General features: G+C 44.7%; 1 protein-coding gene and 1 long non-coding RNA gene across 2 annotated transcripts; one reads left to right on the forward strand and one right to left on the reverse strand.

The window, feature by feature from the left end:
- Positions 1 to 72,047: 72,047 nt before the first annotated feature.
- On the reverse strand, positions 72,048 to 72,920 carry LOC133484165 (uncharacterized). Its single transcript, XR_009790302.1, has 2 exons — positions 72,800 to 72,920; positions 72,048 to 72,709 (listed from the first exon to the last, which is right to left on the reverse strand). It is a non-coding gene; the product is annotated as an uncharacterized LOC133484165 (long non-coding RNA).
- Positions 72,070 to 119,269, forward strand: klhdc8a (kelch domain containing 8A). Its single transcript, XM_061786350.1, has 8 exons — positions 72,070 to 72,617; positions 98,547 to 98,943; positions 99,129 to 99,339; positions 107,031 to 107,195; positions 107,356 to 107,574; positions 113,927 to 114,028; positions 114,869 to 115,017; positions 115,793 to 119,269. Exons 2-8 carry the CDS (start codon positions 98,779 to 98,781, stop codon positions 115,844 to 115,846), a joined length of 1,065 nt encoding a protein of 354 aa, XP_061642334.1. The 5' UTR covers positions 72,070 to 72,617; positions 98,547 to 98,778; the 3' UTR covers positions 115,847 to 119,269.
- The last annotated feature ends 2,627 nt before the right edge of the window (positions 119,270 to 121,896 follow it).

The raw sequence follows: 121,896 nt of genomic DNA on the forward strand, positions 1-121,896 counted from the left end.
TCAGCTCCCAGTCGGAGGCAGAATGCAAGGCAAAAGGTCGGTTCTTGGCCACTGTGCTGGTCTTAGGAGCCTTGTGCCCTTTTCTCACAAAGGTTACAGCTTCTGGCGGTCGAGTCTGCTTTTTGGTAACTTTGACTCTCTGCTATATAGAATATTCCACCGCAAATTCCATGACGACTTTATCGTGCTTCCTTCTGTAGCACACTTCTTGCGCCCTTCTATGACCTTTCGACAACTGCTTAAAATGTGGTTCAGTATACAGGAGGCTGCTCCACATTGGTTGCGAGATTGGTCTTTCTCTCTTCCCCAGATCTAAAGGTTGCTTGGGGTTGACAAAAGGCCAGTCACAGAGCGCAGGAAAAAGCTCAAGTGCTCTTTGCCACAGTTCCTTCCAAGACAGCGGTTGTTTTTTTTTTTCTGTTTGTTTGTTTTGTTTGTTTTCAGTGTTTGGCATTATTAGTGTCAAAAAAAAAAAAAAACGAGATAGACAGACAGGGAAAGTCAAAGTACAGGCTTTGTACTTTAGCTCAAGAAAAAATCATGAAAACCCTCAAATAGTAGGGCTGCTTAACGTTATGGGTGGGGTTTTCTCCTTTTGTATATAATCAAATGTTGTCATTGGACCCAGCGAATCTTTGTTATCCAAATGATTTTAATTCGTGGATTTATTTATTTATTAAGTGTATTTCTGTTTTTAATATAATCATTTCCTGCATTGCGATGTCCAGGAATATAGGTTTCTGGCACAGTGCACGTAATCATGATTGAGTTCAACATTGCTTAGGAATCTTAGGTAGCTTAAAATGCTGTTGAGTTCAGATGACAATGTGTACATTGGAACAAAACAATGTTCAAAGTATTGTGTATGTTGCTTGATACTATAAACTGTCAAATTGGGCTAAGCCAGAAAAGGGTAAACCGCATTGACGTCACAGCTTTATGTGCAAATTGCACTGGGATTCTGCTTCCATCACAGCTAACTGGGGCTTCCAAGTTCTGCGACATTTGATGGTCTTCAGGGATCTCGTTTGATGTGCGTCCCGAGTCCGAGACGCACAAAAAGGATGAGGGACGCAAAAAGCTTTCTGAATGTGCATCCACTGACGCACAACATTGCTTACCTTAGTATGTGTACAAGGCTTGAATTAAGCATTGCAGTTTTCGGGTCAAAATTAGCATTTTGGGCATCAAAAAAACACATTGAAAAGCAAATACAAAGAATTTGTTTCCGGTAGTTGGAGCCAAACCAAGACAATGCCAAACCACATTCTGCACGTGTTACAACAACATGGCTCCGTAGTAAGAGTGCAGTGTCTGTGACAACAGACAGCCATTTGACAGAAAATTATTTTGAGACATAGAAACACAGTACAGAGAGTCACTGAGCAATAAAGGGTTACCAGTAATGTCGTAACGTATACTTTTTTTTTTGACAATTGTGCAAATGATGCAGAGTTACACTAGCAATTTATAGCAGTTTGAAATGACTCATGGAGCAATAGACTGGTAGAGTGACCATTGTGCAAACAAACCTCCTTCAGATTACAACTACTTTGAGTACTTTAGATTGTCTGCACAAGATGGACAACCCCAATTCCAATTAAGTTGGGAGGTTGTGTTAAGCAAAATAAAAACAGAATACAATGATTTGCAAATCATGTTCAACCTATATTTAATTGAATACACTACAACGACAAGATATTCAATGGTCAAACTGATAAACTTTAATGTTTTTAGCAAATAATCATTAACTTAGAATTTTATGTCTGCAACACGTTCCAAAAAAGCTGAGACAGGTGGCAAAAAAGACTGAGAAAGTTGAGGAATGCTCATCAAACACCTGTTTGGAACATCCCACAGGTGAAGAGGCTAATTGGGAACAGGTGGGTGCCATGATTGGGTATAAAAGGAGCTTCCTTGAATTGCTCAGTCATTCACAAGCAAAGATGGGGCGAGGTTCACCTCTTTGTGAACAAGTGCGTGAGAAAATAGTCGAACAGTTTAAGGACAATGTTCCTCAACGTACAATTGCAAGGAATTTAGGGATTTCATCATCTACGGTCCATAATATCATCAAAAGGTTCAGAGAATCTGGAGAAATCACTGCATGTAAGCGGCAAGGCCGAAAACCAACATTGGATGCCCGTGACCTTCGATCCCTCAGGCGGCACTGCATCAATAACCGACATCAATGTGTAAAGGATATCACCACATGGGCTCATGAACACTTCAGAAAACCAATGTCAGTAAATACAGTTTGGCGCTACATCCGTAAGTGCAACTTGAAACTCTACTATGCAAAGCAAAAGCAACTTATTAACAAAACCCAGAAACGCCGCTGGCTTCTCTGGGCCCGAGCTCATCTAGGATGGACTGATGCAAAGTGGAAAAGTGTTCTGTGGTCCGACAAGTCCACATTTCAAATTGTTTTTGGAAATTGTGGACGTCGTGTCCTCCGGGCCAAAGAGGAAAAGAACCATCCGGACTGTTATGGACACAAAGTTCAAAAGCCAGCATCTGTGATGGTATGGGGCTGATTTTGTGCCAATGGCATGGGTAACTTACACATCTGTGAAGGCACCATTAATGCTGAAAGTTTTGGAGAAACATATGCTGCCATCCAAGCTACGTCTTTTTCATGGATGCCCCTGCTTATTTCAGCAAGACAATGCCAAACCACATTCTGCACGTGTTACAACAACATGGCTTCGTAGTAAGAGTGCAGGTACTAGACTGGCCTGCCTGCAGTCCAGACCTGTTTCCCATTGAAAATGTGTGGCGAATTATGAAGCGTAAAATACGACAACGGAGATATGCAGCCCTATGGGGGGCACAAGTCAGTGCAAACTGTAGGCCTGTCCCAAGCCCGGATAAATGCAGAGGGTTGCGTCAGGAAGGGCATCCGGCTTAAAACTTTGCTAAACAAATATGAGCGTTCATCCAAAGAATTCCATACCGGATCGGTTGTGGCCCGGGTTAACAACGTCCGCCACTTGCGCCGTCAACCTGCAGGGCACCGTTGGAAATTCAGCTACTGTGGGTCGAAGTCGAAGAAGAAGAGGTGGAAAGCGGGTTTTTCGGCAGAAAGAGAAGAGGAAAGCACAGAGCCTAGAACTGAATGTGGGGACTGAGAATGTTGGCTGACAGGAAAAGCTCGGGAGTTGGTTGACATGATGATTAGGAGAAAGGTCGATATATTGTGTGTCCAAGAGAGCAGGTGGAAAGGCAGTAAGGCTCGGAGTTTAGGGGCAGTGTTCAAATTACTTCACCATGGTGATGGGAAGATCCATCCATCCATCCATTATCTGAGCCGCTTCTCCTCACTAGGGTCGCGGGCGTGCTGGAGCCTATCCCAGCTGTCATCGGGCAGGAGGCGGGGTACATCCTGAACTGGTTGCCAGCCAATCGCAGGGCACATTGAAACAAACAACCATTCGCACTCACAGTCATGCCTACGGGCAATTTAGAGTCTCCAATTAATGCATGTTTTTGGGATGTGGGAGGAAACCGGAGTGCCCGGAGAAAACCCACGCAGGCACGTGGAGAACATGCAAACTCCACACAGGCGGGGACGGGGATTGAACCCCGCACCTCAGAACTGTGAGGCTGACGCTCTAACCAGTCGGCCACCGTGCCGCCTGATGGGAAGATAAATGGAGTAAATGAAGTTAGCTAAGAATGGCTTGGAGGTGAAAAGAGTGTCAGAATGAGTGATGAGGCTGAAACTTGAAATTGAGGGTGTTATGTACAATGTGATTAGTGGCGATGTCCCAAAGGCAGGATGTGACCGAGAGGTAAAAGAAAAATGCCGGAAGGAGGTAGACGAAGTAGTTCTGAGCATTCCAGACAGAGAGAGAATCGTGATTGGTGCAGATTGTAATGGACATGGCGGCACGGTGACCGACTGGTTAGAGCGTCAGCCTCACAGTTCTGAGGACCCGCCTGTGTGGAGTTTGCATGTTCTCCCCGTGACTGCGTGGGTTTTCTCCGGGCACTCCGGTTTCCTCCCACATCCCAAAAACATGCATTAATTGGAGACTCTAAATCGCCCGTAGGTGTGACTGTGAGTGCGAATGGTTGTTTGTTTGTATGTGCCCTGCGATTGGATGGCAACCAGTTCAGGGTGTACCCCGCCTCCTGCCCAATGACAGCTGGGATAGGCTCCAGCACGCCCGCGACCCTAGTGAGGAGAAGCGGCTCAGAAAATGGATGGATGAATGGATGTAATGGACATGTTGGTGAAGGTAACAGGGGTGATGAAGAAGTGATGGGTAGTTTGGGCTCCAGGAAAGGAACTTGATTGGACAGATGGTGGTAGATTTTTCAAAAAGGATAGAAATGGCTGTGAGTGAAGAGGCAGGAACATAGGGTGACCTACAAGAGCAGAGGTAGAAGCATGCAGGTGGATTACAACCCCAATTCCAATGAAGTTGGGACGTTGTGTTAAACATAAATAAAAAATAAATAAAAACAGAATACAATGATTACCACTGTGTTACAGCACCTTTTCTTTTAACAGCATTCAATAAACATTTGGGAACTGAGGGCACTAATTGTTGAAGCTTTATAGGTGGAATTCTTCCCCATTCTTGCTTGATGTACAGCTTCAGCTTCTCCGTTGTCGTATTTTCTTCTTTCTTTCCTTTCGGCTTGTCCTGTTAGGGGTCGCCACAGCGCGTCATCCTTTTCCATGTAAGACTATCTCCTGCATCCTCCTCTCGAACACCAACTGCCATCATGTCTTCCCTCACGACATCGAGCTAGTCCCTGCTTTCACTGCAAATCACAATGTCATCTGCAAACATCATGGTCCATGGGGATTCCTGTCTAACCTCATCTGTCAGCCTATCCATCACCACTGCAAAAAGGAAGGGGCTCAGGGCTGATCCCTAATGCAGTCCCACCTCTCTTTCTCGGCATGAAACCATAATGTTGCTCGCAAATACTCACTTCTGTCCTGAGTCTAGCCTGCACTACTCCTATAACTTCATTGTGTGGCTCATCAACTTTATTCCTCTATAGTTCCCACAGCTCTGCACATCACCTTTGTTCTTAAAAATGGGCACCAGTAGACTTTTCCTCCATTCCTCAGGCATCTTCTCACGCACTAGAATTCTATTGAACAAGCTGCTCAAAAACTCCACAGCCGCCTCTCCTAGATGCTTCCATACCTCCACAGGAATGTCATCAGGACCAACTGCCTTTCTATTTTTCATCCTCTTTAATGCCTTTCTAACTTCCCCCTTACTAATCATTGCCACTTCCTGGTCCACCACACTTGCCTCTTCTACTCTCCCTTCTCTCTCATTTTCCTCATTCATCAACTCCTCGAAGTATTCTTTCCATCTAGCTAGCACACTGCTGGCACCAGTCAACATATTTCCATCTCTATCCTTAATCACTCTAACCTGCTACACATCCTTCCCATCTCTATCCCTCTGTCTGGCCAACCTGCATAGATCCTTTTCTCCTTCTTTAGTGTCCAACCTACCATACATGTCATCATATGCCTCTTGTTTGGCCTTTGCCACCTCTACCTTTGCCCTGTGTCGCATCTCAATGTATTCCTTTCGCCTCTCCTCGGTCCTCTCAGTTTCCCACTTCTTCTTAGCTAACCTTTTTCCTTGTATGATTTCCTGTACTGTGAGGTTCCACCACCAAGTCTCCTTCTCTCCTTTCCTGCCAGAAGATACACCAAGTACTCCCCTGCCTGCCTCTCTGATCACCTTGGCTGCAGTGGTCCAGTCTTCTGGAAGCTCCTCCCGTCCACCGAGAGCTTGTCTCACCTCTTCCCGAAAAGCTGCACAACACTCGTCCTGTCTCAGCTTCCACCACATGATTCTCTTCTCTACCGTTGTCTTCCGAATCTTCCTCCCCACCACCAGAGTCATCTTACACACCACCATCCCATGCTGTCTAGCCACACTCTCCCCTACCACAACCTTACAGTCGGTAACCTCCTTCAGATTACATCGTCTGCAAAAGATGTAATCCACCTGCATGCTTCTACCTCCTCTCTTGTAGGTCACCCTATGTTCGTGCCTCTTCTGGAAAAAAGTGTTCACTACAGCCATTTGCATTCTTGCTGCAAAGTCTACCACCATCTGTCCCTCCAAGTTCCTTTCCTCGATGCCGTACTTACCCATCACTTCTTCATCACCCCTATTACCTTCACCAACATGTCCATTACAATCTGCACCAATTACGACTCTCTCTCTGTCTGGGACGCTCAGAACTACTTCGTCTAGCTCCTTCCAGAATTTCTCTTTCACCTCTAGGTCACATCCTACCTGTGGGGCATAGCCACTCATTACATTATACTGTATATAACACCCTCAATTTCAAGTTTCAACCTCATCACATTACACATAACACCCTCAATTTCAAGTTTCAGCCTCATCACTCGATCTGATACTCTTTTCACATCCAAGACATTCTTAGCCAACTCTTCTTTTAAAATAACCCTGACTCCATTTCTCTTCCCATCTACACCATGGTAAAATAATTTTAACTCTGCCCCTAAACTTCTAGCCTTACTGCCTTTCCACCTGGTCTCCTGGACACACAATATATCAACCTTTCTCCTAATCATCATGTCAACCAACTCCCGAGATTTTCCTGTCATAGTCCCAACATTCAAAGTCCCCACATTCAGTTCTAGGCTCTGTGCTTTCCTATTCTCTTTCTGCCGAAAAACCCGCTTTCCACCTCTTCTTCTTCGACTTCGACCCACAGTAGCTGAATTTTCAACGGTGCCCTGCAGGTTGACGGCGGACGTTGTTAACCCAGGCCACAACCGATCCGGTATGGAATTCTTTGGATGAACGCTCATATTTGTTTAGCAAAGTTTTAAGCCGGATGCCCTTCCTGACGCAACCCTCTGCATTTATCCGGGCTTGGGACAGGCCTACAGTTTGCACTGACTTGTGCCCCCTAGGGCTGCATATCTCCGTTGTCGTATTTTACGCTTCATAATTCGCCACACATTTTCAATTGGAAACAGGTCTGGACTGCAGGCAGGCCAGTCTAGTACCTGCACTCTTACTACGAAGCCATGTTGTTGTAACACGTGCAGAATGTGGTTTGGCATTGTCTTGCTGAAATAAGCAGGGGCATCCATGAAAAAGACGTAGCTTGGATGGCAGCATATGTTTCTCCAAAACTTTCAGCATTAATGGTGCCTTCACAGATGTGTAAGTTACCCATGCCATTGGCACAAAATCAGCCCCATACCATCACAGATGCTGGCTTTTGAACTTTGTGTCCATAACAGTCCGGATGGTTCTTTTCCTCTTTGGCCCGGAGGACACGACGTCCACAATTTCCAAAAACAATTTGAAATGTGGACTTGTCGGACCACAGAACACTTTTCCACTTTGCATCAGTCCATCTTAGATGAGCTCGGGCCCAGAGAAGCCGGCGGCGTTTCTGGGTTTTGTTAATAAGTTGCTTTTGCTTTGCATAGTAGAGTTTCAAGTTGCACTTACGGATATAGCGCCAAACTGTATTTACTGACATTGGTTTTCTGAAGTGTTCATGAGCCCATGTGGTGATATCCTTTACACATTGATGTCGGTTTTTGATGCAGTGCCGCCTGAGGGATCGAAGGTCACGAGCATCCAATGTTGGTTTTCGGTTTGCCACCTGTCCCAACGTTTTTGGAACGTGTTGCAGACATAAAATTCTAAGTTAATGATCACAGCCTTTTTTAGATCCAGTAGGTCTCTTATTGAGCAACATTTGCAAACCTCATTTGCTTAAGCTACCCTGAACTAATAAGTGGGAGGGAAACACAAGCCACAGGGGCCACAGGAACCATCTGCAACCAGGAACTCGAAGTTCCTGGGCTGGTTGGTGAAAAGCCCCTATGGATGTGCCTTCTTGAGCAGGGGGACCTTACGGCCGCTACAGGATTTGAATCCATTCCAGTGTAGTGTGTTACCAATGTTTTTCTTGGTGACTCTGGTCCCAGGTGCCTTGAAATCATTAACAAGCTCCTCTCGTGTAGTTCTGGGTTGATGCCTAACCTTTCTCATGATCATTGATAGCCCACGAGGTGAGGAGCCCCAGACCGAGGGAGATTCACAGTCATTTTATTTTCATTTCATTTTCTAATTATTGCACCAACAATTGACTCGTTCTCAACCAGCCTCTTGCCAATGGTCTTGAAGCCGATTCCAGGTTGGTGCAGGTCTACAATGTTGTCCCTGATATCCTTAGAAAGTTGTTTGGTCTTGCCCATAATGGAAAGGTTAATTGATTGATTCATTGATTCATTGATTCTGTGTAAAAGTGTCTTGATACAGGTAACAAGTTGAGATGTCTTTCATACAGCTAACGATTTAGAGTAGGAGTACTTCTTTTGAAGTGAGAGGCCATAATTTTTTATAGTTGGATTGGGATCAAATACTTATTTCACTCAATGAAATGCAAATACATTTTTATCTTTTTTTAAATGTGATTTTATGGATTTTATTTGAGATGTTCTGACAGGGTGAAATGGTGAACTACTGGTTAGAACATTTGCCTCATAGTTCTGAGGACCCAGGTTCAATTCCGGCCTTGCCTGTGTGGAGTTTGCATGTTTTCCTCGTGCCTGCGTGGGTTTTCCTCCCACATCCCAAAAACATGCATGGTAGGTTAATTGAAAACTCTAAATCGCCCATAGGTGTGAATGTGATTGCGAATGGTTGTTTGATGCCCTGCGATTGGCTGTCGACCAGTTCAGGGTGTACCCCACCTCTCACCCAGAGTCAGCTGGAATAGGCTCCAGCATGCCCGCGACCCTCATGAGGATACGCGGTACGGAAAATGGATGGATGGATATTCTGTCTCTCACTGTTAACATTAACCATTGTCAGTGGATGAACACCAATGTGGGAGCAAAAAAATAAATAAATTCAAATATATATATTTGGCCAACTGGTTAGAGCGTCAGCTTCACAGTTCTGAGGACCCGGGTTCAATGCATTAATTGGAGACTCTAAATTGCCCGTAGGTGTGACTGTGAGTGCGCATGGTTGTCTGTTTGTATGTTCTCTGCGATTGGCTGGCAACCAGTTCAGGGTGTACCCCGCCTCCTGCCCAATGACAGCTGGGATAGGCTCCAGCACGCCCGCGACCCTAGTGAGGAGAAGCGGCTAAGAAACTGGATGGATATATATATTTAATATATATATATATATATATATATATATATATATATATATATATACAGACACACACACACATATATCCTGGGTCCCCCAGAAAACACTGTGGGAACCTTTGCCAGCAAAGTCTCTATGCTGCCGGAACAACACCTGAGATGACACTTCTCATAGAAGGTTGCAACATTGTTTCAATCATAGTGAAGCTTTCACATACCTTTGGTATATCATACTTTTTGATACCTTGCTCACAGTTCATTGTGTGGCAGCACCATGGCAGATCGCTATTCCTTAAGTGAGGTTCTTAATTAAATATTTCAAGGTCACCACATAGATGAGAAGGGGAGAAGCCACAAAAATGACAGAGATGATGGATTTGAGGAGGATGTGTCGGAAACTGGAGATGACACAGAATGCAATCCATACCAAGAACAAACTAATGAAGTGGAATCCAGTGATGAAGAGGACGGCCTAGGTTGCTGTCACATTCAAGTCAAAGAATTGGAACTCATCCCGGTCTTTTATCAGGATGACCCCAGGACTGTCAAGAATCGGCAATGCCGTAAGGGCAGATCCCACAAAATAGACTCCAGGTCAGAGGTCCGAACAATTTTAATTATATGGCAGAGCATGTGATGGCGAGACATACAAAACTAAAGGAACTCACAACCAGAGAGAATCAAAAACAGATAACGCAGGGAGACACGACAAACGGTCCGTGTGGTATAATCATATTGAGCCTAAATTTGGACAGCGGTCAGAACGGCGGCAAACACGGGGCAAAACGAGTGAATATTCCGACGCCCACACACTGTCACGGTGCCCCCTAAAAAGGCTGATGATTACAATGCATGACAGGTGCGTCACCGATGTCCACGCCCACCCAGACACTGCAACATAAAGAAAAACAACTTGAAACACAGGGCCATGACAGTATCCCCCCCTCAAAGGACGCCTCCTGGCGGACCACCCGGCTTCTGCGGGTGGAGAGAGTGGAAAGCCCGGAGAAGGGACGGATCTAGGATCCAAGAGCGGGGAACGCTCCTCAGGGCCGTAACCCTCCCAGTCGACCAAATACTGCACACCCCTGCCCCTTCTTCTGGAATCCAATAGTTCAGCCACCGTGTACACTGGCTCACCATCAACCATCCGCGGAGGAGGAGGCACCGCTGGAGGACACAGGGGGCTGGAGGAAACCGGTTTGAGCAAGGAGACATGGAATACCGGGTGAACTTTCATGGTGGGAGGGAGCCGAAGTTTAACTGCCACCGGGTTAACAACAGAGTCAATTTCGAAAGGACCAATATACCGAGGACCCAGTTTTTTAGAACCCCCGGCCAAATGCAAATCTCGTGTGGACAACCAGACCTTCTCACCAGGACGGTAGGGAGGAGCTGAGATCCGATGACGATCAGCTAACTGCCTGTTGCGAGCCTCAGTACGGGACAAGGCCGCCCTTGCATCCCGCCACACCCGATGAGCCCTTCGGAGATGGACCTGTACAGACGGGACGACCACCTCCCTCTCCTGAGAAGGGAACAACGGCGGCTGGTAACCGTATGCAGTCATGAATGGCGACCGTCCAGTAGCAGAGCAAACGAGGGTGTTATGCGCATATTCCACCCAAGGCAGGTGAGAAGACCACGAGGAGGGGTGCTGATGGCAAACACAGCGAAGAGCAGCCTCCACATCTTCATTCGCCCTCTCAGCCTGGCCGTTGGTCTGCGGGTGGAAACCGGATGAACGACTGGAGGACGCCCCCAGCGCTTTGCAGAACAACCTCCAGACCCGAGAGACGAACTGCGGCCCCCTGTCAGACACCAGATCAGCAGGAATACCATGAACTCGGAAGACATGGTCGACAAGGAGCTTAACAGTCTCAAAGGAGGACGGCAGCTTCGGCAGAGCAACGAAATGGGCCATCTTGGAAAATCTGTCGACAACACTCAGGATGACTGAGTTCCCTCCAGACAGCAGAAGGCCCGTGATGAAGTCCAAGGCGACGTGGGACCAGGGGCGGGAAGGAATGGGCAGTGGACGAAGAAGACCAGCTGGAGGATGATGGGACATCTTGCTACGGGCACACACTCAGCATGCCGAAACATATTCTTTAACGTCCCTGCGTAGTCCCTGCCACCAGAACCGTTGGGAAATGAGGAAAAGTGTCCGACTGACCCCAGGATGGCAAGCGACTCTAGAAGTGTGTCCCCACTTCAACACCTCTGGACGTAAAACGACCGGAACAAACAATTTGCCATCACGAACACCTCCCGGGGCCTGGACGTCCCTCCCCGCCTCCTCCACCTTCTTCTCAACCTCCCACTGAAGCGCTCCCACCACCCGGGTCCCAGGTAGAATGGTCTCCACAACAGGCTGAACAGCAGCCGAGCCATGCAGCCTAGACAAGGCGTCAGGTTTGCCGTTCTTCAACCCAGGGCGGTAAGTGATGATGAATTCGAAACGGGTAAGGAACAGGGCCCAACGTGCTTGACGGGGGTTGAGTCTTTTAGCAGTCCGGAGGTAAGACAGGTTCTTGTGGTCGGTAAAAACTTGAAAAGGTTCCTTCGTACCCTTCAGCCAATGCCTCCAATCCTGCAGTGCCAGGACAATGGCCAGCAGCTCTCTATTTCCCACATCGTAATTGGCCTCTGCAGGGCTCAGGCGCCTAGAGAAGAAGGCGCAGGGGTGTAGCCTCTGGTCGACCGGGGACCTCTAGGACAGGACCGCCCCCACACCTGAATCAGATGCGTCCACCTCGACAACAAAAGGAAGGTCAGGATTAGGATGATGTAACACAGGAGCCTTCACAAACAATTGTTTAATATGATCAAAAGTCACTTCTGCCTTAGGGGTCCATACAAATGGTATCTTATTGGAAGTAAGTCTAGTCAGAGGTTCCACTTTAAGGCTGTAATCACGGATAAATCGCCTATAAAAATTAGCAAAACCCAAAAACCTCTGCAACTGCTTCCTAGACGTTGGAGTTGGCCAATCAACCACAGCCTGGATCTTGGCTGGATCGGCCCAAAGCTGGCCCTTCTCCACAATGAACCCCAAAAACTGTACCGACTCCGTATGGAACTCACACTTCTCAGCCTTGACGTAAAGACGGTTTTCCATCAAGCGCTGCAACACCATGCGGACATGTTGGCGATGTTCACGTAAATCACGGGAAAAGATTAAGATGTCGTTCAAGTACACAAAACAGAATACATTTATCATGTCCCGGAGCACATCATTAATAAGACACTGAAACACCGCGGGTGCATTAGTGAGTCCAAAAGGCATGACTAAGTACTCAAAATGACCTAATGGAGTATTGAACGCAGTCTTCCACTCATCTCCCTCCTTCATCCGCACCAGGTGATAGGCATTTTGCAGATCTAATTTTGTGAAAACCTTTGCAGACTGTAAAGGGGCAAACGCCGAGTCCAACAGCGGGAGAGGATACTTATTTTTTATCGTGATGTCGTTAAGACCCCGGAAATCAGAATCAGAATCAGAATCATCTTTATTTGCCAAGTATGTCCAAAACACACAAGGAATTTGTCTCCGGTAGTTGGAGCCGCTCTAGTACAACAGACAGTCAATTTACAGAACACTTTGGAGACATAAAGACATTGACAAAAAACAACAACAAACAACAATTGTGCAAAAAGATGCAGAGTCCTCAGTTCGAATGGCTAATATCGCAATAGTCCGGTGCAATGATCATTGTGCAAAGGGCACTGAGACTTCAAGGAGTGTATGCGGTTTAAAGTGACGAGTACTGCGATAATCTGGGACAATGGTTGTGCAAATGTTACAGATACTCCTCAATCAGTGTGCAAATGGAGCAGATGCTACTCTGGCATGAGTGGCCACTATATGCAAATAGTGCAGCACGGCGAGACAACTACAGTGAGTGCACGAGTAATACATAATACAGAAATGTGACAACGAACTCAAGTCAAAAAATTGCCAGCTTGTTGTAATGGAATTGTAAGTTAGCTGTTCAAGAAGTTGATTGCAAGAGGGAAGAAGCTGTTGGAATGTCTACTAGTTCTAGTTTGCATTGATCGGTAGCGCCTACCTGAGGGAAGGAGCTGGAAGAGCTGGTGACCAGGGTGGGGAGGGTCCGAGAGGATTTTGCACGCCCTTGTCTTAGTTCTGGCAGCGTGCAAGTCCTCAAGGGTGGGTAGGGGGGTACCGACAATCCTTTCAGCAGTTTTGATTGTCCGTTGCAGTCGGAGTTTGTCCTTTTTTGTAGCAGCACCAAACCAGACTGTGATGGAAGAACACAGGACTGATTCGATGACCGCTGTGTAGAACTGTCTCAGCAGCTCCGGTGGCAGGCCATGCTTTCTCAGAAGCCGCAGGAAGTACATCCTCTGCTGGGCCTTTTTGAGGACGGAGTTGATGTTGGTCGCCCACTTCAGGTCCTGGGAGATTGTAATTCCCAGGAACTTGAAGGTCTCGACGGTTGACACAAGGCAGCTGGACAGCGTGAGGGGCAGCTGTGGCGAAGGATGCCTCCTGAAGTCCACGATCATCTCTACAGTCTTGAGCGTGTTCAGCTCCAGGTTGTGTCGGCCGCACCACAGCTCCAGCCGCTCCGCTTCCTGTCGATATGCAGACTCGTCACCGTCCTTGATGAGGCCGATGACAGTGGTGTCATCTGCAAACTTCAGGAGTTTGACAGTCGGGTTCGCTGAGGTGCAGTCGTTCGTGTAGAGAGAGAAGAGCAGCGGAGAGAGGACACAACCTTGGGGCGCCCCAGTGCTGATGCTGCGTGTGGATGAGGTGGCCTCCCCCAGCCTGACCTGCTGTGTCCTGCCCGTCAGAAAGCTGTAAATCCACTGGCAGATGGCAGGTGAGACGCTGAGCTGGAGAAGCTTGGATGAAAGGAGTTCAGGGATGATGGTGTTGAACGCTGAGCTGAAGTCCACGAACAGGATCCTCGCGTAGGTCCCTGCACTGTCGAGGTGTTCTAGGATGAGGTGCAGTCCCATGTTGACTGCATCATCCGCAGATCTGTTCGCTTGGTAGGCAAACTGCAGGGGGTCCAGCAGGGGACCTGTGACACTCTTGAGGTGGTCCAGCACAAGACGTTCAAAGGACTTCATGACCACAGATGTCAAAGCGACAGGCCAGACTGATTTAGAGTCGTTTGCGCTAAACTGTTTTTCCAACTTTGCTGTATAGATCCTCTTTGCAATGTTAATTTCTTTGGTCAGCTGGTTTCTAGCTCGATTATACAGGGCCCTGTCCCCGCTCTGATATGCGTCCTCCTTAGCTTGGCGAAGCTGCTTAAGTTTAGCAGTGAACCACGGCTTATTGTTGTTGAATGTGCGAAATGATTTTGTTGGAACACAGACCTCTTCACAGAAACTGATATAGGATGTGACAGTGTCCGTATATTCATCCAGGCTGCCAGCTGAATTTTCAAAGACACTCCAGTCTGTGCAGTCTAAGCAGCTTTGAAGTTCCATCTTGGCTTCATTTGTCCACTTTTTGACTGTTTTCACTGTAGGCTTCGCACATTTAAGTTCTTGCCTGTACGTCGGTATTAAGTGAATTAAGCAGTGATCAGACGAGCCCAAGGCTGCGCGAGGTATAGCACGGTATGCGTTTTTTACCGTGGTGTAGCAGTGGTCTAAATTATTATTTTCCCTGGTAGGACAGTCGATGTGCTGCTTGTATTTAGGGAGTTCGTGGTTGAGTTTAGCTTTGTTAAAGTCCCCGAGAATAATGAGGGGTGAGTCGGGGTGTTTTTTTTCAATTTCGTTGACTTGATCGGCGAGCGTTAGCAATGCGGCGTTCGTGTTAGCTTGAGGCGGAATATAGACGCCAGCGAGAATGAATGATGCAAACTCACGTGGGGAGTAGAATGGTTTACAGTTTACGAATAGCGACTCCAAATGCGGGCTGCAGTGTGTGCTGAGCACCGTGACGTCCGTACACCATTTTCCGTTGATATAGAGGCATATCCCGCCGCCCTTTGTTTTCCCCGATGATTCCATGTCGCGGTCCGCTCGATGAATATGGAAACCGGGAAGCATAACAGCGCCATCGGGTACAGCGTTGCAAAGCCAGGTCTCCGTGAAGCACATGGCCGCGGAACGTCCGAAGTCTTTACTGGTCTTTAACAGAAGATGAAGCTCGTCCATTTTGTTGGGTAGGGAGCGTACATTCGCGAGGTGGATCGACGGGAACGCCAATCTGTGTCCTCTCTTGCGGAGTTTCACCTGAATGCCTGCTCGCTTCCCTCTGTGGCGACGCTTCCGTCTCCATGCGCCGAAAACCGCGGACGCCGCTCCGGTGAGTAACTCGGGGAAAAAACTGAGCGGATATTCGAAAGTTGGTGACAGAAAGTCCGGAGTAGACTCCTTGATGGTTAGCAGGTCTCCCCATGTGTAAGTGAGTCGTGTAAGGTCTCCAAAGACGGACGAAAAACACAAAAAACACAAAAACAAAGACAATACTAGAGAGCGCGTTACCGAGGCGACCACACTGGTAGGCGCCATCTTAATCGACACAGGGTCGCAGGGTCCCGTCCTTTTTATCGATAAAAAAAAAAATCCGCCGCCCACTGGCGAAGATGAGGGACGAATCAACCCAGCAGCTAGCGAAGTGGAAATATAATTCTTTAATGCCTCTTGCTCAGGCTTGGAAATCTGATACAGCCTCGCACATGGTAGTGGAGCCTCGGGAATGAACTCTATGGAACAGTCGTATGGACGATGCGGAGGCAAAGACTGGGCGCGATCCTTACTGAACACTAGTTCCAAATCATGGTACTCAGCCGGTACTTTAGACAAATCGATGTACTCGTCTTGAACACGGGGGGTGGTAGTCAACATGCCAGACTGCAGACAATGAGAATGACAAAATAGGCTCCGATTCACAATCTGTAGTTGATCCCAATTAATATCTGGATTATGAAGTTTTAACCACGTTAATCCCAGCACAACTGGAGCAGATTGACAGGGCATTACAAAAAATCGCCGCGATTCAATGTGGTTACCCGAGAGCTTTAAACACAGTGGAGCCGTAATGTGTGTTGTAACCGCCAGGAGACGCCCATCCAAATCAAGAACTTTTTGCTAAGTCTGTACAGTGGACAATTTAGAGTCTCTATCACACAGGAGTCCACAAAACACTCATCAGCTCCGGAGTCAATTAACGCGGAAACCTTCACACTGCCGCCAAATCCCGATACTTCGCCCGGCAATTGTAGTCTCTTGTTCGATCCAGTTCTCAATTCACCGGGTACCAAGTCTTCATCAAAATACTCACACGATGAGACGTTCTTTCCGGAGGCAGAAGGTGCTGTCACCACCACCTGGCCGCTCTGCTTGGAACGCGTAGCGTCACTTCCCCGTGAAGGTCTTGCCATGCAGGTGGATACCTTGTGTCCTGGTCGGCCGCAGTACAGACACGCCCCCGCTCTCATGCATCTCCGACGTTCCGTCTCCGCCAGTCGCCCCCCGCCGAGTTGCATCGGCTCCTCCACGGCCAGGGCCGGCTCCCTGGTCGACACCGAGGTGGATGGGGGAACACAGGCGGCGTCTTCCATGGCGGACGAAGAATGTCCCGGGGAAGCGGACTCAAAAAAAATGCGGCGTTCATCCGCCCGCTCGCGCTGCCGTTCCCTCAGTCGATTGTCCAGTCTAATGGCTAGTCCGATCAGCTCCTCCAAATTAGTGGTCTCGTCCCGGGCCGCCAACTCATCTTTGACGGCAGGACAGAGTCCCCGACGAAAAATGCCGCTCAACGCAACATCGTCGAATCCACTCTCTGCTGCCAGGATGCGGAACGAAATGGAGTATTCGGCTACTGACAAGTCACCCTGGGAATGGTCCAACAACCGACTACCGGCTTCCCTGCCCTTGACGGGGTGATCAAAAACTCTCCTCAGTTCAGATACGAATGCCGGGAAGGAGGAACGTAACGCTGGGTTGGCGCTGCTGACCGCCATCGCCCACGATGCCGCCTGACCCGTAAGTAGACTCATTATAAAAGCCACCTTCGTCTTATCCTGGGCATACGTGACCGGTTGTTGGTCAAATACTAGGGTACATTGATAAATAAATTGACCGCAGCCGCCGAGCTCCCCAGCATAACGAGGTGGATTTGGGAGACAAGCTTCCCTGGTGGGTGGCACCGCGGCCACCGTGTTGGTGGCGGGTGCTCTTGCCAGAACCGGAGGTAATCCAAGTGCACACACCTGATCAACCCGAGAACTCAGTGTACTGAGATGGGTCGTTAACGCAGTAATTGCCTCCCTGAGCTCGTGTAACGATGTCTCGTGTCTACCTACTAAATGTCCCTGATTTGCCAACGTGTGGCGAAAAGAGTCGGAGTTTGTGGGATCCATTTCTGGTCGGAATATTCTGTCAAGAATCGGCAATGCCGTAAGGGCAGATCCCACAAAATAGACTCCAGGTCAGAGGTTCGAACAATTTTAATTATATGGCAGAGCATGTGATGGCGAGACATACAAAACTAAAGGAACTCACAACCAGAGAGAATCAAAAACAGATAACGCAGGGAGACACGACAAACGGTCCGTGTAGTATAATCATATTGAGCCTAAATTTGGACAGCGGTCAGAACGGCGGCAAACACGGGCCAAAACGAGTGAATATTCCGACGCCCACACACTGTCACGGTGCCCCCTAAAAAGGCTGATGATTACAATGCATGACAGGTGCGTCACCGATGTCCACGCCCACCCAGACACTGCAACATAAAGAAAAACAACTTGAAACACAGGGCCATGACAAGGACCTACAAAATATGCTGTATCACAGACTGATCACATCAAATCTTGCTTTTCAACTGTTCATTGAATCACTGTGGTAAACCTGGAGGGCAAACAAAGACAATTGGAAGTTGCTTATTCAGAGAGACACCAACGCATACATGGGTTTTGATTTAGGCTGGTGTGTACACATCCAGAAACAAATCTAAAGCAGTTTATGGGAAGCAGAGTCATGTCTCTCCCAAAATTCCATCTGTCGGTATTCACTCTGACACCCTGGCTACAAGACCTTGCCGTTGTCAACAAGACAAACTGGCAGCAACCAGAGACGTTTGGGACAAGTGGTTGGAGCCTCTGCCACACATCTCTAACTCAACGTCACAGTGGATGTCGCTTTTAGGAGATGCTGCCATTTCAAGCAGTTCAGTATATGCCAAGAAATCCATCTATACATTATATGGCATAAAGATATGGGCAACATGTGATGCCATGACAGGTTTTGCATGTAAAGAACCAAGGGAAGCTTGTGATTCTGGAGATGATTGTAGATGTCAAGAGACAAACGATAACCTGATAATTTCTTCACCTCTTGGGCTCTTGGTGAGGAGCGGCTCCCCGAAAAGATGACCATGGTGGGGACGATCAGAAGAAAAAAAGCCTGAAGAAAATATCTGATGGACGGGTTAACATGTTATTGTTCTTGTTAGTAGTTTGTTAATGTATGAAGACATTACTCTTGGAATATTGGGAAAATACTGTTATACAGAGTGAAATATTCCAGTAATTGTGTATTTTTAGAACTTGCTTTCGTGCGTATAAGTTCAGATCAGTAAAGTACACAGACCCATCATGTTGCACCAAGTCGCGATATCAGAACTGTACCGAGATATTTTGAAAAAAATAGCCCGGTACCATTTTTTTATTTTTATTACCGTATTTTCATGACCATAGGGCGCACCGTATTAAAAGGTGCAGTCTCAGTTACAGGGTCTATTTCTGTATTTAACACATACATAAGGCGCACCGTATTATTGGGCGCAGGCATGGTAAAACATACTGTAGCATGCATGCACGCTTAAACAATGTTTTTAAAAAGGCAGCGGGAGCAAAACTGAGTTCGGTTGTACTTTATTGAAGTATTTAACAATGTACTCAAGTTATTTTTTTTATCAATCCTCATCCACAAATCCATCAAAGTCCTCATGTTCTGTATCCGAAATGAACAGCTGGGCAAGTTCTCAATCAAACACGGCAGGTTCGAGTCAGTCTCGTTGCCGTGCGGAAGCTCGAACAACAGTACAAGCAGACACGTTAGTCCAGCATCCAAAATCCATTCACAAATTGTGGCGTAACTCTCCCGGCGCTGCCTCCTAGTCTTAGTTAAGCTATGTTCTCCATCTGTGATCCATCGCTTCCACGGCGCTCGCAACTTCACTTTGAACGCCTTGTTTACACCGATGTCCAGCGGTTCATCAAGCATCCCGGAATGATGGCAAGCCCCGAGTTATTCTTTGCTCATTAATCCATTGCTCAAGTTAGTCTTCCAACTCGGGCCACCTCGCCTTGTTTCCGCGTTTTGTTTTTCTTTTTTTTCCACGGAAACTCAACTTCGTCTTTTTGACTTGGCGAAGCTCGTTTTCCTGCTTCCTCCACTTGCGAACCATGGATTTGTTGATCTTGAATTCTCTCGCGGCTGCTCGGGGGTCCTTAGCCAAACCGATTTTGTTTTACACAATGCACACCCCGGAAATTCTCCCAGTCAGTAAAGCGGTAAATAAAATTAAAACAAAAAACCCTGCCGCTATATCCCTCCTGGGGACGTGGCTTTAGCGTCCTTCCCCTGTCCTCAGCCACGTCCGCTTTTCCTCTGCGTAAGCAGCGTGTCGGCAGGAAATGCTAAAAAAAAAAAAAAAAAAAAAAAAAAAAAAAAAAGTTGAGCGGAGCGCTCATCACACAACAATATTTATAGATGTTGGAACTCGGTGCACACATAAGGCACGCCGTATTATAAGGCGCCCCGTCCATTTTGGAGAAAATGTAAGACTTTTAAGTGCGCCTTATGGTCGTGAAAATACGGTATTTAGTACAGGTAGTTAATTTAAAAATAAATAAATAAATAAAAAAACTTACATGACAGCGCTCAATTCATACGCGCCTTAAAGATCAGTACCCAATAAGCCAACAGTCAGCCAATGACTGCCTGTCTTCAGGCAAATTGTGTGTGTAGGAGCTAGAAAAATGAAACTGCTTCAAACTGCCGACTAGCTCCTGCCTCTTGCAGACAGGTTAGCATACGTAAGTGTTAGCCACTGGCACATAACCTCAGAGTCCCCAGCTCATAAGACAATCTGAGCAAAGTCCGTGTTATATGCAGTGGATTCTCCTGTGCTTAGGCCTGTCATGATAATTACTTTATTGACTTATCATTCGATAAATAAAATGGACACGATAGTTTTTCCGGAATTGATAAATTGTCATTGTTGTTGTGAGCCGGTGTGTGGATCACACAGTGAGCAAGTTGGACGGCTGTGTCATTAGCTGGTAGTGGGCTCATGGAACGCCGGCGGACCGGTATACTCTGCCGGTGTGCAATGCATAGATTCACACAACAGAGACACAGGAAAGGGTAACTGTTTGTTGTGTTTGCGAGCTAACGAGCTAACGAATAGCCTGCGAGCGAAGGAGTTAAGGAGCTACACCGCCCGCTCTGCCGCGGCAATGCTGTTTAAAACATCAGAGATTCGCTCCGAGTTGTTGTGTGTGTTAGTCCCCAATTTATACACACAGGGAAGTTAAATGTTTTTTTAAGCGTGACATGACTGGTTAGCGCGTCAGCCTCACAGTTCTGAGGACCCGGGTTCAATCTCCGGCCCCGCCTGTGTGGACTTTGCATGTTCTCCCCGTGCCTGCGTGGGTTTTCTCCGGGCACTCCGGTTTCTTCCCACATCCCAAAAACATGCATTAATTGGGGACTCTAAATTGCCCGTAGGTGTGAATGTTAGTGCGAACGGTTGTTTGTTTAAATGTGCCCTGCGATTGGCTGGCAACCAGTTCAGGGTGTACCCCGCCTTCTGCCCAATGACAGCTGGGATAGGCTCCAGCACGCCCGCGACCCTAGTGAGGAGAAGCGGCTCAGAAAATGGATGGATGGACGCTGCAGATCAGATGAGCAACCACGAGACTTAATTTCCTCCTCATCCACTTTTTTCCTCTCTTATTGCAGGGCTGATTATTATTGATTACTTTTTTCCAATCCCTGCTGACACCAAGATACCATCGTGGAGCCACTCAAAGATTTTATCGCCGGACCCACCATGATGACCGCCCCAACCCGCTGAAAAGGCTTAAGGCTAACTCTTCTACTAGCACTGAAGATCTGCTACTCACCCCCCCCCCCCCTCCCCCATGCCCATATTCAAGTCCTCTCCTCCATTGAAAATACGCTATCGCTTCTCGATCTATTACACAAGGAGATTAAGGAGCTCAAAACCAGCTTGGAGTTCACGCCCAACAAGTCATCGAGCTAAATGAAAGACAATGCCGAACTTCAGTCAGCCATGAAACCGATGACAACGAAGGCAGAAGTTCTCAAGAAAGAAAAGCAATGCTGGATTTACAGTCAAGAAGCATGTGGGATAACCTCATCTTTTCCTGCATTTCCTGAGAGTACACTCAGTAAGTAAAAAACTTCATATTGACAGCGCTGAAAAACCCGAAGGAGACTCGCTAACATCACCTTCCATCAAGTACACAGTCTAGGTGGACGCAAGCAGTGAATCATCCCCATCCAATCATTGCCAGATTTGAACAGTTCCAGCAGAAGGTCTTGGTAAAGTCAAAAGGACGGGAGCTGAAGGGTACAAAGTTTGGGAGGAATGACCAGTTTCCACGCGAAATCATCGAGCGACGCAAACTCTTGTACGCTCTAATGAAGAATTACAGGCAACAAGGAAAACGCGCCTCACTGGTTGTGGACAAACTATACTAGACGGTCAACTGTTTTGCGATTCCAAAGTCACCCCTTGGCTCTTCTAATAGATGAGAATTCCTTTCAAGTTTGGTCTAATATTTGGTATGTAGTGTAGAAAAAACATGCAGTAATTTGTTTAGGGGGGGAAAAGCACCCTCCACTCACTGACATGGAACATTGCCCTTGTTTTCTTTTTACTTATCTGTCTCTATGGTACTTCCTTTTCCCTTCTCTATGGCACCCCCTGCCCCACCACTGACCGAAGGCTCAATCCCCCTCCCCCCCCCCACCGTACACGTATGTATTTGCATACTCCTTGTGCTTGTATGAACAACTCATGTGATATATTCCCTTGTCTTACATTTCCATGTTTTGGCTATGCTGAACTCATATACAACACGTTCAGCACCTCAATACATAATACCTCTTATCCCAACTTCATATTACCAGCTATGTAGTAAGACAGTTCTCATTAGATATATAATATTTCTAAGAGTTATCTATCTTTCCCACACACGTATAGCTGATACACTCACACAGATTGTCCCACATTCACTTATAACAACTGTACACTTATCATCAATATGACAAGTATAACTTTTGTTTCATGGAATGTACTGTGTATAATGCGCCCCCATGTATAATATGCACCCTCAAAGTTGACCTCAAAATTCTTGAAAACCCTTCTACCTGTGTATAATGCATTTTTACAATGTATGATTTTGCTTCTACAGACATGATCAAAACATGAAGCATGATCTGTATTTTGTTAGTTTTTTAAAAATAATTGTTCTGAAATTAAGCACTTTATTTGAACATGTAATACTTTCTTTTTATTTACTTGCTCGTATTTTTAAATTCACAGCCCTACTTTTATTTAGTAAATGAGAAAACACACAGTTGTGCTCATATGTTTGATTACCCAGGCAGAATTTGTAAGATGGGTACAATTCTTTAAAGAAAACATGAAGGGCCAGGCGAAACACATTTAATTTTATTTTAATGGGATTCAAATTAAACTGTCAAGAATTTCAGAAAAGCATTATCATTAAACAAAACATAACCATAAAGAAATTAATGACGGTTGTTGTTCAGTCATCAGTCGTATTTAAAAAAAAAAAATAATAATTTCACAAATGCTGCCAGGGTATGTAGACTTATTAGCACAACTGTACAAATATACAGTCATACATATCCCTGTCATGTTGGAATGAAAGTGTAGGCTACACCTTTTTCATAACCTCTAAGTGGCGGTGGCATATTCGAATGGAAGTGTAGACCTCTCATAACCTCTAGGTGGCGGTGGCATATTGGAATAAAGGTATACATCTTTTTCATAACCTCGAGATGGCGGCATACATTTATAAAATGTGTAAGTTTTTTTTTTCATTTTCCCCTATGCCTATGTATAATGCACACTATTGACATTTGACATTTTTTTTTGGGGGGGGGGGGGGGGGGAATGTGCATTATACACGAGAAATTACAACAACTTGATTGCATATTATCAAAAAGAACAGAGTTCCTACTCCAACAGTTAAGATACACTAATTTTGAGTGCCATAATAAATCAGGAAAATTTCTCGCAAACCAACTTCAACATCCATCCATCCATTTTCTGAGCCGCTTCTCCTCACTAGGGTCGCCGGCGTGCTGGAGCCTATCCCAGCTGTCATCGGGCAGGAGGCGGGGTACACCCTGAACTGGTTGCCAGCCAATCGCAGGGCACATAGAAACAAACAACCATTCGCACTCAGAGTCATGCCTACGGGCAATTTAGAGTCTCCAATTAATGCATGTTTTTGGGATGTGGGAGGAAACCGGAGTGCCCGGAGAAAACCCACGCAGGCACGGGGAGAACATGCAAACTCCACACAGGCGGGGCCGGGGATTGAACCCGGGTCCTCAGAACTGTGAGGCTGACGCTCTAATCAGTCGACCAACGTGCCGCCCCAACTTCAACGTAACAAAGACAAAAAACACTAATTACAACCATACAAGATTCAAATGGTAAATTTACTCAACCACCACGGGATATTAATGATATATTAACTATACTGCTACAGTAGCTTATATTCATCCCACAATAAACCGAACGAAAACGACATTGAAACTTTTTCAATAACCTAAACATCCCTCAATTAACTTCAGAAAGTAAAGAGTTTTTAGACGCCTCCTTATCACTTGCAGAGTTACATAAGGCCTTAAACGATACGGCAACAAGTAGAGCTTCAGGTAATTATGGATTTTCCACACAGTTCTATGAACATTTTTGGTCAATACTAGAACCACTATTTTTCAAAACGGTGATAGAGATAAGAGATAAAGGTCTAATTAGAAGCCATATGAATAGAGCCGCAATAAAACTACTACTGAAACCAGGGAAAGACCCACTCATTCAGGTAATTACCAACCGCTGTAACTAATTAATACGGACATCAAAATATTTTGCAAGGCTTTAGCCAACAGACTAGAAAGAAATTCTCCCAACAATAATACATTGTGGATACAAGTTGGACCCAGATGCAGAGAGGTGAATTTGTGAATAAAGGTTTATTGCAGCTTGAAAGAGAACAAAGGAACTCCGAGAACTAAATCCAGGATTGGCAGGGTTCCAACGAGGAACGGTCTGGCAGGGTAGGAGTCCGTGTTGTCGGTGGGCTGCAAGAGGTGAGCACTAGTTTGCAGGGAACAAGGGAAGATGGCAGACTGAGGAAAAAGAACAAGAATTAGGTAGAGGTAACTCACGAGGTCTTCAGGAAGCAAAAAGATAGGCAAGGTGGCTAGACTACGAACTCGACGTAGAGCGTTGATAGTCTGGTGACAAGTCGGAGTCCCACAGCGTCTTAAGAGCAGTAATTAGGATGACAAGGTGCAGCTGCTAGACTCCAACACGTCAACCCTGCAAAGCACTCATGACACACACACACACACACACACACACACACACACGAGCTGGACTCAGGGTCACAGAGGACTGGAAGAAACCGGTTTTATCTGGGAAACATGGAAGTTGGGGTGAATGCGGAGGAAGGCAGGGAGCTTAAGGCGTACCGCACATGGATTTACCACAGCCACAATCTCATAGGGGCCAATGAAATAGGGGGACATTTTTTTGGATTCAACCTTGAGTGATAGATGCTTCGTACTGAGCCACACTTTCTGACCAACCGATGTATGTGGGCCTGCACTGAAGGGACTGCAAGCTCTGATCTGATCTGGATCATTCTTGACACTCTCCGAGGCGAACTGGCGATATAGGGCATCCACCTTGGTGTTCTGGGCCCCTGGGCGGTAGGACAAGGTAAAGGGGAACCGGTCAAAAAACAATGCCCACCTGGCTTGACGGGAGCTCAGCCTCTTAGCAGAGCGGATGTATTTCTTGTGGTCCACACAATGAATGGGTGTTCGGCACCTTCTAGGAAAATGATCCCATAATTTTCCTCCGCCTGAGACAACTTGCAAGAAAAGAAGGCACAAGGGTGGACCTTACCATCATTCTGGGATCGCTGAGACAGCACCCCACCAACCCCCGCCTCTGATGCATCGACCTCAACTATGAACTGCCTCTCTGGATCCGGAAGAATGAGGATAGGAGCTGAGGAAAAACGTTTCTTCAGTTCACAGAAGGTCATGTCGGCCTTCTCAGACCATTGGAAGGACGTTAGGGTTGATATGAGCGCAGTGAGGGGTGCTGCCTCCCGACTGTAGTTCCGAATGAACTGCTGGTAGAAGTTGGCGAAGCCAAGGAATCGCTGCCGCTCCTTTCTTGTGGATGGCGTTGGCCACTCAGTGACTGCAGCTACCTTGGGTGGGTCCATTTGAAGCTGCCCCTCAGCAATGACGTAACCCAAAAAGGTGGTCTTTGGAACATGGAACTCACACTTTTCTGCTTTAACAAAGAGCTTGTTCTCAAGGAGTCTCTGAAGTTCTTGTCGAACATGTCTTGTCGTGATCTGCGACGGAACAGGAGAAAACCAGGATGTCATCCAGGTACACAAAAACACATTTTCTGATCATGTCACGCAGGACGTCATTGACTAGTGCCTGGAAGACAGCAGGGGCAGTGGTCAGGCCGAAAGGCATTACGAGGTACTCGTAGTGCCCTCTATGCGTGTTAAATGCTGTCTTGCACTCGTCTCCCTCCCGAATGCGTACAAGGTGGTAGGATTGGCGCACATCCAACTTGATGAAAACTGTTGCCCCTTGAAGGGGTGAAAAGGAAGGGTCAATCAGGGGCAAGAGTTACTTATTCTTAATCGTGATGTTATTAAGGCCACGATAGTCCACACATGGACGGAAGGTCTTTTCTTTTTTGGCCACAAAAAAAAAGCCTGCCCCCACCGGTGAAGAGGAGGGCCGGATAATACCGCCGGTTCAATGACTCGCTGATGTAGGTCTCCATGGCCTCCCGCTCTGGACGAGAGATGTTAAAAAGACGGCTGCTATGTAGCGGTGCACCAATAGCGCAATCGCAAGGCCTTTATGGGGGTAGAGAGGTGGCATGGTGTTTGCTGAATACTGGAGCAAGGTCATGGTAAATTGAGGGGGCACCTGATAGGTCAGGGGATTTACTCCGACTTCGGCCACTTGGGGGCACTGGAGCAGATTGCAAGCAGTTTTCATGACAGAAATTGCTCCATGAGGTGATCTTGGGCATGGTCCAGTCAATGCTGGGGTTATGGAGCCTCAGCCAAGGCAAGCCAAGCACGATTGGAACTTGAAGACAAGGGAAAACATGACAACTTAAAATCTCAAGATGGTTACCTGATAGCTTGAGGGAAATGGGAGCAGTCTCTTGCTGGATATGGATGATCAGCTGCCCATCAAGGGCTGTGGCATTCTTGGGAGTCGTCAGAGCCTGTAGATTAATTTTCATCTGTTTAACTTGGCGGTGGTCAATGAGATTCTCGTCAGCTCCAGAGTCTACTATGGCTAAAGCGGGCAGAGACAGATCTGAAAACGGACAGAAGAGGAGGAACTTGCATTCTGACTCACCAAGTCCTCCTTTATTGGAGACTGTCAGTTTGATGGACGTGTGGGACAGTTTGCGATGTCGTGGCCCGCCTCTCCACAATAGAAGCACAGATTAGAGGTTTTCCTGTGTGTTTTCTCCAAATCTGAGAATTTTGATCGGCCAAGTTGTATGGGTTCACCGATCTTGGGAAACGGGGCTGGTGACGAAGTCTGCGGCTCAAAGAAGGATTTGAGAGTGGAGTGCTGTGGAGAAGGAAGCGGGGTAGGTGGAGTCTGTGACCTCAAATTGCGTTCCCTCTGCCGCTCACGGAGATGACAATTCAGTCTGATAGAAAGATCAATCAGCTGATCTAGGGAGCTTGGCTCATCCGTGGAGGCCAACTCGTCTTTAAGAGACTCATTTAGGGCCCCCCGAAAAACTTCCTGTAGCGCCTCATCATTAAAGTTACTCTCGGCAGCGAGAGTCCGAAAAGTGATCGCAAATTCAGCCACAATGCGAGAGCCCTGTTGGAGTGACATGAGCCGTTACTTGGCCTCCCTCCCGCACACCAGGTGGTCAAAAATCTTCATCTCCATGGAAAAAAAGAGTATAACGCACAGACGGCTGACCGTTTCTCCCATTCCGCTGTGGCCCACGAGAGCACTGTACCCCGGAGACAGCCGATGAGGTAGGCAATTTTAGCGGTTGCTGTTCAAACACAAGTGAACACTGGACCAAAAAGGCGCGACAAGACCCTAGATTGCTGTTGAAAGGGGCTGGTGCGGGTACATATGGTTCATGCATTACTTGGGTGAGGGGGGCAGAGGGAGCGGTGGATGCTGTACGCAAGGTTGGAGTGAGGCAAATTGATTTTGGGGGGGATGTGAGAGCTTGTGAGAAGTCACGTACCTTTTGAATCAGCAGGGTGAGGGCTTGGTCGTGTTGCTCCAAAAGCATGCTCTGTCCGGTAACTGTTTGGCGCAGCGTCCATGACAGGCCAGACTATGCTGTCAGGATTCAGGTTGCAAGTTGGACACAGATGCAGAGATGACAGGGAGGTGAGTTTGTGAATAAAGGTTTATTGCAGCTTGGAAGCGAACAAAGGAACTCAGAGAACTAAATTGGCAGGGTTCCAACGAGGACCGGTCTGGCAGGGTAGGAGTCCGTGTTGTCTGTGGGCCGCAAGAGGTGAGCACTGGTTTGCGGGAGCAAGGGCAGATGGCAGACTGGGGACAAAGAACAAGAATTAGGTAGAGGTAACTCACAAGGTCTTCAGGAAGCAAAAAGATAGGCAAGGTGGCTAGACTACGAACTCGACGTAGAGCGTTGATAGTCTGGCAACGAGTCGGAGTCCCACAGCGTCTTAAGAGCAGTCAGGTGTAATTAGGATGACAAGGTGCAGCTGCTAGACTCCAACACGTCAACCCTGCAAAGCACTCATGATACACACACACACATGCAAACGGGCTGGACTCAGGGTGTCATGAACGGAACAGAGGATAGGACCCAAAAATGCACGACTCCAAAACAAATGGACAGTTTATCGTCCATGATAAACGCACACGGCACCCATGAACGTTCCTCAGGCCCGTAGCCCTCCCAGTCCACCAGATATTGAAACCCCCTCCCCCTCCGATGAGACAGCCGCTTCACAGAGAAGACAGGGCCCCCATCCACAAACCGGGGGGGAGAAGGGGGCCTGGAAGGCGGGACCAGAGGGGACTCCCGGGCTGACGTGAAAAGCAGGGTGAACCCGCATTGACCTTGGGAGCCTAAGCTTCATGGTGACAGGGTTGATGATCTTTGTGATGGGAAAGGGCCCAATGAACCTGGGAGCGAGCTTCTTGGACTCCACCCGGAGAGGAATATGTTTGGTCGAGAGCCAAACTCGCTGACCCACTTTGTAGTTCGGGGCCGGTGTCCTCCGACGGTCAGCAGTGGCTTTGTAGGACCGTCCCTGGCGCAACATCATCTGGCGGGCTCGCTCCCAGGTCCTCCTGCAGCGTCTCACCAAGGTCAATGCCGCTGGAACTGTGGACTCTGGGGCTATGGCAGGAAACAGAGATGGTTGGTAACCATGCACAACGTGAAAAGGCGATAGACCAGTGGATGCAGAGGGGAGGGAATTGTGGGAGAATTCGACACAAACCAGTTTCTGAGACCAAGATCGCGGCTCCTGTGAAGCGAGACATCGGAGTCCAGTCTCCAGGTCCTGGTTCCGCCTCTCGGTTTGGCCGTTGGATTCAGGATGAAACCCAGATGACAGACTGACGGTAGCACCTATGAGATTGCAAAACTCCTTCCAAAATTGCGAAATGAATTGGGGACCCCTATCAGACATCACATTCTTGGGGAAACCATGGAATTTGAATACCTGATTGATCATTAACTCTGCAGTATCTTTAGCTGAGGGGAGTTTCGGGAATGCAATGAAGTGAGCCATTTTAGAGAACCTGTCAACAACGGTGAGAATTGTGGTATTACCTTTCGAGGCCGGTAATCCTGCCACAAAGTCTACGGAAATGTCTGACCAAGGACGCTGTGGTATTGGCAGGGGTCGCAACTCCCCAGAAGGACGTTGACGAGAGGGTTTGTTAGCAGCACATACCTGGCAAGCATTGACATAATCGATAACATCCCTCCTAACATTAGGCCACCAAAAGCGCTGTTCGACCACTGATTGAGTCTTGGCAATGCCTGGGTGACTGTTAAATATATTCTAGAAGTTATCATTTATTTGCTTAGCTTGCATTAGTATTATGGACGATTTTAGATGTCTCGCCTTCGAAAAGATGACTCAGCATCATCCGATGGAAGGGCGCCTGGACCAAGGACGTGATCGGATGTGGTCGGGTCGGGACAAGTGTTGGTCCAATATTTTGTGTTGTGTCTTATTGCTTAGAATACTATGTCTGGGAAAAACCCTCTTATTATCAAATATTATGTGTCGTGTCTTATTGTTTAGAATACTATGTCTGGGAAAAACTCTCTTATTATCAAATATTTTGTGTTGTGTCTTATTGCTTAGAACATTATGATTTGTAAATCCCTCCTATTTCAAATAAATGCAGGAGCGAGGGGGGGGATTGTTTAGAGCGTGTTGAGAGGCTGTGATCTGGACAATCTCCCATACGCCCTCCTCATGAGAAAAAGAAACCAGCGTCTTCATTCCTTTTGTGTCTATTTTTTATAATGTTGGGTAAGATAAATCCAACATTAAATTGGTCCTTCGAGCCGGATGTCAACACACCCGAGGATTCCAGTTGTGGAGCCGACTTCCAGTTAAGAGACCGTGGCCACGGCAAGTAAGACCCTTTACGGGACTGGTCTTCGTTCTCCTCAACTGGGATCTGAAGGTTGACGACAATCCACAGGATTGAAGACGACTGGTGAGTTAAATTAAAATTTTTTTTTTTTAGGAAAAAGGACGCCGGAGTCCAGAAATTCCGCGAGGACGGCGGAGTCCTGTACGTACTTAAATTCCGTGTTTAATAAACCCTGTGAATACTAGTCAATGGCGGGTAGAATAAAGAAACTAGGAAAGTTTCGTGGCGTCGTAGTTAAATTCCGTATAGGATGGCGGAGTCCTCTAATGAGCTGTTGACAGACGTAGTTAAATTCCGTATGGGACGGCGGAGTCCTCTGACGAGCCAGTGTGAATGAAAACTGTTTGAATGAGAGTGTAAATGGGAAATGGGAAACCACTAGGTTTTTCATTCCATACCAAAACAGTGGGAAAGTAAACGGTGGACTTTTGTGGATGCAAAGGCAAGAATTCTCCACTCGAAAGAGTTGAAGTGAGAATTACCACAGAAAGTAAATTTGAATCACCGTCCTACTGAAAAGAAACAGTGTTCTAGACTACCCTAGGTAGTATTACACTGAACCAAATTCTTTCAAATGGGGAAAGGAAGTAGTAAAATAAAAAACAGGAATACACTGCAGTGTAAAGGTTGGAGGTTCATTAAATTAAATTTAAAAGAAAAAAAGAAACAGGATCCTGATAAAATTTTATATTTAGAGACAGGGATAACCGAACACGGCTTTAATGGTTGGTTAAATACACAAAAAATAGCCGCGTTGCAGGAATCAAATTATATAAAAAATAAAAGACAAGCCACCGTTAAACGTGGGAAAGGCTGTTGTCTGCAGCCTTGGAGCTTATCACAAAAATAGAAGATAAAAAAGAATGTGATGAGCTGCAGTAATACAGAGCATGCGTACCAAACCCACGCACATTGTTAAATTCATTAAGACCAGACGCTACTGTGTTTACAGTAGTGGACATTAATGCATTAATGCATTAATGCATTCTTTTCAGTACCAATAGAAAATAACAGTCAATTTTGGTTTGCATTCACATTTGAGAAAAAAAAAAATATATATATACATTTACTAGATTACCGCAAGGTTACTGTGAAAGTCTAACTAATTATTCACAAGTTATGACAACACGCATGTCTTCTGGCATCTACAGATGAAGACACATGCAAGGATTCATTGACCTTGCTGCATCATCTAACAGAAGAGGGACATAGAGTTAACAAAAATAAATTGCAATGATGTAAAAGACAGGTTAAATATCTAGGCCATAATTTGGGTGTGGGAGGGAGGACTATATTGGAAGACAGGAGAGCTATAGTCTTAAAAAATCCTAAACCACAGACGAAGAAACATATAATAATCATTTTTAGGTCTGACAAATTATTGTAGAGCATGGATTCCAAACTATGCAGAAATTGTTGCACCATTGTCAAAATTAATATATGAAAACAACCTTAAAATTACATCACCCGTTTAATGGAGTACAGAGGCAGAAAAGGCCTTCTGTGACATTAAACAACATTTGGTCTCCAGTGCTGCGCTAGGCCTTCCAAATTTAATGATAAAACATTCGTTCAAATGGTAGATTGTAAAAGCTATTGCATGACCTCTGTACTTGCACAACAATACGGTGATAAGCTAAGACCAATAGCTTATTTTTCAACTAGAGAGCAGTTCACCCTAAAGGTCCCACATACAGTGTCTGCTCTCCTATTGCAAATCACCTGCAAGACATTTATCTTGCATTGCCATCTTGCTATCAGAACCACATTTGACTGTTGAGCGATGCACAACCTTAAATCCAGCCACACTAGTGCCCTTAATGATGAAGGCGCGCAGCATGATTGACAGGAATTGGCTGAACAAGCTGCTGAATTAGTGGCATTAATCGAGGCATGCAAACTAATGATAAATAAAGATGGTACAATCTATACTGATAGCCAATATGAGTATTCCACAACAAGAACGCGGTTATTGGGAAAAACAAAGTGCAAAACTACAAAATGAAATTTACATTAGCACAGGAAAAAAAAAAAAAAAAAAAAAAAAAAAACCTATTCAAATGGGCTGCTATATTGAGACATGCTGTGTCACGTCTCAACCGGAGGGATGGTGGCACAGATAGATTGACACTTTACAGCCCTAAAAAATAGCAGAAAGAAACACGTGGGTTCATTTAACACACTGTAAGAGTCATTTCAGCTGAGTACTCAAATAGGGAAGGTGAGCAAAAGTCTGATAACGGAGCGGGAGCAGATGTGTAGATTCTGAAAACGCTTGCTGGTCAGTGAAGAAAAAAGACACCAACCCTTTTAGTGAGAACTCAGCAGAAAGGCACACCCACGTTGGTTATGAGATTCGATAAGTTGTTACGTAGCAACTTTGGCTACTAAGATGTTGGTTTTGTTTTTGTGGTACATGGGACGTCCCACCCTCAATGATAAAACCCATTTTTTAGATAGAAAATCACCTACCAACTGGACCAATATGACGAACCCAATAATAATAATAAAAAAATTTTTTTGAATCATTAACTCGTATCAAAAGGAGTACAGCTGATGATCAAAATTGTGGGCATGGCCTCCAAATGCGGCAAAACGGTTTAATATTTTGTGCCCCCAAAATCAAGCTGCTTTAATCATAATTCCATATGCGGCTCTCACCAATGATGCTCAAGAGAATGGGCAGAATTGGGGATTTAGATATGACTGGTATGCAACTATAGGTTTTGAATGGAAACACCTTATTGGTGAAACAGGTTATGATTGGTCCAGTTGGTCAAAAAGAACAGCAAAAGAACAAAGAAAGAAGTTTAACATAAGCAAAACGGCCCATAGTTTAATATTGAAATACAAGTCACCCAATGTGTTTGATAGTGAGCTTGTGGGCCTATTCTGGTGGAAAAGATCCCCACTTCCAAGTAGTATTGTGTTATAGGAACCGTGTTAAACCAAAAATGCCATTGAAAACTTCAAAGAAAGGTAGACAAATTTTAATGGTTAACAACATAACTAATGATGATTGGTTCCTTGTTGTCACAGGAGTTTCAGGACAAAATAACAATTGGTTACTATTGATGGAACAAGCAGCAAATGTAGCGAGAAAAGTTTGTGTTGTTTGCATGGGTCCCAGGCCTTTGTTGCGCATAGTTTCGGCATAATTATCACAAGATTGTATTATTCCATTTGCACACTGATTGAGGAGCATCTGCAACATTTGCACAACCATTGTCCCAGATTATCGCACTACTCGTCACTTTAAACCGCATACACTCCTTGAAGTCTCAGCGCCCTTTGCACAATGATCTTTGCACCGGACTATTGCGATATTAGTCATTCAAACTGCTGCTAGAGGACTGCATCTTTTTGCACAATTATTTTTTGTCAATGTCTTTATGTCTCCAAAGTGTTCTGTAAATTGACTGTCTGTTGTACTAGAGCGGCTCCAACTACCGGAGACAAATTCCTTGTGTGTTTTGGACATACTTGACAAAAAAGAGATTTATCCTGGCAGAGGCAAAATTATCCAACATAAAACATACATGGTGTTCCTCGTGGGGTTCCTAATCAATACAAATTAGCTGACCAAGTTGCAGGAGGATTTGAATACTTCATATGCTGTTGGTGTACGATTAATAAAAATGTTGATGGGATAAACTATATCCACTTCAATGTACAGAGATTAGGAAATTGGACTCAGAGTGGGTTGGAAGCTGTGCACGAGCAGCTCAAGGACGTTCCAAAGACCGCATAGCTGTCGACATGCTCCTCGCAAGAGAGGGAGGTGTTTGCGGTATGTTTGGAGAACAAACAATACTGCTTCAGATGGCAGCTTGACCAGAGCCATCGATGGTCTACGGACCCTCAATCAACACTCCTTGTGAAACAGCTGAATGGACGTTTTTGGTAAATATAAAACCCTAATTTCACCAATATTGATATCAATTGCTGTTTTTGCAGCCATTCTGACATTGTGTGGATGTTGTTGTATCCCATGCATTCGGGCATTAATCAGTAAATTAATCACCACAGCCATAACCCACATGGAACCGTATGGAGCAGATTTATCCTTTATTGGAGGTTGATAATAATGACGATGATGATGATGATGTTGTTTTACCTGATTTGTTTCCTGATCCAGGTGATTACGATGTTTAAACTACAACATTCATGTATGACAAGTTTACTCTGAGTGTAAATGTATTTGTTTCATAAAAATGATTCTACAATTAAAAATCGAAATGAAGTGACTGTAAGATGATATGAGAATTTGTGCAAATACATGATAAACAGGAGGGAAATGTTAAATATATTCTAGAAGTTATCATTTATTTGCTTAGCTTGCATTAGTATTATGGACGATTTTAGATGTCTCGCCTTCGAAAAGATGACTCAGCATCATCCGATGGAAGGGCGCCTGGACCAAGGACGTGATCGGATGTGGTCGGGTCGGGACAAGTGTTGGTCCAATATTTTGTGTTGTGTCTTATTGCTTAGAATACTATGTCTGGGAAAAACCCTCTTATTATCAAATATTATGTGTCGTGTCTTATTGTTTAGAATACTATGTCTGGGAAAAACTCTCTTATTATCAAATATTTTGTGTTGTGTCTTATTGCTTAGAACATTATGATTTGTAAATCCCTCCTATTTCAAATAAATGCAGGAGCGAGGGGGGGGATTGTTTAGAGCGTGTTGAGAGGCTGTGATCTGGACAATCTCCCATACGCCCTCCTCATGAGAAAAAGAAACCAGCGTCTTCATTCCTTTTGTGTCTATTTTTTATAATGTTGGGTAAGATAAATCCAACAGTGACATACAGTTCGGTTCGTGTGAGCCCAGTGGATGACTCTTCCCCTTAAGGTCGGAACCACATAAAGCCTGTTTTCAGGGCAATCTTCAGGGCAAAGAGTGTCTTTCAGAGCCCCAGTTTCAATGTCCCAAACAAAAGCGGAAATGAAACATGACTTGGGCAAAATAGTCTTAGGGTCGGACAAAGAATTCTCTTCGCAGAAAATACGTGACAAAGCATCTGGCTAACCATTTTTAGAACCAAGTCGGTAGGATAACATGAAATTAAATCTAGTGAAGAACAGAGCCCATCTAGCCTGCCTCGCATTTAATCTTTTAGCAGATTTAATATACTCAAGGTTCTTGTGATCTGTCCATACTAAAAACGGAGTCTGTGCCCCCTCTAGCCAGTGCCTCCATTCCATCAAAGCCACCTTGACTGCCAGCAGTTCACGGTCACCATTGTCATAATTTTTCTCAGCTGGGATCAGTTTTTTGGAGAGAAAAGCACAAGGATGTAATTTATCATCGTTGAGAGATTTCTGGGAGAGCACTGCTCCTATTCCGGCATCAGACGCATCGACTTCTACCACAAACTGCTGTTTGAGATCTGGCAAAGTAAGGATGGGAGCGGAGGTAAAGCTCGATTTAAGTTTTTGAAAAGCTGCCTGACAAAGCGGGTTCCATACAAAAGGTTTGTGTGGCGAGGTAAGATCATGCAAAGGAGAGGCTATAGAACTGAAATTTCTGATGAATTTTCTGTAGAAGTTTGCGAACCCTAAGAACCTTTGTACATATTTGCGTGATGTGGGAGTAGGCCAATTAATAACGGCATCGACTTTGCAAGGGTCCATTTTGACTTCACCTTGAGCCAGGACGAAACCCAGAAAAGAAACAGACGTCAGCCTTGACATATAGTTGATTCTGCAGTAACCGCTGCAATACAGAGCGGACATGAATAATGTGAGTGTCCTCATCCGGGGAGAATATCAAAATGTCGTCCAAATAGACAAACATAAACATTCAACATGTCACGCAGGACATCATTGACAAGGTTTTGGAAAACAGCTGGAGTGTTAGTAAGTCCAAAAGGCATTACCAAATACTCATAATGTCCCGTTGGTGTGTTGAATGCTGTTTTCCATTCATCCCCCTCCCTTATCCTGACTAGATGATACGCATTTCTTAAGTCCAGTTTGGTGAAAATCTTGGCTTTCTCTAGGAACTCAAAGGCGGTGGAGATGAGAGAAAGAGGGTACCTGTTTTTTACAGTTATCTCGTTGAGACCCCGGTAATTGATACAGGGTCGCAGGGTCTTGTCCACAAAGAAAAATCCTGCTCCCGCAGGGGATGTAGATGGGCGAATGATCCCGGCTGCCAGTGATTCTTCCACGTACTCCTTCATGGCCTTGTGTTCCAGCCCTGAAAGAGAGAACAACCTCCCTCGTGGGGGTGTGGTTCCAGGCAGCAAGTCAGCAGCACAGTCATAAGGTCTGTGGGGTGGAAGGGATTTGGCCTTGGACTTGGAAAAAACATCTTTAATATTCTGGTAACAGGTGGGCACTTGAGATAAATCAGGATCCCCAGATGGGGTCTGTGGATTTTCCTTAGAAACATAGCCCTGAACATCACATGGTGGCTTGAAACAGTTCCGGGCGCAATTGCTGCCCCATGACATAACCTGCCCAGAGGACCAGTCAATGTGGGGGTTCTGTAATTTCAACCATGGGTTTCCTAAGATAAGGTCATGATTCATGGCGTCAATAACATGAAAACTAATGCGTTCCGAGTGAGAATCAGGAAATGTCAATGTTTGGGTGCGGTGAGTGATCTTGCCCATAAAACTACCATCTGGTGTTACGGTGGCGCTTTATTTGAAAAGGTTCTAAGGTGCATACGTCTAACGAGGAGGGAGTTGAGTAAGTTAGCGTCAGAACCAGAGTCAATTAATACAGTGTTGGATTTATCTTACCCAACATTATAAAAAATAGACACAAAAGGAATGAAGACCGTGGTTTCTTTTTCTCATGAGGAGGGCGTATGGGAGATTGTTCAGATCACAGCCTCTCAACACGCTCTAAACAATCCCCCCCCTCGCTCCTGCATTTATTTGAAATAGGAGGGATTTACAAATCATAATGTTCTAAGCAATAAGACACAACACAAAATATTTGATAATAAGAAGGTTTTTTCCAGACATAGTATTCTAAGTAATAAGACACAACACATAATATTGGACCAACACCTGTCACGACCCGACCACATCCGATCACGTCCTTGGTCCAGGCGCCCTTCCATCGGATGATGCTGAGTCTTCTTTTTGAAGGTGAGACATCTAAAATTGTCCATTATACTAACGCAAGATAAGCAAATAAATGATAACTTCTATAATATATTTAACATACAGGTGTATGAATTTCTTGATCAGGAGAGCATAGTGTCACTTTAGGAAGTGTCACCTCTCCCGTGCCCTTGCTACCCGCACCGGCAAGTTTGACGTGACAGTTGCTCACGGAATGACCCAACTGACTGCAGTAGAAGCACCGCCCTTCCCTCAGCCGGCGTTGACGTTCCTCAGGGGAGAGACGGAATCTGCCCAGTTGCATGGGTTCATCCGTGGGGACGCTAGCCAGTGGGTTGAGACCAGAAACAGGGGATCTGCCTTGGTTTGGCTGGTCACTGAGGCTCGTCCTCCAAGTGCGCGGTGACGCAGCCCTCCGCCGATCTTCATCCAGCTCGCGATCCAAAAGTCTCTTGTCGATTTTTACGGCGAGAGCGATGAGAGTGTCCAAGTCGGTCAGCAGGTCTAGCGGGACTAAATGCAATAGTCCGGTGCAATGACCATTGTGCAAAGGTCGCTGAGACTTCAAGGAGTGTATGCGGTTTAAAGAGACAAGTAGTGCGATAATCTGGGACAATGTTGGTCTGGGCATTAATAGCTCAGCAAAAGTCAGATCGGGATCTTAGTGTGTTTCTGCCTCGACATCATGTTGGAAGAGTTTAGAACCCTAATATACTTATTGCGTGTAACGTCATCACTCATTGGAATGTAAGAGGCATTGATAAGCAAAAACATTAAGCAAGCAAACAAACGATTCCAAGGAATCGAATTACAAGGAAAAGGTTCTCAAAAAGAACCAGTTTTCGATTTCCATCTCTATTGGTGAGCTAGTCAAGCTGCTATGAGATGGAATAAAAAATGCAGAGTGTATTTCCCTAGCTGTGGATAAGTCCACAAACACATACATAATGCTCAGTTGTTTGTGACATATTGAGTGAGATATGTCAAAAAGGGAGTTTGTTAGGCATGTCAAAATGGAAGTGACATTGTAGTTTAGTTCATATTTTTGTTGTTATTTTGAATAAAAAGAATAATTTGCTATGAATGTTACAATGTTACTGCATTATTGGAAAGGAAACCTTAAGAACATTTCAAAAGTGTGTTGGTATGTTACAGCCTGCACAGATGGTGACATAACTCTGGATATTTAACTGTCTGTCAGTTTGTTTCTTACCTTCCAGACACACAAGCACACAATCAAGCAACACTGTACTAAATTTGCCTTCTAACAGCATTTTTAGAGTATGTCAGTGCGTGAGTGTTCAGTGGGGTATTTAGTGGGCAGTGACTGTTGTGTCAATACAAAAATCTCTTCTATCATTTGAGAAGAAAAAATTTAATAATCCTCTGCACAAAGAGAACAAACATGATTCTGTTCTCTGTGTAATTGCAGTTGCAAAAATTAAGTAAAGGTTCAGAAAATAGGGTGTGTTTAATGATATAGAACGATAGACATTTTCTCTTTGTGCACACATACCTCCGAAAGGCACAGCTCTTAAATGAAGATATTGATCAGTGTTTGTTGTACATTCATTTCACCACAAAAGGAGACGAGGGAGGGTGGAGAAGGAAAGGTGAGAAAGTAGCAGTGAAAAGTCTGGAGGTTGAGAAAAGCTTCACAATCACAAAGCGGGGCTTTTTTCCTAAAAGACTCTTGGGGAGTCGGCTTTGTGGCTCTAAAATTCAATTCACCTATTCAGAGATAGTCTTCCGAGTTGCACAACACACACGAGCTGCTCTGAGTCAGAAATGTTTTGACTTGCTTTGATAGGGTCTATAAATAGGTACAATGAATGCATGCATTTTGTGTGTGCAGGTTTTTCATATCAATTGGTACTTTATGTGCCATTACGAGTCCACACCCCTGTCTGTCTTTAAACTTTTTGTGCCAAAATTACAGAATTTAAATTAAATGACGGTGAAACCTCTGAAGTCGAATACCACTAATGTACAATTTGAAATTCACCAACATTTTAAAAATGTGCCTCAAAAGTGATGGTTGATGGTTCTCTCTTTTTTTTAATTTTTTTTTTTAACCTGTCATCTGCTACCTGTTGAAAATACCACTTCCTCCTCATACTCCTGTGTGCCTGACAGTCTGTCTTTCAAGGTTTTTAATGAGAAGCAAACTTTCTCTCCTTGACATCCAAGACACAACTAAACTTTACCAGAGGAAAAGAAGATACTGAGAGAGAGTTGTCTCCGCTCAACACTGACACTTCCGGATATTATTTTTGTAGCACATTCTTTGTAGCTGCAATTTCATTCAAGGTTGGAAAAAATGAAGGAGTTTATTCTTGCCATCAGAGAAAACGTGAGGTCTGAAACAGAGTTACTTAAGCAGCTGGTCATCCATTCCTGCTATATGCCAGTGGGTCAACTGTGACTGTTAATAAACAAATTATTAAATATTATTAGTAATTATGACTCATGGCGAACCATGACAGCTCCACTCGTTAAACCTTAAAAACAGTGCGGGCTGAAAATCTAGGCGTCGTCATGGACTCGCCTCAATTTTGAGAGCATATAAAGACAATTACAAAGTCAGCCTACTAACATTTAAAGAACATACAGTATCTAGGATAAAAAAGACTGATGTCTCATGAGGAGCTGGCAAAACTTGTCCATGCGTTTGTCTTTAATAGACTTGGTTATTGTCGTATTGTCTTTATAGGTCTGACAAAAAAAAATCTATCAAACACCTGCAGTGAACTCAAAACGCCACTGTTTGAGTCCTAACTAAAACAAAAACAAAAATGGACCACATCACTCCAGTGTTGAGATCCTTACACTGGCTACCTGCCTGTCAGAGGATAGATTTAAAATACACCTGCTAGTGTATGAAGCTCAAAATGGTTTAGGACCAAAATATATTCCTCAGTTTTAATGTCTCTGTAAAGCACTTTGAGTCACCTTGCTGTCGAATTGTGCTATGCAAAATAAACTTGCCTTGCCTTGAATCCAAATGAACGTATGATAATCTCATATCAATACATATTTCTGGTGTCATGATACCAAAATTCTGACTTTGATACTATACCTGCATAAAGTACCTGGTTACCAGTACTGAAACGATACCACAGCAAAAATCCAAAATATTAGTAAAAGCAGTGGAATTAAAACTGACAAAAAACTGTCTGTAAAATGTACTTTTGCACATGTATAACTTTTCAAGTTGTGTTATTGCTGTTTATAATAAATCACCTTTATTGAATTTCAGCACAATTTAAGCACATTCTTTAGTTGTTGCTTAGGGTATGGAAAATTTTGACCCCTCATTTATGAATTTAGGTTTCAAAAGGTAAGTAAATACCAAGGAAAAAATAAGAGTCTGCATACTGTTGTATAATGCACCAGAGAGACTCCATATTAATTTTTTTTCATTTAATTATGTTATTAACCGGTGGATCACTGGTTAGAGCATCTGGCTCTCAGTTCTGAGGACCGGGGTTCAATCCCCGGCCCCGCCTGTGTGGAGTTTGCATGTTCTCGCCGTGCCTGTGTGGGTTTTCTCCGGGCACTCCGGTTTCCTCCCACATCCCAAAAACATGCATGGTAGGTTGATTGAAGACTCTAAATTGCCCCTAGTTGTGAATGTGAGTGTGAATGGTTGTTTGTTTATATGTGCCTTGCGATTGGCAATTGACCAGTTCAGGGTGTACCCCGCCTCCTGTCCGATGAAAGGTGGGATAGGCGGCTCCAGCGTTCCCGCGACCCTTGTGAGGATAAGCGGCTCAGATAATGGATGGATGGATTATGTTATTTTCATGCGAGATTTGTATGTCTGATTGCTGAAATGCAAAACAAACATTTCTGCTAAAAATGCTCCACAGTTGAAGAGTAAATTTGACAACTATCAAAGTATAGTACACTTAATGAATGATTGCAGATCTTTCTGTTGCTAATTAACCTATATGGAATGATGGTGAACTCTGATTTTGATGTGCCTGTTATTTGTTTTTCTTTAAGTTTCAGAATTTTTTTTCTTTAAATATGTTTCAGTCTGCAGAGTTCAGCTACTTTTTAAATAAAGTATTCAGTGAATTATACATGAAAGATGAAAAAGCTTTAACCGGGAATGGAAGTATTGTGTAAATGAAGTATTCAGTGCTGTACATAAATGACTGAAACACAGATGTCAGGTTCAAGACACCTAAAACACTTGTAAAAAACAAGACAGACACCGAGGCAGTTCAGTTTTCAGACTTGCAAGGAGAAACGGACGAGAGTGTGTTTAGTTACAGTCTCTATACCGCTCTGAGTTCACTCTGTCCGTCCCGTCTCTTTTTATTTCCTTTGGGCAGGTCCTAGTTACACAGCTGTTGCTGCTATAAATTTGGGGGAGCACATAGCAGCATCGTAAACAATCACATATATGACTCTTTGTGGAGATGTGTTCTTCCTCAGTGTTGATTGCTTCAACCTTTGACTTCTGACCGCAAAATGTTCCTTTTTTATAAGAGCACAGTCCTCTTCACAGACGTCAACTTTTATGGTACAATCAACATACTGCTAAATGCATGCTTTGAAAATACTATAAGAGTAAATATGGGATAACAATGTACTTTTATTCTAACAACAGAAACCAGAAATGGAAGACAGTTTTATTTTAAAATTCTTCAATTTAGTTCCGAAAACGCTGAAACTGAAAGCAATGTTATTTTCAAATTTTTGTATTTGGTTCTGGGCCTGACGGTGGAGGTTGAGATCTGCAGCATGGGACTTGAGACGTGAGGTGGAGGGGCCTGAGAAATAAAGTCTGTAGCCAGACTCTCTTGACTTTTTGGGTACTGGCCTTTAAGAGACCTTATGAATTGAGTGCTGTGGCGTACGTTTTTTTTTTTTTTTTTTTTTTAAACTACCAGTACGAAAAAAAACTGGTACCGTGCTATTTTTGACATCATAATACCTTGGTACGGTACTGGTATCGGTACTTGTTGCAACACTATTAGTGGATAGTTTTAAAAATAAGTTGACAGTGTAAAAAATTATTATTACATTTATTTAGGCGGCTTGGTGACAAAAAGCTTACAATATCTCAATATTATTAAGAGTGAAGACAATTGTCAATTTTGCTATTTGAGCAAAAAACAAGTTGACGCAAGTGGTGGGCACCACGTATTGAATCACTAGAATCAATTCATTAAAAAGATTCGTTCACTGAATCATTCAGTTTTTCTGCATTCCACCACGGTGGATAGTGTCGCTGACATCAGGTGACTTCCTGCTCACCCACCTCTTGACGTCTTTGAGTGTCTTGTATTATTATTTATTATTATTATTATTATTATTACCAACCAGTTCAGGGTGTACCCCGCCTCCTGCCCGATGACAGCTGGGATAGGCTCCAGCACGCCCGCGACCCTTGTGAGGAGAAGTGGCTCAGAAAATGGATGGATATTATTATTACTAGTAGTATACGGTGGCCTGGAAGTGCAAAACAACTTAACAAAAGCAGAAACACTTTTACATTTCAGAAAATAAATTAACAAAAAGTGAAACACTTTTACATTTCAGAAAATACATTAACAAAAGCAGAAACACTTTTACAAAAGACGAAACAAATTACAATTGAGACTACCTGGAAAGGGAGCGTCCCATTTCCGAGACATTCTTAGAAATCCCACGCCCTTTCTCGGCAAGACTCGCACCGCTTCAACATGATTGGCTCCTGCATCGGGGGAAGGGTAGGCTACGCAGATGTAACGAAATCCATCCATCCATACATCCATTTTCTTCCACTTATCCGAGGTCAGGTTGCAGGGGCAGTAGCGTCACAGGGAAGCCCAGACTTCCCTCTCCCAAGCCACTTCCTCCAGCTCTTCCGAGGGGATCCCGAGGCATTCCCAGGGAAGCCAAAAGACGTAGTCTCTCCAGCATGTACTGGAGCGTCTCCTCCCGGTGGGACATGCTGGGAAAGCCTCACCACCGCGCCACCTTATCTGGCTCCTCTCAATGCAGTGGAGCAGCGGCTCTCCTCTGAGCTCCTCCCGGATGACCGAGCTTCTCATCCTACCTCTAAGGGAGAGCCCAGACACCCTACGGAGGAAACTCATTTAAGCCGCTTGTATCCGGGATCTTATTCTTTCGGTCACGACCCATAGCTCGTGACCAAAGGTGAGGGTAGGTACGTAGATCGTCCGGTAAATAGAGAGCTTCGCCTTTTCGGCTTCACCACTACGGATCGATACAAAGTCCGCATTACTGCAGACGCTGCACCGATCCGCCTGTCGATCTCCCGTTCCATTCTTCCCTCACTCGTGAACAAGACCCCAAGATATTTGAACTCCTCCACTTGGGTAAGGATCTCATGCCCGACCTGGAGGGGGCACTCCACCCTTTTCCGACTGAACTGAGGACCATGGTCTCATTTGGAGGTGCTGATTCTCATCCCAGCCGCTTCACACTTGGGTGCTAACCGCTCTAGTGAGAGTTGGAGATCATGGCCTGATAAAGCCAACAGAACCACACAATCCGCAAAACGCAGAGATGCAATACTGAGGCCATCAAACCGGAACCCCTCTATGCCTCGGCTGCGCTTAGAAATTCTGTCCATAAAAGTTATGAACAGAATCGGTGACAAAGGGCAACCTTGGCAGATTCCGACCCTCACCAGAAACGAGTCCGACTTACTACCGGCAATGCGGACTAAACCCTGACACTGGTCGTACAGGGGCCGAACAGCCAATCAGATTCATCTTTATCTTTATTTGCCAAGTATATCCAAAAAACACACAAGAAATGTGTCTCCAGTAGTTGGATCTGCTCTAGTACGACAAGAGACAGTCAATTGACAGAGAACACTTTAGAGACATAAAGACATTGAAATAAACAGTCACTGAGCAATAAAGGGTTGCGAGTTATCTGGTATTGCCAGTACAATTATTATTATTTTTTGAGAATTGTGTAAAAAGATGCAGAGTCCTCTAGCACTTAGAGCAGTTTGAATGACTAATATAGCAATAGTCCGGTGCAATGACCATTGTGCAAAGGGTGGGTATACTTCAAGGAGTGTATGCAGTTTAAAGTGACTAGTAGCGCGATAATCTGGGACAATATTGATTGTGCAAATCTTGCAGATACTCCTCAGTCAGTGTGCAAGTGGGGAAAGTGAAATGTGACAACAAATTCAAGACAAAAAAAAATTGGCAGCATGTTGCAATGGAATTGTAGGTTAGCTGTTTAAGAAGTTGATGGCAAGAGGGAAGAAGCTGTTGGAATGTCTGCTAGTTCTAGTTTGCATTGATTGGTAGCACCTACCTGATGGAAGGAGCTGGAAGAACTGGTAAACCGGGATGTGGACGGTCCAATAGGATTTTGGAAGCTCTTGTCTGAGGGGGTTTGGTACCCCATACTCCCGAAGCACCCCCCCCCCCCCCCCCACCGCCCCCCCAAACAGGACTCCCCGAGGGACACAGTCGAACGCCTTCTTCAAGTCCACAAAAGACATGTAGACTGGTTGTGCAAACTCCCATGCACCCTCAAGGACCCCGCCGAGGGGGAAGAGCTGGTCCACGGCCAGGACGAAAACCACACTGCTCCTTCTGAATCTGAGTTTCGACTTCCCGACGGACCCTTTTCCGACTGAACTGAGGACCATGGTCTCAATTTGGAGGTGCTGATTCTCATCCCAGCCGCTTCACACTTGGTTGCGAACCGCTCTGGTGATAGTTGGAGATCATGGCCTGATGAAGCCAACAGAACCACATCATCCGCAAAACGCAGAGATGCAATACTGAGGCCATTAAACCGGAACACCTCTACGCCTCGGCTGCGCCTAGAAATTCTGTCCATAAAAGTTATGAACAGAATCGGTGACAAAGGGCAGCCTTGGCAGATTCCGACCCTCACCAGAAATGAGTCCGACTTACTACCGGCAATGCGGACTAAACTCTGACACTGATCGTACAGGGGCCGAACAGCCCATCAGAATCATCTTTATCTTTATTTGCCAAGTATATCCAAAAAACACACAAGAAATGTGTCTCCGGTAGTTGGATCCCCTCTAGTACGACAACAGACAGTCAATTGACAGAGAACACTTTAGAGACATAAAGAGATTGAAAAAGTTGGTGTGTTTAATACCTTTTCCCTGTCATTTCACACTGTTACACACATCTTAATTTCTGAGCTTATCTGTTCTACTTTCTTCGTATGTATAGATTTCTTGGGTTGTTCCCAACATCTGGTGAAATTTTCAGGTCTATACCACCTTTGGTATGTAGTGACAAAAATGGTGACGTGTTAAATACTTATTTCAGCCGCTGTGTGTGTGTATACATATACATATATATATATATATATATATATATATATATATATCCCGGCCCCGCCTATGTGGAGTTTGCATGTTCTCCCCGTGCCTGCGTGGGTTTTCTCCGGGCACTGCGGTTTCCTCCCTCATCCCAAAAACATGCATGGTAGGTTGATTGAAGACTCTAAATTGCCCGTTAGTGTGAATGTGAGTGCGAATGGTTTTTTGTTTATGTGTGCCCTGCAATTGGCTGGCGAACAGTTCAGGGTGCACGCCGCCTCTCGCCCGAAGATTGCTGGGATAGGCTCCAGCATGCCCCCGACCCTTGTGAGGAGAAGCGGAACGGAAGATGAATGAATATATCGAAAGAGAGAGAGAGAAACTCCAGGCTTGAGACCGGCAGTGGCTGGGAATTAGTGCATACAGTATATACTGTCCATCAAAATGGCAGTGAGTGTAATCCAATTTTGGAAGAAAAAAAAAGTGCATGGTGCAGGGTTCCAGACTAACTTTTTTTTACCAGGAGCACAGTGGCCCCTAACCTGAAATTCTAGGGGTGCAAGTAGAAAATTTAGGGGCGCACACTTGTGAAGTAAATATTCACATTTTCACAATATTTCTTATAAATACTTTAACAGTAAATAAAGACACTTTGTGTGAACTGTGAAACAAGTGCCAATATTATCAGCACATTTCATGTTCCCTGCATGTTGAGGGTATCGACCGTAGAATTAGCAGTTAAATGAATTTGTCTCCCTGAAATACGACAGCCAGGTGAATTTGCGCAGCCACTCATCCCAAAAACAGAATTTCCAGCATTTTTTCATCATGACCATTTCGTCACAAAGTAAGTCAAACTCATTGCCAGGATGCCTCCTCTGGCACACTGGGTTTATTGGGGAGAAAATAAGCACGGATTGTCTTCTTTGCATTGATCATGAGTGATGTGAAATGTGTCGCTCTGCACGATAAGCCCAGTACTGTTTCTATTCACACATTAGCCATCAAAGTGGTCATTCGCCCCACCAGCACAGCTCCTGCTCTCAAACCCATTGACCTTCCTTCTTATTTGTGCATTATTTCCAACAACTGGGCTGAGGGTGGAGCAGAAGTTTGTTAGCTATTGTCACGTACGTGGTTAGGGTGAAGGAGAGGAACGCAAGGCAAGAACATGGTGGACCCAATTGCAGGGAAGCAGGGAGGCAGGGAGGCAAGGCAGGAGTGCGGGAATCTCAAAATAATATTTAATTCCAAAAACAAAGGAAAACAAAGATCATGAAAAAGTCTAAATGCTAAATTAACAAAGTCCAAAATCTAAACACAAAGTAACAAAGCAACACTTGAGTGAACCCAAAATGACATGACCGGTGAAAATACATGAGCGACAATGACATGGCAAGACATGTGACAACGACAATGAACCGACGAGAACTGAAAGAAACCAGGGAACTAAATACAAACAAATTGACGAGACAACGAGGAACACCTGGGCAAGACGAGTGGCTAGAGAGAGCTGATTGGTCGACACAAAGTAGACGAGAACAGGTGGACACAACAACCTAATGAGCACACGACAAACATGGAACACAGGAAAACATTGAACAAAACTAAACAACCCAAACCAAAACACAGACCATGACAGTACCCCCCCTCTAAAGGAACGGATCCCAGACATTCCCCAAACAACCAAAAAGTCACCAACCCAGGGTGGGCGGAAGGGGGCCTGGAGGAGGGTACAGAGTCCACCCCTCAGGTCAGTCTGGTGGCCATCCAGGCCACCCGAGGTGAGGTGCTTGGCTGAGCGGTTCAGGAGGTCGTCCAGGACGCCAAGCACCAGGGTCTTTACAGGGCCATTCAGGCGGACGGCCACGGTGCCGAACCCAATGGTAATGCAGGGGCCAGGCAATAGGGTTGGGTGGCGGCCGCTGGACGAGCGCCGCCGGAGCAGGGACGGGCGGCGGCCGCTGGACGAGCGCCGCCGGAGCAGGGACGGGCGGCGGCCGCTGGACGAGCGCCGCCGGAGCAGGGACGGGCGGCGGCCGCTGGACGAGCGCCGCCGCAGCGGGAGCCTGGCGCCGCTGGACGAGCGCCGCCGCAGCGGGAGCCTGGCGCCGCTGGACGAGCGCCGCCGCAGCGGGAGCCTGGCGCAGCTGCCGAGGAGCCGGAACGGGAGCCTGGCGCAGCTGCCGAGGAGCCGGAACGGGAGCCTGGCGCAGCTGCCGAGGAGCCGGAACGGGAGCCTGGCGCAGCTGCCGAGGAGCCGGAACGGGAGCCTGGCGCAGCTGCCGAGGAGCCGGAACGGGAGCCTGGCGCAGCTGCCGAGGAGCCGGAACGGGAGCCTGGCGCAGCTGCCGAGGAGCAGGAACGGGAGCCTGCCGCAGCTGCCGAGGAGCAGGAACGGGAGCCTGCCGCAGCTGCCGAGGAGCAGGAACGGGAGCCTGCCGCAGCTGCCGGGGAGCAGGAACGGGAGCCTGCCGCAGCTGCCGAGGAGCAGGAACGGGAGCCTGCCGCAGCTGCCGAGGAGCAGGAACGGGAGCCTGCCGCAGCTGCCGAGGAGCAGGAACGGGAGCCTGCCGCAGCTGCCGAGGAGCAGGAACGGGAGCCTGCCGCAGCTGCCGAGGAGCAGGAACGGGAGCCTGCCGCAGCTGCCGAGGAGCAGGAACGGGAGCCTGCCGCAGCTGCCGAGGAGCAGGAACGGGAGCCTGCCGCAGCTGCCGAGGAGCAGGAACGGGAGCCTGCCGCAGCTGCCGAGGAGCAGGAACGGGAGCCTGCCGCAGCTGCCGAGGAGCAGGAACGAGAGCCTGCAGTCGCTTCCTCAGCCTGCCGCCATTGAGGTTTGGGAGTAGAGGGTACGGGAGTGGCAGAGTGCACAAGGTCTCGGGAAGGTGAACTAGGAAAAATGGTTGGTACTGAACATGGTGGCAGGTTTGACTTGACGTGACTTAATTGGAGCCGTGGAACAACGTGTGAGAACAGGTGAAAAATTAAGTGACTGTGAACAGGGGGAAAAAAACGAGGGGGCAAAATTTGACCTTTACTTGGGCGCCTCCGTTGGCCACCACGCGGCGGTCCCGGGTAGATGGCCTAACGGGTGCCCAAGAAAAGGTCCGAGGGAAAGGATTTGGACTCACTGGGGTTGGAAACGGGGAGACGTGACAAAAACGGACGAGGACGGGATAAACTAAATCTGTGTCAGAGTCAGAATCAGACAGGAGGTTAACTAAATCAGGGCCATCTTCACAATCAGAAAAATCAGAATCTAAAGAAACATGTGGATCTAAAATAGTAGGGCATGGTGAATAACTAGGACAAGTGGGGGGACCCGAGGAAAAGGACAGAAAAGACTGAACGATAGGGCTTACTGGAGGAGGGTAGGTATGGATGGCAGGCTGAGGACAGTGGGAGGCAGTTTGGTGGTGTCCAGGGTGACGCCATGTTCTTCCCGCTGGGTCCTGTACTGTTCGGTTCATTCTGTCATGTACGTGGTTAGGGTGAAGGCGAGGAACGCAAGGCAAGAACATGGTGGACCCAATTGCAGGGAAGCAGGGAGGCAAGGCAGGAGTGCGGGAATCTCAAAATAATATTTAATTCCAAAAACAAAGGAAAACAAAGATCATGAAAAAGTCTAAATGCTAAATTAACAAAGTCCAAAATCTAAACACAAAGTAACAAAGAAACACTTGAGTGAACCCAAAACAAGAAACAAGACATGACCGGTGAAATACCTGAGCGACAATGACATGGCAAGACATGTGACAACGACAATGAACCGACGAGAACTGAAAGAAACCAGGGAACTAAATACAAACAAATTGACGAGACAACGAGGAACACCTGGCCAAGACGAGTGGCTAGAGAGAGCTGATTGGTCGACACAAAGTAGACGAGAACACTGCGGGCACTGCGGTTTCCTCCCTCATCCCAAAAACATGCATGGTAGGTTGATTGAAGACTCTAAATTGCCCGTCAGTGTGAATGTAAGCCCAGTACTGTTTCTATTCACACATTAGCCATCAAAGTGGTCATTCGCCCCACCAGCACAGCTGGTCAAACCCATTGACCTTCCTTCTTATTTGTGCATTATTTCCAACAACTGGGCTGAGGGTGGAGCAGAAGTTTGTTAGCTATTGTCACGTACGTGGTTAGGGCGAAGGAGAGGAACGCAAGGCAAGAACATGGTGGACCCAATTGCAGGGAAGCAGGGAGGCAAGGCAGGAGTGCGGGAATCTCAAAATAATATTTAATTCCAAAAACAAAGGAAAACAAAGATCATGAAAAAGTCTAAATGCTAAATTAACAAAGTCCAAAATCTAAACACAAAGTAACAAAGAAACACTTGAGTGAACCCAAAACAAGACATGACCGGTGAAATACATGAGCGACAATGACATGGCAAGACATGTGACAACGACAATGAACCGACGAGAACTGAAAGAAACCAGGGAACTAAATACAAACAAATTGACGAGACAACAAGGAACACCTGGCCAAGACGAGTGGCTAGAGAGAGCTGATTGGTCGACACAAAGTAGACGAGAACAGGTGGACACAACAACCTAATGAGCACACGACAAACATGGAACACAGGAAAACATTGAACAAAACTAAACACAACCCAAACCAAAACACAGACCATGACAGCTATAAAAAATATTCAAGAACAATAATGGAAAGTTGTTTTTTTTTAAATCATTACATTTATTTGGAGCACATGCGTGAGTAGATGTAAAATTTACTTGTACTGTCTCAAATTTTAGGGGCAAAATGCTACCATTTCGGGGCAATCTGGAGCCCCGGGGTGAATTGTAAATTTACCGCACGTCCACATTAGTGTAATTAAAAGTATCTGCCATCATGCTACACAGTATGACAAGTCTGCAAATGAGGATTTTATGTTTTGCTTAGGGACACTCTGAGAAATTAACACTGTGAAATGTTTTAGATTGAAAGACAAAGACATTGTTACCGGTAAGTAACACACTCAGTCAACAACAGATTTATAACCAGATTGTGTCATGGTACTGTAACTCCAAAGTCAAACACAAATCTCTTCAATGGCACTGGTCGACCTCCCATATGTTCAGATTCAGATAGTTAATCTGAATTGTGAAACAATGTGGTGCCTTGAAATAGTGTAATGGTAATGAAGGGGGTGGTCTGAAGAGCAATGCTGTTCACTCACTTGCTACAACATGAGGTGCATATGGATTACATATCTAAAGAGATCCAATTACAAGAGCTGTATCAAAAATTCTGCCTTAGCTACAATAATAATGCCTAGTTATAATTGAAAAAGTCAAGGAGGTATTAATTTTACACTCACTTGTTCTATACCTTTGGAAACTATAGTCAAAATAACTGTGCATTTCTCACTGGATTCCATATATTTTATCCATCCACTTCTATATCCGATAAGGTAGTTAAGGTAGTATAGAAGTATCTCAGATGACTTTGGGTACCTAACCTAAAATGCATGTTTTTAGATGTCAAAGGAAGTCGGATAAAATCCACGCAGGAGGTCCTGAGCTGAGATTATGAATCAAGGACTGTGAGGCAGATGTGCTAACCATTCAATCAGCATGCAGCCACACGATTTAAATCCTTATGTTTGAGGCTTCTGTGTCTTGCTCAAGGGCACCTCGACAATGCTAATGAACCAGTTTCCAAGCTGCCGCCAACCAAACCTTTTTTCCATTTTTATTTAATCCACAGCAGGATTTCAAACTGCTATAGGAATGATTCTCCTTCACTATGGCTCACCTTCGGGATTTGAGCCAGAATTTATTGAGACATCTTTAATTCATTGGAATGACGTACCTTTTCATTTGTGAATTGAATATTTTCCCCTGTATCAACATCTGGGACACATCTCATCTGCTTTCTGCTGTTGTTTCATTTAGCTCAATCTTAATCATAACAGAATTTCATGATGCTTTGGTCACTTGAAGGCTTTAGCGTATTATAATAACACAAAGATGATTCAAGGATTAAGGTTCTGTGTAATTTAGATGTATTGTTATCTATCCATTCATTTTCTGAGCCGCTTCTCCTCACTAGGGTCGCGGGCGTGCTGGAGCCTACCACAGCTATCTTCGAGCGAGAGGCGCGGTACACCCTGAACTGGTCACCAGCCAATCGCAGGGCACATATAAACAAACAACCCTTCGCACTCACAGTCACACCTATGGGCAATTTAGAGTCTTCAATCAACCTACCACGCATGCTTGTGGGAGGAAACCGTAGTACCTGGAGAAAACCCAGGCAGGCATGGGGAGAACATGCAAACTCCCCACAGGCGAGGCCGGGATTTGAACCCCAGTCCTCAGAACTGTGAGATAGTCGTCCACCGTGCTGGCTAATAGTATTATTATTATTATCCATCCATCCATTTTCTGAGCCGCTTCTCCTCACTAGGGTCGCGGACGTGCTGGAGCCTATCCCAGCTATCATCGGGCAGGAGGCGGGGTACACCCTGAACTGGTTGCCAGCGAATCACAGGGCACATACAAACAAGAAACCATTCGCACTCACATTCACACCTACGGTTGTCAATTAACCTCCCATGCATGTTTTTTGGGATGCAGGAGGAAACCGGAGTACCTGGAGAAAAACCAGGCAGGCACAGGGAGAGCAAGCAAACTCCACACAGGCGAGGCCGGGATTTGAACCCTGGTCCTCAGAACTGTGAGGCAGATGTGCTAACCAGTCGCCCACCGTGCCGGCTAATAGTAGTATTATTATTATCCATCCATCCATCCATTTTCTGAGCCGCTTCTCCTCACTAGGGTCGCGGGCGTGCTGGAGCCTATCCCAGCTGTAATCGGGCAGGAGGCGGGGTACACCCTGAACTGGTTGCCAGCCAATCGCAGGGCACATACAAACAAACAACCATTCGCACTCACATTCACACCTACGGGCGATTTAGAGTCTCCAATTAATGCATGTTTTTGGGATGTGGGAGGAAACCGGAGTGCCCGTAGAAAACCCACGCAGGGACGGGGAGAACATGCAAACTCCACACAGGTGGGTCCTCAGAACTGTGAGGCTGAAGCTCTAACCAGTCGCCCACCGTGCCGCCACTATTATCATCATTTTTATTATTATTATTATTATTAATATACCACTGATCCTTGAGCTTAATTTTTAATTTACACTTGTTATTTTAGTTGCAAAGCTCTGCAGAGAGGTTTGTTGGTTGTTTGGGCTCAGGGAGGAGAAATGCCTGTCCCATGCATTCTTAGTTACTGGTTTAGCAGCGACACTTAACGGTAAAGGACAGTATTGCATCTGCCACAGTCTTGATTTGGTAATAAATTCAGCTAAATAGACAACAACAATACATTGTCATGAATTAGTGGTTTTAATTTCATTAACATGCAAATATATTTTATGTGCGTTTGTGTGGATCAAATCCGACAGTTTAGACTGAAAGTATTTTGGGTTTAATACATGGGATATCATGGAGACAGAGCAAGTACAAGGGACTGAAAAGACTTCCAAATCCCTTCCTTTCATGAACATGATCTATTTGTTTCTGTGTACAATGAAAAAGATTAACTTTTGCTGGGCCTCATTCAACTAATAAATGTGTACAACTGTTGTAATTGCAATTGCAATCTGCATAAATCATGCACCTATTTTCCTGTCTCCGATGAATCAAAACAAAATTGTTTTGGGGGGGGAGTTTAAAGTTGCGGAATTTCACTGAAAATTAGGCTATTGTGTCAGAGGTGTAGACCGTGGAAGCAAGGAAAACTACACTTTTTTAAAAGTTTGTCCACCGGAGTGTCGATGATACCTGGGCTCTGATCACAGTCTCACAGATCACTGGTCCGCAGTTGCTCAGGTACCGAAAATAATGGTTTGATTAGGGGCATTTCTAGACCCCTGGGGGCCCCAGGCAAAAAAGACCATGGACCCCACCCCTATTTATGTGCAGCAGTTTCTACTAAAACACTGCAAGGTTTTAGCAATACCAGAAACGTTCAAATTTTTTTTTTTATTGACATAATGCTAAGCAATGCATTTCTTACCTAAAGGCCAAGTCGATGTTTGCGCTCCAACTGTCATTCTGTCAACACTGTGACGGGTACTGTAAATTTATTCAATGCTTCAACACTCACTCCATTGCAGAATGTCTCTTAAATCCATTGACAACAAAAGAAAGTTTGTGACGTGTTATGAAAGACACTTTCAAGCACTATTTTTTTCCCGTCTGTGTCATTTGGACACAATGCCTTTCAGGTTAATTGCCTGCTTTGTACAATTTGCTCCCTAGGGGCCAATACTCAGTGGCTTTTCTGGCTGGGGGACAGGGGCAAATGCATCTTTAACATCTCTGAGGCCCTCCGCTTCCCCCCTCTCTGAGTAAAGATTATACAATACTGTAGTTATTAAAAATATGATAAAGGCTGAACTAATGCGTATACCTGACCATTCTGGTCAGATACCGTATGTCACATTTTGGATAAAGAATTCAACAGACAGCAAGGCCTATTTCACAATGCAAGTGTTTATTAGTGATACAAGGCAACAAAGCTTGGCAACACTCAGGCAACATGGGCGTTGTTAAAGTCTGTTCCACCCCAGGATCATTGAGAGTGTTACATATCTGAAAAAGGCTGTCGAGAATAATTTTTGTTGATACTGTATATGCCATAGGTTACTGGCATCCCCTCAATGAGAGGCAGTCAAAACTAGTAAGAAATGATTACAACGAACAATATTTCATTTTTACAAGGTAATTATGGTCCTGAAATGATGTTGGCTAATTTTATGACTTATAATAGCAGCCTGCCAGACCAGGCGTCAATGGCAGCTTCTGTTGATTGCATGCTTTTAGCTAATGTTAGTTAACCTCAGCACAACACAAAAACAAGCAAGCCTGTAACTGTCACCTATAACAAATGGTATTTGCATATTATGTTGCTGAAATGTTGTGTATTCCTTTCCATTACCTTTTTTTCTATAGTTCTAAATGAGGAGTCGCGCATACAAATACAGCATTGCCTAAGTTGTTTCACTGTATTTATGGTTGATTTATTTATTTTTTTATTATTTTTCTTCTTTCAGCCTACTCTCTGTGATAAATGTGTGTACCCCATTCTTCTGCCCCTTTCTGTTTGCTCTGATAAGGAGCATAGAAGTACACTCTAGTGACAGAGAGATAGACAGCAGAAGAGGGACTTGAGAGAAAACACAGTTTTCATAAGAGACTTCTTGTGTTCCACTTCTTCTGTAATGGCCTATTTGTGTATAGCAATCTCACACCAGCAGTTCGCCTAGATGCCTGGTTTATTTTAAATAATGTGGCGAATGCCTCCCCAGACATAATTACACGTGGATGCGCTTTTTGTTCGTGCTTTTCTTTTAATGTGTACGTGTTTTCCAAACAATGTGGGAGGCTGACTCCCCAGCTTCTCATCTATCAGCTCAGAAAGGTTGCTATGGGAACTAGAGAGCCGACAAAAGTAATAAAGATGCTCTGAATCATTGCAATGCAACCTTCAAAAGGCAATAGAAACCTTATATGACGGCAAGATGAAAATTATCATCATGAGCTCATTCCACATCCAGGTTACCAGAAAATACCGCATTGCTCTCACAATTCACTCAGGTGTCCATTGTGCATCACTTATTACAGATGCAAACTTCATTCCAAATTCTTCTGTCATCATAAACAAGCCAATTTTACATATGAATACATCAGTATTTACTCTCAGATTGCAATCAGAGGCTGGCGTACATCATGGAAGCCTGGACTGAGGAAATTAGTACCATTGACCAATTAAGGGGCCAACACATACAATGGCAGCAGCTGCACTCCATAATCAAGAGGATACACTCAAAAGCCCATATCTCTATGCATAAAAGAGCATGTGTGTGTGCGTGCATGCGTGTGTGTGTGTTTAGGCAGAAGAAATGAGGTCAGGGAAAATGCGGCCTTTCTTAAAGACATTCTTGTTAATACCATGCAATTACAATTTACTGTTTCTAACAGTTACCTCCTCATTGTCTGGTTCAGAATAACCTCTCTAACCTTGTTCGTGTCTGTGTGTGCTGCATATATGTGTGTAAATGTACTCTATCTCCACAGAATCAACAATAGTGCTGATTGCAATGCACTCCGTTAACCTTTCCACTTGTTTACTTGTTTTAGTCATTAGCTCGCCCCCAACTTACTGAAGGTCTTAAGACTATGTCTAAGAAGAAATGTGAACATAGGAAGGTCAGAAAAGGTCTGATGTAAGGAGAGGCGAGTAACAAGGAAATGAGGAGATGTGGGGAAAATAGCGGCAAATCCCGTGATGGGGTCATCTCATCTTTCTGGGGATTACCACAACACCCACAAGGGCAGTGGAGGGAAGTATTCTACTGTAAATGAACACACCAGTGAATTCTTGCTAAGATTGTGTTATTGTTTTTAACGTGTGTGTGTGTGTGGGGGTGGGTGCGAGTGTTTGACATGAAAATAAAAAGTAATTTTACACATAAACCTATTTGTAATAAAAGTGATCAGTATTGTTTGACTGGCTATGACTTTTTTTTTTTTTACTTTAAAGACCATGTAAAGTGATTTCAGAGATTTTCTTTTCTAAATACATTATATAAGATAATTGCTGAAAACGTGTGTGGACAATGTAGTACTGAATTGTTGACCTATACTCTTTTTCACCATTTGAGTTCTCCATATTTTGGGGGCTTGGGTAAAACGAAGCCTAGGTCTACACTTGGGTATTCTGGCATGTAATGAGTTGGCCCTCTCCCACTATATACTGTAAGTACTGAGTGCCTTCATGCCATCAGTGTTATCCGGCGCAATTGGGAGTTACTTAGTAATTGGCCATTTTGTACCACTACAGCATGCCTTTATCTAGGAAGCTATGCCTACAACCCGAAAAAAACTGTAACTTCCTTGAAGTGTCATCTGTTTTGTGTTATTTGGGCTCCATCTGTTCTGTGGACCCAAATACAACAAATGCAGTGAGGCGTTGACAAACCAGACGACCCTGCTGCTGCTTCGCAAGCCAGCTAGCTCATTCGCTAGCTCGCGGACGTGGGTCCACACAACAAAGACAGGTAAAGTTAACTGTTAATTACGTTTGTTAGGCTGCTAGGGAGCTACCTAGCAAGCGGACGAAAGGCGGGGTCATCTAATTTATCACCGCCTTGCTCCGTGTGTGGACCCTCATAAGACACTTCAGGAAAAGTGAAGAGCGACGTTTGAACACATAACATATTAAAGTATTTGAGTGACAGCTGAGGTTTACGAGGCATGTTTTTAGTGGACATGCCCACAGCGTCTGACAGCTGGAAGGACGTCACTATTTTTCACAATTTTGGGGCCTCATTTTATACACTTTTTGTCATTCATTCAAATCTGGCAGGCTTGTTAACAACACTCTTCTCTGTCGTGTGTCAAAGTTACATTTTTATTTTCATTTTACAGGGACTTTAATGTAAATACAGTAGTGCAGGGGTCACCAACGTGGTGCCTGCGGGCACCAGGTAGCCCCCAAGGAACCCCTGAGTAGCCTGCGGGCCTGTTCTATATATAGCTCACTTGTGATGGGACATTGTGATTTTCTAGGAACATTGTAAAAGAGATCATTTCAAAATGTAAATACCAACAGAGATTTATAGAAATAAAATGTTGCAGATTCATTTTTATCTGTCTTCTAATTATTGTGACACATCATTAACAGTGCGGCACAGTGGCCGACTGGTTAGAGCGTCAGCCTCACAGTTCTGAGGTGCGGGGTTCAATCCCCGTCCCCGCCTGTGTGGAGTTTGCATGTTCTCCCCGTGCCTGCGTGGGTTTTCTCCGGGTACTCCGGTTTCCTCCCACATCCCAAAAAACATGCATTAATTGGAGACTCTAAATTGCCCATAGGCATGACTGTGAGTGCGAATGGTTGTTTGTTTCTATGTGCCCTGCGATTGGCTGGCAACCAGTTCAGGGTGTACCCCGCCTCCTGCCCGATGACAGCTGGGATAGGCTCCAGCACGCCCGCGACCCTAGTGAGGAGAAGCGGCTCAGAAAATGGATGGATGGATGGACATCATTAACAGGATCAGTCTTCACATAAATGATATCCATTCCATCCATCCATTTTCTGTACCGCTTTATCCTCACTAGGGTCGCGGGCGTGCTGGAGCCTATCCCAGCTATCTTCGGGAGAGAGGTGGGGTACACCTTGAACTGGTCGCCAGCCAATTGCAGGGCACATATACAAAAACAACCATTCACGCACACATTCACACCTAAAGGCAATTTAAAGTCTTCAATCAACCTACCATGCATGTTTTTGGGATTGACTGGAGTGCCCAGAGAAAACTCACGCAGGCACAGGGAGAACACGCAAACTCCCCACAGGCGCCAGTCCTCAGAACTGTGAGGCAGATGTGCTAACCAGTCTTTCGTGCCACCTATAAATTATATCATTAATTATTAATAATGACATATTATTAAAGGCAATTTGTTATTTCAGAGGTGTGTATCAAACGGGTCGCCCTTCACATTAATCAGTACCCAAGAAGTAGCTCTCAGAAAGGTTGGTGACCCCTGCAGTAGTAACTGTATTATGTACTGTAAAGAAATATTTTTTATTGTCAGAGCCAAAGGTTTTAGTACAAGAGTCTTGGGTTATCCTGTATGTTTTGTTTTGTTTCAATTATTTTCAATCGTATCACTACATTTTGCATGATACAGTTGCTGGTTGGAGCAGCTGTGTAGTCAGAGCTCACTGTAAAAAACAGCATAGCTCTTACTTTGTAACAAATTATTTCCTTAGGTAAGGATAAAAAATATACTTTTGAAGGTCATAACTGGAATGTATTCATTGTTTCCTTCCTGGGACATAACAATTACTAATATTGATCATCCTTGTACTTGTTGCACACTTCAAAGGGTTCCTTTGAGTATCAAGACTCCCTCCAACTCCATAACAAATTACCACACAAGAGTCTCGTTGCGTCAAGACACTGCACTGCAACAAATTACTTCACAGGGCAAGCTCTGGCGGATGATTGAGCTCTCCAGAATTTCCTCAGCCTGTGTGATCAAAGCAAAAAAGGCATATGGATCGCGGAAAGGCTGAGAAGTGAGGCAGTGCTTGAGGCTCACTTTGTTCTCTAAAATTACTTTTGTACGTCATACTCTTAAAAAAAACACACACACATTTTCTGTACTGTTAAAAGAGTAAGCCCAAGTTGATTTCACCAACAGAATCCAGATCTAGTTGAACCTCTACAGTCAAATACCACTAAGGCATAGGTGTCAAAAGTATTCACGTCCATTACTCAAGTAGAAGTATAGATATTAGGGTTTAATAAGTTTTCTGTAGAAATTGAAGCGTCAACTCAAGTGTAAAAGTAATGGCTTCAAAACTAGTAAAAAATTCATTTAACGCAGTCCATTCGAAAGAAGTTGTTTTGGCATCCAACCATCCATGCAGTCGAAAAATTTTTTTTCCAGGTACGGCAAAGATGTATGACGATTGGCTGACCTTTCTGGCTATCAACCTCCTCGCTGCTGGTAATTGGGTGGGACTTTCGATTTGAGTTCTCTGCTACGGACATCTTCAGGTCTAGGCTACACGTTTGCTGTCTATGTCCTCGTGTGACGATTTGTCTTTGATTTATGTCATGTGAACATGCGATACATCGTGTACAAACCAATAATGTGTCGGAATGGTACTGTATATGTTTATACTGCTCATCCAACCACAATCAAAATCACTCTATCCTGGCGTGATTTATCCAGATAAGTTTTCTTATATGTGTTTTTTAACAATGACAAGCGAATGAACACAATCCAAAAGGAAATAGAACGAGGCTTTTTTTTTTTTTTTTTAAGTGTAATAAGTACAAAGTACAGATATTTCCATGAAAACCTAAGGAGCAGTAAAACATAGGCTGAAAAATAAATACTCCAGTAGAGTATAGACACACACCACTTCTACCTAAGTAATGTAACAAAGTACACTTGACACCTCTGTCCAAAGATCATACAATTAACTAGGGTTTACACGATGAGGATTTTTTGGGCCGATCACCGATCACCAATCAGCGAGTTTAAAAAAACGAAAACCAATCTCCGATCCGATCACAAGATGGAGGAATGTGTCTATTTAAATGTCCTGTTCATTTACTGTATATACTGGTGTACTTAATTGCTCAAAATAATTATATTTACAATGAATAATGTATCTTTGTTCCTCTATTTATGACAGTGAGGCATAGTGACAGACTGGTCTTCTATTAGATGGCAGGAAGTAAATACAGTAATTAATGTATCCACTTTTTGTGACATTTGTGTTTGTTGGTGTGCCGTGAGATTTTTTAATTGTAAAATATGTTCCTTGCCTTCATAAAGGTTGGAAATTACTGCTCTAGTCAGATCGTGTATTCTAATCAGTCAGGTAAAACCAACATTACATGACAGAAATAATGGGTGCTAACTTACTGTAATTAAATTACTTTATCCATCCATCAATTTTCTGAGCCGCTTCTCCTCACTAGGGTCACGGGGATGCTGGAGCCTATTCCAGCTATCTTCGTGCAGGAGCCGGGGTACACCCTGAACTGGTTGCCAACCAATCGCAGGGCACATACAAACAAACAACCATTTGCACTACTACTACTACTACATTGATGATGCTTTGGACGCTTACACTGTGTAAAAACAAGATGGCTGCTGGGGTGCAGCCACACAGTTTGGCAGGTCCCGTGCGTTTGCTTAAAAAGTAATCCAAAGATCAAATAGGACCATGGATTATGCTATCAACGTATTCCTTTGCTGTTTGGATAACCCTCTATCTTCTGCTAAGTTCAACATGTCCAAGAAAAAGGGACACTCTAACCTTGTATCCAGCCAGATGGCGTCAGCACATGCTATTCACAAGGGTACAGGACTATGGCCATTCCAGGCCATCCCCAGGTGAGCAGGAACAGGCTGTCACAGGCAAACCACTCCTGGGTGTTTTTAATCTCTTGCTGATACTTATTTTGGCTGGTGATGTTGAACTAAACCCTGGGCCAGTGCGAGCTGGGCCTCCACCTCTGCTACCTGGGCCAACATCACTGCCAACTGGGCCTTTACCTCGAGCAGCTTGGCTAACACCAATGCTAGATCAGCTAACATCATTGCTAACTAGGCCTCCACCTCTACCGGCTGGGCCTCCACCACTGCTAGCTGGGCCTCTACCATTGCCGGCTGGGCCTCCACCACTGCTAGCTGGGCCTCCACCTCTGCTCGCTGGGCCTCCACCACTGCTAGCTGGGCCTCCGCCACTGCTGGTTGGGCCTCCGCCTCTGCCGGCTGGGCCTGCACCACTGCCGGCTGGGCCTCCACCACTGCCGGTGGGCCTCCACCTCTGCCAGCTGGGCCTCCACCACTGCCGGCTGGGCCTCCACCACTGCCGGCTGGGCCTCCACCACTGCCAACTGGGCCTCCACCTCTGCCGGCTGGGCTTCCACCTCTGCCGGCTGGGCTTCCACCTCTGCTAGCTGGGCCTCCTCCACTGCTGGCTGACGCGGAAGCTGGCAGCGTAAAGCTATATGCAAACATTGCCAATAAAAGAAACGGGGGGCTGCCAACCCCCGCAATACTAAAGCACCGGAAATGCAGGGTGTTCCAAACCGTTAATAACTCTAAATTAATATGGGACTCAACACGTCAACCAAAAGGCATTCTTTGTGCACACTTAAATATACGAAGCATTTTAACGAAAAGTGATTAGGTCAATCACCTTCTCACTGACTCAAATATTGACTTCCTCTGCCTATCTGAGACATGGCTCCATGAATCTTCGCCCTCAGCAATACTATCTGTACCTGGTTATAAAATGTTTAGAAACGACAGACAGGGTTCTAAGGGAGGAGGTGTTATGATTTATGCCAAGGACACTTTTAATTGTAATGAAATACATGTTACAGATGAGAATGGATTAGAATTTCTTGGACTAACTGTTTCTTTGTCACAGCAAATGTCTTTTATTCTTGTAGTTATTTATAGGCCTCCCTCCTCAAATGCAGCTTTTTATAAAAAGCTGGAAATTTTACTGAAACAACTCAATCTTGCAAAAGAGGTGATAATAATGGGTGACCTAAATGTTAATTGGGAAGTTAACAAAGTTAGGAAAAAATTGAAAAGGGTTATGGATGATATGGATATGACTCAGGTAATTAATGGCCCTACGAGAATTACAAACTCCACCCGAACTCAGATTGATCTAGCTTTTACTAATAGGCCAGAAAGGATCTTGAAACCGGTGGGACGGTGGACGACTGGTTAGAGCGTCAGCCTCACAGTTCTGAGGACCCGGGTTCAATCCCCGGCACCACCTGTGTGGAGTTTGCATGTTCTCCCCGTGCCTGCGTGGGTTTTCTCCGGGCACTCCGGTTTCCTCCCACATCCCCAAAACATGCATTAATTGGAGACCCTAAATTGCTCGTAGGCATGACTGTGAGTGCGAATGGTTGTTTGTTTCTATGTGCCCTGCGATTGGCTGGCAACCAGTTCAGGGTGTACCCCGCCTCCTGCCCGATGACAGCTGGGATAGGCTCCAGCACGCCCGCGACCCTAGTGAGGAGAAGCGGCTCAGAAAATGGATGGATGGATGGATCTTGAAGCCATATAATATGCTCACAGGATTGTCTGATCACAAGCTTATAATGGTCACAAGAAAATTAAATAAAAAGCGCTTCAAACCCTTGGCCACCACTGAATCCAATAGGATACCAAAACATGAACAACAAAATTTCCAAGATTCTATCCAAGAAGTAAACTGGGATGTATTACTCGCTGGTAAAAATTTAGATGAGGATTGTTCTAAATTTGCCAACAAAATACAAAAAATTATTATACAATTTACACAGATAATTAAACTAAAAGCTAGAAAGAATGGCCTTCCTTGGTTAAGCACATTTATTCTGAAAGTGATGAAAGAACGCGATCATTCCTTGAAGTTGTCAGTCAAATCAGCCAAAACCGCTCAGCCAAGCACCTCACCTCGGGTGGCCTGGATGGCCACCAGACTGACCTGAGGGGTGGACTCTGTACCCTCCTCCAGGCCCCCTTCCGCCCACCCTGGGTTGGTGACTTTTTGGTTGTTGTTTGGGGATCCGTTCCTTTAGAGGGGGGGTACTGTCATGGTCTGTGTTTTGGTTTGGGCTGTGTTTAGTTTTGTTCCATGTTTTCCTGTGTTCCATGTTTGTCATGTGCTCATTAGGTTGTTGTGGCCCCCTGTTCTCGTCTACTTTGTGTCGACCAATCAGCTCTCTCCAGCCACTCGTGTCTTGTCCAGGTGTTCCTCGTTGTCTCATCAATTTGTTTGCATTTAGTTCCCTGGTTTCTTTCAGTTCTTGTCGATTCATTGTCGTTGTCACATGTCTTGCCATGTCATAGTCGCCAGTTGTCTATCATTGTGGTATGTCATTGTCAGATGTCATTTTCCCTATCTATTCCACGTCTTACTCACAGGTCATAGTTTGTTTCCAGTTTTAGATATTCAAGTGTTTCTTTGTTACTTTGATTTGATTGGTATCTGTTGTGGGACTTTGTTCAGTTTTCCCTTTTTGAAGATTAAATATTTTGAGACTCCTGCCTTGCCTCCCTGCTTCCCTGCAATTGGGTCCACCATGTTCTTGCCTTGCGTTACTCTCCTTCGCCCTAACCACATACGTGACAAAAACAAAACTAATGCAAATTAAATTCAATGGAAACATCCTGACGGAACCTCAAGTGATGGCTGATGCGTTTAACAACTACTTCATTGAATCTGTCAGAAATCTCTTCCAAGTTTGCAATAATGTAGGGTATTCCTTCCTTTGTTTTGTCTGCAACGCAGTTCTTTACTATTACAAATATTACTAAGACCAAAGTTATCGATTTAATTCATTCACTCAAACCATCTAAGGCAAAGGATGTTTTTGGAATGGACACGAGGATGCTCAAAGATCTAGGTTCAACTCTTGCTACTCCTATTGCCTCAATCATTAATCTTTCAATTTCATCTGGTCACTTTCCAAGGGCCTGGAAATCTGCTATTGTTACCCCTGTTTTTAAATCCGATGACTCAGGTTCTCTGAATAACTACCGACCTATAAGCATTCTTCCGGCCATTTCCAAAGTTGCAGAAAAATGGGTGTCAGAGCAGATTGTCCATTATTTAAACAGCAGCTCCCCCTCTCTCCACGCCATGCAGTTTGGTTTCAGATCCAAGCATTCCACTGAGAAAATAAAATCTTCTCTCGACAAGGGTGGAGTTGTAGGGGTAGTGTTCTTGGACCGCAGGAAAGCTTTCGATACAGTAAATCACTCTGTTCTTCTTACCAAGCTCTCAAAATTGCACTTCTCTCGCAAAGCTGTGAGCTGGATTGAATCATATCTGCATGACCGAACACAATCTGTATCAGTTAACTGCAGATCAGTGTCTCTTAGGCTAACCTCTGGAGTCCCTCAGGGATAAATATTAGGCCCCCTTTTATTTAGTCTTTATATCAACGATTTGCCCACTGTTTGTTCTGAAGCAGAGTGTGTAATGTATGCAGACGACACTGTTTTCTTTGTTCATGGTCGCTCCAAAGATACTGTTGCTGCTAAACTCACTAATACAATGTCTTGTGTCACAACTTGGTTGCAGGAGTGCTGTCTACAGCTAAACGTTTCTAAAGCTGTAGGCATGTATTTCACTAAAACAAATAGAGTATCACCTGACCCCGAAATACTTGTTAATGGAGAAAAAATGCAAATTGTCAGCCAATACAAATATCTTGGGTTAATAATAGATTCACAGCTTTCCTTTAAAGCTCATATTGACAAATTGTGTAAAAATATAAAATTAAACCTCGCAAATTTTTGTGCAATTCGAAATGAAATGTCAACTGAAGCCGGAAAAATGTACTTGCATTCAATGATTCTTAGTCACTTTAAATATTGCATAACCAGTTGGTCCCAGGCTGGTCAGAATGCAAAAAAAAACATTGGAATTTTTGTACAAACAAGTAATTAAAGTGATGGATAAAAAACCAAGGCACTATCATCAGTGTGCAATTTATAAAAAAAAAAAATAATAATAATAATAGTCTTTTAAACTGGGACAGTCTTCACATATTTGCAGATTTAAATTTGATTTATAAAGTCCTGCATGATTTGGCTCCAGGTCCTCTGGCTGAGTTCATCAGCCAAAGAAACAGCTCTGAGTGTGTCACTCGAGGCTCTGTCAGAGGTGACTGTCTCATTCCTCTGCGCAGGAGCACTTTCAGTAAGTCAGCCTGGTCAGTGAGGAGCGCTGGTGAGTGGAACTCAGTACCTGAGGAGGTTAAACTGCTTAGTACATACAAGGCCTTCACAAAAAAACTGAAAATGTGGCTAGTTAACACCTATAGCTGCCAACACTAAAAGACAAGTATGGTATGATGTTTTTTTTTTTTGTTATGATCAAATGATTTGTGGTTTTATTCTCTCTTAATAGTATAGTAAGTCTTTGATTATGTATCCTGTATTATATTGTCTTGTAGATGTATTTTACTGCTTTTTTACATCATGGCCAGGGGACTACAGATGAAAACTAGCCTTCTGGCTTTTTTAACCATGTGTATTTCATGTTTTTTATGAAATTGCATTGTCCCCTTTCAAATAAACTGATTAATAATAATAATTCACACCTACTGGCAATTTAGAGTTGTCAATTAACCTACCATGCATGTTTTTGGGTTGTGGGAGGAAACCGGAGTGCCCGGAGAAAACCCACGCAGGCACGGGGAGAACATGCAAACTCCACACAGGCGGGGCTGGGGATTGAACCCCAGTCCTCAGAACTGTGAGGCAGACGCTCTAATCAGTCGTCCACCGTGCCGCCTAAATTACTTTATTTTTAATTAAATTACTTCACCCACACCGAAACATTAGAGCATGATTTGACAGAAGGGCAGCATGTTTACGTCCAACCGTTCATGCTAGCAGTAGCTTGCTAGGCTATATAACATTTTATTGCCTGGTTGTGAGGCGTATCGTATTAAAAGTACGTGAACATTCCTCAAGCAAACCTTAAACGAACGTCCTCTCCTGTCCTGAAAAGCAGTGACCACCAACACACGTTTTCCCCATTTTGTCCTTATAATACCGTCGGCGCTCCATTCTTGTTGCCGTTGACACGGTAACGAGTGTATCCGGTCGCATTTGAGTTGACAACATAAAGCCCAATGATCGTAAAAAAACAGGATGCAGTGGTATTGGAATACAATATTTTATTGCAGTAGTCTGAGAGTGCAATCGTGAAAGAGCAAATTTGTCTTTTAGTTTGATCCGAGTATTACGCGTTGTCTGTCTCAGACGCTTTGTCTGTTCCACACCGCCGACGTTTTTTTTTTTAAAATAACTTTATTGGCCGTCAGATATTTCCAATACTACATCAAAAGACACGCGACAAGGCTAAAAATAAACTAGCTTTTGGATTCAAATAAATGTCCACGTGGCGACGCGGAGTAAATGTCTTTTGCAGAGCCGAGATCAGCAAATTATGAAATTAAAGCCGATTAGCCGATCAGCATAAAATGCTAAATATCGGCCGATACCGATCAGTCCGATAAAATCGGTGTAAAGTCTACAATTAACGTGCCTTGAATTTGTCCAAAACTTCAGATTTTTAAACACTGTCATGCATGACATCAGGGGATGTAACCTCAGTTCAGCAAGCATCATAGGATCACGTATTCCGAAACCCGGAACAGTCTCAACAAGGGATTGAGGTGAAGAAACCCAGGAAATTATTTAATGTTAGAAGATTTTAAAAAATGAAAGAAATGGTATGTTGATATTCAATTTAACAGTAAGTTTGGCTTTGGGAGGCCGTAAAGAGCTTAGTTAAAGATTATTTTGATTCCTATAACACTTTCTTTAAAAAAATTTACAAAAAGACCTTGCTACAACATTACCAAGATAACCAAACTCAGCCAAGAATAGAAGTGAAGTGGGACACTGCATAAAATCCCCTCATAACCCCACATCTAAAAATATATATTCTAGTTCCCTGTGGTCTTGTAGAATAAAACTCTAATTTCAACCTCGCCTACACATCACACTCTCACAAGGCCACAGCATACAATTACGACCATAGTGCAATTTGTCTCTTTGACTGATAATAACAGGCAACTTGGCTTCCCCAAATAACAAAGTAAGCACTTACATTTTTTTGGCTTCTTGTATTTATTTTTTTTAGGCCATTAGATAATAGGTGGATAATTTGATCTGTGGGTGAAATATGCACAATATATGTGTGTGTATAGTATTTTATTTTGAGAACTTAAATTTTTCCGCCTTCTTGTACTGCATATATTTTTTAGATTAGATAATTGGTGGATAATTTGATCTGTGGGTGAAATATACACAGTATATATGTGCATAGTATTTTATTTGGTGAAAATCTCCAAGTGATCCCTTTCCTTTGGACTGGTGTTTTAAGTCCACTCACTTGAATGGCCAGCTGACCTTGCCAGCCAGTCTTCTCCATCTCGGGCAATAAATCTTCAGAAAGCCATTCATTCTAATTGCAGGAGATTTGAGGCTCTAAATAAATAAATAAATATATTCATTGAACAGCGAGGTGCTGATGTGCATCAAGAGAACATTGTGTGTATTTCTGTGTGTATTTGTGTTCAGCAGCATAAGAGGGAGAATAATGGTGCTATAATCAGGCTAGGTCCCTAGAGGGCAAAGAGCAGTGCTGATAGCAAATGACTGTTCATTTTCAGAGCAAGGATTTCTGGGGCACAGTACCACTGTCTGGCTTTGTATTACACAGTGAGCTGGAATTTTGCATGTTGCTCCCGAACTGCTCTGTAAATTATGTATTGGGATGACAGTAACAAGTAATCTTGTCCTTAGTGGTTTCTAACTCGTTTTGGCATTTTCAGTATCGAAAAAGCAAAGGTCAAGTTTTTTTATATAGGACTTTTCATACCTTAAAATGCAACACAACATCCGTTACAGAGATAAAAATAGACAATTAAAATTGCAAGAAATATACAAGTACAAGAACCCACCCATCCCGCACATATAGACGTGAAACACACCCACACGAACACACACACACACGCACTCACACAAACACCCCATGTTGATTTAATAGTGTAGAGACATGACAAGACACTGAGGATCCAGGTCAGGAAAGACCACCTGTGGGAGCCATCTCCACTGAGAAAGTACCACAACCCACAGCAGAGGATGCCGCCATAGAAACCACCATAACCTGAGTAAACCGGGATGGACACTCCACATTATAAAGAGCCTTTCAGTACCCCAGGCCCGGGGAAACTGCAGGATGACATCCCAGCAGGCAGACCGAACAGACCTCCCAGTGTGGAGGCTCCCATGATGAGACAGGAGTTAAACCTAAAAAGTTAAAAAGACAGTAGGACACTATAAAAAAACTGAAGGACAATAAGAAATACAATAAAATAGGCTAAATAAAAGAATAGATAAATGAATGAATAAGTAAGTAATAAATAAATGTATTAAGAAATTATGTAAAAGCTAAAGCAAACAGGTGAGTCTTGAGCCTCCTTTTAAAAACATCAACAGTCGCTGCGGTCCTGATGCCCTCTGGCACACTGTTCCAAAGGCGCGGGCCACAGTGGCTGAAGGCAGTTTTTGTTAGTAAGTTTTTGTTCTAGCTGTTGGAATAAAAGGCTTGTGCTAGAGGGCCTCAAGACCCGTGAGGGTTGATATGATGAAAGCATATCAGATAAATATGACGGCCCAAGATCAGTAAGACATTTATAGACCAGTAAAACACAAAGGGAGCCAATGAAGTGATCTTAAAACAAGTGTAACGTGTCCCCCCTCTGGTCTTCGTCAGCACACGAACAGCTGAGTTCTGCAGACATTGTAGATGAGAGGATCTTTTTTGGAAGACCAGAGAGCAGGGCATTGCAATAGTCTAAATGACAGGAGATAAAATCATGCATCAGTACCTTTGTTTTAGCCTGAGAGGGAAAGGGGCGGTCTCTGGTTATTTTCTTAAAACGGTAAAAATACATTCCTACATTCTTGATGTGTGGAATAAAATAAAGCTCATTCAAAAATGACACCCTGGTACTTTGCTCACTGTGGCGGTTTAAATTATTGTAGTTTCGGTAACAGTTTCTCTCTCTTGCCTTCAGGACCAATAACTGAAACCTCTGTTTAGTCCTGATTGAGCTGTCGGAAATTCACTGCCATCCATGACTTAATATCTAAAATACAGTTAAGAAGTGTATCAATTGTTCCTGTGTCATCAGGAGACACGGCGATGTACAGCTGTGTGTCATCTGCATAACTGTGGAAGCTGACGCTGTCTCCTGATGACTGATGAAGCATGCATAGATTAAAAAGAACTGGACTAAAATTGACCCTTGGGGCACCCCGCTCTCAATTTTATGTATTTTCAAGGAATATGTATCCATCACCTACAACGAAACTGTGAGATAGGAGCTGAACCAATTTAAAAATAGTACCAAAGAGGCCGACCAGGATTTGGAATCTGTTTAATAAAATGTTGTGATCTTCTGTATCGAAGGCGACACTGAGACCTAGTAGAGTCAAGATTTGTCAGAAGCTGTATGCATGTGTCACATAGATCTGATGGGGGGGCTGTGGGGTGACCAGCACGAGAGTCATTTCCTGCATGGGAATTTAAGGTATGTGGCAACAAATTGTAGCTCCTGTTGGTTCTCAGGTTATAGTACATTTAATACTTTTATATTCCTAGAGCTTTTTTTTTTTTTTTTTTTTTAATTATGTTAGCTTGCAATATATTTTAATTGTTTTTTTTTATATATCCATAGTCCACTAATGTGCACTGTTTGTTTGTTTGCGGTGTGTATCCCCCATTGTAGGATAAATAAAGGCATTTCTTATTTTAACTTATATTATAATGCTCATCTTACCACATGCAAACATGGGCACCTTGCATATTGTACTTGTTGGAAATATTGAAATATTGGTGGCTTTGTGGTGTTGTGTGTCAAATTGTACAGTGCTTGTCCATCAATGAGACCACTGATTCTCACTAGTGGTATGCGAAAGAATAGTGCCAACGTATATTTCAAGTTGTATTCAACAAGTTCAATACATTAGCATTTAGTAATTTTGAGAAGTTTTAAAATATTTATTATTTACAATTTTTACTTCAACTTTATTGAATACATATTAAATGAATCATTCAGTAGATTTTTTATTTTTATTTTACTATATTTAAGCACAATAAATGATTTTGTTTTGGGCAGGAAGTCTCGCCATTTTCGCCAATCATCTTTTTAAAGTCATAAATGGCGGAGCCCGTTTCTGATATTGATTTTTTGTTTTTTTTTTAATTGGCAGATCCCCGTTTCTGAAAAAAAAAAGATAATAATAATCACACTGTCCTGACTGTTACGCTTAACACAAGCGCTTCCACAGGCAAGCAACTGCCATGTACTGCCCTGCAGTACCGTTTCTGGAGCCTGGATGGCGCCATGCGCCATGTCTCTCTCTCTCTCTCGTCCCCTCTCTCTTTCAGCACCTTCCTCAAGCCGCACACCTGTCTCCAATCAGCTTTCGTCACCACCTACGTATAAGCCTGCCTGTTCCCGGAAATCCTCGCCAAAGTATTGCAGCTCATTCCAGCGGTACCACGGCCCACTTACCTCACGTAAGCCCCACTGTTCCTTGTTTACCTTTTTAACGCCCGTGTCTCTCCTTGTTCGCAGTATTCCTGATCCACGTCATTCCTGCCACCTGTCCACACCACTGCCTGTCAACGCACCACGGACCACCTCCATTACATTCCTATATAAACTGTTAATCTCTATCTATCTGCCTCTGCCTGCTCATACGTGACAGCAACATTAGAAACGGGTTACATGGGCTATGTGTAAATGTTTTTGGCTTTCGACTTTAAGAATGCCTCAGTCGGAAAAGGGTGGCGTGCCCTCTCCAGGTCGGGGATGAGATCCTGCCCCAAGTGGAGGAGTTCAAGTATCTTGGGGTCTTGTTCACGAGTGAGGGAAGAATGGAACGGGAGATTGACAGGCGGATCGGTGCAGCATCTGCAGTGATGCAGACTTTGTATCGATCCGTTGTAGTAAAGAAGGAGCTAAGCCGAAAGGCGAAGCTCTCGATTTACCGGTCGATCTACGTTCCTACCCTCACCTATGGTCACGAGTTGTGGGTCCTGACCGAAAGAAGCGGCCGAAATGAGTTTCCTCCGCAGGGTGTCCGGGCTCTCCCTTAGAGATAGGGTGAGAAGCTCGGTCATCCGGGAGGACCTCAGAGTAGAGCCATTGCTCCTTCACATAGACAGGAGCCAGATGAGGTGGCTGGGGCATCTGATTCAGATGCCTCCCGGACACCTCCCTGGTGAGGTGTTCCGGGCACGTCCCACCGGGCGGAGACCCCGGGGACGACCCAAGACACGCTGGAGAGACTACATCCTTCGGCTGGCCTGGGAACGCCTCGGGATCCCCGTGGAAGAGCTGGATGAAGTGGCTGGGGAAAGGGAAGTCTGGGCGTCCCTGCTAAAGCTACTGCCCCCGCGACCCGACCTTGGATAAGCGGTAGAAGATGGATGGATGGATGGATGGACTTTATGAATGTTTTGTGTATTTGTACGTGACAGTACGTGGTTGCGTTCAGAATTTACCAATCACATTCAAACTGATGTTAAATGGGAGCCAGACCACAATGACCACCATTTGAAGTGTGTCTTGATTAACCCCAAATAAAGTGGAGCTGTTCTCTCAGGCTTTTTCTGACATTACCTCATTTTAATGTTTAATAAATCTGACCTACACATCCTACAGTGAAAATGCTAATTAAATCAGGATTTACTGGGAAATGACTTCCCATAATAGTCTCAGGAGCTGCACCTGTGTCATATTATCATCAGCTAACATAACAGTATAGTTGTTATCTCGATACAAAACCAGTGTATATTGCAGCTTACTAATTGCACTTTCTTCCTTATTAATCGCTTATCTTTAGTTCTGCCCAATGTGCTTTCCTCCCACAATCCAAAAACATTGATTAATTGACATGTAAAGTGCCTGCAGTTTTGAATATGAATGTGAAGTTTAAGGGAGTATATCAAACTCCCAGACAAACTGTTTTGGCATAAAAAGGTATACAGATACAGACAGGACAGGTTAAAACAAAAAAAATAAAAAATAAATAAATAAAGAGTGTGAATGGTTTTAGTCAGGTGGGAGAAGCAGACATGACCATCTTTGTTAACCGTACCCCATACAAACATAATTAGCAGAAGAGCAAATGGATATATCTTAATGACGTGTAATTTAAGTTGGTTTTAGTAAAAAAAAAAAATTATAAAAAAAATAAAATTAAAAGAAAAAGTAGTATTAACAGTAGGACAAAATATTTCGGAAGATTAATAAATAGTTTTTTAAAGTTAGGGACATTTCATCACAAATATTTCTCTCTCACACTTGGAAGCGGTAGTGTAAATACAACACAATACAGACAACAACCAGCTAGCTTGTTTAGTAAATGGTTTATGATTTTTCATAAATATTTCAACAGGCTATGGTGACACTGTGACATACGTCAGTGGTTATAACAGCAGAGTACAGATAGCAGATTACATTCAGATAGTGAGTGGTTGAAAAACAGGCTGTTGTACATGTCAGGAGCTACATATACATTAAATGGTTACGTAACGACATTGAAACGACCATCACTCAGTAAGCACTTCTTAACACGAAACATCCCCAACAGAACAACGCGGTCGCCCGTTCTATCCATAAAAGGGATGAATTTCAATTTGCGCCGTGAAAGCCCAAGATAAATACTTCATCTCTGAGCCACAATAATAGCGACTATTTCAGGCGGAGCTGCGACTCGTCACAAAGCGCTTCTCCGCTGAACACTCCCTGCTACTGAGCGACCAACTGCGGCCATCAAAAGCGAGCCTCGTCGCCCCCCATCTTCCTCCCGCCAGGAAACAGCTTTCTCTCCATCCGCATCTATCGTCATCGAAACGGAGGGAAGAGGAGAGCGGGAAGGGTAGCGGCACAACCCGAGCGAGGGGCGACAGAAACGGCCAGGGGTGAGTCGGTTCTGACAGTCAACGCGGATATGGTTCTGTTCTGGCCCAGGTTTTGCTTCGGGGTTATCATATCGTTGGTCGTACGCCAGTAGCTTAAAAAAAGAAAGAAAAACAAACACAATACAGAAAGTTAATATGTGAACTTCATCGACTGTGAAGACTAACAGCTACTTAGTTAATACCATCCATCCATCCATCCATTTTCTGAGCTGCTTCTCCTCACTAGGGTCGCGGGCGTGCTGGAGCCTATCCCAGCTGTCTTCGGGCAGGAGGCGGGGTACACCCTGAACTGGCTGCCATCCAATCGCAGGGCACATAGAAACAAACAACCATCCGCATTCACACCTACGGGCAATTTAGAGTCTCCAATTAATGCATGTTTTTGGGATGTGGGAGGAAACCGGAGTGCCCGGAGAAAACCCACGCAGGCACGGGGAGAACATGCAAACTCCACACAGGCGGGGCCGGGGATTGAACCCGGGTCCTCAGAACTGTGAGGCTGACGCTCTAACCAGTCGCTCACCGTGCCGCCCTTAGTTAATACCTCACGTTGATATTGTTAATGCGATGGTGGACTCTTATTGCCTTTTATTTTTTGGTGTCTCTGAAGACACTACAGAATTAGCAGAATAAGCTATCTTCAGTGGGGAAGTACTCACTATAACTGGCGTGTAGATGGTTTCGATTTGAATTTAGTTCATAATGCTGTAACTGTATGGAGCCTTGATGATTAGTTATTTCAGACTTATGGTAAAGGTTTTACAGCTACACTTTAGCACACTGTTGAACACCACAGGAACGAAATAGAAGCAGGAGGCATGATGGTTGTAAAGTACACCTGCAATTTTATTCTGTTATTCTGATTTACATCCAACTGCTAAGTTTATTTGGTGTGTCTTTCAGCTTGATTCAGCATTTTTGAAGGGTGTCATCCTAGAGCAGTGATTTTATTAGTTCACCTTAGAAGAGTTTTAAAAATTAGGACTTTCTCATCAGTTCTAGTTTGAATGTTAATGGTATTCTTATGCCACTCTCTCTTTCTACTGGAATGGATGATTGACGATCCTGGATATTGTTGTCATGACAGCCATGACAGTCAATGTAAAATAACACCCAGGTCTTATCAGAAACCTCACTCAGTCAAGAGTCACCATACTAATCTGTATGCAGTCCATCCATCCATCCATCCATCCATTTTCAACACTGCTTATCCTGGTAAAGGTCGCGGGGCGCTGGAGCCTATCCCAGCTGACTGCGGGCGAAAGGCGGACTACACCCTGAACTGGTCGCCAATCAGTCGCGGGGCACATATAGACACGGACAACCGTTCGCACTCACATTCATACCGTCACTGAGTGGGAACTGATCCCATGCTGCCTGCACCAAAGTCAGGCGAGTGTACCAGTGACTATGCAATCCATCATGAGACAGATTCAGTACTCATCCAACGGGAGAAAGACTGCTTCTTTTCTATTTTTATCTATTTATTTTTTTGCTTCAGTGAGATTTTCCAGAACTACAAGTCCACTTTAAGAAACACTGACTACAACAGTTTTGGTCAAACATTTGAAATGTCTATTGTTTGTTCTTGGTAACTTCTTTTTATATTTCTTTTCAGGGTACTTTGAACATCCTCCAAGGTACATTGCAGATTTAAACTTTTAATACACGTTTTCAAAGAATGTGTCTGCAAGGCTGCCAGTGGATTATTTTGTAGACAAATTGTAGTATTTATTGAATAGATTATATAATTCATGTTCCAAAAACAGCGGCACGTGGATGACTGGTTAGAACGTCAGCCTGACAGTTTTGAGGACCCGGGTTCAATCCCCGGCCCCGCCTGTTCTCCCCATACTTGCGTGGGTTTTCTCCGGGCACTCCGGTTTCCTCCCACATCCCAAAAACATTAATTGGAGACTCTGTGCCCTGCGATTGGCTGGCAACCAGTTCAGGGTGTACCCCGCCTCCTGCCCGATGACAGCTGGGATAGGCTCCAGCACGCCCGCGACCCTAGTGAGGAGAAGCGGCTCAGAAAATGGATGGATGTTTCTTTGTCAGTTAAATTGCATCCACCAGGGCAAGCTACTGTATAGGTTCATAGTTTGCTGCCACATCCACAAAAAAATATTTCCACAGATAAAGGTTTGTTTTATTTTGATCTTTTTCTAATTTTGTATATTGGTAACAGTAGTTGAGATCTCAATGTGGGGCAAAAAAGCTTCATTTCCTCAATGTAAAAACACCGATTTTGTTTAAAGTTTCTTTTGAACGGCGGGTGAGTGTAGTGTGCATTTTGGCTCAAGCTGGTGGTTACAAAACTCCTATTTTTAACAAGGAAGATGGCAGGAAGCGATCTGATCACAATTGTACAGTTATCAAATAGATGAATAACAAATGAAAAAAAGTTAGAGATTACAGGCCTCAGAAGTTGTGACAAAGGCTGGCCATAAAGAATAATATAAAAATTAGGAGTGGAAAGATGAGTGAATGTGATAGCTGTGTTTTGGTATCTTGTACACGCCTGCTGGATTTTTTTTTTTACCAAATGCAATGTCCATCCATCCATCCATCCATTTTCTGAGCCGCTTATCCTCACAAGGGTCGCGGGAGTGCTGGAGCCTATCCCAGCTATCATCGGGCAGGAGGCGGGGTACACCCTGAACTGGTTGCCAGCCAATCGCAGGGCACATACAAACAAACAACCATCCGCACTCACATTCACACCTACGGGCAATTTAGAGACTTCAATTAACCTACCATGCATGTTTTTGACACAAGACATTTTTCTGGAGCAATAAATTTTCATTAGTGTGGTAACAGCCTGTGCGCCGCACAGGATGCAGCAAGCCACTGGCGGAAGGGAATTGGCTCCGTATATGCACACAATGGGACATTTTAGAGAAAGTTAACTATTACGTTCGCTAGCCCTAACTAGCTAAGGAACTAAACAGCTTGATCTGGCTCGCTCGATCATGGCAACATCGTTTAAAACAGAGGTCACTAACTGGCTGCCCGCGATCCGCATGCGGACCCAGAAGGAGTCCCATATGGACCCACACCATAGCCAAAAAATAAAGGTTATGACTCAAAACATTACAGGGTGCCTCTATTTTAAGCAGCGCAACTTTACGGCTGTACGGTACTGACGAACCGTACTGACCAATCACATGCAAGTGTCCACCTCCTTCAGTTAATCAAATCTGCATATCAGGCGGTAATCACTGATTGCGCGCCTAGATAGAGACAAGGAGAAACGTAGCAGGAGTGAGGGAAAGAGACTCAGCTTGGAAGTTGAGTTAAAGATGGAGAAAGATTTTTAAAAATTACCGATAAAGGAAGAGAACATTTGGAACTAAAGGCGCTTAGAATGAAATGGCCAGAGTCATTTTTGTTTATACTTCTCAGTGGGAAGTTCAGATTGGGAACTTTTATTAAAAGTGCTTCGGGATATGTGAAATGTCGTTATGAAACAAAACATAATCAGAATCAGAATCATCTTTATTTTGCCAAGTATGTCAAAAACACACAGGAATTTGTCTCCGGTAGTTAGAGCTGCTCTTGTATGACAACAGACAGTCAATTGACGGAGAATACCTTTGAGACATAAAGACATTGAGAAAAACAGTCACTGAACAATAAAAGGTTGCTAGTAATCTGGTAATGCCGGTACAACTATTTTTTATTTATTTATTTATTTATTTTTTTGACAATTGTGCAAAGATGCAGAGTTCTCTAGCAATGAGAGCAGTTTGAATGACTAATAGAGCAATAGTCCGGCGCAATGACCATTGTACAAAGGGCGCCGAGACTTCAAGAAATGTATGCAGTTTAAAGTGACTAGTAGTGCGATAATCTGGGACAATGTCGATTGTGCAAATGTTGCGGATACTACTCAGTCAATTGTGCAAATGGTGCCAATGCTACTCAGGAGTGGCCAGTATTGGTCAACAACAGATATACAAATAGTGTAGCGTGGCGAGACTATTACAGTGAGTCCACAAGTAATGTATAATTGGCCCGACAGAAATGTGACAACAAACTCAAGACAAAAAAATTGGCATAACCTATAAATCGGTTCAGTTTAGGGCTGCATGATATTTTGTTTGAGCATCATCATCGCAATGTATGTGGGCGCAATATTCACATTGCAGGGTTCGCTGCGATGTTGGTGTACTGTAATATACAGTGAATCAACTGTAATATTAAAAGTGACGAGCAGAGGGACCTGTTTGGAAATGCAAATAGATATTTCGCTCTTCAGAATGAAACTACTGTAGGCAGGCACGCCGCAGTCGTGTGAGTGCGCAAGGGGCGTTCAGGGACACTGTGTAAATGGGATTGAATGTGTTATTTTGAAATACAGTACATAATTGTGACAATGGATTACTAGGAAAATTATTTGTATCAGAATGCTTTAGTTAAAACACTGTAAGATCACACTGTGATAATATGGAATTAATTTTGTTTTTGTAATATAAGAATAGATAAATTATTTTGTTAATATAGTCAACCAAAGCTGCAAGGAGTGCAACGTTAGCAATGTCATTTCACCCATCGTTCCTGTCATACAGTGTTGTTGGGCTGCAGAATTAAAATAATTTTAATCACGATCGCGATTTTTGATGCCACGATTAAATGAGCCTGATTGTCTGCGATTTTTTTTACATTTAAAATGCGGGCACCTGTTTATGAAAAGTGCTTCATTTGTAGCAGTGCCCACAACCTTATCAGCCAGCCACCCGGGAGCGAACGTATGGTTAAGGCTTCATTAACGGCTGGCACAGCGCTTCGTGGCCAACTTCAAAATAAAAGCAGAAAATGGCATTAATGTCCAATGTACAAATATATTAAACTTTTACGTTGAATTTGGCCCTCTTGGCACGTTGGCGGCGAGGCGGCATGTCACGGCAAGACACTATTAACAATCGTAGCGGCTGCCTTGACTTAAATTTTTGAACTCGCTGCAGTAAAAAGAAAAAAAGGCCAGAAGTAAATAGGGAAAGTTCTTTGCAGTTTGTTACGTACCCTTCCTCTACAATTCACTCTATTGACGGGGATTATCAAATGAAAGGTCGATGCTTACATCCATCCATTTTCTACTGCTTATCCGAGGTCGGGTCGCAGGGGCAGTAGCTTTAGCAGGGACGCCCAGACTTCCCTCTCCACAGGCACTTCATCCAGCTCTTCCAGGGGGATCCTGAGGTGTTCCTAGGCCAGCCAAAGGACGTAGTCTCTCCAGCGTGTCCTGGGTCGTCCCCGGGGTCTCCTCCCGGTGGGACGTACCCGGAAAACCTCCCCAGGGAGATGTCCGGGAGGCATCCAAATCAGATGCCCCAGCCACCTCATCTGGCTCCTCTCAAGTTGGAGGAGCAGCGACTCTACTCTGAGATCCTCGCGGATGACCGAGCTTCTCACCCTATCTCTAAGGGAGAGCCCGGACACCCTGCGGAGGAAACTCATTTCGGCCGCTTCTATCCGGGATCTTGTTCTTTCGGTCACGACCCACAGCTCGTGAACATAGGTGTGGGTAAGAACAAGACCCCAAGATACTTGAACTCTTGGGGCAGGATTTCATCCCCAACCTGGAGAGGGCAAGGCAACAGAACCACATCATCTGCAAAAAGCAGAGATAACATACTGAGGCCACCAAACCGGACCCCCTCTACACCTCGGCTGCGCCTTGAAATTCTGTCCATAAAAGTTATGAACAGAATCGGTGACAAAGGGCAGCCTTGGCGGAGTCCAACCCTCACCGGGAACGAGTCCGAGTTACCGCCGGATATGCGGACCAAACTCTGACTCCGGTCGTACAGGGACCGAACAGCCCGTATCAGGGGGTTCGGTAGCCCATACTCCCGGAGCACCCCCACAGGACTCCCCGAGGGACACGGTCGAACGCCTTCTCCAAGTCCACAAAACACATGGAGACTGCTTGGGCGAACTCCCATGCACCCTCGAGGACCCTGCCGAGGGTGTAGAGCTGGTCCACTGTTCCACGACCAGGACGAACACCACACAGCTCCTCCTGAATCTGAGATTCGACTTCCCGACGGACCCTCTTCTCCAGCACCCCTGAATAGACCTTACCAGGGAGGAGGGAGGCTGAGGAGTGTGATCCCCCTGTAGTTGTAACACACCCTCCGGTCCCCCTTGGCTTGTCGGTGGAATTGAGGAGGTCTTCGAAGTATCCTCCCCACCGACTCACAACATGCAGTGGTCAACTTGTGAGCACATCTGCCTCACAGTTCTGACTATGGTGCAAATCCCAGGCCCCGCCTGTGTGGAGTTTGCATGTTCTCCCCGTGCCTGTGTGGGTTTTCTCTGGGTACTCCGGTTTCCTCCCACATCCCTAAAACATGCGTGGCAGGCTAATTAAAGACTCTAAATTGCCGCTCGGTGTGAATGTGAGTACGAATGGTTGTTAGTTTCTATGTGCCCTGCGATTGGCTGGCGACAAGTTCAGGGCGTACCCCGCCTCTCGCCCGTAGATAGCTGGGATAGGCTCCAGCACGCTCGCAACCCTAGTGAGGATAAGCGGTACAGAAAATGGACGGATGCTTGAGTCTTCACCGTTGTGTCAAGATGACAAACAGAAAAGGGGAAATTCAAGCTTTTTTAATTTTTCTGAAGTTAAGCACTTTATTTGAACACGGATAACTTTGTCTTTTCATATACTTGCCCTCATTGTGAAATGCAGGCCTACTTTTATTTAGTAAATGAGAGAACATTACACAGTTGTGCTCATATGTTTGGTTACCAGGGCAGACTTTGTAAGATGTGTACAATTATTTATTATGCTCTAATATCATTATATTAATGGCATAAAAAAATATACTATCATTTATTGTGAAAGCTTTGGGGAATATCCTCCTAAAAATTAATTCTTCTTCTTTTCCTTTCGGCTTGTCCCGTTAGGGGTCGCCACAGCGCGTCATCCTTTTCCATGTAAGCCTATCTCCTGCATCCTCCTCTTGAACACCAACTGCCATCATGTCTTCCCTCACGACATCCATCAACCTTCTCTTTGGTGTTCCTCTAGCTCTCTTGCCTGGCAGCTCCATCTTCATCATCCTTCTACCAATATACTCACTATTTCTCCTCTGGACGTGCCAAACCATCAAAGTCTGCTCTCTCTAACTTTGTCTTCAAAACATCGAACCTTGGATGTCCCTCTGATGAGCTCATTTTAAATTTTATCCAACCTGGTCACTCCGAGAGCGAACCTCAACATCTTCATTTCCGCCACCTCCAACTCTGCTTCCTGTTGTCTCTTCAGTGCCACTGTCTCTAAACCGTACATCATGGCTGGCCTCACCACTGTTTTATAAATTTTGCCCTTCATCCTAGCAGAGATTCTTCTGTCACATAACACACCTGACACCTTCCTCCACCCGTTCCAACCTGCTTGGACCCGTTTCTTCACTTCCTGACCACACTCACCATTGCTCTGGACGGTTGACCCCAAGTATTTAAAGTCCTCCACCCTTGCTATCTCTTCTCCCTGTAGCCTCACTCTTCCCTCACCACCCCTCTCATTCATGCACATATAATCTGTTTTACTTCGTCTAATTTTCATTCCTCTTCTTTCCAGTGCATGGCTCCATCTTTCTAACTGTTCCTCCTCTTGCTCCCTGCTTTCACTGCAGATCACAATGTCATCTGCAAACATCATGGTCCACGGGAATTCCAGTCTAACCTCATCTGTCAGCCTATCCATCACCACTGCAAAAAGGAAGGGGCTCAGGGCTGATCCCTGATGCAGTCCCACGTCCACCTTAAATTCTTCTGTCACACCTACACCACACCTCACCGCTGTTCTGCTGCCCTCGTACATGTCCTGTATTATTCTAACATACTTCCCTGCCACTCCAGACTTCTGCATGCAGTACCACAGTTCCTCTCTGGGTACTCTGTCATAGGCTTTCTCTAGATCTACAAAGACACAATGTAGCTCCTTCTGACCTTCTCTGTACTTTTCCAACAACATCCTCAAGGCAAATAATGCATCTGTGGTACTCTTTCTAGGCATGAAACCATACTGTTGCTCGCAAATACTCACTTCTGTCCTGAGTCTAGTCTCCACTACTCTTTCCCATAACTTAATTGTGTGGCTCATCAACTTTATTCCTCTATAGTTCCTAAAGCTCTGCACATCACCGTTGTTCTTAAAAATGGGCACCAGTACACTTTTCCTCCATTCCTCAGGCATCTTCTCACGCACTAGAATTCTATTGAACAAGCTGGTCAAAAACTCCACAGCCACCTCTCCTAGATGCTTCCATACCTCCACAGGAATGTCATCCGAACCAACTGCCTTTCCATTTTTCATCCTCTTTAATGCCTTTCTAACTTCCCCCTTATGAATCATTGCCACTTCATGGTCCACCACACTTGCCTCTTCTCCTCTCCCTTCTCTCTCATTTTCCTCATTCATCAACTCCTATTCTTTCCATCTAGCTAACACACTGCTGGCACCAGTCACCATATTTCCATCTCTATCTTTAATTACCCTAACCTGCTGCACATCCTTCCCATTTCTATCACTCTGTCTGGCCAGCCAGTATAGATCCTTTTCTCCTTCATTAGTGTCCAACCTGCCATACATGTCATCATATGCCTCTTGTTTGGCCTTTGCCACCTCTACCTTTGCCCTGTGTCGCATCTCAATGTATTCCTTTCGCCTCTCCTCGGTCCTCTCAGTGTCCCACTTCTTCTTAGCTAACCTTTTTCCTTGTATGATTTCCTGTACTGTGAGGTTCCACCACCAAGTCTCCTTCTCTCCTTTCCTGCCAGAAGATACACCAAGTACTCCCCTGCCTGCCTCTCTGATCACCTTGGCTGCAGTGGTCCAGTCTTCTGGAAGCTCCTCCCGTCCACCGAGAGCCTGTCTCACCTCTTCCCAAAAAGCTGCACAACACTCGTCCTGTCTCAGCTTCCACCACATGGTTCTCTTCTCTGCCTTTGTCTTCCTAATCTTTCTCCCCACCACCAGAGTCATCTTACACACCACCATCCTATGCTGTCTAGCCACACTCTACCCTACCACTACCTTCCAGTTGGTAACCTCCTTCAGATTACATCGTCTGCACAAAATGTAATCCACCTGCGTGCTTCTACCTCCGCTCTTGTAGGTCACCCTATGTTCGTGCCTCTTCTGGAAAAAAGTGTTCACTACACCCATTTGCATCCTTGTTGGAAAGTCTACCAACATCTGTCCCTCCAAGTTCCTTTCCTGGATGCCGTACTTACCCATTAGTTCTTCATCACCCCTATTACCTTCACCAACATGTCCATTACAATCTGCACCAATTACGACTCTCTCTCTGTCTGGGATGCTCAGAACTACTTCATCTAGCTCCTTCTAGAATTTCTCTTTCACCTCTAGGTCACATCCTACCTGTGGGGCATAGCCACTAATCACATTACACATAACACCCTCAATTTCAAGTTTCAGCCTCATCACTCGATCTGATACTCTTTTCACCTCCAAGACATTCTTAGCCAAATCTTCTTTTAAAATAACCCCGACTCCATTTCTCTTCCCACCTACACCATGGTAAAATAATTTAAACCCTGCCCCTAAACATCTAGCCTTACTGCCTTTCCACCTGGTCTCCTGGACACACAATATATCAACCTTTCTCCTAATCATCATGTCAACCAACTTCCGAGATTTTCCTGTCATAGTCCCAACATTCAAAGTCCCCAAATTCAGTTCTAGGCTCTGTGCTTTCCTCTTCTCTTTCGAAGAACCCGTTTTCCATCTCTTCTTCTTTGACTTCGACCCACAGTAGCTGAATTTCCAACGGCGCCCTGCAGGTTGACGGCACCAATGGCGGACGTTGTTAACCCGATGAACGCTCATATTTGTTTGGCAAAGTTTTAAGCCGGATGCCCTTCCTAACGCAACCCTCTGCATTTATCCGGACTTGGGACCGGCCTACAGTTTGCACTGACTTGTGCCCCCCATAGGGCTGTATTCTACTAAAAATTAATTAATTAATAAAATGGGTACCAGAATGTTTAAAATATGTAAACAGTATTTATACTTTACATATTTGAGACAGCGGCACGGTGTATGACTGGTTAGAGCGTCAGCCTCACAGTTCTGAGGACCGGGGTTCAATCCCCGGCCCCACCTGTGTGGAGTTTGCATGTTCTCCCCGTGCCTGCGTGGGTTTTCTCCGGGCACCCCGGTTTCCTCCCACATCCCAAAAACATGCATGGTAGGTTAATTGAAAACTCTAAATTGCCCGTAGGTGGGAATGTGAGTGGGAATGGTTGTTTGTTTGTTTGTGCCCTGCGATTGGCTGGCAACCAGTTCAGGGTGTACCCCGCCTCCTGCCCGATGATAGCTGGGATAGGCTCCAGCATGCCCGCGACCCGTGAGGAGAAGCGGCTCAGAAAATGGATGGATGGATATTTGAGACAGGCACGGTGGACGACTGGTTCGAGCGTCTGTTTCACAGTTCAATCCCGGCCCCGTCTCGGATAAGCGGTAGAAAATGGTTGGATGGATGGATGGACAAAAATATTTTAAGTGTGCATAGTGCCTAATTTGAACAGACTAACTGCTGGCCTTCTTTTATTTATTTATTTTGTTGTCCTGTTTGGCTTTTCCATTCCTGAAAAAGGGTATTGTGGCTGGGACACTGTTATATAGTGTGTGGCTGGGAAATATTATTTCTGAGGTAACACAAAGGAGTACACCACACACATAGGCGCACACAGGGTAAAAAGTGTGTGTGTGTGTGTGTGGGGGGGGGGGGGGGGGGGGGGGGGGACATATGCCCCCAGTGCTCAACTGGTTCCGCCACCTCTGAAAGTCATGTATCGTTTGGCTGTATTTGCTGGTTGGATTTTAAGCTTTCAATATTTGACGTTTTCAGACAAGTTTGGCAGCTGTATTAGAGCAGCAGTTTGATTTGCATTTTGTGTCATGCTTCAGATAGTTTTAAAAATTGCATATGTATTTTTGTGGGGATAGTTTAAATTGCAGTGCAAAGAGTCATTTTATTTATTAAAAGAAAGTGAATGGTATGCCCTCTGATTGGAGATTACTAGTTTATTAACATTCTGATATCTATTGGAGACTTATTAAATGCATGTCATCGTAAAAATTTTGTCATTGCCTGTTGGTTGTACATGCAGAATACAGATCTTGATGTGATAAAGTCTAGTTTCTTCAATACACATCCAATATTTATTAACTTGCCGCATTTAATTGGCATATGATAATTCAAGTATTTCTTTGTCATACCATCGCTCCTTTCTTCTCATTAACCTCATATGCTCCATTCATTGTCCTAATCTATTTTCCTCAAAATCCCAAACATTAATTTTTTTCCTGTTCTTCAACTGTCCTGTTTTTCCGCTCACTCCTCCAGCCTTATGTGCCATTCTTCACTGATCTTTTATCCACTCCAGCCTTCACAGCTCTGTCACAATGGATCAACTCACTCTAATTTGAGTCCCACACAGTATTTGCTGAAAGACTGAACCCCGATGCTGTAGTTAGAATAGTTTTAGAGCCAGTGAGCGGGCTAAGCCTGATGGAACTATTACAGCACATTTGACGAAACTGTACATTGCCCATATGTAACCAGGCATGTTTTGGGGGGACAAAATGTCTAGCCCCTGCACGCATCAAGCATTTTTCAAGATTTGATTGACTTACATTTTCTCTTGTATTAATCAATCAAGGGCAACATGTCAATCAATTATGTGAGTAGGGACTAATAATATATTATAATAATAATATATCCATCCATCCATTTTCAACACCGCTTATCCTGGTTAGGGTCACATGGCGCTGGAGCCTATCCCAGCTGACTTCGGGGGAAAGGCGGACTACACCCTGAACTGGTCGCCAGTCAGTCGCAGGGCACATATAGACGCAGACAACAATTCGCACTCACATTCACACCGTCACTGAGTGGGAACTGAACCCACGCACCAAAGTCAGGCGAGTGTACCACTACACCATCAGTGACTTCATAATAATATAATAAAATAGATTTTTTTAACATCATCCAACTTAATTTTATTTTTTTGTAAATCCTCTATCAATTTTCCTCACGACTGATAAAAGATCAATATTAAAATAAGTTAAAATGACACCTGGTATACAATGACATTATCTTACTTGTCATAGTTTTCTCTGAAACTGACACATACAATTTAAGTAATGAAGAACATCTCTAGTTGTTCATATGTTTAAAATGCCAATAACTGAAGAATTGAAAACCACTCCTTACAAGCTTGTGCCAGCAGCCAGCCACAACTAATTTAGTCTCACTCATTATATGACCAAGAACATAGACCGCCAGATTCAGTTTGCTAATTTCTCTCATTAATTCCAGCACAGACACAGGAACAGCTGTGCTAGATAGTCTTTTACCATTTCAAGCTCCTATAAATATTTAAATGAAAACATTAATGTTGAGGCACCCATCAAGCAGGGGAGAGAATCAGATAATTCCCATTCTTCATTGTTGTAGCAACAGAATTATGCAGCACTGTGACCCATCACTAAAGACTCTGCCTGTTGAGGCTTATTTATTATATAAAATTACTATATATTACGATAGATACAAAATAATTTTTTGGGCTCTCCTATCTTAGGAATTGAGATCACCGAGGTGGTTAAAAAGCTCCTCGATGGCAAGGCCCCGGGGGTGGATGAGATTCGCCCGGAGTTCTTCAAGGCTCTGGATGTTGTAGGGCTGTCCTGGTTGACATGCCTCTGCAACATCGCGTGGACATCGGGGACACTGCCTCTGGATTGGCAGACTTGGGTGGTGGTCCCCCCTTTTTAAGAAAGGGTACCGGAGGGTGTGTTCCAACTGCAGGGGGATCACACTCCTCAGCCTCCCTGTTAAGGTCTATTCAGGGGTGCTGGAGAGGAGGGTCCGTCGGGAAGTTGAATCTCAGATTCAGGAGGAGCAGTATGGTTTTCGCCCTGGTCGTGGAACAGTGGACCAGCTTCTTGGCAGGGTCCTCGAGGGTGCATGGGGGTTTGCCCAACCAGTCTACATGTGTTTTCGTCACGTACGTGGTTAGGGCGAAGGCGAGAAACGCAAGGCAAGAACATGGTGGACCCAATTGCAGGGAAGCAGTGAGGCAAGGCCCCCTCTAAAGGAACAGATCCCAGACGTTCCCCAAACAATAACCAAAAAGTCACCAACCCAGGGTGGGCAGAAGGTGTCCTGGAGGTGGGTACAGAGTCCACCCCTAAGGTCAGTCTGGTGGCCATCCAGGCCACCCGAGGTGAGGTGCTTGGCTGAGCGGTTCAGGAGGTCGTCCAGGACGCCGAGCACCAGGGTCTTTACAGGGCCATTCAGGCGGACGGCCACGGTGCCGAACCCAATGGTAATGCAGGGGCCAGGCAATAGGGTTGGGTGGCGGCCGCTGGACAAACGGTGCCGGAGCGGGGTCGGGTGGCGGCCGCTGGACGAACGGCGCCGGAGCGGGGTCGGGTGGCGGCCGCTGGACGAGCGGCGCCGGAGCGGGGTCGGGTGGCGGCCGCTGGACGAGCGCTGCCGGAGCAAAGACGGGTGGCGGCCGCTGGACGAGCGCCACCGGAGCAAGGACGGGTGGCGGCCGCTGGACGAGCGCCGCTGGACCGGGGACGGGTGGCGGCCGCTGGACGAGCGCCGAAGGAGCGGGGTCGGGTGTCGGACGCTGGACGAGCGCCGCCGGAGCAAGGACGGGTGGCGGCCGCTGGACGAGCGCCGCCGGAGCAAGGACGGGTGGCGGCCGCTGGACGAGCGCCGCCGGAGCGGGGACGGGTGGCGGCCGCTGAACGAGCGCCGCCGGAGCGGGGTCGGGTGGCGGCCGCTGGACGAGCGCCGCCGGAGCGGGGACGGGTGGCGGCCGCTGGACGAGCGCCGCCGGAGCGGGGACGGGTGGCGGCCGCTGGACGAGCGCCGCCGGAGCAAGGACGGGTGGCGGCCGCTGGACGAGCGCCGCCGGAGCAAGAACGGGTGGCGGCCGCTGGACGAGAGCCGCCGGACCAAGGACGGGTGGCGGCCGCTGGACGAGCGCCGCCAGAGCGGGGGCGGGTGGCGGCCGCTGGACGAGCGCCGCCGGAGCAAGGACGGGTGGCGGCCGCTGGACGAGCGCCGCCGGAGCAAGGACGGGTGGCGGCCGCTGGACGAGCGCCGCCGGAGCAAGGACGCGTGGCGGCTGCTGGACGAGCGCCGCCGGAGCAAGAACGGGTGGCGGCCGCTGGACGAGCGCCGCCGGAGCAAGAACGGGTGGCGGCCGCTGGACGAGCGCCGCCGGAGCAAGGACAGGTGGCGACCGCTGGACGAGCGCCGCCGGAGCAAGGACGGGTGGCGGCCGCTGGACGAGCGCCGCCGGAGCAGGAATGGGAGGCGGCCGCTGGACGAGCGCCGCCGGAGCAAGGACGGGTGGCGGCCGCTGGACGAGCGCCGCCGGAACGGGAGCCTGGCGCAGCTGCCGAGGAGCCGGAACGGGAGCCTGGCACAGCTGCCGAGGAGCCGGAACGGGAGCCTGGCGCAGCTGCCGAGGAGCCGAACGGGAGCTTGCCGCAGCTGCCGAGGAACAGGAACGGGGCCTGCAGTCGCTTCCTCAGCCTGCCGCCATTGAGGTTTGGGAATAGAGGGTACGGGAGTGGAAGAGTGCACAAGGTCTCGGGAAGGTGAACTAGGAAAAATGGCTGGTACTGAACATGGTGGCTTGGAGGCAGGTTTGACTAGACGTGACTTAATTGGAGCCGTGGAACAACATGTGGGAACAGTTGAAAAATTAAGTGACTTGTGAACAGGGGAAAAACAACGAGGGGGCAAAATTTGACCTTTACTTGGGCGCCTCCGCTGGCCATCACGCGGCGGTCCCGGGTAGATGTCCAAACGGGTGCCCAAGAAAAGGTCAGAGGGAAAGGATTTGGACTCACTGGGGTTGGAAACGGGGACATGACAAAAACTGACGAAGACGGGATAAACTAGGGAAGGAACCAGAAAAATCTAAATCTGTGTCAGATTCAGAATCAGACAGGAGATTAACTAAATCGGGGCCATCTTCACAATCAGAAAAATCAGAATCTAAAGAAACGTGGATGTAAAATAGTAAGGCATGGTGAATAACTAGGACATGTGGGGGGACCCGATGAAAAGAACAGAAAAGACTGAACGATAGGGCTTACTGGAGGAGGGTAGGTATGGATGGCAGGCTGAGGACGGTGGGAGGCAGTTTGGTGGTGTCCAGGGTGACGCCATGTTCTTCCCGCTGGGTCCTGTTCTGGTCGGTTCATTCTGTCACGTACGTGGTTAGGGCGAAGGCGAGGAACGCAAGGCAAGAACATGGTGGACCCAATTGCAGGGAAGCAGTGAGGCAAGGCAGGAGTGCAGGAATCTCAAAATAATATTTATTCTTCAAAAAGGGAAAACAAGGATATTGGATAAAGCAAATCTGAACGAAGTCCCACAACAGATAACAACCAAACCAAAGTAACAAAGAAACACTTGAATATCTAAAACTGGAAACAAACTATGACCTGTGAGTAAGACGTGGAATAGATAGGGAAAATGACACCTGACAATGACATACCACAATGATAAAGACAACTGGCGACTATGCAAGACATGTGACAACGACAATGAACCCACAAGAACTAAAAGAAACCAGGGAACTAAATACAAACAAATTGACGAGACAACGAGGAACACCTGGACAAGACACGAGTGGCTGAAGAGAGCTGATTGGTCGACACAAAGTAGACGAGACCAGGTGGACACAACAACCTAATGAGCACACGACAAACATGGAACAGAGGAAAACATGGAACAAAACTAAACACAACCCAAACCAAAACACAGACCATGACAGTTTTGTGGACTTGGAGAAGGCGTTCGACCGTGTCCCTCAGGGGGTCCTGTGGGGGTTGCTTCAGGAGTATGGGGTACCGAACACCCTGATATGGGCTGTTCGGTCCCTGTACGACCGGAGTCAGAGTTTGGTCCGCATATCCGGCAGTAGGTCGGACTCGTTTCCGGTGAGGGTTGGACTCCACCAAGGCTGCCCTTTGTCACCGATTCTGTTCATAACTTTTATGGACAGAATTTCTAGGCGCAGCCGAGGCGTAGAGGGGTTCCGGTTTCGTGGCCTCAGTATTGCATCTCTGCTTTTTGCAGATGATGTGGTTCTGTTGCTTCATCAAGCCGTGACCTCCAACTCTCACTGGAGCAGTTTGCAACTGAGTGTGAAGCGGCTGGGATGAGAATCAGCACCTCCAAATCTGAGACCATAGTCCTCAGTCAGAAAAGGGTGGCGTGCCCTCTCCAGGTCAGGGATGAGATCCTGCCCCAAGTGGAGGAGTTCAAGTATCTTGGGGTCTTGTTCACGAGTGAGTTAAGAATGGAACGGAGGTTCGACAGGCGGAGCGGTGCAGCCTCTGCAGTGATGCAGACTTTGTATCGATCCATTGTGGTAAAGAAGGAGCTAAGACGAAAGGCGAAGCTCTCGATTTACCGGTCGATCTGTGTTCCTACCCTCACCTATGGTCACGAGCTGTGGGTCGTGACCGAAAGAACAAGATCCCGGATACAAGCGGCCGAAAGGAGTTTCCTCCGCAGGGTGTCCGGGCTCTCCCTTAGAGATAGGGTGAGAAGCCCGGTCATCCAGGAGGATCTCAGAGTAGAGCCGCTGCTCCTCCGCATCGAGAGGAGCCAGATGAGGTAGCTGGGGCATCTGATTCGGATCCCTCCCGGACGCCTCCCTGGTGAGGCGTTTCGGGCATGTCCCACCGGGAGGAGACCCCGGGGACGACCCAGGACACGCTGGAGAGACTACATCCTTCGGCTGGCCTGGGAATGCCTCGGGTTCCCCCCCGGAAGAGATGGATGAAGTGGCTGGGGAGAGGGAAGTCTGGGCGTCCTTGCTAAAACTACTGCCCCGCGATCCGACTTCGGATAAGCGGTAGAAAATGGATGGACAAAAATATTTTAAGTGTGCATAGTGCCTAATTTGAACAGACTAACTGCTGGCCTTCTTTTATTTATTTATTTATTTTGTTGTCCTGTTCGGCTGTTAGGTCAAGCAGAATGAAAAATCTGTATCCCTTTCATGCCGTAAAAGTTTTACTGTGTCACAGTGGAGTTTAATAATAATTGAGGCTTATTGAGAATCAGACTTGATCAGTCGAACAAAATACAGTTTCTAGAAGGGAGTGATAAATAAAAGACAAGAGACTTAATTGTAAACAGGATGAGAGAAGTAAATCATTACATTATCTACAACAATGAAACATTAAATATGAGTGTTGCATGTGGCTGTAGTGCTACACCCTGTGAGGAAAGGACAGGACAAGATAGAACAGGACAAGGACAGGAGAAGAAGCATGCAGGACAAGGGTCGTTAACCCGACTGTACAACTGAAGTGTCGTGGCATTAATTATGTGAATTATAAAAGTCTACAAGACGAGAGTATAAGTGAGGGGATACACACGTGATTTGCATATTCATGAGTTATTTGTCGCAGTAGGTGCGAGACCCCACACCCAGTGAAAGAGTCCTAGGTGTGTGTGTCTGCGGATACAGGCAAGTAAATTGATACCATTTTACATGCACAAAGACTGACAGAAGTGTCCTGTAATTGCTGTGGCCGCACCGCGGCGGCTGAGGACCCCACCCAATCAATCGAGGGACGGGGTCAGGCCCAGGGGTCCACCCGACGGACGGGACACGTCCTACACTGAGGGAGCCAGGGCGGTCCGCCGGCCCCACCGAGGCGCCCCGACAATTGGCGAAACAGGGACCCAATGCCACCCCCCAGACAATATAAGTGTAATTGATTTTTTTATCTGCTGATATTTTTTCTAACGCAATATATTCTGTGATGAGATTTAGCCACTGATTGATGTGAATTGCTTGTTTGTTTTTCCAGTTTAATAGAATTGTTTTCTATAGAAATACAGTTTAATAGAATTGTAATGATTGTGAATATTTATTCGGGAGGTCAATTATGCCTAAGTCGCCAAGTATGCACAATCTTGGGGAAAGTGGAATCCTGTAGTTTAAAATACACGAGAGTTTTTGTATAACCGAAGACTAAAAGCATTGAATTGGTGTACATCCCCATACAGCATGAAAATAGGTGTCTGGGGTATTTTTGGTGCATTGGACGCATATATTAGATGGAGAGAAGCCCATTTTATGCATAGTGTACTGAGTAAAGTGTGTTCTATGGAGCACATTATAATGTATAAGCTGTAGATTTGTGTTTTTTTTGTCATTCTAAACATATTGTTACAAATCTGTATCCAGTCGCTACGGTCAGCAGACATGGAGAGGTCTTCTTCCCATTTGGTGATTGGTAAGTGCATTGATTTAGTATATGAAATTGATTTTTAAACTTTTGAGAGATTTCTTTTACTTTGCGGGAGAAGCTGCTAGCCTTCTTCACTCTCGAGCCGACTGCATGCTATTTCTCACCCGAGCATATTGATCCCAAGGTCAGCATTCTGACTCAGCGGAGTGTCTTGGCTGAGATACTTTCCCGTTTACAAACCTTGTCGTTGTCATAATTCTTACTTTGCTCTTTGTCTTTGACACCTGAGTGGCTTGTTGTCTTCTAGGTTGCTTCTGGGTTAATTGAGATCTGGCTTGCCCTGAAAGGTCCAGTGTAACATATAGGCTGTGGTGAGGAATATAAACTACACTCCCCTCCCAAAGTATCGCAACAATGAGGATAATTTCTTTATTTTTACCGACGGCTGAAAACGTTCGGGTTTGACATCAAAAGATGGATATGAGACTCGAGTGGCAGCCAAGAGTCGTAGAGCCTTCAAGAAATAACACATCTTGGGTGAGTATAGTAAAAAGGATATGAACACGAAAAGTACCGCAAATGAAACTGTAACCGAAGGAGACGTAGAGAACACCTCTCTGACACAGAAGGCTAAAGCTAATGCTAATACTCAGGCTAACGATGGCGCAGACCTAGTAGATGTTTTGGAGGCGATACGGGACTTTGAAAAGACACAAGCCATCAACTGAATAACATTAAATATGAGTTTGCTAATGTTAACCGAAGAAGGACTGAAGCAAAGTGTCCGCGGAATCACACTTTTGTTGTGGCTGAGTTCCAGTGCAGCTCTCGGGATTGAGTATCCCTGGCTTTGCAGGAACGCATGAACCAGGAGTTTTTTTTGTTTTTTTTTTAATCAGTGGCGGTAGGAGCAGGCCTCCCACTGCATGGTTTGTCAGGAACACATCCTTTTTTTGAGAACCCTGCCAAGGAAAGCATAAATTTTACCATGGCTTGAAGCAGTGTGACAGCCATAAAGCTTCTCAGACTAGTGCTGAACTTAACTTGGGGACAATATTTCAACACTGCAAACTGGTAGGAATGATACATTTACAAAAACTGCAAAGCCTAAGCTGTAAAATACTGATGCCCTCACATCAGTCAAAAAAATTACACCTGAAACAAAATTTAAAAAAGGCAGTGCGTAGTGACTTTTGGAGCACCCTGTTTTATGTTCTAGAGAGGGATGAGGGGTCATCTTCGATCAAATTTATGGACAAAATGCTAGAGGAGATCCGCCAGACAGTACTGCTAGGCATTGAGAGAGCACAGCGAGCAATTGTACAGAGAGCTCTGGCGAATCTGGGTGATAAGCAGCGGTCCATAATAATCCAGTTCATTCGAGACTTTACACAAAGCTAGAGGAAAGAAGGAGCCAAATTCATTTTGATTACAGCTATCCCTCAGCAATCTTGCAGAAATGCAAAGATTACACCGAAGCGAGTAAAGCAGAGAAAGATCCACTCCACTTATAGACACCGTATCAAGCCAAAGGATGGGACTCGGCTATACCAGACGGTGGAGGAGGCATGTTCACCTGTCACAATCAGGTTTTTTGGTGGTGTTTGAGATAAAGCAAAAGGTGGATGACCCAAGTGCAGGGAAGCAGGGAGGCAAAGCAGGAGTGGGGGAGTCTCCATAAATATATTTTAATTTCCAACACAAAAGGCAAACAAGGATCATGGAGGTAAATGTTAAATTAACTAAGTCCAAAAATCTAAATACAAAGTAACAAAGGAACACTATGGGAATACAAGACGAGACCAGGAAACATGATGTGAGACAACAGACAATCGAGATCAACAATGAACCAACAAGCACTGATCAAAACTACGGAACCAAATTCAAGCAAACTGACGAGACAACAAGGAACACCTGGACAAGACACGAGTGGCTGGAGGGAGCTGATAGGAAGACATGGGGTAGAGGGGCTGACGATAACAGGTGCCAACAAATACCAAATGAGCCCACTAGACATGAACAACATGGGACACAGGAAAACATCCATCCATCCATTTTCTGTACCGCTTATCCTCACTAGGGTCGCGGGTGTGCTGGAGCCTATCCCAGTATTTTCGGGTAAAAGGCGGGGTACACCCTGAACTGGTTGCCAGCCAATCGCAGGGCACACAGGAAAACATGAAACTAAATTAAATATAATCTAACAAAAGCACAGACCATGACACTAATGTTATGAAGACTTTCGTATATCTATATACAGAAGTGTTACTTTCTTTTAGTTCGCAGCACAGATGGCAAGGTGAGAGAACACAGTCAAGAGAAGCACAATTTTTGTTGTTCGTGCTTTTTTTAGCTTTAGCATTCCGTGTCCTTAAACAGTAGAAATGTCTTCTTGATATGTTTTGACAACAGTTTGAAAGTGCTGAAACTAACAGCAAGTGGAACAGCAAGGTCCCTGAAGCACAGTGTGAGAAGTATCATTGTGTCCTCAGTTAGCAGTGTTGGGAAGTGGTGGCGTTACAAGTAATGTTGTTACTAGTTTAACTATATTTCTTAGTAGCATGGTCATACTGCAATGTTACTGTTTTCAACATCAAATAGATTTTCAGGAGTGAAGCGACCTTCATGATCACAAAATGCTATAGCTTCCACAAAAGCACAATTTTCCCTAAACCTGAAATGCATCTCTTCATTTCAATGTCACATATCCTTCTGCTGATTATGGCCCTAGATGTTATATTAAAAGATGGCAACGAAATGTCTGATACAGCAGCAGCGTGGGATGGAAAGCTGGAGACAATGGCAAGCTGAGACAAAAACAAGGGTTAATATTGTAAGCAACTGGGTCATTTTCAACTGGAAAAACCAGAACCGGAGAAAAACGGAGTGTCGATTTATCATGCTAAAATCTTTCCTTAGCCTTTGATACAGTACATATTGTGAAGCTGCGCCAAACCCTCTATTACAATTTTAAAAAAAACAAAACACGTAAAACGTATTAATGTGTCTTTGTCACTAAATAGATGGATTTGTGAAAACGTATTAACAGGTCTCTGGCACTAAATTAGTTAAATACTGACTGTCACAAGTAAGTGCTTCTCCCCCGCCACCCCAAACACCCCCCCCCCCCTTCCCGTCAATCACCCACAGCCAGCTTTGCTAAACAGCTGCTTCACACACACACTTGAACAATATGCAGGGTTGCTACAGTCTGGGCGGCACGGTGGTCGACTGGTTAGAGTGTCCGCCTCACAGTTCTGAGGCCCCACCTGTGTGGAGTTTGCATGTTCTCCCTGTGCCTGCGTGGGTTTTCTCCGGTTTCCTCCCACATCCCAAAAAAAACATGCATTAATTGGAGACTCTAAATTGCCCGTAGGTGTGACTGTGAGTGCGAATGGTTGTTTGTTTGTAGGTGCCCTGTGATTGGCTGGCAACCAGTTCAGGGTGTACCCCGCCCTGCCCGATGATAGCTGGGATAGGCTCCAGCACGCCCGCGACCCTAGTGAGGAGAAGCGGTTCGGAAAATGGATGGATGGATGGTTTATGTTGGTGATGTTATTCAGTAACTTTTGTGGCGTGTATTATAAAGCAATGGGTATGGTTAAGGTAATGCTCTTTTTGGACTGTGGATAAGTTATATTGGCAGCTGCTGAAAGTAACTAAAAAGTTATTTGTAATCTAATATACTTACTTTTGAAATCAAGTAATCACTGAAGTAACTAAGTTACTTTTAAACTCAAGTAATCAGTAAAGCAACTGTTACTTTTTCAAGGTAAATGTGACAACACTAGTGATCTCAATTGGGAAACAACTTTTGGTTTTATTCCCGTGACAAATGTAGCAGCATTGATGTTGTGTGTAAAAAGAAAAACTGTGGGTGACTTGCAGGGGAAGGACTTCGTAATATAGGTGCGGGGTAGCTAGCTTGCTCACCAGTAGTCCAGATGAGTTGAAGGCTCACACTTGTCATTTACAATGAATAAGTAGCGGGCCAGCTCAATATAATGTAGATACGTGGTGCCACTAGATACGTGGTGCCACTAGCTAGACACAACGGCGTACGTTGTGTTGGCATATGTGGTGTGCATTTACGCGATGGTGCTGTTGATAATAGTGTGTCCTATCTGGAAGAAGCAGTGAATTATGTTGCAGCAGGCAGCCGGTCGCTTTTAACTCAAATGGAATTCATAACAATGATTGAGACATGTTCCCAGTGCTCTCTCTATCTCTCTCACACGTGCGCCGCAGGAGCACTACTCGTCACTTTAAACCGCATACAATCCTTGAAGTCTCAGCGCCCTTTGCACAATGGTCATTGCACCGGACTATTGCAATATTAGTCATTCGAACTGCTCTAAGTGCTAGAGGACTCTGCATCTTTTTGCACAATTGTTTTTTGTCAATGTCTTTATGTCTCCAAAGTGTTCTGTAAATTGACTGTCTATTGTACTAGAGCGGCTCCAACTACCGGAGACAAATTCCTTGTGTGTTTTGGACATACTTGGCAAATAAAGATGATTCTGATTCTGATTCTGAAAAGGCGTCTTTCAACCATTTAAACATGCATATATATATATATATATATATAAAATCAGAATCTAGTACGACAACAGACAGTCAATTTACAGAACACTTTGGAGACAGAAAGACATTGACAAAAGAAAAAAAAACAGTCACTGAGCAGTAAAGGGTTGCTAGTTATCTGGTAATGCCGGTACATTATTATTATTTTTTTTGACAATTGTGCAAAAAAATGCAGAGTCCTCTAGCACTTAGAGCAGTTCGAATGACTAATATTGCAATAGTCCGGTCCAATGACCATTGTGCAAAGGGCGCCGAGACTTCAAGGAGTGTATGCGGTTTAAAGAGACGAGTAGTGCGATAGTCTGGGACAATGTTGGTTGTCCAAATGTTGCAGATACTCCTCAATCAGAGTGCAAATGGAGCAGATGCTACTCTGGCATGAGTGGCCAGTATATGCAAATAGTGCAGCATGGCGAGACAACTACAGTGAGTGCACGAGTAATACATAATTGGCCCCACAGAAATGTGACAACAAACTCAAGTCAAAACATTGCCAGCATGTTGTAATGAAATTGTAGGTTAGGTGTTTAAGAAGTTGATCGCAAGAGGGAAGAAGCTGTTGGAATGTCTGCTGGTTCTAGTTTGCATTGATCGGTAGCGCCTACCTGAGGGAAGGAGTTGGAAGAGCTGGTGACCGGGGTGCGGAGGGTCCGAGAGGATTTTGCACGCTCTTGTCTTAGTTCTGGCAGCGTGCAAGTCCTCAAGGGTGGGTAGGGGGGTACCGACAATCCTTTCAGCATTTTTGATTGTCCGTTGCAGTCGGAGTTAGTCCTTTTTTGTAGCAGCACCAAACCAGACTGTGATGGAAGAACACAGGACTGATTCGATGACCGCTGTGTAGAACTGTCTCAGCAGCTCCAGTGGCAGGCCGTGTTTTCTCAGAAGCCGCAGGAAGTACATCCTCTGCTGGGCCTTTTTGAGGACGGAGTTGATGTTGGTCCCCCACTTCAGGTCCTGAGAGACTGTAATTCCCAGGAACTTGAAGGTTTCGACAGTTGACACAAGGCAGCTGGACAACGTGAGGGGCAGCTGTGGCGAAGGAAGCCTCCTGAAGTCCACAATCATCTCTACAGTCTTGAGCGTATTCAGCTCCAGGTTGTGTCGGCCGGACCACAGCTCCAGCCGCTCCGCTTCCTGTCGATATGCAGACTCGTCACCGTCCTTGATGAGGCCGATGACAGTGGTGTCATCTGCAAACTTCAGGAGTTTGACAGTCGGGTGCGCTGAGGTGCAGTCGTTCGTGTAGAGAGAAAAGAGCAGCGGAGAGAGGACACAACCTTGGGGCGCCCCAGTGCTGATGCTGCATATGGATGAGGTGGCCTCCCCCATTCTCACCTGCTGTGTCCTGCCCGTCAGAAAGCTGTAAATCCACTGGCAGATGGCAGGTGAGATGCTGAGCAGGAGAAGCTTGGATGAAAGGAGTTCAGTGATAATGGTGTTGAACGCTGAGCTGAAGTCCACGAACAGGATCCTCGCGTAGGTCCCTGCACTGTCGAGGTGTTCTAGGATGAAGTGCAGTCCCATGTTGACTGCATCATCTGCAGACCTGTTCGCTTGGTAGGCAAACTGCAGGGGGTCCAGCAGGGTACCTGTGACACTCTTGATGTGGTCCAGCACGAGACGTTCAAAAAAAAAAAAAAAAAATATATATATATATATATATATATATATATATATATATATATATATATATATATATATATATATATATATATATATATATAATGCCTCGTCTAAACCAGTCGGTGGTACAAAAAAGGTTGGGAACCACTGTTGTATGTGACCAATTTGGTAGCAGTCTCGAATCCTGCCTTTTGGTTCTAGTCTTTAATGTCCTATGGTGTTTTCCAGAGCGAAGGGTTTTTGTGATATTTGCATACATACTGTAATGTGCCTCCCTTGTAGTTGTAACATGTTTAACGTTGCAGTAATATGTAATAATGAAGCACGCTTACGATAATAATGCCTCATGCCAAACGAAGAGGGGGTGAAATAACTTTATTCAGTGTGGTTTTTCCTTCATTTATCCAGGTAAGGCAATTGAGAAGTTTCTCATTTACAATGTTTCTGCACCACTTTATACTACAGCAACAGTAATGAACATTGCAACATTAATTGATTGCCTGATATCTTAACATAAATATTATTACTTTGTTAAGGCATTATGTTTGATTAGAGCTCATCATGGCTCTGACTAGACAGTCTTAGGCCCGGTACACACCTAAAGCGAATCGGGCTGTTTTTGTCCTGAATCTGCCCCTTCCCGACCAAGCACGTCTAACGCCAGACTCTCTTATGGTTAACAAGATTATCCTACAGTGTATAAGATTATCCTTATCCTCTATTAAGAGTGGATTTGTCCCAATAACACGGTCCGATACAGGTCGGGGCTGACAATCTTAAATATTGACCGCATTCAGTATTTATGACCAAAGATTCTTCATGTGTGTAGAGGAAGCTGACATCTCCCCGCGTCATGACACCAAGAATTGTGACATGGAACGGAATGTAGCCTAAGAAAGATGCGACCTAACTGAGGAACAATGAACGGCAGTAAATAAAAACAAACGTGTGTTTTATTTGTATAAAAGTGGGTTCCCCAGACGGCAAGCAGTATTTTCCAAAGTAATTCTTTTTTATTTATCTACATCACTTCTGCCTCCATTCCATTCAGTGACACTTGGCAAAGATCGGCGCATGCTGGGAAGTGTCTGCCCGTCTTCATTTTTGTGATCACATGTGATCACGCGAGACTTTTGAGACCGGTGGCGGAACAGAATCGTTATGTATGTGGTTCTGTGTTAAGTTTATCGGAGCACAGCACACACAATATGACCAAAACTGTGAGCCTGATTATTTTTTTTTTGTCTTCATGTGTGGGGTCTGTCACAGATAAAAAAATATTTTAAAATAAAAAAAATCCTTGTGTGTACCAGGCCTTAGTGGGTATTACAACACTCACAAGAGCTTAATCAAAATCACTTTAGTTTTTACGCTTTACTTTTTAATATTTTATCTGTAAATTGTTTTTCTTTTCTGTATTTATTTTGCAGGGCCCAAATATAAAGCAGTTCACCCTGGGGAGGAAATCGAGATTTGTCCTGTCCTAATCCAACACTACCACCACTTACCGTCACGACTACTATAAAGCTCCTCCACTGGGGTCTTCTCCTCAGTGTCGTAGCTCTGTTCCGTCACTTCATTCCCTCATCAATCTCCTCTCCAAATCTCCATAACGCAGCAAATTCTTCCTTACTGCTAACCTCTTTGTAAGCTGCTGAGGCCATGGCGGTGCCTTCAGCTCATGAGTTTCACTGGCAGAGACTAGCACGACTGCCCAGTGGCCGTGTTTACCATACTCTATCAGAGGTGGGAGGGCAGATGTACATGCTGGGGGGCTGTGATGCTGCAGGGAGGCCATGCCCCACCGTGGAACTGTACTCCCCAGAGGTACAAAACAAAACAGGCCTGGTTTGCCAATGTTAGTGCAACACTTTAACTGATGTAAATTAGCTGATAATAGAGTGTAAACAATATTCCGTGCTGTTTTTTTTTTTTCAGAATGAGATCTATTAATTAAAAGACTATGTATTAATTACGTAACTGCTTGAAAAAATGCCTGTTGCATTTTGTAGGTGGACCGATGGATATGCCTGCCCTCTATGCCCACCCCACGAGCTGGAGCTGCTGTGACAGTCCTTGGAAAACAGATCCTAGTGGTGGGAGGAGTGGGAGAAGACCAGAGACCATTAAAGGTGGTAGAAATGTATAACACTGAGGAAGGGAGGTGGAGGAAGAGGAGTGCCATGCGGGAAGCCCTGATGGGTGTGTCCATCACTGTAAAAGGTATGGATTGAAGACATTGTCTTGGTTCAATGCTTCCTTACAATAAATAGGATTCTTTTGGAAAGTCTTACTTATTTCCCTTTTAATTGATGCCCCATTTGGAATGAACATGTATATTTATGGAATGGGCAGCACAAATGAGTTATGTTGTGTCTGTGGAAAATGTGCAAAATTTTAAGTTTTGTTTGGTGTTCTTTGGTAGATTGGATGATAGACAAATAATCCTGTTTTAATAAGGTACTACTGGTGTAGATGCATTATAGGATGCTACAATAAGGACATCAAAATGGTAAAACAAAATTGTAATCTGTCATATTAACATATACACATATTAACATTATACAATTTTATCAACTGTCACAAAACATTTGTGAAGAAAATTTACTTGTTTTATTTTTGTTTTGGTTTACAGTCGTAAAATAAAGATACAGCGAGCAACTCGACCGAAACTGACTGAACTGTCGCATAGTGTGCGGGGGTTTGGCGACTATTTTTTATGAGTTCATGATTTTAAAAATTTGAATTGCAGTTGCACCGTTTAGCAAATAGCCTTCTAGCTTCCACTCACACTAAAAATACATTTCCGTGTTTTAAAAGTGACAGAAGGGCCTTTGGGCCGCCCATATAAATACAGTATATTGTCTCAAATATTGTGTTTTACAACAATATTAATACGGGTGTAACGGTTCATTTGTCATGTATCGATTTATACACCTACGAGGGGTGCGTAAAAATATTGACTCATCAATGCATTGCAATACTCACCCCCCGCAATCCAATATCAACTCATTAAATCCTTTGACTCAATTCACCTGGTGAGTCAGGCGCTTTGCGTGTGATTCGCGTTGTACGGACGGAAGCCTCACTTGACTAAACAACAACAAAATGGCAACTAAAGCAAGCGGCAGCTGCAGCGTAAAGTGAGCGACTTCTATTTTTAATTCTGACGTTTGTGGTCATTTTGGATTCTTCTTTAAATCCCCAAAACAGAAAATGGACAAAAGACACTCGAACCACGATACGCAATACCAACACGAAAACACGTCAGAAGTCGCTGTCCTGAAGCTTTACACAGAGTTAAGACAGCTGTTTTGGAGTTGTTGAAGTCCTCTTGGATGACATAAATGGATTTAAAATTGTTTTGAAAGGTAATCGATTGTATCAATACGAGGAAAGAACGCACCAGATTCAAGCACGGCAGACTTTATATGGATGCGTGTTTTTTTACACTTTTAAAGACGTAAATCTGCATCAGAATCAAAATCCTCTATATTTGCCAAGTATGTCGAAAACATTTTTGTCTCCAGTAGTTGGAGCCGCTCTAGTACGACAATATTGACAAAAAAATACTTTTGAGACATAAAAAGATAAAAACACACTATGGAGCGTCACTTAGCCTCTAGTAATTTAATGGAAAGAGGGAAGAAGCTGTTGGAATGTCTGCTTGTTTTAGTTTGCATTGAGCTATAGCGGGCGCCACGGTGACCGACGTGTAAGTACATCTGCCTCACAGTTCTGAGGACCCGGGTTCATATCCGGCCTCGCCTGTGTGGAGTTTGCATGTTCTAACCGTGCCTGCCTGGGTTTTCTCCAGGTACTCCGGTTTCTTCCCAGGTCCGAAAACATGCATGGTAGATTGATTGAAGACTCTAAATTGCCTGTGGGTGTGAATGTGAGTGTGAATGGTTGTTTGTTTCTATGTGCCCTGCGATTGGCTGGCAACCAATTCAGGGTGTACCCCGCCTCTCGCCCAGTCAGCTGGGATAGGCTACAGCACGCCTGCGACCCTAGTGAGGATAAGCGGTATGGAAAATGGATAGCTCACCACAATTTCTTTTACCATTAACTGGTTTAGGCAGCACGGTGGACGACTGGTTAGAGCGTCTGCCTCACAGTTCTGAGGACTGGGGTTCAATCCCCGGCCCGGACTGTGTGGAGTTTGCATGTTCTCCCCGTGCCTGCGTGGGTTACATTTCTAGATTACGTAAGGCGTGCAATGAACAAGAAGGGACGCTCAGTTACCACAGTAGTTTAGTTGAAGACTACGCCATGTTTTGACGTACAAATTCAGACTATGTCGCCACCATAGAAATAGAATTCTATAATTTATCAGAGCAAATTTTGTAAAATATAAATTTACAAAAGTAATAACTAATGTGGCGGCACGGTGGACGACTGGTTAGAGCGTCAGGCTCACAGTTCTGAGGACGGGGATTCAATCCCCGGCCCCGCCTGTGTGGAGTTTGCATGTTCTCCCCGTGCCTGCGTGGGTTTTCTCCGGGCACTCCGGTTTCCTCCCACATCCCAAAAACATGCATGAATTGGAAACTCTAAATTGCCCGTAGGTGTGAATGTGAGTGCGAATGGTTGTTTGTTTGTATGTGCCCTGCGATTGGCTGGCGACCAGTTCAGGGTGTACCTTGCCTCCTGCCCGATGATGGCTGGGATAGGCTCCAGCACGCCTGCGACCCTAGTGAGGAGAAGCGGCTCAGAAAATGGATGGATGAATAACTAAAGTGGCGGCACGGTGGGCGACTGGTTAGAGCGTCTGCCTCACAGTTCTGAGGCCCAGGAGTTTGCATGTTCTCCCTGTACCTGCGTGGGTTTTCTCCGGGCACTCCGGTATCCTTCCACATCCCAAAAACATGCATGGTGCGTTAATTGAGGACTCTAAATTGCCCGTAGGTGTGAATGTCAGTGCGAATCGTTGTTTGTTTATATGTGCCCTGCGATTGGCTGGCACCCAGTCCAGGGTGTACCCCGCCTCCTGCCCGAAGATAGCTGGGATAGGCTCCAGCACTCCCGCGACCCTTGTGAGGATAAGCGACTCAAAAAAAAGGATGGATGGATAACTAAGGTGCAAAAGTTTTAACAAATTTACAAATGAAGTTATGGGAAAGAGTAGCAACAGTATGGTTTCATGTCTAGAAAGAGTACCATAGATGCATTATTTGCCTTGATGATGTTGATGGAAAAGTACAGAGAAGGTCAGAAGGAGCTACATTGTGTCTTTGTCGATCTAGAGAAAGCCTATGACAGAGCACCCAGAGAGGAACTGTGGTACTCCATGCGGAAGTCTGGAGTGGCAGACTATGGCAGACTATAATTAGTGGTATGTTAGAATACAGGACATGTATGAGGGCGGCAGAACAGTGGTGAGGTGTGCTGTAGGTGTGACAGACGAATTTAAGGTGGAGGTGGGACTGCATCAGCCCTGAGCACTTTCCTGTTTGCAGTGGTGCTGGATAGGCTGGCAGATGGACCATGATGTTTGCAGATGACATTGTGATATGCAGTGAAAGCAGGGGGCAGGTCGAGGAACAGTTAGAAAGATGGAGGCATGCACTGGAAAGCAGAGGAATGAAGATTAGCCGAAGTAAGACAGAATATATGTGCATGAATGAGAGGGGTGCTGAGGGAAGAGTGAGGCTACAGGGAGAAGAGATAGCAAGGGTGGAGGACTTTAAATACTTGGGGTCAACCGTCCAGAACAAAGGTGGGTGTGGTCAGGAAGTGAAGAAATGGGTCCAAGCAGGTTGGAACGGGTGGAGGAATGTGTCAGGTGTGTTATTTGAGAGAAGAGTCTCTGCTAGGATGAAGGGCAAAATTTATAAAACATTGGTGAGGCCAGCCATGATGTACGGATTAGACACAGTGGCACTGAAGAGACAACAGGAAGGAGAGCTGGAGGTGGCGGAAATGAAGATGTTGAGGTTCATTCTCGGAGTGACCAGGTTGGAAAAAATTAGAAATTAGCTCATCAGAGGGACACACAAGGTTCGATGTTTTGGAGACAAAGTTAGAGAGAGTAGACTTCGATGGTTTGGACACGTCCAGAGGAGAAATAGTGAGTATATTGGTAGAAGGATGATGAGGATGGAGCTGCCAGGCAAAAGAGCTAGAGGGAGACCAAAGAGAAGGTTGATGGATGTCGTGAGGGAAGACATGAGGGCAGTTGGTGTTCGAGAGGAGGATGCAGGAGATAGGCTTACATGGAAAAGGATGACGCGCTGTGGCGACCCCTAAAGGGACAGGCCAAAAGGAAAAGAAGTGCAATGTGTGATAGGCCTTAGAAGTTGATGTCTTAGAAAAAGTCAACATTATTTTTGTTACATTATTTTAAATGTGCTGACATTTTGACCACCAACCGCTAACATCATTCCTAGAATCCCAATTTAGGGGCACAGGAAACATAATCAAGGCAAAGCTCCTTCTTTCCTCTACCGTCTTCTTCTTCTTCTTTTCCTTTCGGCTTGTCCCGTTAGGGGTCGCCACAGCGCGTCATCCTTTTCCATGAGAGCCTATCTCCTGCATCCTCCTCTCGAACACCAACTGCCATCATGTCTTCCCTCACGACATCCATCAACCTTCTCTTTGGTCTTCCTCTAGCTCTCTTGCCTGGCAGCTCCATCATCATCATCCTTCTACCAATATACTCACTCTCTCTCCTCTGGACGTGTCCAAAAGGACACGCTGGAAATTTCTCTGGGGAGTATTCTTTATTGCACAGGATGAGGGAACCAAAGGAATGGTCGCTTTTGGACACACTGTGCTTGCTCACTCAAACTCAAACGGGACCACCAATTTACTTAGGGACATGATGACACACAACACTGGCTTCATTCGCAAGGGTATGCTCGCTAAAACATTTATGTAAAAGAACCATACACAGCCACAACAGCCATGCTCGTTACTATCTTAGTCATACATTACTGTGAAATGGATTTCCACCCCTCAGTCGAGATTCATCGCAAGTCAGCCAACATGTTATTCACTTTAGCACGAACAGTGCACCTGAGATACTACAACAGTGCACCAGTGCATACTACAACTATTGAGATAGATACCCAAGATCCCAGATTATCCCATTAATTCTCGAGACTTATGAAATATAAACAGCAGCGACATTAACGGTGGGCCAGGGCCATTACGCTGCTGTGTCGGGACACCACCGATGTATAGACAGTGGGCCAGGACAAATTTCTAAGTCACAGAAAATGTTCACTCACTGAAAATGGCCCAAAACTGCATTGTGTGTGTCCGTCTGAAATTGTTTTAGCATCGAACATCCCGTCCAAGACAGGGATGTTGTGATGACGCAAGGAGAAACCGCAACCAGCACCGCCTGACTCAATAAATGCACACGATTTCGGGTTAGCTTTAAAATGATAGCCAACACTAACGAAGCTAATGCTGCTAGTGTCATGCAACAGCTCGTACTTTGCAGCCTGTAGAATGTTATTCTGCCCTCCGTGAGCATGCTTTAAGCTGTTTATTGATACCCAGTTGAAGTCTACTGTAAAACTAAGTACACAGGAAAAATAATTACACACATTTTCTATTTAAATACAAGACACACATTGTTGTAGAAATCGCCAGCTTAATGCTTACAGTCAATGGAAAACCTCATGGACTGGCTAGCTAATATTAGCATTTGGTTACGGGAGGGATTTCCCTTCAAATAACGAATATTCACACACAAACATCATAATAACACATACAGACAGGTAATATAACAGTACTCAAGGGAATATATTCTTTGTAATCTGTGAAAAACAAGGTTTTATCGTGACTTTCGTCTACAGCAAACGATTAGCTATAAAATGACTGTTGAATCAATGTTGAAAATAAAACGAATGAATGAAATTTAATGGGTTTTTTTCCTGACTGTGACATGAAATCAGACAAATACAAAATGTATTTCTATTTCCTAAAGGCCAGAATAATGGGACGATTTTCTAGACAACTACAGACTAACAGACAATATGGCTAAAAGCATTGCCACATTTTTAGCCATCCAACCATACATTTTACATACTGCTTATCCTCACTATGGTTGCTTGCGAGAGTCTATCCCAGCTGACTCTGGGTGAGAGGCGAGGTACACCCTGAACTGGTCACCAGCCAATCGCAGGGCACACATAGACAAACAACCATTGGCACACACATTCACACCTATGGGCAATTTAGAGTCTTCAATTAAACTACCATGAATGTTTTGGGGTAGTGAGAGGAAACAAGAGTTTTTTTATTTGTCTTTATTGTTTTTTGTTTTCAATTTCTATTATTTTAATATATTATATAGAGTATGGATTATCCATCCATTTTCTGAGCCGCTTCTCCTCACTAGGGTCGCGGGCGTGCTGGAGCCTATCCCAGCTGTCATCGAGCAGGAGGCGGGGTACACCCTGAACTGGTTGCCAGCCAATTGCAGGGCACATACAAACAAACAACCATTCGCACTCATAGTCATGCCTACGGGCAATTTAGAGTCTCCAATTAATGCATGTTTTTAGGATGTGGGAGGAAACCGGAGTGCCCGGAGAAAACCCACGCAGGCACGGGGAGAACATGCAAACTCCACACAGGTGGGTCCTCAGAACTGTGAGGCTGACGCGCTAACCAGTCGGTCACCGTGCCGCCCGACAAAATTATCAATAGAGGTAAACGAAAACAAACAAGGTATTTTTAGGGAGATAGTCCGTCACAAAATCGACTAAATGATAAAATTTATTGAATCATTATTTTTCAGAGATCAGCTAATGAATCCTCGGCTAACGAGGCTTACCTCTTCAAAATGAATACAAGTTTTTAAAACGTTTGGGTCAAATTAGTCCATGTGGGCTGCATAGTGACTGGTATTTGGCAGTCTTGCCTCCAGGCAAAAAAGTTATAGTGTTTACACATTCTTCTATTACAGCAGCTTCCTCTCTCGGTCCAAAATGTTTGTACAGAATGTTGTGTAAAACTTTGTGCTGCATTTGAAGCAAACTTGGCAAGAACAAGTCAATGAAAAGTTGGCTACATGGGACCAAAAAATTATAATGACGTGGAGTCTGTCCAAAAATGTGAGAATATGGACTGTGTTGTATGGTCCAAGGAAAGAGTGTCATGACTGTGGAGGACATCTTGCCTATTGGAGATGGCAGCGCACATTGCGATATTACCACCACTCCAGTTGTCCGGATGGCACAGGCTAAACAGCCACATGCATTGTCAGCCCATGGTTGATGACATGATCATATAATGTTGCTCTGAATTAATTTCAAAGTTGTTGTCTTCTTTGACCATTAACTCCTCTACCAGTTCTACTTCTGCCTCTCACTCTTCCTCCCACGCTCATTCTCAATCTCCCTCTTCCTCTTACTAAATTTTCCACTGTTGTAAAAAAAAAAAGTTATCTGTGGTTTTTCATAGTGCTTAGGCTACTTTCTGATTGAAGTGGTAACAATTAACCATGGAAGTGTTTGGCCAGGTGGCACATACTGTACATTGGCCAAAATGCTCATGGAGTGTCATTTTGTATGGGAATATTTGGAAATGGCCAACATGTGACTTGTTTTAAGAAGAGAACGGTGTTCAGTGCATTTAAAAAGTGTCATTTTGAATCACAAAATGTGTGTAAAGGAGAAAATGTGTTTAGACTTTAGGAGACTTAAAAGGAGGTTTTGTTCTCTGCGTTACAGTTTAAATGTGCTATGCATGTCATGCATGACAAGGACAACGTAATTTGTAATTGCTGACGTTTTCTTTTTCTTTTTTCGGAAACAGGACTAATCTTGCTGAAAAAAATATTTGATCTCGAGACAATTGAGAAAAATATTGTAACCACTTCATACTGTATATTACAGCAAATTAATTTCATAAATCTACAAATAATCTCAATTTTGTGTGTCTGTGTGTGGATGTAGATGGCCGTGCTCTTGCTGTGGGTGGAATGGGTGCTGACTTGCTCCCTCGTAACATCCTTCAACAGTATGACTTTCGTAAGGATGTGTGGGCTCTACTTCCTCCCATGCCAACCCCACGCTATGATGCCAACACTCATTTATTTGACAACAAACTCTATGTAGCAGGTACTTTCTAATACTAATAAGGATTCTATAGGCAGAAAGTGTTCCATAAAATTGTTCTGCATGTCTTTTCAATTATATGCATCTTCACTCCCCTTAATTATAATACTTTATTCAGTTTATTTTCCATTATTAATATATTGTCTTTTTCAAAATATTTTAGGTGGTCGCCAGTGTAAGAGGCCTGTGAAGGCCTTTGAGATGTATGACACAGACACACGCGCATGGACAACGCTTCCAATGCTGTCATGTAAGCGCTCATATGCAGGTGTGATATGGGACAATGCTGGGAAGCTGTGTTTGCTGGGAGGTCTGCGCCAGGGAGGAGGGCATCAGACCTCAAAGTTTGCCAAGAACGTCAACATTTTTGACTGCAACCAAGGTATGACCTGGAATTCTACTGTTGTATATTATGGGAATTTATTTTTAACATATTGGTAATAATGATGGTAATAATCATGTTACTTGATGAAGCACTTTGTCTTTTATGACTTACGCTTATAGGGGCGGAAATAATGTGGTAGGTGACTCATGCCGGATGCTGGTTTAGCCACACTTAAAAAAAAAAAAATGGTGAAAAATAGTTCAACGCTGTATCTCCACAATGCAGTACCACAGTTCTCAGTCTTTGCAAATTTTCAGCGATTATCTTCAAATGTATAATGTATTTCGAAGGAAATCTATGATATACCTTTACAGGGACTTTAAAGCTTGTCATAATGTTTGTAGTTGTAGTTTATAGTTAATAGTAGACAGTGTGTGTGTGCGTACATGCATGTATGTGTATATATATAGTGGGTACAGAAGGTTTTCAGACCCCCTTAAAATTTCCACTCTTTTTTTATATTGCAGCCATTTGCTAAAATCATTTAAGTTCATTTTTTTCCTCAATGTACACACAGCACCCCATATTGAGAGAAAAAAATTTAATTGTTGAAATATTTGCAGATTTATTAAAAAAGAAAAACTGAAATATCACAGATCCATATGTATTCAGACCCTTTAGTCAGTATTTAGTAGAAGCACCCTTTTGAGCTAGTACAGCCATGAGTCTTTTTGGGAATGATGCAACAAGTTTCTCACACGTGGATTTGGGGATCATCTGCCATTCCTCCTTGCAGATCCTCTCCAGTTCTGTCAGGTTGGATGGTGAACATTGGTGGGCAGCCATTTTCAGGTCTTTCCAGAGATGCTCAATTGGGTTTAAGTCAGGGCTCTGGCTGGGTCATTCAAGAACAGTCACAGAGTTGTTCTGAAGCCACTATTTCTGTATTTTAGCTGTGTGCTTAGGGTCATTGTATTTTTTGAATGTGAACCTTCAGCCCAGTCTGAGGTTCTGAGCACTCTGGAGAAGGTTTTCGTCCAGGATATCCCTGTACTTGGCCGCAGTCATCTTTCCTTCGATTGCAACCAGTCGTCCTGTCCCTGCAGCTGAAAATCACCCCCACAGCATGATGCTGCCACCACCATGCTTCACTGTTTGGACTGTATTGGACAGGTGATGAGCAGTGCCTGGTTTTCTCCACACATGCCACTTAGAATTAAGGGCAACAATTTCTATCTTGGTCTCATCAGACCAGAGAATCTTATTTCTCACCATCTTCAGGTTTTTTTTTTTTTAGCAAACTACATGCGGGCTTTCATGTGTCTTGCACTGAGGAGAGGCTTCCGTCGGGCCAGCCCCGACTGGTGGAGGGCTGCAGTGATGGTTGACTTTCGAGAACTTTCGCCCATCTAACGACTGCATCTCTGGTGCTCAGCCACAGTGATCTTTGGGGTCTTCTTTACCTTTCTCACCAAGGCTCTTCTCCCCCAATTGCTCAGTTTGGCCGGACGGCCAGCTGTAGAAAGGGTTCCGATCGTCCCAAATGTCTTCCATTTCATGATTATGTGCTCTTAGGAACCTTAAATGCAGCAGATTTTTTTTTTTGTAACCTTGGCCAGACCTGTGCCTTGCCACAATTATGTCTCTGAGCTCTTCAGGCAGTTCAGGCACTGTGATCTGTAAGGTCTTATATAGACAGTTCTGTAGCTTTCATAATTAAGTCCAATCAGTATAATCAAACACAGCTGGAATCCTATGAAGGTCCCCTTCGCCAAACAATTAGACCCAACCAGAGCATGCTTTTGGAGCAACACGACCAAGCACTCACCTTGCTGATTCAAAGGGTATGTGACTTCTCACAAGCTCTCACATCCCTCCAAAATCAATTTGCCTCACTCCAACCTTGCGCACAACCGCCTGCTGCAGCATCCACCGCTCCCACTGCCCCCCTCACCCAAGTAATGCGTGAACCATACGTACCCGCACCAGCCCCTTACGACGGCAATCTAGGGTCTTGTCTCGCCATTTTGGTCCAGTGTTTTGGTCTCGTAGACCACGGCAGAATGGGAGAAACGGTCAGCCGTCTGTGCGTCATACTCTTCTTTTCCATGGAGATGAAGATTTTTGACCACCTGGTGCGCAGGAGGGAGGCCGCTAAATGGCTGATTGGTCACTCCGTGACTATCGTGACCTTAATAACATCACCATTAAGAATAAGTAGCCCTTGCCCCTGATTGACTCTGCCTTTTCCCCCCTTCGACAGTTTTCAACAAGTTGGATCTGCGCTCAGCCTACCACCTTGTCCGCATTCGAGAGGGAGACAAGTGGAAGACAGCATTTAACACCCGTAGAGGGCACTATGAGTACCTCGTAATGCCATTCGTCCTGACCAATGCCCCTGGTGTCTTCCAGGCACTAGTCAATGACGTCCTGCGTGAGATGATCAGAAAATGTGTTTTTGTGTACCTGGATGACATCCTGGTTTTCTCCCGTTCCGTCGCAGATCACGAACGGCATGTTTGACAAGTACTTCAGAGACTCCTTGAGAACAAGCTCTTTGTTAAGGCAGAAAAGTGTGAGTTCCATGTTGCAAAGACCAACTTTTTGGGTTACGTCATTGCTGAGGGGCAGCTTCAAATGGACCCAGCCAAGGTAGCTGCAGTCACTGAGTAGCCAACGCCATCCACAAGAAAAGAGATGCAGCAATTCCTTGGCTTCCCCAACTCCTACCGGCTGTTCATTCGGAACTACAGTCGGGTGGCAGCATGCCACACTGCGCTCACATCAACCCTAACGTCCTTCCAATGGTCTGAGAAGGCCGACATGGCCTTCTGTGAGCTTAAGAAACTTTTTTCCCCAGCTCCTACCCTCGTTCATCCGAATCCACAGAGGCAGTTCATAGTTAAGGTCGATGCATCAGAGGCGGGGGTTGGTGCGGTGCTGTCTCAGCAATCCCAGACTGATGGTAAGGGCCACCCTTGCGCCTTCTTTTCTCGCAAGTTGTCTCAGGTGGAGAAAAATTATGGGATCGGATACCGGGAGCTCTTGGCGATGAAGATGGCGTTGGAGAAATGGCGGCATTTCCTGGAAGGCGCCGAAAACCCATTTGTGTGGACCGACCACAAGAATTTTGGAATACATCCGCTCTGCTAAGAGGCTGAGCTCCCGTCAAGCCAGGTGGGCATTGTTTTTTGACCGGTTCACGTTTACCTTGTCCTACCGCCCAGGGGCCCAGAACACCAAGGCGGATGCCCTGTCCCGCCAGTTCGCCTCGGAGAGTGTCAAGAATGATCCAGATCCCATCTTGTCTCCCCGTTGCTTTCTGGGATCAATCACATTAGAAATAGAAACGCTGGTAAAGGAGGCCCAGGAAGAACAAGCTGATCCTGGTGGGGGTCTCCGGAACTCACTGTTTGTCCCTGATTCGGCCCGCCCCCAGGTGCTACATTGGGCCCATTAATCGCGACTTACCTGTCACCCTGGAATCGGCAGAAAGTTGGCCTTCCTCTGTCAACGCTTCTGGTGGCCCACCATGGAAGATGACACCCAGTCCTGTGTCTCTGCATGCACAGTATGTGCTCAAAATAAGACATCCTCCACACCAAGCTCTGGTTTTCTGCGTCTGCTTCCCATTCCCAGACGCCCTTGGTTGCACATCGCCCTCGACTTCATTTCTGGGCTTCCCCCGTCAAATGGGAACACAGTCATTCTCACTGTGGTGGACAGGTTTTCCAAAGCAGTACACTTCCTGGGCCTTTCCAAGCTTCCATCTACCAAGGAGACTGCCGACCTGCTGGTCCAGCACGTTTTCCGCCTGCATGGCATCCCATCTGATATAGTCTCTGACAGGGGCCCCCAATTCACCTCGAGGTTTGGAGAGCGTTTTGCACAGCGCTTGGTGTAGGTGTTAGTCTATCCTCTGGCTATCATCCTCAGACTAACGGGCTATGTGAGCGCACCAATCAACAGCTGGAGGCGGCGCTCCGTTGCATATCCCAATCTCGTCCCGCTTCATGGAGCACCCACCTTGCCTGGGTTGAGTATGCCCATAATTCGCTGCCCAGCAGATCCTTGGCCATGTCCCCTTTTCAATACTCCTTAGGCTACCAACCTCCACTGCTCCCATCGCAGGAGCAGGAGCTTGCAGTCCCTTCAGTGCAGGCCCGCGCTGCCCTTCTCTGGTCAAGCCAAACATCGCCGCATCCCTACGCCCGCTTACACGGTTGGTCAGAAAGTGTGGCTCAGTACAAAGCATGTATCACTCAAGGTTGAATCCAAAAAATTGTCCTCCCGTTTCATTGGCCCCTATGAGATTGTGGCTGTGGTAAATCCACGTGCGGTACGCCTTAAGCTCCCTGCCTCTCTCCGCATTCACCCCACCTTCCATGTTTCCCTGATGATAAAACCGGTTTCTTCCAGTCCTCTTTTGCTTTTGTTCTTGGGTTGATATACACATTTCGTACCAAAGCACTTTCATCTCTGGGACACAGAACCCATCTCGTCCTGAGGGGTATGACGGCAGGACATTCGCATGATGTTTATACTTGTGCAGAATTGTTTGAACAGATGAACGTGGTACCTTCAGGCATCTGGAAATTGTACCCAAGGATGAACAAGACATGCAAGTCCACAGTTCTCGTCCTGAGAACTTGGTTGATTTCTTTTGACTTTCCCATGATGTTTCAGAAAAAAGCAGTGCATGTGTGCCCAGTTCAAATACATCCACAGGTGTGTATCTAATTAACTCAGATGTTGTCAAACAAGTCTTTTTACATAGTGGACGTAAATGTCTGGTTTCAACTGTATTATATACCGTATATATTTATTTATTAATTCATGAATTATATATTTATATAATCGACAGAAATGTGAATTTTGAGTACATAAAATACATTTGTGATCACAAAATTGATTCACTTTTGATGAAGTTTTCAAATGTATTCTACGTAATAACTTTAAAGTAGCAAAGTGCACCTGAGCCCTAGTTCATGGTAAAAGGGCATTGTTTGGCATGTTGCCAAACAAGTAAAGTTGACTGGCATCTGTTCAATTTGTTTTGAATGACATTACCAATTGCAGTAAACGTTGCTTCTACAGCAGCTACCAACAACTTTGAATGATATTCCTTTGAGCAGATCATTGAAAATAAAGTTGCAATTGTTGAACAGTCTTATGGATGTATATCGTTTGTGCTGTCAAATCTGCCAAATGGAGAAATATTCAATGTCATATATCGGTACAATACTTTACATTATGAGTGTTTTCTAAACATATAGGAAGATGCCCAGTCGTGTACATTGTTGTAATCAAGACAGTGCCTTTCTATTTTGTTTTATTTCCTTTACACTGGCAAAATGTATAAGAAGTTTCAGCCTCAAAATATAAAAATAAATATTGTGTTGCATCGAAGTCATGGCCATGCACTCTGCAGTAACAGGTGAAATAAAGCCTGAAAAGAGAAATTGAAGGTCAAATACCTTTGCATTATTTTTTTTACCATGAGCTATGCATTTTGACTGGAATGGGTAGAACGAAAGGCAAATAAGCTGAACAGGGAGTGATACCGAGTATGTAGTAATGTGTTGATTTTTGTTTTTTCCTTTAAAAAGACTTTAATTCCTGTGCCCCCCACACACACACACACAATGACAAATATACATGTTTCCACGAGCACACAGCGAATGCACTAAACCCTGTTTCTCCAATTTCGGAATAGATGAGATGGGAGATGAGCTGCAAATGGGAAATTTGCGACGAGGAGCTGATAAGAACACAAAACAGATGGCTATATTATCCATCTTCAGCAATATCTTTCCACATACAACCGCATTTGGTCATACAATCTGCTTCCATTCAGCAATTTCTCACATCGTGCCTCCATATCACCAGTAATCGAACCCCTCCATCTGGGTTTTCTCTGAGAAGTGTTTTACTGGCATACATTCAGTGCTTAGACAAGATAGCACACAAAACGAGAATTGAGAAAGAATTAAAAAAAATTTATCATGTCTACCTTCTGCTATACAAAAATAAATAATATAAACTATAAAAGTCAAGCCAATGCAAGCTCTTAAACAACAATATGCAACATGCAACATGATTTTGTTGTCTCCTCAGTCCAAGCGCCAGTTAATCCCCAAGTAAAACTACAACATAAGGGTACCTCTTGTACAAAAGTTTCAAACTACCAAGCTATTTTTAGTGCATTATACTGTTTATAATTTGCATATGTATCCATCTGTCCACATTGGTCCTAGTGTCTGTATTATGTATTTGCAATGAGGATCAGTTTTTTAGAATGATAAGACCCATTTGACCTGTTTGCTCTGTACCTGAATTATAGTATGTTACCTTTATGATGACATCTCTTGGTAGAAGTTCTTGTTTATCCTGTATTTTACCGGTTCAGGTACGTGGCTGAAGTCAGACGAGACAGTATCCTTGAAGACAAAGAGAGCTGACTTTGTCGCCACTTTGCTGCGTGGCCGCATGGTGGTAGCAGGTGGACTTGGTAAGACTGAAAAAATGGTTTACACATAATGGAAATGAAATCACACTTATTTATTGGGGAAAAAGAAAAAACTGAAAGACAATGTAGTCACGTCGGTGTGATAAGTTTCTGCAATACAATTCTTTCCTATGTTCGAAAGGAAGCACCTTTTTGTCACTTTCTGAACATATGATGCATTCCACAAAGGTTAAGGAATAGTGTTATAAAGGTTAAAATACTGTAGCTGGTGAGAAGATTTGACTTTCTGGATAGCACCTATGTCGCGTGCTCCAAAACAAAGGCGCTGATTGGCCAAAGAGGAGATCTGTGTATCGCCGATCGATTGCTCTTCCTACAGTACCCGGATGTCTGTTACAGCTAATTTGAAATTGAATTTGTCAAACTGAGTCTGTAAGGATCAAACTGAATGTGTTTATTGGACTTCAGTTCCAAACTAATAAAAAACTAAATATATCAAAATTCTATTTCAAATTATACTCCCGGTATTCAGATTCAGTTTTTAAATGAAATGTTTCAAATTAAACAATGCAAATTCAAATTGTTATTCAAGTTTAGTTTTTTAATACAATTATCCAAGTTTATCTATTCAAATTCAAATATAAATGATTCAAATTCAGTTCCTGCGGGCACATTTTTTTAGCCTGTACACATTCACGAACTTCTAACCCCGCCACCAATCCGCAACACACTTGGATAGGGTGAGGGGTGTGAGTCTCGGTGTGTCTGAGCTTGCAAATTCTAACATGTTATGTTCTTCCTTCGCCTTTACATTATGATAATCTAATGACATGCATTTCTCGTTTACCTACTTATGTGATGAGTATGCTGTGATCTGATTAGGTCATGAGCCCTCTGCACTGGACACAGTGGAGGCTTTTCATCCTTTGAAGAAAAAGTGGGAGCGATTGGCTTCCATGACGTTCCCCCGATGCTCGGCCTCCTTCATCATCATCAAAGATCGCCTTTTAGTGGTTGGTGGAGTCAACCAGGTACACTGAACATATAGGGCTGTATATAAAATGCAAACATAACTAGATCTGCAGCAGATACTGTTTGCCAGTACATGAATTTAGATTTAGATTTAAATTAGTGGTTGTAATTTTCAAAAACACAAAACTTGTGAGCCAGCTTTTAATATGAATAAAAATCTATTGTACATCTACATTGTACATCATCTTTGGGAATGCAACCTCAGCTCAACTCAGTGTAGGAAATTGGAATTAACTGATACGAGACTCATTCAGACAGAAAATTTACAATGATAAGAATACCACGGAGTTGGAAATTATATCGTCTACTGAGATTCTTTTACAATATAGTAAACGCCATTGTTTATGTTGATGTTGAAGTGACCAACAGTTTGTCTTAACTCTTTATGCTAGTCACAGATCTAATGGATTTGGTCCCCTAAGACGCACTTTGGGTATCTTTCAAAGGTAGCGGGCGATGTACACATGTGCGTGGCTTGTTGGTGGATCTAGTTTTGTATGCGTTTTTGGCAACCATAAGAGACAGTTTCATGCTACATGCACACAGAAATGTCTGACACAACATTAGGTGCAATTGCCTAATTGAATTGGAAAATATGCTTTAATAATACAGTAATCAGTTTTGATTGACACTGACTAAATGTCTTAATTTAACAACATTATGATTACAGTTTGCACTGCATTAGAGTGTGTACGTAGTGTACAGTGTGAGTACTTTTGCCACCTCTGTAGTGTATGTTGTTTCTCAGGATCTGTTTTTATTTGTTTTTCCTAGGTGCCCAGCTCAGCCCATGAGATTCTGTATGTAAAAGAAGAGGAGTATCTGTAGTCTCATCCAAGATGAATGACGCACATCAGCAGGAATACCCTTTTTAGTCACAATGTGCTGGAATGGGAACCGTCTTCTTTTCATGCAGCTTATGAGACAACACTGCCCCCGGTTGGGCGTTAATAATACTGCAATGCTCGTTGAGTGCACGTCGACAGTAATGCAGATGTCGCCTTTATATACAAATTTAGCTTTCTGAGGAAGTCTTAGTATCTAATGGTTCTACATTGTACGTTGTAGTGCACACGTTTTGTTGCTTATTCCTAGTAATGTGGGGAATTGACAATTTATTACACCGCCACCAGGGCACGTTTCATGCCAGCTCCCTTAAATTGACTGCATTTTTTTAGGCTTTTGTGATGGTTAATACATCAGTATGTAGAAGCTCTTTAATGAAACCAATAATAATTATTACTATTGTTATTATTATTCATTCTTTCATTCATTCATTCATCTTCACTTATCCTCACGAGGGTCGCGGGTGTGCTGGAGCCTATCCCAGCTGACTCTGGGTGAGAGGCAGGGTACACCCTGAACTGGTCACCAGCCAATTGCAAGGCACATATAAACAAACAGCCGGGGTGTACCCCGCCTTCTGCCCGAAGATAGCTGGGATAGGCTCCAGCAGCCCACGACCCTAGTGAGGATAAGGGAAACAAAATTGATGGATGGATATAAACAAACAATCATTCGCACTCACATTCATTCACACCTATGGGCAATTTAGAGTATTTGATTAACCTACAATACATGTTTTTGGGATGTGGGAGGAAACCAGAGTACCCGGAGAAAACCCACGCAGGCACGGGGAGAACATGCAAACTCCACACAGGGGAGGTAGGATTTGAACCCGGGTCCTCAGAATATTATTTTTTAAACAAGAGATTTGACTATCAATGGACAGCAATAATAATAATAATAATAATAATAATAATAAGGCTCCTATTTTCCTGTGTCCATCCATCCATTTTCCATAATTTATCCTTACAAGGGTCGCGGGCGTGCTGGAGCCTATCCCAGCCATCTTCGGGCGAGAGGCAGGGTACACCCTAAACTGATCACCAGCCAATCGCAGGGCACATATAAACAAACAACCATTCACGTGCACACATTCACACTTAAGGGCAATTTAAAGTCCTCAATCAACCTACCTTGCATGTTTTTGGGATGTGGGAGGAAACCGGAGTACCCGGAGAAAACCCATGCAGGCACGGGGAGAACATGCACACTCCACACAGGCAGGGCCGGGATTTGAACCCAAGTCATCAGAACTGTGAGGCAGATGTGCTAACCAGTCGTCCACCGTGCCTATTATTATCATTATTATCCATCCATCCATTTTCTGAGCCGCTTCTCCTCACTAGGATCGCGGGCGTGCTGGAGCCTATCCCAGCTGTCATTGGGCAGGAGGCGGGGTACACCCTGAACTGGTTGCCAGCCAATCGCAGGGCACATACAAACAAACAACCATTCGCACTCACATTCACACCTACGGGCAATTTATTATTATTGTTATTATTATTATTATTATTATCAGCATCAGCCTTTCATTTTCTATGGCACATACCCTAATTAGGGTCTCGGGTGAGCTGGAGGGAGCCTATTCCTGCTGAATTTTGAGGAGAGGCAGGGTACAATCTGGACAAGTAGGCAGGGCACATGTGGATATGCAGGCATCACTGATGGTGTAGTGGTACACTCGCCTGACTTTGATGTGGGCAGTGTGGGTTCAGTTCCCACTCAGTGACGGTGTGACTGTGAGTGTGAATGGTTGTCCGTGTCTATATGTGCTCTGCGACTGGCGACCAGTTCAGGGTGTAGTCTGCCCTTCGTCAGAAGTCAGCTGGGAAAGGCTCCAGCGGCCCGTGACCCTAACTAGGATAAGCGGTGTTAAAAATGGATGGATGGATGTGTATATGCAAACAACCATTCACATTCACACCTTTTACAATTTAGAGTCTTCAATGAACCTAACATGTATGATTTTGGAATGCGTACCTGGAGAAAACACGCGCAAGCATCATGTGCAATTTCCACACAGGAAAATAGGAGCCTTATTATTATTATTATTATTGCTGTCCATTGATAGTCAAATCTCTTGTTTAAAAAAACACCAGAAAAATAGTAAAGCACAGTATCGTTTCTGGCGGCACGGTGGCCGACTGGTTAGAGCGTCAGCCTCACAGTTCTGAGGACCCGGGTTCAGTCCCCGGCCCCGTCTGTGTGGAGTTTGCATGTTCTCCCCGTGTCTGTGTGGGTTTTCTCCGGGCACTCCGGTTTCCTCCCACATCCCAAAAACATGCATTAATTGGAGACTCTAAATTGCCCGTAGGCATGACTGTGAGTGTGAATGGTTGTTTGTTCCTATGTGCCCTGCGATTGGCTGGCAACCAGTTCAGGGTGTACCCCGCCTCCTGCCCGATGACAGCTGGGATAGGCTCCAGCACGCCCGCGACCCTAGTGAGGAGAAGCGGCTCAGAAAATGGATGGAGTATCGTTTTTTGATAAGATTTAAAATTATAGTTACTGTCTTGCATTTGTGAATAGAAGGAAATAGTCTTCCTGGTTGAATGTTATTCCTGATTAATGTGTGACTTCTCAAAGAAATAATTAAATTTGGGTGACTATGAAATTGGTCAAATGTTGAGAGCTCACTGAAAATACTCGATGGAGAGTCCATATAAAGTTCTTCCTGCTTGATGGTCTCTGAGGCAAATAGGTGGTGGTGGTGTAATTAATTTGTTAAGCACCATATTTGAAGATGTTTTCTAGTGTTCTGGTTTATATGCAGTATGTAATTTGTACAAAATCCACATTTTTAAGGTTGGATAGTATGACTGCCATATTACAATACTTAAAATGTTCTCTGAATTTGCATTTGCACTACAGATAAAATTTTCATCAGTATTTCTACTAGATGTATGGAGATACAAAAAATGCTGTGATTGCCACACCCCTCTGTGTTGCAGCAGCGCACATATGTTTGAATGTAGGTATGTTTTAATAACTTGCGTTTCGATACCAGGCAATAGGTAAGGGCATATACTACAATAAATTGATTCAGTTACAATTGTCTTTTTCTTTCTTTTCTTTTTCTGGTGGCACAACATTTTACCGAAGTTTCTCGTCTCTAATACGCTCTCCAGTATAATATGTAACTCCAAAATTGACTCCAGAATTCAGGAAAACACCATGTACCTACATATGTATTTCTACTAGATCAAATGTCAAACTCATTTTTGTCTCACGCCGCATCGCAATTATGATTTCCATCAGAGGGCCATTAGAACAGTGAAACCATATAAATTTTAATCACCAAATCATATTATTACACAACAAATTGAGGGATAACTAGTTTTGAAATCAGAAGACAAGGATAATAGATTGTTCAAGTATTGTTTAAGTTACTGTAGAATAAGGGTTTGGTAACAGAAAAATTTCAATATCTCAACATTATTGTTTATTATTATGACAATTTGGAATTTGGGTACAGATTTCAGCAAAAAGAACGAAAGTTGACGAGCATGATTTGCTTTCGCGGGCCACATAAATGATGTGGCGGGCCGCATCTGGCCCGCGAGCCTTGAGTTTGACACCTATGTACTTGATGGTACCGACGTACAACTCCAATTCCAATGAAGTTGGGACGTTGTGTTAAACGTAAATAAAAACAGAATACAATGATTTGCAAATCATGTTCGACCTATTTTTAATTGAATACACTACAAAGACAAGATATTTAATGTTCAAACTGAAAAACTTTTATTGTTTTTAGCAAATGATCATTAACATAATTTTATGGCGGCAACACATTCCAAAAAAGCTGGGACAGGGTCATGTTTACCCCTGTGTTACGTCACCTTTTCTTTTAACAACATTCAATAAATGTTTGGGAACTGACGACACTAATTGTTGAAGCTCAGAAGATCACTCAGATCTTCAATAGATCTTTGGAAATGTGCGAAGTTTCATTCTGTTTCAAATGCTCCACCATCATTCCAGTCCCAAAAGAAACCTGCAATCTCGGGTCTGAATGACTACAGGCCTGTCGCTTTGACATCTGTGGTCATGAAGTCCTTTGAACGTCTCGTGCTGGACCACCTCAAGAGTGTCACAGGTCCCCTGCTGGACCCCCTGCAGTTTGCCTACCAAGCGAACAGGTCTGCGGATGATGCAGTCAACATGGGACTGCACTTCATCCTAGAACACCTCGACAGTGCAGGGACCTACGCGAGGAACCTGTTCGTGGACTTCAGCTCAGCGTTCAACACCATCATCCCTGAACTCCTTTCATCCAAGCTTCTCCAGCTCAGCGTCTCACCTGCCATCTGCCAGTGGATTTACATCTTTCTGACGGGCAGGACACAGCAGGTCAGGCTGGGGGAGGCCACCTCATCCACACGCAGCATCAGCACAGCTCTTCTCTCTCTACACGAACGACTGCACCTCAGCGAACCCGACTGTCAAACTCCTGAAGTTTGCAGATGACACCACTGTCATCGGCCTCAGATTCTCTGAACCTTTTGATGATATTATGGACCGTAGATGAGGAAATCCCTAAATTCCTTGCAATTGTACGTTGAGGAACATTGTCCTTAAACTGTTTGACTATTTTCTCACGCACTTGTTCACAAAGAGGTGACCCTCGTCCCATCTTTGCTTGTGAATGACTGAGTAATTCAGGGAAGCTCCTTTTATACCCAATCATGGCACCCACCTGTTCCAAATTAGCCTGTTCACCTGTGGGATGTTCCAAACAGGTGTTTGATGAGTGTTCCTCAACTTTCTCAGTCTTTTTTGCCAACTGTCCCAGCTTTTTTGGAACGTGTTGCAGCCATAAAATTCTACGGTAATGATAATTTGCGGAAAACAATAAAGTTTATTAGTTTAAACATTAAATATCTTGTCTTTGTAGTGTATTCAATTAAATACAGGTTGAACATGTTTGTAAATCATTTTATTCTGTTTTTGTTTATACACAACATCCCAACTTCATTGAAATTGGGGTTGTATAATGTATGTATACTTATATATATATATATGGGTAAATTGTATTAATATATAATATACTGTGTACAAAATATATGTATACCTATGTATGTCTACCTATGTATAATGTTCACCATCGATTTGCTACTGTCCATCCATCCATCCATTTTCCTTCTGCCGACTGGTTAGAGCGTCAGCCTCACAGTTCTGAGGACCCGGGTTCAATCCCCGGCCCCGCCTGTGTGGAGTTTGCATGTTCTTCCCGTGCCTGCGTGGGTTTTCTCCGGGCACTCCGGATTCCTCCCACATCCCAAAAACATGCATTAACTGGAGACTCAACAAATTGCCCGTAAGTGTGATTGTGAGTGCGAATGGTTGTTTGTTTGTATGTGCCCTGCGATTGGCTGGCAACCAGTTCAGGGTGTACCCCGCCTCCTGCCCGATGACAGCTGGGATAGGCTCCAGCACGCCCGCGGCCCTAGTTAGGAGAAGCGGCTCAGAAAATGGATGGATGGATGGATGGATATATAAATTGGTAACATTAGACATTACATACAGTGGGTACGGAAAGTTTTCAGACTCCCTTAAATTTCTCACTCTTTGTTATATTGCAGCCATTTGTTAAAATCCATCTATCCATGCTCATCACCTGTCCAATACAGTCCCAACAGTGAACAGTTTTTTAATAAATCTGCACAAATTTCAACAATTCTGTTTTTTTCCTGTCAATACAATTCGTCTTCGACTTTAGAGGTATTGTGGTCGTTCTAATGTACAGGGGGAAAACAATTCTTAAGTCAGCCACCAATTGTGCAAGTTCTCCCACTTAAAAAGATGACAAAGGCCTGTAATTTTCATCATCAGTATACCTCACCTATGAGAGAAAAAAAATCCAGAAAATCAAATTGTCTGATTTTTTAAAAATTTTTAGCCAGTCTCCAGATCTCAACCCTATAGAAAATCTTTGGAGGGAGTTGAAAGTCTGTGTTGCCCAGCGACAGCCCCAAAACATCCCTGCTCTAGAGGAGATCTGCATGGAATGGGCAAAAATACCAGCATCA

The sequence above is a fragment of the Phyllopteryx taeniolatus genome, chromosome 9, assembly GCF_024500385.1.
Source record: "Phyllopteryx taeniolatus isolate TA_2022b chromosome 9, UOR_Ptae_1.2, whole genome shotgun sequence".
NCBI classification, from domain to species: Eukaryota; Metazoa; Chordata; class Actinopteri; order Syngnathiformes; family Syngnathidae; genus Phyllopteryx; species Phyllopteryx taeniolatus.

Excerpts from the sequence above, each read along its gene's own strand:
- klhdc8a (XM_061786350.1), top strand. The coding sequence starts at position 98,779 with ATGGCGGTGCCTTCAGCTCATGAGTTTCACTGGCAGAGACTAGCACGA. Across the intron at positions 98,944-99,128 it reads TGGAACTGTACTCCCCAGAG|GTGGACCGATGGATATGCCT; the intron begins GTACAAAACAAA and ends TGCATTTTGTAG. Across the intron at positions 99,340-107,030 it reads TGTGTCCATCACTGTAAAAG|ATGGCCGTGCTCTTGCTGTG; the intron begins GTATGGATTGAA and ends GTGTGGATGTAG.